Source organism: Alnus glutinosa, chromosome 7 (assembly GCF_958979055.1).
Source record: "Alnus glutinosa chromosome 7, dhAlnGlut1.1, whole genome shotgun sequence".
In the NCBI taxonomy this organism is placed as follows: Eukaryota; Viridiplantae; Streptophyta; class Magnoliopsida; order Fagales; family Betulaceae; genus Alnus; species Alnus glutinosa.
In genome coordinates, this window is record NC_084892.1 from 12,950,832 (window position 1) to 13,095,010 (window position 144,179).

General features: G+C 37.3%; 4 protein-coding genes across 9 annotated transcripts; 3 read left to right on the top strand and 1 right to left on the bottom strand.

The window, feature by feature from the left end:
• Positions 1–21,892: 21,892 nt before the first annotated feature.
• On the top strand, positions 21,893–23,916 carry LOC133873259 (uncharacterized). The gene is made up of 2 exons (XM_062310984.1): positions 21,893–22,528; positions 22,714–23,916. The coding sequence occupies exons 1-2, from the start codon at positions 21,893–21,895 to the stop codon at positions 23,914–23,916; spliced, it is 1,839 nt and encodes a 612-aa protein (XP_062166968.1).
• Positions 23,917–29,941: 6,025 nt separating this feature from the next.
• Positions 29,942–34,250, bottom strand: LOC133872692 (probable E3 ubiquitin-protein ligase RHC1A). The gene is made up of 2 exons (XM_062310263.1): positions 34,091–34,250; positions 29,942–31,117 (listed from the first exon to the last, which is right to left on the bottom strand). The coding sequence occupies exon 2, from the start codon at positions 31,021–31,023 to the stop codon at positions 30,085–30,087; it is 939 nt and encodes a 312-aa protein (XP_062166247.1). The 5' UTR covers positions 31,024–31,117; positions 34,091–34,250; the 3' UTR covers positions 29,942–30,084.
• Positions 34,251–84,019: 49,769 nt separating this feature from the next.
• Positions 84,020–109,660, top strand: LOC133872942 (uncharacterized). Of its 6 annotated transcripts, none has more exons than XM_062310615.1 (15): positions 84,020–84,173; positions 84,971–85,614; positions 85,699–85,733; positions 85,839–85,917; positions 86,027–86,105; positions 87,863–88,032; positions 89,372–89,428; positions 99,201–99,357; positions 103,239–103,458; positions 103,689–103,805; positions 106,986–107,099; positions 107,936–108,061; positions 108,154–108,205; positions 109,135–109,302; positions 109,388–109,660. In XM_062310615.1, exons 2-14 carry the CDS (start codon positions 85,087–85,089, stop codon positions 109,285–109,287), a joined length of 1,887 nt encoding a protein of 628 aa, XP_062166599.1. In that variant the 5' UTR covers positions 84,020–84,173; positions 84,971–85,086; the 3' UTR covers positions 109,288–109,302; positions 109,388–109,660. The 6 variants fall into 6 exon arrangements, with proteins under 6 accessions (XP_062166599.1, XP_062166601.1, XP_062166598.1 ...); XM_062310617.1 differs by having other exon boundaries at positions 109,397–109,660; XM_062310614.1 differs by having other exon boundaries at positions 109,135–109,296.
• A 23,563-nt stretch (positions 109,661–133,223) lies between these two features.
• LOC133873260 (uncharacterized) lies at positions 133,224–133,662 on the top strand. The gene is made up of 2 exons (XM_062310985.1): positions 133,224–133,270; positions 133,389–133,662. The coding sequence occupies exons 1-2, from the start codon at positions 133,224–133,226 to the stop codon at positions 133,660–133,662; spliced, it is 321 nt and encodes a 106-aa protein (XP_062166969.1).
• The last annotated feature ends 10,517 nt before the right edge of the window (positions 133,663–144,179 follow it).

A 144,179-nucleotide genomic window follows, 5' to 3' on the forward strand; every position in this document is an offset into this window, starting at 1 on the left:
GTCAACAAAAACTGTCTTTTATTTTCCGCTATGCTTAATTTTTGTTGACACTTGTTGCACACACTTTATTTTTTAGAAGTCAATTTCAATTTTCAAATCACATGTTTTGAAATGAACACTGTCCGAATATATGAAGACTCTGAATAAGAACCGATCATCTTGTTAATTTGCAACTATTACATAAAGTATTTTTGTCATCCAGAATATAGCCAACATAAAATACTGACATAGTATACGATAATTAAAATGAACATGTCCTATTTTAACTACATATGGTCTATCCAAACCTCTAACTCTCTCTTGGTAGGGTTAGCGCTGTCCTGAGGGACCTGTAGTACAATATGTGTGCCCCAGATATTGGTGTGTATCGCCATTGTTAATGGTCCAACTGAGTTCGACCCTGGGTGATCCACATTACTAAGAATGCTGTAGTTGTGACCCATCCGTAGATGGTGTGTTGGTCACCTATAAAACTATTGGATCCAAGACCAAACAATTAAAGTAAATTTCTTTGACCATAGGCCCAACTTGTATAATAGTATCCCATGTTTGTTATCCTGTTTCACGGTGTACCATGTCATACGATTCAATTCTTCACAGTCTTTTACATGGATGCATTTACAAAACTCTTATATTTCATCTTTTCATTATTCATAAATCATTTTCACAGCGTAGAGTTCAAATCAATCTATAATGTATTTCATGTGAGTCGTAAGCGTGCACATTTGATACATAAAATAATCAAATTGTGAAAGATTGAAATAAAAAGTACCTGTGTGAGTTTTACTCACTTTGTTCGTGTGAATCCACTCGACAATCCTCCAAATAGTCACTAACTTCCAAATCTGTGAAAGGATGTAAAAATCAATTCCTAGTCTAGACAAAAATACCCTTAAATTTAAAATAGGGATGAAATGATCATTAAGTTAGACGATTGAACGTTCATTTATCATGTCGATCATTCTACTTCGATAGATCGATAACCCTCTGAACATTCAGTAGTCTAGCAGAACCTCCATCTCTACTAAAGGTCCAAGCTTTACCTAATCTAACAAAGTCTAAGGCTCTTTTAAGGCACTTAAACACCTTCATGCACAATAATGTACGCCCAACATCATTAAGTGACTAACCACCATTAATCATGTCTTAAAAACTTAACACAACTCTATAATATTAAACCTAAAACCTAAATCTACAAGCTAAGGTTGTCTAATACACAAAAACGTCGAATTGTTGAATACGAAAAGAAAACATTTGTAGTAAAAATTGTAACATAAGTATCGAAAGGCTTATAACCAGCTCCTCCTTTATAGATTTGGAACTAACAGAAATAAAATAAAAAATAAAATAAAATAAAATAATAATAATAAAAAAATCAATAATCTATGCTAATAACACCAAATAAAAATGATTTTAAGCCTAGGCTATTGATGAGTGCCAAATATTGTATATTTAGACCCCTTAATTCACATTTGTTAAACATTTAACTTTGTTATTTTTTAATGTTTTTGGTTAGTTTTTGTATTTTGGTATTTTGCAGATCATGGAGAAAAAACGATAGTTTTAAAGAGAAAAATGCAATTTTGGAAGTCAAAATCAGATTGGAATTAAATTTTAGGTTCTGCACAAGTCATAGTATTTTGACCATAACTTTCAGCTCAAATATTGGATTAAACTGAAATTAGCGGCGTTGGAAAGCTAATTCAAAATACTACAAATCATTGTGAAATATAATTTTCCTAAGTCGAATGTATGCTACATCATAAATGTCCCGCAATATAAAAGCGCGAATTTCCTTGTTCCTGGCGGCTGCAGACACTCCAAACCCTAGCATTCTTTTTTCTTATTATGGTTTTTGAGGGGTAAAGGTGCCATTTTCAAAATATGACCATAAACCTTAGCGTTCTTTTCTCCTATTAGGGTTTAGAAGGGTAGATGTGTCATTTTGTAAAAATTGGGTTTAACCTAATTTTCTGCTATAAATACCCCATGTTATGCACCACTTAGAATACAAATCCCAACATTGTACATAGCAGCAGCTGGGTTCTTTGGCTTCTACTCTTTGTAAGTTTTTATTTTATTTTTAATAAAGTTTAGTATTTTTAATAAAAGGACAACTCAAATCTCTGGTTGTTGAAGTCACCAGAATAGAGGAAGAAGAGCTTCAGGGTCAAGTGATGGCTGAAGGGCACTACATGATTGATGGGGATGATTCCAGCAATCTTCATCATAAGCATGTCCAAGCCACCGCAACATTTGAGAGTGAGGATGGCAATGAAGAGGAAGAAAAAGAGGAGCACCTGGAGCACACAACGCCCCTGCCAAATCCAAATATGTCCAATGACAAGGAATTGAGTACTGAAACTCATTCCTTCATCACAATCCCTCTTGAGACATTTCATGAGCCCCAAGCTTCAGTTCTTCAATGTCTCCAAAAGCCATCTTCTGCTAAAAGCCTCAAGGATCGATGCAGACAAGAAGAAAAATCTAGGAACCATCATCCTACGAAAATCCTTCGAAGCAAGCAAGTTGGCCACCTAAGAAGGCGACACATTCTTTTAGAAGGGTATCAAATCTTAAAGAAGAAAGGGTGGAAGAGATTGGTTGGACATCCACGTAATCGGGGAAGGCGTCGTAAATTTTCTTTTCCCTTTTACATTTTGTACATTTGATTTCTTTTTTTTTTTTTTGACAGCAATTAACCTTTTGATGTGTGTTTCTATGAGAAAATGTTGCTGTTAGTTTTGTTGACAACTGTTTGGTGTTTAAGTTTGAGGGACGCCCTGGCCTTTTTCACACTTTGATGTTTTCTTACTCCTGGTAATGTATTTTTATACTACATACTGTGGACAATGTGTGATTCGAGTTTGGGGGTATGGAAAAACACTCTGTCTGTTTGTTTATTTATTTTTAGTTGTCTTTTTGTTCATAAAATTTTGAAAAAATAAAAAAATTTGTTGTTGTCAAGTTTGAGTTAAACCGTAGCTGTGGTTTGCATTTCATTGGCTTGCTTAAAGTGTTGAACATTTCATCATGTCATTAGGAATCTGTGTCTTTTGACTTATTTTTGGGCTGGTAAGACTTCACTTGTTTGAATTGAATTATCACGAGCACATTAGCATGCAATCTATGGGGTATAAATTTGTGCTTAATCATTGTGTATTTTGAGAATGGTTGGATGATCTATTGATAAATAACATTGGCTTGCAAGATATATTTACATATATTAAAAAAAAAAAAAAGAGAGAAAAAGAAAAAAATATGATCATTTTGATTTTTTTCACTGAGTAACCGAGCCTCTTGCCTCACTAAACATTGAGTGTTCGCGTCAAAAGGTGAGGATTTCAATTTGATTGATTGTATCATTTGTATGGCTAGTTTGGCTTCATAGCCTTTTTGACATGAGTAATTAAGCCCTTAAGGATGTTTCTATATCTAGTGCCATAAGACCATCTGGTTTGGGAGTCACTGGCTCAACACTCGTTACATGGGTCAATTAGAAAGCTTAAGGGAGTTGAGCATTGCACAGCCTACACACACACACACAAAAACTAGAAATAAAATAAAATAATATCTCGCCTTGGTTGTTTCAATTGATAGGGATTCCAATGATTTTTGAGGTACTTATCTTGAGATTAAAATCAAACCTCATGATTGTATGTTAATTTCACTCTACACTTTTGAGAACATATGATGCATGTCTTAATTGTCCATTTATGACTGATTCGATGTTGGATCCCCTGTTGATGTTGATAATGGTATTTGTCTTTTTAAGCAAGCTAATGACGTATGAACCATGATTTATGTGAAAATTCTTTCTTGTTGACAACATAGTGTTTCAAAGTTTGTGGGTATCATTTCTGGCAAACCCTCACGAGACTTCACTCGTCCTCTAGGGAGTCCTAGGGGTTTAAAAGGCTTGTTGCATAGGCTAAATGCAATCGTCTCTCGCACGAAAGCGGATTTATATTTCTTGCTTTAATTTTATTTTACTAAGGGACTAGCAAAATGTAAGTTTGGGAGTATTTGATGAGTGCCAAATATTGTATATTTGGACCCCTTAATTCACATTGGTTAAACATTTAGCTTTGTTATTTTTTAATGTTTTTGGTTAGTTTTTGTATTTTGGTATTTTGCAGATCATGGAGAAAAAACGGTAGTTTTAAAGAGAAAAATGCAATTTTGGAAGTCGAAATCAGATTGGATTAAATTTCAGGTTCTACACAAGTCATAGTATTTTGACCATAACTTTCAGCTCAAGTATTGGATTAAAGTTAAATTAGCGGCGTTGGAAAGCTAATTCAAAATAATACAAATCATTATGAAATAGAATTTTCCTAATTCAAATGTCTGCTACATCATAAATGTCCCACAATATAAGAGCGCGAATTTCCTTGTTCCTAGCGGCTGCAGACACTCCAAACCCTAGCATTCTTTTTCTCTTATTAGGGTTTTTGAGGGGTAGAGGTGCCATTTTCAAAATATGGCCCTAAACCCTAGCCTTCTTTTCTCCTATTAGGGTTTAGAAGGGTAGAGGTGCCATTTTGTAAAAATTGGGTTTAACCTAATTTTCTGCTATAAATACCCTATGTTATGCACCACTTAGAATACGAATCCCAACATTGTACATAGCCGCAACTGGGTTCTTTGGCTTCTACTCTTTGTAAGTTTTTATTTTATTTTTAATAAAGTTTAGTATTTTCTTCTTAGTGATGAGTAGTTAATTTTTTTTACTAAGGTTGAGGATGAAACCTCACTTTTGAAGAGCAACAATATTTTTATAAGAGTTTATACTATCCGATTTTATTGGGTTTAATATTTCCAATGTTCTACTTCCTTTCAATTATTGAGATGAATTCTTGGATATCTATTGTGATTTCCGGATACATGTGATGATTTAAGATAAGTCTCATTTAATTGATTGCTTGGATTTTTCATTTATCAAAACATTGGATATTCATTGTGTTTCGTTCTACGGATACATTTGATGATTCGGTTTAAACCGGATATCTTTTGTAATTTGTACAAAGAACGGATTCAATGAATGATTTAATGAATTTTTTAAGCATAGTAGAATATACAAAAGATTTTTACGGTGAGAACTTTAAATATGTATTGATGAACATGAGAATATGTTACTGTGATTTGGTGGGTGTAGATTCTAAAACCTTAGTACATTTTGTTTAGTTTTATTTTATTTTATTTTATTTTATTTTATTTTTTTTTGTTATTCACAAAATTCGGAACTAGGTTAAAATAGAATTAGTTTAAATAGAAATTAATTTTTGCAACACAATTCCTTGTGGATATGATCTCGCACTTGCACATACACTATATTGCAAATGATTCGTGCGCTTGCGAGTATTAAAATTTGCACATCAGCTATTTCCTCTTCAAGAAGATAACACCAAAAGAAAACTCATTCATTCTCCAAACCTTCACTTCCTCTCTCTCTAGGGTTCTGAGGTAAAAGGGCGACCAAAATGAAAGGGCAAGACGTAGGTTTGAATTTATAGACCTGCTATGCACGTTTAAAGGGTTTAGGTGTCCAGTTTTTTTTATAAAAAAAAAAAAAAAAAAAAAAAAGAAAAGAAAAAAAGCTTCAAACAGACATTCAACATTCGTCCATGCAGAAAGTCCAAAAAGTCCAACAATTTATCTCCTAACACTTGGAATCAATTCCATCACCCTCTTACACTAATTGGATCTTACTTAATCTAGATTAAAGGTCGGGGTATTATACTAGCCCATCCAATCAATAAATCTTTCTACTAGCCAAAATTTTAGTAATGCATTTGTAAATAACGTTTCAACATGCAATGGGTCTAAAATCACCCATAGAAAAAGGATTAACTTTTTTTGGCACTAGGGCTAGAATGGTGGCATTAACCTCCCTTAACAACCTACTTGAAGAGAATAAAGATTTTATAGCTCTTATCACATTTTCTCCTACAATAGGCCATGCTGCCTTCAAAAACCAGCTGAGTATCCATTTGGACCCAAGGCTTTGGAGCTTTTCATTGCAAAGTTTGTGTTCCTAATTTCAACAGATGTAACCTCCTTTTTCATCTCCCTTCTTTGTAAAACATAAATTTGATTCCGCAGTAGATTTCTAACTTTAGTAGTCTTACTATCAATGAAAACGTGACTAGACTGCCTGAGAAGAGACTTGTAAAAATCCTCAACAATTTTTTTTTTTATTTGCTCCATATCAACAACTTTGTTGCCTTGATCATCCCGCATATGATGGATAGTGTTTTTTACAGTTCATATCTTTACCATTTTATGGTAGAAAGATGTGTTTTGATCTCCAAGATTAAGTCAAGAGTTTCTATACTTTTTCTTCAAAAAAATTTCTTCTGCCTTAGAGATAGAAATATACTCATGAAGACACTCCCTTTCCTTCTTGTTAGTTTGTGTTGGATGCATTATGTTTGAAAAAATAACTATTACGTAATGTTGCTACATAATCAGGGATGTCGTTTATTTCAGTCTTCATTTTAGAAAAGTGGTTCAAGATGCTCAAAGAAGATTTTGTGTAGATTCCAAGTCAAAGAAGTCGGATCCCAAGATTCTGTCCGGACAGCCCAGTCATGAGTCCGGATACCCATCAGTGTCTAGAAGATTCGAACAGTTCAAGGTTGTATCCGTCCGGACGTCAAGGCAACACGTCCAGACGCTTATCAGAGTTCGACAAGAAATCGAATTTCCTTCATACACACAGATATGGGAAGACAACTGCATCCGCCCGGACGACAGGGCAACACCATCCAGATGCGATCCTTTATAAGGCAAGACGTGGAGAAAAATTTCAACTGTCTGGATGCCAGGGCAACACCGCCCAGAAGTGTAAACATCCAGATGATTGGACAACACTGTCCAGACGTGGCCTTGATATGGAATCGCGTGGAGTGCGTTATGGAAAGACGGTTGCACAGTTGTCCGTCCAGACGCTCTCAGCTACCGTCCGAACGCTGCCTAAAGAAATTCGTTTCAAACTTGTTTTAGATCTACTGAGCCTATAAATAAAGGCCTCTAGGCATGTATTATTTATAGAATTGGGTATTGAATTCTTCATAGCTTAGAGAGTATATTTTAGGGAGAAATTGTGAAGATCCGCAAGCTCTCAAGCCGTTGTCGTTGTGCTGTTGTTGTGCTCATAATTGAAGTCTATTTTAGGGAGGAGCCCTAAGGTAAAGCAATCCATAGAAGACCCCTTCAAGTAAGAGACTTTGTTGGGAGGCGTTCACGTTGGGTTATGTGTCAGAGTGCTAGATACAATCGCTGCATTAGGTATGTGAGCGTTACTGTCTATGTACTAGCTTTGTCTTCTGATAGTGAATTTTCTGGGTTTGGCTGCCCCGAAGTGATTTTTCTCTTAATTAATTTTCCACTTCATTAACAAAATATTTGTATTATTTAAATTCTGCATTTACAATATTTTGTAACACATTGTGTACACACACACGGCAAATTATAAGTAATTTATTTTTCACTTCTTAATACTAGCAGCTCTCCCATGAGAAATGAAGACTTCACATTGAGCTTTATCCAATCTCCCTTTAACTTGTAGAATATGCTGCCTTATACCCCCAAAACCCTCTACATTCTTCACCTTTAAAATTTTCATATTAACTTTCAGTTTCGTATACAACCGAAATAGGGGCACCCATTCCACTCCAATTCTCCAACCCTCATCCACAACTGAAAAGTTTGAGGCCAAAGCTTTGCACCTTTCCTGTGGAAATCAATGTTGGAGAGTGGTCAAATAGACTACCACTAAGGAAGTCAATACCAGTGCTTCCAACCTCTTCCAGACATTTATCATTTACCACGACCCTATAAAGTTTGCGAGCAAAAAAAAATCACCTCTTCTCTCCCGTTATTCTAGTTAGGTCTTAGAAATTGGCCTTATTCGTGTGACAAAATTAGTCTCTTTGTTACTTTTCATTTCACAAGGGTTTAGTATGTAAAATGTTCATATTTGAGGTTTCTGGTGACTTCCTTCATGACTGAAGTAGTCTGATAAAGTTTTTAAACTTTCTACAAGGATCCGTCATGATGAAGTATGTCCAAGAAGGCCTTTTGAAGCTACTATGGGGTTTCATCATGTAATCGTCATGTAGTTGTCATGACGAAGTGTCTTAGAAGACTTTTGTTGCTCTCAGAAGGTTCCATCATGTAGCTATCATGATGAAGTTTGCTAAATAAGGCATTTGACGTTTCTATGAGGTTCTGTCATGAAGCTTTCATGACGAAGTTGGCCTGAAGATTCTCTTTGAAGTCTATATGAGGTTTCGTCAAGAAGCCGTTATTTAGTCGTCATGACGGATTTGTTTTGGAGGAATTTTTTTTTAGCTCTTTCTTCAGGAAGCCGTCATGAATCCGTCATCACGAAGCCAGTCTGAAAATGGCTCGAAAGAATTTTGCCAAGAAGCCGTCATAAACCCGTCATGATGGATTGACACGGCAGCTGAAACTTTTGACATAGCAAACGTTCGAACTTGAAGAAGCTTGTGAAACACAAACTTGAGATATGGGAATAAGCTTTCCAACGCTGCTGATTTTGCATAATTTGGAGCTCGGGATCAAAAGATAAGGCCAAGATAACCTAACTGGCATGGTTTTCTTTTTGGCAGAATTCCAGCTTTAGCCTTCCCTCTGCTATAAATAGAATGAGATACTCATTAGGGTTTTTAGAGAAGCCAATCACAAAAAATACCTTAGAGAACCTTGAGGTTCTTGCTTCTCCTATGTTCACATTCCAAGAGAGGACGTGAACAAATCTTAGAGCTTTCTGTAAGGTGGAAGACGAAGAAAGGCAGCGAAAAGTTGAAAGAGATACAAAAGAGAAGAGATGTTGGAAGATGAACATTTGGTTTGAATTGATCTAACCTTGAGCAGTGCATCCACGACAGTGAAAGTGATATGAAGTATCGAGCCTTGTGTTATCAAGCATTGGGCAATGAATGAGGTGTGCATGAGAAGACTAAAGCAGTTGGACAGCTGTGCGTGAGAGGCAACTGGACAAATGCTGGGTTACAGCTGGCAATCGTATAAACGCACCGTTTTGTACCGTGTTGTATAATTGGTTCTAGTTTGTTAGTTTGGAGTAAGACTCACGTTTTGAAATAAGGCCTTTTAAAAGGGTATTCTGTTGGTCTTATATGTTAGGTAGTTAGCAGATCTATGGGGTATATTAGTCCATTGAATCGTTGGGCTAGGTATCGAAGTTGTAGAATGTGTTTCAGTTTGTAAACTTGGAGCCTTTTTGGTTGAGCTCGAATCAGCAAATTTCCTATCTTTCAATATACAGTTCATACAAATCATTCATTACAATTAATCCATACACTGTTTTCCTTTACAATTCATTCATTCTAAATCCAAAAACAAGAAAGTCCATTACATTTGGTATCAAAGCACCGATCTTGCCATGGTTGAAGGGACCCGAATGGCTCATTTTTTAGATTCTCTAAGGTAGTGCGAATAGGCAACAAAACAGCAAGGGTAGCATTTGCAGGATCATCATAATCAGCTGGATCAGTTGACTGAATCTATTAAAACATTGGTAGCTGCTCAAAACAAAACAAACAGTTCGTTAGAGAGAATTGAAAAGCACATGAAGGGAATGCAAGTTGTGGAAGAATATGAAGATGAATTTCCAGAAAGGGGAAGAGAAATCAAAGATTTTCAAGAACCTGAAATTTTGGAGAATGGCAGAAACAAATATTCAGAAGAAAGAAGAATAAATGCAAGGCAATATGATGAAGATGATCATTAGTGGCATGAGCAACCTAATAACCAAGAAGAAAGGAGGTTTGTTAGAAGGTATGAGAATGATTAATGGGATAGAAATCATCATCCCTGACCTGCAAGGCTGGATTTCCCTAAGTTTGATGGGGATAATCCAATTGGCTGGATTTACAAAGTGGAGCAATGTTTTGATCATTATCAAACTCCAGCACACTAAAAGGCTCAAACTGGCTTCATTTCACATGGAAGGAGAATCATTGATCTGGTTTCGGAATTCTGAGGAATGTGGTTATTTTACCCATTGGGAAGCTTTTACCAAAGCCTTGTTATTGAGGTTTGGGCCAGCCTATGATGATCCTATGGAGGCCTTGACTAGGCTGAGACAAACTTCAACTGTGACTCTGTACAAAACACAGTTTGAGGTGCTTGCTAATAGACTCAAGGGATTGTCTGAAAAATACAAGTTGAGCTGCTTTATGAGTGGGCTGAAAGATGAAATCAGATTTCCATTGAGATTACTAAATCCCTAGAATCTTAATGTGGCATTTGGAATGGCAAAAATTCAGGAGGAATGTGTGATGAGTTCAAGAAGATCTTCAAAATTCAATACTTACACAACCTCAAGCTGGCAACAGAATCGGAATGCTCTACAACAGAATCAGAATGCTCAAGTAGGAAATCACAAGATAGAAAGAGGTAATAGAAATGAGAATTTTTCTAATTCAGTTCAGAAGACTAATTTCCCTCTTCAGAGATTATCTTCCACTCAAATGGCTGAAAGAAGGAAGAAGTGTCTCTGTTACACATGTGATGAGAAATGGAATGCTAACAATGTTTGTGCTAAGGGAAAGGTTTTCCTTATGGAAGGGTGTGGATTGTTTACAGATCAGTTTGATGAAGACGACTTAGATGTAGACCAGAATTGTGATTTTGAAGAGGGGGACAAAGACTGCAATGAGATTCTTGAAATATCTCTACATGACATTATAGGTTCTCCTAACCCTAGAACTATGAGATTGGTGGGTCAGATTAAATATCAAGGGGTGATTATCTTGATAGATTCTGGTAACTCTCATAATTTTTTGGATGAGTCAATCAGTTCAAAAAAATGCATTGGATATTCAGCAAGTAGATAACATTGCAGTAAAGGTGGCTAATGGTCAGATCATTCACACAAAATGAGTATGCAATGAGGTCACAATCCAGATGCAAGGTAACACTTTTGTAGCTGATTTTTACATTCTGCCTTTAGGTGGATGTGACATGGTATTAGGCATACATTGGTTGCAGAAATTGGGTCCTATTGTATGGGCTTTTTCAACCCTTACTGTGGAAGTTTCTTTGTTGAAAAAGTATATCTTACTTAAGGGTTTAAATCCTACAGAATCTTCTTGGGAAGATAGTACTCGCTTTTCTAAATTGCCTAATGCTAGGAGGAAAGGGTTAGTTCTTGAATTGGTGTCTCCAATTATACAAACCAGCAGTGATATTAAAAATTTCTATTTTTCTGAATTGTTAAATCGGTTTAAAGGGGTTTTTTAGGAGCTAAAAGGATTGCCTCCAGTTCGTTCTCATGATCATCAGATTATTTTGAAAGAAAGTTCTCAGCCTGCGTCTGTTAGGCTTTATCATTATCCAGATTACAACAAAGGAGAAATAGAAAAAATTGTGATGGACTTGATTGAGTTAGGGGCTATTAGGCCGAGCCAATTACCTTTTTCTTCCCTTGTTTTGTTGGTAAGAAAAGCTTATGGCAGCTGGCAAATGTGCATAGATTATAGGGCACTAAATAAGGCTACTTTTAAAGATAAATTTCCTATTCCAGTGGTAGATGAATTACTGGATGAATTACATGGTTCCTAGATTTTTTCTAAGTTGGATCTAAGGTCTGGCTACCATAAAATTAGGGTTAAACCTGAGGATATTCATAAGACCGCATTCAAAACACATGAAGGTCATTATAAATTTTTGGTAATGCCCTTTGGCTTCCATCGACCTTTCAAGGTCTAACGAATCATGTGTTTAAACCCTACGTGTGAAGATTTGTACTTGTCTTTGTTAAGGATACAATAGTAAACTCACACCACGCACCCGGATCCTACTCAACAGCCGCTACTACAGTTGACAAACCCTACACTGCAACCGCAACATCACTTGATGACAGCAGATGCCCTAGAACAACCAACCGTGATTCAAGGGGATCTTCCAAAACAATAACAGATTCTGATTTCCTCACCATATGTAACCTACAACTAGCTACCTCTCATTATTCTCTCACCCCTTTCCTATTGTACACTCAACAGCTATATTTACCACCTTTACTTTCCTAGGATAGAATATCACTTACCTTAGTTAGTCTATAATATTATACCATGCGATATACATGGCATATTGTAAATCTCTATATATATTGTATCAACACTAAACCTAAGCATCAAGTGCTTAAGGCTTTTTACTCTCTTTATTCTCTAAACTTGCACGGTATTAGAGCGTACCAATAGCCAACGCTTTTCCATGGCCGCCATCAACCCTGCAACTCCCGATCTCATGCCTAACGTCACCCAACTTGGAAGCATCAAATTGGAGGGACCTAACTATCTCGGATGGGTTGCTCAATTCCATCCCATTCTGTGTGGTTATAACCTCCACGGTTTACTAGATGAAACAGACTCGTATACTCCCAAACTCGTCGCCAATGCAGTTGGCGATGCTCAAATCCCCAATCCAGCGTATGTTCTATGGCTACGCAGAGATCAACAATTGCTGAATCTTATCATCTGTTCACTTGCTCCCTCCTTGGTTCCATCGATGTACTATTTAAATACATCACGGCTTGCATGGAGCAATCTGGCTACACGTTTTGCTGCGCAATCCCGATCCAGAATTTCCCATCTCAAGCTTCAGTTGCAAAGCTTGCAGCAAGGGAACAAGACATGCACAAAATATATCAATCAAGCCAAATCATGGGCTGATGAGCTCTATGTTGTAAGCAAACCGGTTGAAGATGATGATCTCATCTGCCTCATCATTAATGGTATAAATCATACTTTCAACTCCTTTGCTACTGCCTTTACTCTACGTGATCGTGAGACCACCTTTCATGACTTCCAATCTAAATTGCTTAGCCATGAAATCCTTCTCTAGAACCAATAGCCAGCTCTCACCCCCGATCCAGAATTTCCCATCTCAAGCTTCAGTTGCAAAGCTTGCAGCAAGGGAACAAGACATGCACAAAATATATCAATCAAGCCAAATCATGGGCTGATGAGCTCTCTGTTGTAAGCAAACCGGTTGAAGATGATGATCTCATCTGCCTCATCATTAATGGTATAAATCATACTTTCAACTCCTTTGCTACTGCCTTTACTCTACGTGATCGTGAGACCACCTTTCATGACTTCCAATCTAAATTGCTTAGCCATGAAATCCTTCTCTAGAACCAACAGCCAGCTCTCACTCCCGAAGCAGGTTCCTTTGCACTTCATGCTCATTGATCCAAACCACCTCATAGTCCCACAACCTTTCGAAACAGCCCCAACACCTTTCGCAAACCCAGATTTGTCCCATGACCTCCTGGCCAATTTCGTCATTCATCTCCTCATAACTCATATCAGAACTCTTCCTTCTCCCTCAGAAATCCTCCTCCACCACAACCTCATGATCCCTCTACCAACCACTCACTCTTCAGCACCGCTCCAACTCCACGACAGTACTCTCATTGTCAGATTTGTGGCAAAAGTAGTCACCGTGCCTTGGACTGCTATCATCGCTTGGACTACGCCTACCAAGGCCACCATCCTCCCATGCATCTTGTTGCCATGGCTGCTAAGACTAATGAAAAGTTTGCAAATCACGAATGGTTTGCTGATTCTGGTGCAAATACACATGTCACATCCGACTCTTCACTCCTCACCAATCCTCAGCCCTTTGATGGTACTGACACTGTTGGCATAGGCAATGGCGCAGGTTTACTTATTACAAACACTAGTTCTTCCCTTGTTCAATCTCATAATTCTACACATTCTAAACTACTGCTTTCACAGGTTCTACATTATCCTTCTGCATCCGCAAATTTACTTTCAATCAATAAGTTTTGTAAAGATAACAAATGTTGGTTTGCTCTAACTGATGTTGATTTCACTGTGAAGGAAAATCTAACTGGAACGGTTCTTCCACACAGACCTAGTGAAAATGGGTTGTACCCCATCTGGTTGTAGCCTCACTCCATGAATAAGACTCCCAGGTTTACTGCTCTTCTTGGTTTCAAAACCACTGACATGGTTTGGCATCAACGCCTGGGCCATCCCTCCACTTCTGTTTTCCAGCATTTACTTCGCCATCATCATCTCCCTCTTCTCAGTTCTGTCAGTCATTCCAATATTTGTGAGTCTTGTCAACTTGTCAAGTCCAAGCAACTACCATTTTCAGAGTCCATTAGGAGTTCTTTGAGTCCTTTAGAAGTCATTCACTCAGATGTTTGGACCTCCCCGGTTCCATCATTGAGTGGGTGCAAGTACTATGTTTTGTTTATCGATGAATACAATCGATTTCCTCTTATGAATAAAAGTTATGTTTTTCAATCTTTTATTAAGTTTAAATTACTTGTTGAAAACTTATTCTCTAGAACTATTAAATATTTTCAAACCGATAATGGTGGAGAATACACCTCCACTAATTTCAAACAATTTTTAAGCCACAATGGGATTTTCCACCGTCTCACTTGTCCTCACACCTCTCAGCAAAATGGTATTGCTTAGAGGAAGCATAGACATATAGTTGAAACCGGATTAACACTTCTAGCACAATCCGGATTGCCCCCTAAATATTGGGTCGACTCTTTCCTTACTTCTATCTTCCTTATCAATCACCTACCTTCCCTTGTCACACAAAATACGTCACCCTTCTTCAAACTCTTCAAGAAAGAACCCGATTACACACTCCTCCGAACCTTTGGTTGTCTTTGTTATCCCCTCCTTCATCCATATACTGCCCATAAGCTATCCTTCCGAAGCAAGCCTTGCATATTTCTTGGCTATGGTGCCAATCAACGTGGCTACCAGTATCTTGATCCTAACTCTCAAAAAGTCTATCTTTCCCGCAATGTTGTCTTTGATGAATCCAACTTTCCAGCTAAAACATCATCCCTCTTCCAAGGTTCCTGTAAAATCACCACACCCCCAGGTGCTCCCATCTTCTTTCAACCTCCAACTTTATCACATCTAAACACTGCTCCTTCCAACCCAACCCCTGCACCTCCTACCCCTGCCTCCTCTCGACCTCCTACATCTCTCCCTACCACTGGCCCTCCATCTCCCTCTCTAACTCCACCCCTGCCACCTTCACCGCCTCCTGTCCTCAGCCCTTCTCCTACCCTAGCTCCTCCCCTCCCTGACCAACTTCTTGTCCCTAGCAACCGCCTTGTTACACGATCCCAAACCGGCTCCTCCAAACCGTGGTCCTATCCTGGCTTCACCTCTTTTCATACTTCCAAATATCCTCTTGTTACCTACACCACCATCACTCATCCTCTTGAACCTTCAACTTATTGGCAGGCAGCAACCCATTCAGGCTTGGTTGCTGCCATGGCCTCTGAATTCCAGGCTTTTTTATCTAACAACACTTGGTCTCTTTGCCCTCGCCCTCCTAACGACAATATTGTCCGCAACAAGTCGGTTTTCGAGGTTAAACAACACCCTGATGGCAGCATTGACTGCTACAAGGCCCGCATAGTGGCCAAAGGATTTGATCAAGTTTGTGGGATTGACTACCATGACACCTTCAGCCCTGTCATTAAACAGGCTACCATCCGATTACTTTTAGCCTTAGCTGTCCAATTTGATTGGAAACTCAAACAATTGGATGTTTCCAACGCCTTTCTCCATGGTATACTTGCTGAAGATGTCTACATGGAACAACCCCAAGGATTTGTGGATCCTGCCTTTCCCAACTACGTGTGCAGATTGGACAATGCCCTCTACGGTCTTAAACAGGCACCACTTGCCTGGTTCACTAAACTTTCTCATACTTTATTAGAAATTGGTTTTTCTAGTTCTCAAGTTGATCCTTCTCTTTTTGTCTATCACACTAACGGTTCTCACATTTTTCTCCAAGTCTATGTCGATGATATCATTGTCACAGGTAACAATGAGGCCACCATGCAGTATATCATTGTTAAACTTCAAATTGACTTTGCCATGAAAGATCTCGGAACTCTCACTTACTTCCTTGGCATCCAAACCATCTGGGACTCCACTGGACTTCATCTCTGACAGTCCAAATACATACAGGACCTCCTCACCCGTGCTGCTATGACAGATTCCAAACCATATCGCACTCCATGCACTGCTGGTTCCAAAATGTCCAAGTTTGATGGTGAAGTGCTCTCCAATCCCTTCGAATATCGCCACATTGTCGGTGCTCTGCAATATGTCACTCTCACACGTCTCGACATTGCCTACTCGGTCAACCAGCTCTGCCAGCACATGCACACTCCTACATTCGTTCACTGGACTGCTGCAAAACGGGTTCTTCGCTACTTAAAAGGAACTATCGACTCATGCCTTCATTACACTAAGGGCTCATTCACCCTCAATGGTTATTGCAAATTCAATTGGGCAGGCAACCCTGATGACCGGAGCTCCACAACAGGTTTTGGTATCTTCTTCGGCTCCAATCTGATCTCCTGGTTCGCCAAGAAGCAACATGTTATCTCTCGATCAAGCACCAAAGCTGAATACCGCGCCATGTCACTGGCCACTGCTGACCTCTACTGGCTCCACATGCTTTTCTGTGAACTCCAGCTCTTCTTACCTTCTCCACCCTCATTTGGTGTGATAACTCTGGCGCCCTAGCACTGGCCACCAACCCTGTCTCACATGCTCGCACAAAACACATCGAGGTGGACGTCCACTTCATCAGGGAAAAAGTTCAAAACAAGGATATCTAGCTCCACTACCTTTCCACACACATGGATCCTACTCAGCAGCCACTACTACAATTGATAAACCCTACACTGCAACCGCAACATCACTTGATGACAGCAGACAAGCCCTAGAACAACCAGCCGTGATTCAAGGGGATCTTCCTAAACAAAAACAGATTCTGATTTCCTCACCATATGAAACCTACAACTAGCTACCTCTCATTATTCTCTCACCCCTTTCCTATTGTACACTCAACGACTATATTTGCCACCTTTACTTTCCTAGGATAGAATATCACTTACCATAGTCTATAATATTATACCACGCCATATACACGGCATATTGTAAATCTCTATATATATTATATCAACACTAAACCTAAGCATCAAGTGCTTAAGGCCTTTTACTCTCTTTATCCTCTAAACTTACAGTCTTCTTTGATGACATTTTAGTATACAGTAAAGACAAGGAGGATCATCTAAGACATTTGGGGTTGATTTTAGAAGTGTTGCAGAATCACCAACTTTATGCCAAGGAAGTGAAATGTAAGTTTGGGTGTGCAGAAATTGAATATTAGGGTCATATAATCTTGGCTGAAGGAGTTAAGGCCGATCCAGTGAAGATTGAAAGTATGTTTAAATGGCCTATTCCTAAGTCTCTTAAGTCTCTAAAGGGATTTTTAGGCTTAACAGGTAATAATAGGAAGTTTATTAGATGCTATGGCATTATTGCAGTGCCTTTAACATCCTTACTTAAGAAGGTTTCCTTTCATTGGAATGAAGCAGCAACAACAACTTTTGAGCAGCTTAAAGAAGCGGTACTACACCACCAGTGTTAATTTTGCCTAATTTTGACAAGGTTTTCATTATCAAATGTGTGATGTCCAAGATATTTCGTAGTAAATAAAATACGAAATTTGGGTAAATAATTAATTAACATTAATTTAGTGTCTTTAAAATGCAAAAGAATATTTTTAAAGTCTAAAGTAAAATAGAAATAAAATAGGAAATAGAAAATAGAATAAATAAATAAATAAGAAAAAGAAAAATTAAATGAATTAAAGTAAAAGTTAAATTATTAATAAATAAAAAATGGGGTATATTATGAGGCGCACAGTGCGCCTCACTTAAGAAAAATGTGAAGGGTCGTACGGCCCTTCAACTAAAAGAGGCAGTGTGCTGCCTCTTTATAAAAATAAATAAATAAATAAAATATAACGTTAGGCGCACATGCGCCTCACTTAAAAAGAAAAAAGAAAAAGAAAGGGGTAGTGTGCCTCTTTCCTTTTGAATGGTGAGAAAGAAAAGAAAAAGAGGGGGGGGGGGGGGGGGGGGGGGGCGAGATTTATCATTATCTTAATACAAAAATTATGATCCACGAAAATCCAATGGTCGGATCTTCAATCTGTCTTCGGAAACTTGATCCTAGCACTCGAATCTACGTTTTCACCGATTGTTTTAAGGTAAAACACTAAACTCATGATTTTGTGATTTTTGGGCAAAATCCTAAATGTGAGTTTAATCATCTATATTCTTTAGGTATTTGGGCTTATTGGACTTACTTGAGGCTACCCAAACTTTGGGTTGAAGTTTGGTGAATTTGAGTAAGCTTTTCCTCAAGCCTTAACTTTTGAGTATTTGATTTTTGTGGTATTTTATAAGATTAACCCTTAGTAAATGCCATTGGGTTAGTAATAGTGTGATTGGGGTTAAGTTTGGGGAAACCCTAATTTGATGGATTAGATTAATTTGGGGTTTTTAGGTATTTAAAAACCTAGATTGTTAATTGTGGATTAATTGTGATTATATTGATGATTAATCTCAAATTAACCATGGGTTTTGTAAAAATAAATATTTATGGGGTTAGGTTTTAATGTTAGTAATTTGTATAAAATTTGGGTTTTATTTATAAGTCTAGAAATATTGTTAAGTATGAGTTTAGGCAATTGACGGGTAAAACAGTCCTTGACCAATTCAAAGTGATAATTAGTGTAATTATTGGATAGAAACTAAATAGATGCAATATGTTGTGTTCAGCGGCACTTTGTGGATTGAGCCTAGGACTTGTTAGTGTTGGTGTGCAAGCAGCCAAGGTGATATTCTACTCACTGAAAAACTACTATTTTTAAATATTATAGAATTGCAAAATATATATGATGTTTTGTAAATGCGAACAAACTATATGTTAAATATATATGTTTTGATTGATTTGAGTACTTTAGAGTATGTTCAAATATATCAATGATAGTTTCAGAATCTAGTATTGTGTGTTGCATGATTTGGATGAAGTATGGAATTGTTTAGCAAAGTATGATTTAACAGCATGATACAGTAATGAAATACTTATTGGTCAAGCACATCATAGAGCATATAGCATGTAGTAACCCAACAGCAGCCCAGTAACAGACCTTGGGGGACCCAATCCCCACAGTAGCACAGCAGCATGCATAGCATATATAGCATGATTTATATTGTGTGTGGTTTTCATAATTACTATGTGTAGTTTGCTAGACGTATTAGTATGTCTAAGAGTTTTAATGGCAAAAAGCTTATGTATACTGCTATCGTCTAGTTGTATGATTTAAGAACATTAAGCTTGGATGTACAAGGGTATTTTCGTTGTTCGGGTATGAGTAATACAGTGTCCTGGGAGTAAGTAGATGGATTGTCATAGACATGAAGTTATAATGCCCTAGGATTCAGTGTTACCCATATTCGAGGAAATGATAGTATGCTCATACTAAAGAGTGAAATGTCATGTTTTAAGCTTGGTGTACTTGGATGTAACGCTACTGGTTGGGATATCAGTGGAGTAGATAGATGGATTGTCGTTGGTACATTAATGAGAAGTGCTTGGATATTGGAGTTTTACTCCAGTAACCACATGGACAACTATGTGTCATCGACATGAAGTTGTAATGCCCTGAGGCACGGTGATATCACAGTTGGTAACGTTAGATCTTGGTGCATTTGAGCTACCAACACAAAAGTATTATGGTAGATGGGTGTGTACGTAGTTGCTTCCGAGTAATTGGAACTTCTACGTATGGGTCCAACTACATAATATGTTTTAAATGTTTTCTAATAGTCGGTATTTGCTATATTAGCTATGAGGGTTTTCAAATAAAAGTTTATAAATTGGTAACTGTTATAGTATACGCGAAACTAAAAATGAAAAGTTGGCAGTCCTACTCAACAGAAATGGATAACCAAGCTTTTGGGTTATGAATTCTTAATTGAGTATAAGAAGGCAATGACAAAAAGGTTGCTGATGCCTTGTCTAGAAAGTTTGAAGAAGTGAAGGAAGAGAGTAGCATTGATGATACTTTATTTAGTATTACATTTCCTAATCCTACTTGGGTTGAGGATATTAAAAGAAGCTATGAGTCTGATCCAGAGAGCCAAAGCAGAATTGCAAAAGTGTTGGCAGATGCAGAGAATTCTTCTAAATACAACTTAAGGAGTGGATTACTCTTATACAAAGGCTGTATTGTGGTGGGTAATGTGGATTCTCCTAGAACTCAAATTTTACATTTAGTTCATGACAATCCTACAGCTGGTCATTCAGGCTATCAGAAGACTCTACATAGAGCTAAACAAGATTTTTATTGGCCTGGCTTAAGATCAGATATTAGACACTACATCAGAGGTTGTGATATGTGTCAGAGACAGAAGCATGAAACCCTTCTTCCATCTGGATTTCTACAGCCATTGCCTATTCCTACGCAAGTGTGGGCTGATATATCCATGGATTTCATTGAAGGGCTTCCTCTATCTCAAGGTGCAAGTGTGATAATGGTGGTGGTGGATCACTTAAGCAAGTATGCTCATTTTATACTTATAGCACATCCATTTAGAACAACCAAGATAGCAAATGTATTCATGAATAATGTGTTCAAACTAAATGGCATGCAAGTGTCTATAGTCAGTGATAGAGATGTCATCTTCACAAGTTCCTTTTGGCAAGAATTATTCAAAATACAAGGCATTTCTTTAGCAATGAGTTCAGCTTACCATCCTCAGACAGATGGTCAAACTGAAATTGTTAATAAATTTCTATAACACTATCTTAGATGCTATGCAGGGGAACATCCTAAATCATGGTTTGCATGGCTAGCTATGGTTGAATATTGGTACAACACAAATTATCATGCTTCTTCAAATTTAACCCCTTTTGAGATTTTATATGGCATGCATTCGACCAAATTGACCAAATTCATACCTAGCACTACGAGGAATCAAGCAGTGGAAAATAACCTTCGGTCTCGGGAGCAAATTTTGTCCTTGCTTAAACACAATCTCATGGCTGCTCAGGAGAGACAGAAAGTCAATATGGTAAATGGCACATGGAAAAGAGTTTTAATCGAGGGGATTGGGTTTACTTGAGATTACAGCCGTATCGCCAGAAGACTTTGGCTCTGAGGAAATGCTTGAAGCTATCACCTCGTTTCTATGGTCCTTTTTTGGTGAGCAAAAAAGTTGTAAAGGTAGCCTATTGGTTGGATCTTCCACCAGAATCGCGCATTCACCCTGTCTTAAATGGAAGCTGAGTCAACGCTCCATTCCATTACCCACCTTATCACCGATGGATAACCAAGGAGAAATCCAACCAGAACCGGAACAAATCCTTCAGCGTCATTGTCACCGGTACATCCCTGAGGCTTGTCGGTGGAAGCCTTGGGAGAGTTTTGGGAGAAAGATTGAAAGGTGGAAGCTTGGAACTGAAGTGAGAAGGCGTGGATCAGACTTAGAGAATAAAGAGATACGTGGCAGCATGTGGGGGAGCCTTGGGAGAGTTGGGAGCCAGCTGGGTTCAACTCCTTGAAGGCTAAACAGTTGCGTTTTGGAGCACTGCTGTAGTGCGTTTTATATGTTTTGCTTAGTCGTTTTGTCTTCTTTCAATCTAGTCGTTTTATAGGCTTTCTATATGCGTTTTGTAATACCTGGTTCTGGGCAGTATATAAGTCCAACAGGTAATAGACAGAAGACAGCTTTTGAGTATTATGAATTGATTAGTCTATGGAGGTACTGGCATCCTCGAAATTGCCGAATTATCAGTAATATAAAGAAATATTCCATCCTTTTGAATTTTACAATTCATCTTCCCTACTAAATATCTCTCCATTCCCTCCCTAAAATCCTAAACACTTAAAAACCTGTTACAAATTGGTATCAGCAGCCTTCGATCCCTTGCGCATGAAAACTCGTTCTCGGGCAATGGCTGAAGAAAATTTGTCACGCCTACAGGATGAACCTGTGTCCAGATCTGAGTTAACAGGTATGGTCAAGACCTTGCAAGCTCAGTTGGATCAGCAAACCGCCAATTTGCATGCTCAGATGGAGCAGCAGACGGTCAACTTTCAATCCCAGATGTCTCACCTTGAGGATATGATGGCTAGACACTTTGGCTCGGGTGGAAACTCCAAATCTCCGGTCCATCATTATAACCTCCGGCAACCGCCCTTCAATGGCGGTGAGAATTTTTTTCCAGGGAGCACTAGCCAGGGGGACGAAATTTTCAAACCGAAGCAAGTTCGCTTGGATTTCCCGCACTTTGATGGTGAGGATGCAGAAACCTGGTGTTGTCGTGCTGAGCAGTTTTTTGAATACTATGGCACTCCGAATGAACACCGCCTACCCCTTTCTTCCTTCCATATGGATGGTCGTGCCCTTGTTTGGTTTCAGGAGTTGCGTGCTAGCAATTCCATTCGATCTTGGCAGGATTTTGTCCGTTCCTTGCAGATCCGTTTTGGCCAAGGTTCTTACAATGACCCTATGGAGACCCTATCAAAATTGAAGCAAGAGGGCACACTTGAGGAATACAAGAATCAGTTTGACATACTGGCTCTTAAGGTGCAACACTTACCAGATTTTCACAAACTCAGTTTTTTTTAGGAGGCCTTAAAGATGAACTCCGAGTGCCCGTGAGAATGTTTAATCCTAGCACGCTGGTTGACGCATATTCCTTGGCACGGATGCAAGAGGAGTGCGTGATGAATTCGAGAAGGTATCCTCGCTCTTCTTCTTATTCGGGTTAGTTCCAGCAACGCACTCACGGCCTTAGTGTCCAAGTGCCGGCTGGTTTCTCTAAGGGTAATCCTTACCCAACTCCTACTCAGACCATGGCTCCTGGCCTGTTTAACCCCAATTTGAACCCGCCACCAGGGGGCGGTCTGCCTGCTCGGGAGGGACCTAAGCCGAGCCAAGCATTGGTTCCGGTTCAGAAAATCTCTCCGGCGCAAATGGAAGATCGGAGGCGTAAAGGCCTCTGTTATTCATGCGACTCTAAGTGGACACGGGGGCATGTGTGTGCTGTTCCGAAACTGTTTCTCATTGAGGTTTTGGATGAGCAAACCCCTGATCCGGAGAAGGCTTGCGGACATGTTGAGGGGGACCCGGGTGAATTTTTTCTAGATGAATTTCCGGAGATTTCTTTGAATGCCATTACTGGCACTCCTCATCCGAAGACGATGCGTTTGATTGGGTTGTTACGGTTGCAGCCAGTGGTTATTTTGATTGATTCCGGTAGTACGCATAATTTTGTTGACACAAAATTAGCAGCTACACTTGGCATTCGACCCTTAGTGCAGGATGCTATTCGGGTGAAGGTTGCTAATGGGGAAGAAATTACTAGCCCCGGGTGTTGTAAGGAAGTAGAGGTGCGAATTCAAGGGTCCAGTTTCCGTACTGACCTATTTATTCTTCCTCTAGCGGGGTGTGATGCTGTTTTGGGAATTCATTGGCTCCGCACCTTGGGCCCAATTCTTTGGGATTTTTCAGCACTTCGAATGGAATTCCAACATGAGGGTGCTACTTGCATTCTCAAGGGCTTGAAGCAAGGCCCCCATTTAAGTGTGGAGGGTAGTGATTCGTTTAGACTACCTAAACAAGAGCAGAAGGGTGTTGTTTTACAGCTCCTCAGTTGTCCTAACCACTGTTTTTCACTCCAAGGGCAGCATTTATCACTGAGCCAACAGGAAGTTCCCCCTCCTGTGACCGACGTTCTCAAGGGTTTTGTGGATATTTTCAGGGAACCTACGGGCTTGCCACCTAAACGGGTGCAGGATCACTCTATTACCCTCCAGCCAGGGGGCCCAGCCGGTCTCGGTTCGGCCCTACCGCTATCCTTTTTATCAAAAGGAGGAAATCGAGAAGATTGTGAAGGAATTGCTGCACACGGGTGTTATAAGGCACAGTCGCAGCCCTTTTTCCTCCCCAGTCCTGCTGGTTCGGAAAGCTGATGGCACTTGGCGGATGTGCATGGACTATAGGGCATTGAATAAGGTAACTATTAAAGATAAGTTTCCTATTCCTGTGGTTGATGAACTACTAGATGAGTTATGGGGCTCTAAAGTTTTTTCTAAACTAGACTTAAGGTCGGGCTACCATCAAATACGGGTGGTTGATGAAGATATACCCAAAACAGCCTTCCGAACTCATGAGGGCCACTACGAGTTCTTGGTTATGCCTTTTGGGCTAACCAATGCCCCCTCTACTTTTCAAAGTCTAATGAATCATGTTTTTCAACCATACTTGCGCAAATTCATCTTAGTCTTCTTTGATGATATTTTGGTTTACAGTCAAGACATGGAAACACATCTTACTCACTTATCTTTGACTCTTGAGACCCTACGGCAGAATTCCTTGTTTGCCAAGTTGTCTAAATGTAAATTCGGTTGTTTGGAGGTAGAATATTTTGGGCACATCGTTTCAGCTCAAGGGGTTTGTGCTGACCCGAGTAAGATTCAAGCAATGGTTGACTGGCCGTTTCCTACGACCCTAAAGGCTTTGAGGGGTTTCTTGGGGTTAACCGATTATTACCGGAAATTTATCAAGGGTTATGGCTCCATCGCTGCCCCTTTAACTCAGATGCTCAAAAAGAACTCCTTTGGCTGGACAGCTTCAGCTCAGAATGCTTTTGAAGCCTTAAAGCTGGCTGTGACTCATGTGCCTGTTTTAGCCCTTCCAAATTTCGCCCAGCCCTTCATCATTGAGTGTGACGCTAGTGGGGTGGGGGTTGGGGCAGTCCTTATGCAAAACCACCGTCCCATTGCCTTCCTAAGTCAAGCTCTCAAAGGAAAAGCCCTCCATATGTCGACCTATGAGAAGGAGCTTTTTGCTCTTGTAACAGCAGTTCACAAGTGGAGGCCCTACCTCCTCGGGAAATCTTTCCTGGTCCGTACTGACCAACAGAGCTTGAAATTTCTGCTGGAACAGAAAGTGGGCACTCCATTCCAGCAGCGTTGGCTTACTAAGCTTCTTGGCTATGATTTCGTGGTCGAATACAAGAAAGGAGCGGATAATAAAGTGGCGGATGCTCTCTCTAGAAGGGATGCGGCTGCGACAGAATTCTCCTTGTCCATCCTATCTATTCCTGTCCTCAGTTGGATTGATGACCTCAAAGCTCAATATTTAGTGGACCCTAAATTGCAACTATTGTTGACTCAATGGCATAACAATGAGCTGAATTCCCGCCGGTACTCCCTCAGAGATGGTATTCTTCTATATAAGAACAGAATTATCCTAGGCGACTCCCACCAGCTTAAGGCTCAAGTGCTGCTCTATGTGCATGGGGACCCTATGGTTGGCCACTCGGGTTATGAGAAAACTCTCCATCGTGCAAAGAGGGACTTCTATTGGCAAGGAATGAGAAAAGACATAAAGAAATTCATTCGGGAGTGTGACATATGCCAACAGAACAAGTATGATAATCTATACCCGGCAGGGCTGCTACAGCCACTCCCTATTCCCTCTAGGGTTTGGACTGACATTTCCATGGATTTTGTGGAAGGGTTGCCTCTATCTCAGGGTCATTCGGTTATTTTTGTGGTGGTGGACCGCTTATCAAAATATGCACACTTCATTTCCTTATCTCACCCCTATTCTGCGGCCAAGATAGCTCAGCTATTCATTTTTCATGTCTTTAAACTACATGGAATGCCCAATTCCATTGTTTCGGATCGGGACACTACATTCACCAATACTTTCTGGAGGGAATTGTTCCGCCTACAGGGCACTTCTCTTAAGCTCAGCACAAGCTATCATCCTCAGTCTGATGGTCAGACCGAGATAGTCAACAAGGCCGTGGAGAACTACCTCCGCTGTTTTACTCAAGACAGCCCTAAAAATTGGTCATCTTGGTTACCCTGGGCTGAGTTTTGTTATAATACGTCTTGGCACTTTTCCACCAAGTTGACCCCTTTTGAGGTGGTCTATGGTGTCCCCCCACCTAGACTATTGAGCTACATTCCGGGCACAACCCGGGTACAAGCGGTGGATGACGTGCTCCGTAACAGGGAGCAAATCCTTGCTATTCTCCATCACAATTTACAACAAGCTCAACTGCGTATGAAAAAATATGCTGACATCAAACAGACTGAGAGAAATTTTGAGGTAGGTCAGAAAGTTTACCTACGCTTACAGCCCTATCGGCAAATGACTGTTGCACATCGCCGATCTCTCAAACTCGCACCTCGTTTCTATGGACCTTTCTCCATTATTCGTAAGGTGGGGGAGGTAGCCTATGAACTCGATCTGCCTAAGGAGTCCCGAGTCCACCCGGTTTTCCACGTTTCACAGTTGAAGTTGAAATTGGGATCCACTGTTTTTCCTGTGCCTAAGCTGCCTCCAGTGGACTCTCATGGGGTGTTTTGGCAAGAGCCTGCAGAGGTGCTGGACCGCCGTTCCCGTCCGCATAACCACCGGGCTCTTGTGGAATTACTCATCCGCTGGGAAGGTCAGTCCGCCGATGATGCAACCTGGGAGGAATTTCACGGGCTTCGGAACGCCTTCCCACACCTTGTGGGCAAGGTGTTTTGAAAGGGAGGGGTATTGTCACCGGTACATCCCTGAGGCTTGTCGGTGGAAGCCTTGGGAGAGTTTTGGGAGAAAGATTGAAAGGTGGAAGCTTGGAACTGAAGTGAGAAGGCGTGGATCAGACTTAGAGAATAAAGAGATACGTGGCAGCATGTGGGGGAGCCTTGGGAGAGTTGGGAGCCAGCTGGGTTCAACTCCTTGAAGGCTAAACGGTTGCGTTTTGGAGCACTGCTGTAGTGCGTTTTATATGTTTTGCTTAGTCGTTTTGTCTTCTTTCAATCTAGTCGTTTTATAGGCTTTCTATATGCGTTTTGTAATACCTGGTTCTGGGCAGTATATAAGTCCAACAGGTAATAGACAGAAGACAGCTTTTGAGTATTATGAATTGATTAGTCTATGGAGGTACTGGCATCCTCGAAATTGCCGAATTATCAGTAATATACAGAAATATTCCATCCTTTTGAATTTTACAATTCATCTTCCCTACTAAATATCTCTCCATTCCCTCCCTAAAATCCTAAACACTTAAAAACCTGTTACAGTCATGTTCGAAAATTTCAGAATCAAGCCATTCCAGAAGTTTTGGTTCATTGGAAAGGTACTGAGAAGGAAGATGCGACTTGGGAGGATTTTTGGCCTTTGAGCAGTAAATACCCTCACCTTGCATGTCGGCAAGGTGCTCTGAAGGGGGAGGGATTGTAAGGTGGAGAAAGAAGAAAGGCAGAGAAAAGTTGAAAGAGGTATAAAAGAGAAGAGACGTTGGAAGATGAACGTTGGGTTTGAATTGATCTAACCTTGAGCAGTGCGTCAACGACAATAAAAGTGATGTGAAGTATCAAGCCTTGTGTTATCAGGCATTGGGCAGTGAGTGAGGTGTGCATGAGAAGACTGAAGCAGTTGGACAATTGTGCGTGAGAGGCAGCTGGACAAATGCTGGGTTACAGCTAGCAATTGTATAAACACACTGTTTTGTACCGTGTTGTATAACTGATTCTAGTTTGTTACTTTGGGGTAAAACAGACGTTTTGTAATAAGGCTTGTTAAAAGGGTATTCTGTTGGGCTTATCTGCTTGGTAGTTAGCAGATTTATGGGGTATATTAGTCCATTGAATTGTTGAGCTGCGTATCGAAGTTGTAGAATGTGTTTCAGTTTGTAAACTTGGAGCCATTTTGGTTGAGCTCAAATCAGCCAATTTCCTATCTTTCAATATACAGTTCATACGAATCATTAATTACAATCAATCCATACTCTATTTTCCTTCACAATTCACTCATTCTAAATCCAAAAACAAGAAAGTCCATTACACTTTCCCTTTCTTAGTATTGTGATTCTTCTCATTGCTCTTCCAAGCTTTGGATGTTCTGTATTGGTGAGGAAGTAAGAGTATCCTTTCACCATTTTTGATCCAAGAGAGATATGTTTCCCTCTATTGATTTGTTGATGATCAAGCCACATCCATCGACTACCTACATCCGGCAAAGAATGTACCGAAGGAGTCGGTAAGGAGATGCACTACAAGAAGATTGTCTAGCTAGGAGGGAAGAGGGAAGCTTGTTGGTCTTATAGAGTCTAGGACTTGCAAAGGGGTTTGTAAGTATTCCTTGTGTTTGTAATCTAGATCTTCTTGTATTTCTCAGGTTTGGATGCTCGAGAGTGATTTTTCTCCTCGATGTGTTTTTGGGGTTTTTACTTCGTCAACAAAAGCTTGTGTTATGGATGTTTGCTTGACCTTGTGGATGTGTTGTTTAAATATTGTTCCTTGAAATTTGTTTTCATATATATTGCTTAAAGTGTTTATTGATTTGGGGGTAGAAAACGACCCTCAGTGTTTTTTTTTTTTTTTTTTAATTTTCATTCCAGGTAAAGAAGCAGCCACTGAATGGCAGATCCATAACCTCTATATTATTCACACAATCTACAAAATCTTGTTCATAACAATTCAGCCGCATCCCATCTCCTTTTTCAGACTCATGCTTCAACACATTAAATTCCCCAGAAAGCATCCAAGGACTAATTCCAACCTTATTTTTAACCTACCCCAAATGCTGCCAAAGTTCTCCTCTCAACCCATTTATTGGCTCCATACACAACTGTATGAATCCATTTATATTCAGCTTTAGGCATACCCACTTTCCAACTTATAGACTGATCAGATCTATTGATAAGATCAACCTCCATAGCTTCCTTCTATGCTCCTTAACTAAGGCAGAAACAAGTATGCTCTGTAAACTTTCTTTAATAGGTGACAACTCACCCTCCTCCAAAACATTTCCACACTAAAGATAGGAAAAGAATTGGACCAGGATTTTGTTACCTTCGTAGATTGCTCCCTCTGCCCACCACTAGGCCCTTCGATAGTCCTGGCAAAATTTACCTCCTTCCTTTCATCCTCTATCAACTTTGTTTGGACTATCTGAACAGCTCCATTCCCAACTGTCTTCACTATATTATTCCCCTCATTTTTCTGTAACTTGAACACCCTTCTCAGAACCATAACCCAGCTTCTTGGGCTTCCATATCTTCTTTTCCTCTTTTGCGCACGCATATGTAGGATGTCCAAAAGCTTTGCAATTTGCACATTTGCAGGGATCCACAGATACTTCACTGATTCAGAAATTATACGACCATCATCATCTTCCAACTCAATTTCTCTAGGAATTCAGAATTGACATTAACTTCTACCACAACTCTAGCATATCCCAACCTAATTTGATCCTCCGTAACTGAATCAGCAAACATAGGCTTTCCATTAACACTAGCAACATGGCTCAGACAAGAAGGGGTCCAATATTCCATCGGCAGGCGAATCAACTTATCCCAAATAGGGATTGTTAATAGAGAAAACTTCAATAATTGCATCCCGGGTTGCAAACATCTAACGTTTTCAATTCAGTATAAAAGAAAGTTGCTGGAGCTGCATCCTTTTCTATCCAAAAAAGAAAATCTATGCTGATCCCTTCTTAAAACTTAATTCCCAATTTTAAAATTGAACTAGAAATTTATCCTCTACTATTATTAGCCTATTAGGTCCCTATTATCGAGGAGTGACTGGTTTCTACGTCCTTGGAGATAAGTGGGCAGGGATCTAATAATATCAATTAACTTAAAACTGCCCTGAAACTTTCTTCTTCTTTTTGACGTGACCATAGCAACACCTAAGAAAGGGAGGAGATTGGGCTCAAAGCCAATATGGCTGTCTTTTTATCTGCTCTAGTTGCTCAGGTCAACGCTACTGTTCTCGCAGATTCTCTCCCCAGGAAATCCTGAGACAAGGTTTGACATTGTAGAAGATGCAAAAAGTGACTGACTGCCATCTCTGACAATTAAGAGGGGTTTAAAAGAAAACAAGAATAAGTGATAAGTACTAGACGTTTGCACACCTAAAGTAACCATACAAATTTCTCTCACTTAAACTAACAAGCATGAACGATTAAAACACAGACACAGAATTTACCAAACGGGAATTCATTTACAGAAAGAGTAGCAAGCTACAAAATAGGAAAAGAACACAATTCACCATCAAGCAACACAACTCAGTCCATTAATCATGATCACAATGTGGCAATATTGCAAGCCCCATTCTAAATACGACTTAGTCAAAAGGCCATCCCGGATAACCCATCTGCTGGTTGGTCTCATGAATTGTCGGAGAGCTGCTTCCTGCAGTTCCATTATGGTTAGAGCTAGAATTAGATGAGCGGAATGGCCACAAATAAGAGAATGGATTCCTTCTTCCTTGATTCTCCCTGCTATTCTCCCCCCTTCCAACAGCATTACTACCATAACTGCTACTTCTATTTCGACTACTTGAGCTACAGCCACTATTCAATCCTAGTGGTGGCAGTTCTTGGCGGCATACAGGGCATGAGTTGTGCTGGACTAACCATGGGACAATACAATCTGAGTGATACATATGATTACATGGCATTTGCCTAGCTTCAGACCCCAGCTCGAATTTATCTTTGCAGACAGGACAGTGGGAATCGGAGCGAAGATGACTCTGTCTGATCCTAATAGTTGGCATCGCATCAATTGAAGATCTCAATGCTGGGGGAGGGCCTCGCCGGTCATTAGCTGAAAGCTGTTCAAACAGCTCTTCCAGTCCAGGACCTATAAAATAATCACCAGCATTACCCTGCGTTAGAGCAATACCTGGAGTTCCGTTGAAAAGTGCTTCAAGCCCACCATTTCCAGACAACCTAAAAGGAATTTGGCCACCAAAGATCAGCAAAGGACCAACACCCGATGTATGTTCTGGGACCGAATCTGATCTAGCCCTGACATCATGACTATGGCTTCTGTCTGCCAATCGATGCCTCATCAAGGCTGAGAAAGCTTCCATAAGTCCTAACCTCCTCTCGCGATCTTCATCAATGTCCAGTCCGAGGAACTCAAGTGGTCTCATATAGCCCATATCTTCAAGTTCTTGAACAAATCCTCCATTACAGCTATGGCAAACTGAATCTCGTCCTCGCAGTCGAACTGACCGCCTGCATCGGTAACACCAATGGGTGTTTCTGCCACTTGACATCCTTTCCTCTCCCTCTCCCCTTGCAAAGTCTTGAAAACCAAACCCACTCGTCCCTGGAACTCCTCAATCTTTAACTGTTATCTGAACATATTGTCTAAGTTTGCAATGCAAGTTAGGTATCACACAAGCCTTTGAAACAAAGTAGGAATAAAAAACTGGAGCATATAAACAGGAAACCTAAATATAATATCAAAATCCAATCTCCCCCAACAAGGAAAAAATGCAAAACAAAGAATTTTGTAAGAGGATATGAAGCTACAAAGTAATTTGTCTGGATTAATCATATCAGCAGAAAGGGAATGAAAAGGAAAGAAAAATCAAATACCCACAAAATAATGGACCAGAATTCATAGCAGAGCAACTATACAAAGGAAGTACAAAAAAATAGAGAATAACTTCTATAGTAACTTTGAACAAACCAAGTCCTTTGCGCCCTCTAATGAGATAATGACACATCAGCATGTAACACCAAACATAATAAAATCCAAAACACCAAATTTTTCTTCAAATCATCATCAAAAACACCATATTTTTCTTCGTGCCTGACAAGAATAGCAAAAACAAAATCAATCCACAGATTTTTCTTCACCCCTTCGATCCATGCATCTCTTTCACTTCATTGAAGCAATCCACAGATTCTTCAATTCATTTATTTATTTATTTCGCTTCTTTTTTTGTTCTGTTTTTGTTTTTGCTGTTCTTGTAAGCCATGGATAATAGCAATTATATATTCGTCTTTTATAATCCTTCCCAATTTGTTCGAACATGGCACTGGGATCTTTGCAGGTCTATTCAAAAACCCCAAATCTTTGAGTGCCTTTGCTTTATTGGGTCTTATGGCAACTTCCTCTGTTGTCATTTTTCAAGGTGTGTAAAAACATCCCAATTGTTCTTTGTGGAAACAAGGTTAATGTGAAGAAAAACATTTTCTTTATCTTCTTTATGGTTGCTGAGAAAAATTATGTACAGTATAATTTTGTCCCATGGCCACTTCCGGCAGAGGAACAGAGTACTCTGAAGCTGTGAACACGCTGAAAGAGATGTGCGGGTTCAGGCCTGTTGCGAACATGCTGACAGAGCCGGAGTGGTACATGGTGAAGCAGGATCTGGCAAGGATTGTGAGCAATCTGAAGCTGGCGGTGGCTTTCGCTTCTGATTGTTGGGGATTCAGGATTTTGTCGATGAGTTGAAGATAATAGGAGAAAATATGGTGTTTCCAAGTTTATCATATTTGGTGTCGTACACTAATGTGTTATTCTCTTACTGGAGGGCACGAAAGACTTGGCTTGTGCAAAGTCCCTATAGAAGTTATTCTAAAAAACATATACAAACTTTAGGGGGAAAAAAAGGTTTAAATGATTAAATTATACATCACCCTATAAATAGGCGGAAATAAAAAAGAAAAAAAAAAAAGCTGCTCACAAGCTGCATAAGGAAACAAATAATACAAGCCAACAATGGAATACACAGATATGCATCTTGAAGAAGGCTGTGAGAAAAACAACTCCTATGGAAAAATCTACACACACAAACAGACACATGCAAGCAGAGGGAGGGAGAGAGAGAGAGAGAGAGAACTAAGCCCTTTAGGTTAATTATACTACTCATGAACACTTCTCACTTTGTAATGGTTACCCATTATCAATCAAAGAACTAAGCCCTTTAGGGTTTGGATGCATAAATTGACTCTAATTTCCTTCACATAAATTCTATTATTTTGACTACCTACTCTGTGAAGGGTAATGTTTGAAAGTTTCTAACACTCCTACAATACACATCCCCAAAATGTTTTATTCCCAGGCAGTGAAATCTTCACATCAAACACCAAGCGTCTCTCTATCTCCCCCTAAAACAAGCAAAATGATCAGTCCTAAATAGAGAGTAAAACAAATTCCAGTATAACACCTACCAATTTTCACATAGATAAGAAAAGTCTTTGTGAACAAAGAAAAAAGAGTGCTTTAGACCCATCATTGGAATTGAATACTTTCACCATGTCTTACACATTATTTTGAATGGGAAACTATGGACTGTGTATGCAGCCATCAAAGATAACGACTGCCACGATCAGAAACACCTACCAATTCCAGTATAACACCTACCAATTTTCACATAGATAAGAAAAGTCTTTGTGAACAAAGAAAAAAGAGTGCTTTAGACCCATCATTGGAATTGAATACTTTCACCATGTCTTACACATTATTTTGAATGGGAAACTATGGACTGTGTATGCAGCCATCAAAGATAACGACTGCCACGATCAGAAATCACAAATGATAGCAGAGAAATGAAACAACATTTCATCAAACCCAGATCTAGTTACAGTCAATTATGGTTATGGCCCTGATCTTCTTTAGTACTCCAATAGTAAATGGCATTCCACCTACAAATGCTATGCGGTACACAATAAATTCATTCAACCTACCATAAGCTTTCTAATACGCCATAGGAAGAATAACTAGTAGTAGAAATAAATCCTCAACCAAAGCACCGGAAGGCAATCTATATCGAGATTGAAACAAAAGAATTTCAATATTTTAAGCTTTCTTTGTTAAATTTTTCTTGGTCAACAACAAAATTTAAACCCCAGATCCACCCTGGAAAATATGATAGATCTCTACTTCTGCCCATATTGACAGAAACAGTTATCTAACTTGACAGATCTAATTCAGCATTTCAACCACCAAGAAAAATTTATATTTGAGAAAATTTAGCAACCCCTTTCTCTTCGGTTGTTGAGAAAACAGTGAAAAAGAAAAGAAAAAACCAAGCACAATCCACAAAGATGCTGTTTGTATTATTTTGGGTTTCAAATTATGGAAAATTGACCTCAAACTAAAACCAAGTGTCGCATTAAGCTTAGCTTAGTGTTGAAATTTCGGTAATTTCTAGGGTCCCAACTCATAGAATACCCCAAAGATTCGAAACTAAAATTATTTTCAGCATCATTCCCACATTTTCTCAGCAACCAAGCTGAAAACGAATCAGAATCTAAACAATTTGGTCTTATTTTGATTCGAAATTGTCAAGAAAAAAAAAGCACCGAGATTATGCTATTGGGACGTACCTCTGAGCGATCGAAAGATGAGCGAGTGGATCGAAAAGCTTTTGCGAAGAGGAAGAGAAAGTCAAGGAAAACCCTAGGCTGAGCCTCAGACTCAGACTCAGACTCAGACTCGGAGTGGAAAATGGGGCATCTATTTTTGTTCTGTTTATTGACCTCAAGTCCCAAACTCAGTTATCTTAATTTACACGTGTCACGTACTAAGCCCGCGGCATCTCTGTGTGCGTGTTTGTAGCGCACGTAATTGGTTCACTGTTTCTTTTCTTTTTTTCTTTTTTTCTTTTTTTGAAAATGGTGTACTGTTTCTTCATTGTCTTGAGTGGTTTTTTGGGACCCAAATGAGAGGGAGTTAATTATTGGAAGGGTCCAGGGATATAAATTCTTGTATGTGGTCCAGATTTATGTAATTTAAGTTATAACTGAACTGGACTTACTTTATCTTAGTTTTTTTATTAAAAAAAAAAAACAAAACAAATGTTATATTTATATTTTTTTTTATTTGTATCAATTTAATCTCTATATTTGCAATTTTAACAATTTATGTTACAGACAATAAATATATGACAAATCCATCACCTATGAAAAAATTTGGTACTTACAAAAAAAAATTGGTTAATTAATTTTTTTTTTTTTTTTCAATAATTGTTAATTGATATAATAGCCTTTCATTATCAATCTAAATTACAAAATCACCACCTTTTCCTCTCTAACGAGACAATATCCCATTCATTATCATGTCACTTGCAACTACCACCAACCTTTGGTTGAACTTTTGATCCCTTCTACTAGAAATTAGAATACTTGATGGATACCGGTGGAATGCTTCAATTGATTGGATGAATTTGTGAATTATTTGTGATTATTTTACACGAATTTGTGTGTTCTAGCTCTCCTGTGATATCATCAACCCTTTCGCTGCATGCGGGCTTGGGTTTTCTTAGTGATTCATGAGTAATTCTAGACGTCATATATATGTCCATTTTCTATCTCTTTAATAATGATGTGGCTTTTAAAATACAATTTGATCAAAATTTAACAATTATCAATCAGAAGTCCAGTAGTGATTTTAAAAGTCACATTATTATTAGGAGAACACAAAAGGGACATGGGTATGATGCCTAGAATTACTTGTGATTCATAGGTCGTTGTGGAACTAGAATTTTAAAAGAAAGGGAAAAATATAAAAATTTTGAAGGTAAAAATTAATTCTAAAAAATCTATTTTATAAAAATACTTTTTAAATGTTTATTTCATTTATTAAATTTTGAAATGGCATAAGACCCCAAGGTAGAGGTGGTTCCACGCGGTGGGAGAGAGTGGATCCCCTCATTTGTATCTCTTTAATAATGATGTGGCTTTTAAAATACAATTTGATCAAAATTTAATAATTATCGATCAGAAGTCTAATAGTGATTTTAAAAGTCATATCATTATTAGAAGAACACAAAAGGGACATGGGTATGATGCCTAGAATTACTTGTGATTCGTAGGTTGTGGAACTAGAATTTTAAAAGAAATGGAAAAAAACTAAAAAAATAAAAATATTGGAGGTAAAAAATAATTCTAAAATATCTATTTCATAAAAATACTTTTTAAATGTTTATTACATTTATTAAATTTTGAAATGGCATGAGACCCCAAGGTAGAGGTGGTTCCACGCGGTGGGAGAGAGTGGATCCCCTCATTTTCAAAGAGGGCGCGCATGCTCACCATTTTTGTCACGAGTAATTCTATAAGGAGGACTAGAAAGTTATCATTGTGTCTTTTCAAATGTCATGTGTATGTCTTTTAAAATTACTATTAGATCAAAATCCAATAATGATCATCTCAAATTTAATAGTAGTTTTAAAAATCACATGACATTTGGAATGATACAATGAGGACTATAGTCTTTGTAACGACCCACCCCCAATGATACAATATTGTCCGCTTTTGACTCCCCATACCAGACTTCCCAGGAGGTCACCCATCCTGGGATTGCTCTCGCAGCGGCTCGCTTAACTGCGGAGTTCTGATAGGTTCATTGCCATCACGGCTTTAAAACGTGTTGTGTCATATAGGGTGTATTTATACATATAAGCACATCCTCATTCCCAGACGATGTGGGACGTCACAATCACCCCCCTTGGGACCCAGCGTCCTCGCTGGCGACCCTCATGGGATCACCCCATTCTTGGCATCCCAGCGAGTGCCCGCCGGCAACCCTCTTGGGCTTGTGCACGCTCCCACCATCTCAGGCTGGGCAATGGCTCTGATACCATTTTTAACGACCCACCCCCAATGACACAATATTGTCCGCTTTTGGCTCCCCATACCAGACTTCCCAGGAGGTCACCCATCCTGGGATTGCTCTTGCAGCGGCTCGCTTAACTGCGGAGTTCTGATAGGTTCATTGCCATCACGGCTTTAAAACGCGTTGTGTCATATAGGGTGCATTTATACATATAAGCACATCCTCATTCCCAGGCGATGTGGGACGTCACAGTCTTCCTTATAGCATTACTTTTTTGCAAAACATTGGTGGTTTATTTTTTAGGATTTCATTTTTCATTTTTTTTAAAGGGAGAGATGCTGATGTATAGATGATTATGTTGCAGTTTATTTGGTCATACATAAATTTTTATGAGGAATGCTAAAGCTCCTTCTAGTGTCCTTCTGGGGTTCTTCTATGTTGACATAGTACCCTGTACTTTTTTAATAAAAATATGAGAGATAAATCAAGTTGTAGTTTTTCCTTATTAAAAACAAGGTGTCATGTAAGCATAGAACGACCCCATAAGAATACTAGAATGAGCTTTAACATTTCTCAATTTTTATACATGTAAAGACATTGTACTGGGTATGAAATGAGTTTAATTATCTATACATGTCAATACTTTCATTATTTAATCTAATGGAATGTTAACCGAATAATAGATTTCATAATTGTAAAAAAAAAAAAAAAAATACATATGGTTATACACAACCACAGAATAGAATGCAGAACGAGGTTACAAATTTACTCTCTTGTACGTTGGTCCAACCTATTACCCCCACTGTGGTTATACACTTGTCCAACCAATCATATCTCCCACTTGGACACAGTGGGGTCGGGCTAACCATGCATCTATCATATCAATTTTCGACATCATTCAATTCATACTGAAAAATAGGTCGACCACACATGTAGAAAGATCGAGAGCACTTACTACATTGTCTTATTAGAGACTGGCATAGCAACATCCCTAAAAGCAAGGTCTCGTTATGCCCCGAACTCATTCAATTACATCGGATTAAACATCTTGGACCCCTCATGAACTTAATCTTTCATAACTATGTTAAATCGTTGCTAACTATAATATATTCACGATTATGTAACAACATTTAAGAAGCAATACAACATGTCTACTGTAAATGCAAAACATGAATGTGTTACCCAATAGTTTGCCCTCATTTCATGTTAAAATCCAATATTATAGTAATATAATGATCAGGATGAAGGCTCAAATGGCTTCCAATTACGAAATCAAGTCATGCATACACTGTTAACTACAGCCTAGACCCTACCTACAAGTTATAATTTCATGTCTTTTAACCAATTAGTTGCCTTATCTTTGTCGTCTTCTTATTTTGTTTGTTTTTTCTATTGATATACATAACTGTAAGCCTATGCAATCTCCTTTTTTTTCTATTTTTTTTGTCAATGTTTTTCCAAAACAGGGGAAGGCCATGGCCCATGGCCTCCACCGGTCCCCTAGTCTTCACTTCCGTTGGGAAGTGAAGACTAAGATCATGAGTAGTTGCAGAATCATGGACTCGGCTTCTATTCAGAGGCTAATTCAGGAGTAGAATTTGTTTTGAGTGTTGTAGTTTGATTTGTTTAGATGTATCTGTTTCTGGTTTCTTTGGTTTCTTTGTGTTTGTGTTGTTTCCTGCTAGCTTGGCAGGTCTTCCCCTTGTAAGGGGTTTGTAACCAGGTTTTACAGGAGGGATTGTTTTGATTTGAGTTTGGTATAAAAGGCTTTAGTTCGTCCAAAAAAAAAAAAAAGTAAAAGGGCGGAGGAGGAAGAAAAATGGGGAGGGAGGGGGGGGGGGGGGGGGGACGCCTTCCCGATAAGGAGTGAAGTGTCTAATTTGACATGTCACTAATAATTTACATTTCAAATTATTTTTTGAAAAATTATATCAACGTAATATTTAGTGACGTGTCAAGTTTGACACGTCACTAATGGGGCGCCACTAATAATCTAAATTTAAAATTATTTTTTTAAAAAAAAAATTATATCGATTTAATATTTAGTGACATGCTAAAGTTGGCATGTTTCTAATAATTTAAATTTCAAAATAAACATGTCACTAATAATTTAAATTTCAAACTATTTTTTTTAAATTGTATTGACTGAATTTTTAGTGACATGTAAATTTGACACGTCACTAAAAATTTTATTTTTTTTAAATTATATTGACTAAATTTTTTGTGACGTGCAAAATTTGACACGTCACTAATAATTTAAATTTCAACTTATTTTTTTAAAAATATATTTACTTTATTTTTAGTGTCGTGCCACAAAAATATGTTGATTATTGTAAACACATCACAAAATACCAATTTTTTTTTGTAGTATCATCTCTTAAAATGGTCAAAAAAGCACATTTTGTATGAATTACATGCTAGGATGGAATACTTTTCTCAAAGAGTGTAGGTTTAATCTCAATGTAACACTGTGAAAATAAAATTAGACTCCTAATGTTAATCGCAACCAAATATGTAAAGCAATAAAGAGATAGACATAGATATTTGGTTACGAAGTGGAAACTCTTTGTACTAAAGAGAAAAACCACTCCGTGGTAGCCAAACCCAGGAAATCAACTAACAAAATAAATAGCTAGTTACAAAATAGTCGTACTTACATTTGCAGTAGACGCACCTTGAACTCTAACAAGTACATATACTTGAACGCCTCTTTACCAGACTCGTCTGTAGAGTTCTTCAATCGATCCCTTAACTAGAGCTCCTCTTTAAATAGACTTCAAACGGTTGAACGGTTATAACACAAAATAAACTCTAAGAGAGATACATATAACTTTTATGCCTAATAAACCTTTTCTTAGCACAATGGAATTCTATTCATAATTGTTAAAGAAACAATACCTAGAAGCCCCTTTATATAGGCTTTAGAAATCTTGATTCTGCTCAAATTCAAATTTCTACTCGGCGGTGTTCAGACAGGACTTTGATCATCTGGACGGGCAACAACAAACCCTATGTTTTGCCCAAGGGCGTCTGGACAGCTTAACCTAGCGTCCAAACGATTGCAAGGAAAAGTTTCTCTGTCCACAGTCTCCACTTTTGCATCCAGACATCCTTGCAAATAGGTGCTCTCAATGGTTCGCGTCCGTTGGGCCGTCCGAGCGAACAAGAGTTCTCTGTGGTTTGCGTCGGATGGGCCGTCCGGATAGGAATCGAACACTGGCTTTCTGTGATTGGCATCCGAATGTTGCTTCTGGCCGTCCTAACGGTCTGCAGGGAAAACCAACTTTGCCGAGTTATAAAGACTTCAGAATTTATTCTAACCTTCTCTAGAAGATACATTGTCTTGTTCAGCCCTTTTCTTTTTTGATCAATTGTCTTGTTAAGTCATTTCCGTTCTTGATTAAATATTCTTTGAAAATAAATATTGACTTCTAATTTAACCAAGTGTGTGTGTTTGTGTGCAACAAAATATCTTAAATGCGAAATTTAAAGAAGACAAGATATTTGTTACGAAGTGGAAACTCTGTAAAGAGAAAAACTACTCCGGGGCAGCTAAACCCAGGAAATCCACTGTCCAAAAACAAAGCTAGTTACAAGACACTCGTACTCGCATACCCTTATGCAGTAGTCATACCTTTAACTCTAACACGAAGCCCATCGTGAACACTTCCCAACCAGATCTTCTACCTGAAGGAGTTTTTGATGGATTCCTTTACCTTAGGGTCGACCCCTAAGATAGACTTCACACGAACAACGAGCACACACCGGCAGCAGCTTGAGAGCTAGCGAATCTTCGATTCTCTCTAAACACCCTCTCAAAACACTATGAAATTCGATACCGAATTCATGCAATTTACAAGCCTAGAGCCCTCTATTTATAGGCTTAAAGAAACCCTAAATTTGCTCAAAATTAGACTCTGACTATGGACCATCCGGACAGAAGTTAGCCTCGTCTAGACGGTCTTCTGTGACTGCCTTTCAGAAACAGCGCAATTCTGGAGGCCGTCCGGACCCTACTCTCTTTCCGTCCGGATGGTGGGCCGTTCGGATGTTTCTACTGGCCATCCGGGCATTCAAGTTGTAAGATTTTTTCTTAGCTTTCCAACGACACCCATTTTGTCTCAATTCGATACTCGAGCAGAGAGTTATGATAAAACATTGAGACGTGTGCAGAAATCTTCCTGGAAACCAGAAAAACGCCCGGACGGTTGTTGTTTCATGATCCGTGTCTGAATATGAAATCCAACTCCGAGTAGAAATTGGAGAAGCTTGACCTAGCGTCCGGAAGGTGTTGCCCTTCTGTCTGGACGTCTTCAACGCTGAAGCTTCTAGACACTGTAGGGCGTCCAGATGCCTTCAAGGGCTCGTCCGGACGGCTGCATAGGAATCGGTTGTTCTGACTTGAAAATTGCATGGAATCTTCATGGACATCTTCTTAGAAACTTGTGACCATACACATGGCATGAAATGAGACACTGTCCATATTACTTGAAGATTCTGAATAAAACCGATAATCCTATTAAAAAGTAACCGTTACATAAAGTCTTTTTGTCAACCAGAATGTTGGCAATATAAAATACTAACAAACTCCCCATTTGGCCATTCTGGGACAAAAAAATACTTGACCGGTTTGGAAATACATTTCTGTTCCAAAACAAAAAATACTCCCAATTTTTGTCTCAAAATGACAAAGGGTAAATAGAGTATAAGAGAAAAACCACAATTACTAAAATTCAAAACAACAAGAATAATAGTAAAGTGTCTCATCAAAAACTCAAATTACCATAAGAGGAAACCAAAAACCCTCAAGATATCACATTTTCTGAATTTGAGCCACTTCGGCTTCTTGCTCCTGAAGCGAAGAAACCATAGACTGAAAATTTTCATTCACTTGAGTCTTCTAGCCCGAAACTGATCATCCGCAAAAAGAAATCCTCTAGACAAGTGATTTACAAGATGATAAAGAAGATTCACCACTGAATCTCTAGTTGGTGCAGATCTTAGAGGAAAAGGTTACGGAAGACTCTGTATGAGCAGGGGGAATGAACTCATCTAAAATTTGAGATCTCTAGAACATATGATTTCAACACTGGTCTGTTTTCCAAAGAGCCATCTGTCTGACACTATGCTGGAAGCCACCGGACAACATATTCCTGAAAATATTTAAACAGAAATCTATTCAAAAATAACATCACAAGGAAATATTAGATCCTGTTAGTTTCAAAAAGAATGTGGTATTATGATGGCTATCAATTGGATGCATAAAGAAATACAAAGTAAATATAGCGATCCAAAAGACACAGATTAGTAATATCCATCCAGCATAAAGACAGAAAAAGATATTCATTCACAATCTCTCAAATCATAATCAATTAAAGATTCCAATATTCAAAAAAGAACCAAAGCTTAAGAGAATAAGGAAAGTCAAAGGAAATACCTGCGAATGAGAAAAGATGTGCAGAGACTGTCAAAATCTAGGGATCAGTCCGAGAGAAAACACACACAACACAACATGATAGAACAGGCAAAAAGTAGTGTGTGTGTTCGGCAGAGAAAACAAAAAGCTCGCGTCCGGACGTGGTACATACTTGTCCGGATGGCATGTTGCCAGATAAGAGATCGACAGAGCCGAGCGCGTCCGGACGCAAGCAAGAACATGTCCGTCCGGACGCTTCACACTAGAAGCTAAAAAATAGAGGGAAATATGCAGGAAATTTTTTTTCCTAGCATTAGCTTCAGAACACGCATGTATAAATAACTAATGAAACAGTCAAATAGCATTTCAAAAATATACCAAGATATAATTGAGAGTTAAGAGTCAATAAGCATAAAAATTTCCCTGCATATAGAAATTTTTCAATAGTAAACTTTGTTAGTTTGTGATTGGCCTCATTCTATTTGGACAAAATCACTTGTGTGTATAGATGCTGTTTTTTCAGGGATTCCACTATTCAGAGTGATGTCAGAAGATTATGCACTGCTTTCAAGACAGAAGTTTTCAGAGTCCCTGTCAGCCATCTGGACGATCGTGCCATCCCGTCCGGACGCCCATCTGTCTACTATTCCATCCGTCCGGACGACTTGCCTTACCGTCCGGATGACGTGCATTTTCCGTCCGGATCTCTACTGTATCGAGAAGCTACTGTTCCAGCCTGTATCCATCCAGACGTCTCAGCAGCCATTCCAAACGCCTCGTAGTGATTGATCAAGCTTCAAATTCTTTCCAAGTTCAGAATAAGGGAAGATTGATATACCCGTTTGGACGACGTGGATTCCCATCAGGACGCGATCATACATAAGGCAAGAATCGCAATTCAAATATCACTGTCGGGACGACAGTCAGTCTTGGTCCGGACACGCGTTCATCAGTTAAGGAAATTGCCGATTTGACTTCAATCGTCCGGACGACTGCCTATCATGGTCCAGACACACGCATAGCAGATATGGAAATTGAGTGTTGTAGTTCAGCCGTCCAGACTCTCATCACCCATGGTCCGAACGCGCGAAGCCTTATATGGAAGTTACTTGCAGCGGACGTGCGACCGTCCGGACAACTGTGTCTTACCGTCCGGACGCGGCTCTTAAACAGGAAAAATTTTCAGCAAAATTCTCGAAAAATCCTGTCGTACTGTTGTCTGTTTGGACGGCCCAGGTTCACTGTCCAGACGGCGTCCGTACATATTATAGCAGTCGCCCATTCTGCACCTCAGCCTACAAATAAAGGCCCCTGGGCATTGAGAACTGCAAGAATTCGGTATTGAATTCCACAAGTGCTTAGAGAAGTTATTTTGAATATTGTTGAGCTGATCTAGTTTCCTCTGAAGCCATTGCAAGTGTGTTGTTGCTATGCTATATCATAAGTCTATCTTAGGGGTTGGCCCTAAGGTAAAGGATTCCATTGAAGACCCCTTCAGGTAGGAGACCTGATTGGGAAGCGTTCGTGTTGGGTTACACGTTAGAGAGCAAGGTACGACCACTGCATCGGGTATATGTGAGTGTTACTATCTTATATCTAGCTTTGTCTTCTGAATAGTGGATATCCTGGGTTTGGCTGCCCCGGAGTGGTTTTTCTCTTAATTGAGTTTCCATTTCGTCAACAAAAATCTCTGTGTCATTTAATTTTCGCATTAGTATTTTTGTTGACACTTTGTGCACACACTTGCTATTTATTTTAGAAGTCAATTTCCGTTTTTCAAACTTAACTCATGCAATGCGTGTGTGTGTGTGTGAAAGCTTTCTCAATAAGGTATGAAGTTCACTGATATGACTTAAAGCAACCAAATTTTCTAAATAAGAGAGAAAATCAATGTTAGATCAGTCAAAAGTCAAACCTTATTTTACTAGAGCCTAGCCACCCTCATCTGATACACTCTCCCTAAGCTGCAACACTTTTTCTTTTACATCGTCCTTTAGTGACCGTCTATTTCTGCAATGATTTGGTCACTGACTGTTTCTATAGGGACAAGTTCAAGAACAGATTTATAGCACAAAAGCAGTGGATCTTTTTATTTATCCATATTTATTCAGTTTTGAATGCTTTTTATCACTTAGTGCTACAACCTAGAAAGAATGTCAGAATTTATGGGTTCAACGTTCAACTAGCGAGTTGGTCAATTTGACCATCTTAGCAAAACAATCTCTCTCATTAGAATTTCCAGAAGCTAAAAGTCAGAGAGAAAAAAAAAATACCTTAGGGGAGCTTTGGATAGTGCACAATTTTTCATCACATGAAAAAAGCAACTATCTAGAATTAAGATGCACAGGAAAACTTCGCAGATATCAGACATAAACTCTCAATCATATATAAGCATACTTAATTAATGCACAATGAACTGAGATATCAAGCAAAAACACGTACAATATCTGGAAAGCAACTCTAAAAAAAATAAAAATTCTGCATCTTCTCCCCCAATATTTTTTTTTTTTTGTTGAAAACAATAAAATAGAAAAACAACAAAAACGTGCTTACACAAAGAAGAAGACAGTTTAGTCCAAGCATGTAAGATAAGAGCAAACCTGACCTCAGGGAAAGAGGTTTGACTATATCAAGACAGAAAAGCAATGGCATGCTTTCTCTGTCATCCCTAGAATGTACCTGTAGAAAATTCTCAAAGCAACCAAGAGAAAATCTAGGGATAGAAAATGTGGTTCCTCAAACAGAATGCAAGGAAAAAATAGGATATATAAGATATGACAATCAATGCAATGCAAACATATCTGGTATGCACCAGGATTTAGGAACCAAAATCCTAGGCATGGTGAGACTGCACCTATACTAGGTGAGTCAACTCCCCCTCAAGGGGTGAATGGTCTCATCCTTTCTGACCCAACCCTGGTGTACTCGTGGTAGATGTGATCGGGTATTGCTCATACTGTCCATTCTCCTCAGTATCCCTTGTAACAAGCTCAGCAACCTTTCATAGGCATGGTTGCTATCGGGCTTTTGCGGCTTTTTCTTGTAGTGCCTTGATGTGTTCTTCGGAACAGACCGCTGATGTCATGGAACCTGATTCCCGCCAAAGGTAGAGTACTTGATGTAGGTCTTAGTAGGCAACTTCTTCTGTGCCTTCTTCATTTGAGCTTGGAGCTGTGGACATTTGGGTCGGATGTGACTGGTGATGCCATAGTGATGACAGGTGGGCAAGCTTCTTTTGTTGGAATGCTGCTTGACTTTCTCTGCAGAAATATGGTTAGCATTCTTACAAACAATATTGCCCTTACCTTTTATATGTCTCCTATGCGGAGGGACATATTTTGATGAGGAAGAATCTTCAACTTCACTTTTCCTCATAGCATCCTGCTTAATCCAAGGCCTGTGGGATTTCAACAAACAACAATTTGGCCTAATATGACCAATCTTCCCACAATTATGACACTTAGGAATAAACTTACCTTGTATTCCAGATTCCTTAGAGTTAGGCATCACATGATTAGTTAAGCAAGAATTATCTAAACAAGCTGTATCTTCTATCACAGGCTTAATATCAACAAAATCTAATTCAGAATCAGAAGCATGTGAAGTAGAAGTACTTAAATCATTAACATTTAAATCAGGCTTGTTAGAAATATCTATATGAATACAAAGCATGCTTTTCAAATTATTACTAGATAATTTTTTCAAGAGATTCTCTGATTCTTTTAATTTATTCTCTAGTGCATCAACAATATCAAAAGGCATAGTATTCTCAGATTTCAAGAAGTCAATCAAAACATGTGATTCAGATAATTGTAAAAACGACTCTTTTTCTTGCTTAATCTTCTTGAGTTCTCTATTGGATTTCTTAAAGAGTTTACCTATCAAAATGGTATCTTTAGAGAAATTATAAAAATCTTCTTTAGAGAACTTGAAGATTTATGTTAGAAGAAGTCATGGATCACACTTAAGAAATAAATCTTAAACACAAGTGTAATCTGCTCTGATACCAATTGAAAATAAATATTGACTTCTAATTTAATCAAGTGTGTGTGTTTGTGTGCAACAAAATATCTTAAATGTGAAATTTAAAGAAGATAAGATATTTGTTACGGAGTGGAAACTCTGTAAAGAGAAAAATCACTCCAGGACAGCCAAACCCAGGAAATCCACTATCCAAAAACAAAGCTAGTTACAAGACACTTGTACTCACATACCCTTATGTAGTAGTCATACCTTTAACTCTGACACGAAGCCCATCGTGAACACTTCCCAACCAGATCTTCTACCTGAAGGGGTTTTTGATGGATTCCTTTACCTTAGGGCTGACCCTTAAGATAGACTTCACATGAACAACGAGTATACACCGGCAACGGCTTGAGAGTTAGGTGATCTTCGATTCTCCCTAAACACCCTCTCAAAGCACTATGGAATTCGATACTGAATTCATGCAATTTACAAGCCTAGAGTCCTCTGTTTATAGGCTTAAAGCAATCCTAAATATGCTCAAAATCGGACTCTGACTGCGGACCATCCGAATGGAAGTTAGCCTCGTCTAGACAGTCTTCTGCTACCGTCATTCAGAAACAACGCAATTCTGGAGGCCATCCGGACGCTACTCTCTTTTCGTCCGGATGGTGGGCTGTCTGGATGTTTCTATTGGCCGTCCGGACATTCAAGTTATAGGATTTTTTTCCTAGCTTTCCAGCGACACCAATTTCGTCTCAATCCGATACTCGAGCAGAGAGTTATGATAAAAACACTAAGACGTGTGCAGAAATCTTCCTGGAAACATGAAAAGTGTTCGGACGGTGTTACCTTTCCTTCCAGACCGTTACTATTTCTTGATCCGTGTCTGAACATGAAATCCAACTCCGAGTAGAAATTGGAGAAGCTTGACCTAGCGTCCGGAAGGTGTTGCCCTTCCGTCTGGACGTCTTCAACGCTGAAGCTTCTAGACATTGTAGGGCGTCTGGACGCCTTCAAGGGCCAGTCCGAACGGTTGCATAGGAATCGGCTGTTCTGACTTGGAAATTGCATGGAATCTTCATGGACATCTTCTTAGAAACTCGTGACCATACACATGACATGAAATGAGACACTGTCCATATTACTGGAAGACTTTGAATAGAACCGATATTCCTGTTAAAAAGCAACCGTTACATAAAGTGTTTTTGTCAACCAAAATGTTGTCAATATAAAATACTAACATTCTTCAATATGATCTTCTGGAATTACGGTGTCCCTAATAAGGTAGTGTTTTTTGTCGACAGAATGTAGCCAATAAAATAAACCAACACATCTTATAGACCTAAGTCTAGTCATGATTTGTTAATGCAGTTTTCCGGTTTGGTGACTTGTGGACTTTTGATTCGCCTTGTTCTTCGTAATCTACAAAACAATAAACACTGCGTTGGGGGATGCCCGACAATCCCACTTCGATGCCTAAGTCAGCTGGCGATCTCAAGGAGTGCCAGTATAAAATCAGAGTATTCAGTGTGAGAGAAAATCAGTCTAGTCAATACATGGGAATAGCTGCATATTTATGAGACCATAGGAGCATTTACGTTATTTAGGCGATCTCGAATTTCCCAAGATCGCTGTAATTTACTCTTCAGATTTCTCGGGATCTGCAGTCTTCTCTCTGGATTCTTCGGGGTCCATGATCTCTGACTATCCGGGCCCAGATCTTCTGGGAGCGTTACCTAATTAGGGAGATAACGCTCTGTGGATCCCGAATCTTCCAAACTCCAAGATTGCCATAAATCTATGCTGTAGCTTCGTGTCCAATCGGGCCTTCTCGGTGTTAGTTTGTGATTGGCCTCATTCTGATTAGACAAAATCACTTGTATGTAAAGTTGCTTTTCACAGGGATTCCACTATTCAGAAGTGTTCCAGAGTTTTTGCACTGTCTGCAAGTCAATAGAAGTTGGTTCCCTGCCAGCCGTCCGAATGATGTGTCATCCCGTCCGGACTCTCATCTGTCCATAGTTCCATCCGTCCGAACAACGTGACATACCGTCTGGACACTCGACAGACCAAAGCATCATCTGTCCGGACGACGTAGATTTCCGTTCGGACACTCATCTGCATCGAGAAGCTTCTGTTCCAGCTTGCATCCGTTCGGACATCTTAGCAGCCCGTCCGGACGACTCTCAGTGATCAAGCTTCAAATTTTCTTTCCAAGTTTAAATAAGGGAAGATTGCTGCAATCGTCCGGACGACGTGGATTCCCGTCCGGATGCGCTCACACATAAGGCAAGAATCGTAATTCAAATTCAACCGTCCAAACGCCAGTCTGCCATGGTCTGGACGCGCGCTCAACAGATATGGAAATTGCTTGTAGAACATCAACCATCCGGACGGCCATCCCCCTAGTCCGGACGTGCGAAGCCTTAGTAGGGAAATTACTTGCAACGGACGTGCGACCGTCCGGACGACAGTGCCTCACCATCCGGACGCGGCTCTCAAACAGGAAAGATTTTCAGTGAAAATCTCGAAATTTTGGTAGCACAGTTGTCCATCCGAATGACCCATGTCCACCGTCCGAACGGCGCCCAGCTTTATCAAAGCAGTCGCCCATTTGAACCCTCAGCCTATAAATAGAGGCCCCTGGGCACTGAGAACTGCGAGAATTCGGTATTGAATTCCACCAGAGCTTAGAGAGTTATTTATAAGGTATTGAGCTAATTTGTTCTCTCTAGAGCCATCATTGTGTGTGATGTTGCTGCGCTTAACTTGAAGTCTATCTTAAGGGTTAGCCCTAAGGTAAAGGATTCCATTGAAGACCCCTTCAGGTAGGAGACCTAGTTGGGAGGCGTTCGTGTTGGGTTACACGTTAGAAAGCAAGGTACGACCACTGCATCAGGGGTATGTGAGTGTTACTATCTTGTATCTAGTCTTGTCTTCTGAATAGTGGATATCCTGGGTTTGGTTGCCTCGGAGTGGTTTTTTTCATCTTGAGTTTCCACTTCGTTAACAAAAATCCTTGTGTTATTTATTTTCCTCATTGTTAATTTTGTTAACACTTTGTGCACACACACACTTGCATTTATTTTAGAAGTCAATTCTATTTTTCACTTGGGTCGATCAAACAGACTAGGCTCGAGGCTCGGTTCCAGAGGCTTGGTTCTGGCGCACTTGGGCTATGGGGAATAATAATTTTCTCAACAATTACCCCCCCAATTCTCTTATTTGAATTTTGCATGTAAGAGAATTAATTACCAGCACTTCCTTTGATTTTGAAATTTTTAGAGTCCGCGCTTGACACCTACCGTCTTTCTTGGAGTAATTACGATGGGCGACGCCTTGTATCCCGGGTTTGGGAATTCAAGGCGTCACTTTAATGGCACATCGAATACCTGGCAGGCAGCTGATTGGAGGGTGTCAATTCGGCTCATAGGGCACGCGTGACAGCCATTGAATCGAAGGTCGTCACTTCGATTCCTAGGTAGGCATGATCGGCTGGCGCATTTATTACGCTCTCCTCATATATGCCTTCCTCTTGATGAACTTCCTCAATCACTTTCCACTTAGTTTTTCCTACGTCAGAAGAAATACCTCTTTCTAGTAACTCTACAACTTCTTCCTAGTTAGGAAAAAAAAAAAACAAAAAAAATGTCACCTACCGGCGACTCTACAACTCCTCTGTTCAAGAGCGTCGATATCGGCGCCAATTCTGCATTTCTCGGCGTCGATCAGCCTAAGTGGACCACTGACGGTGGCTGAGATTTCACCCCAAATGAAGTTTCGGCTTAGCCTAAACCGATGATTGAGGGCAGTAAAGTCTTTACCATGAATGGAGTTCCAAGATCAAAGAGGCTTCGCCTTTCCAGGCTGGTTGAAAATGTATTCCCGGGTCCCAAGTTCAGGGATATCTGCCTTCCATTGTTCCTTTGCGCAAGAGAAGTTGGAATGTGTAATCCCCGATTCTATGTCCTTTCAATCTTGATCAAATTCTCAACAACTAAAAGAGGACATAGAATCCTTCCAGCATCAAAAACATGCGTATTTCTTCATGTTTTTCATCTCTTTTAATTTCCAGCTGATGTGACAAACTACTTCTCCCTAGGACGAGGCATCTTTTGATTTCCAACTAATGTGACAACTGCTTCTCTCGAGGACGAGGCAGCTTCGGAGCCTTAGTTGTGTACTAGGCTGTTCACGAGCCTTAGTTGTAATTGTTGAATTTTTTGTAATGAAAATTGCTCTTTAATGAAACTTTTCACCTTCTTGAATTCCTTGTTTATTTTGGGCCAATCGTAACTTCGCAAATTATAACAGAGCTACCCTCCAATCACTTAGGCAAATAGTCGGATTTTTTGTCTGAGTGAATACCATGGAGGGTAACAACCCGAGCATGTATCCAAAGCCGCAAAGTCTGAGTATGCATCCGAGCTACGGAGTCCAAGCGTGCATCCGAGGTTGTGGCCCGGAGTAAAGACGTAACCGAGGACAGAGACTCACCCGGGAGTTTGTTTTGGAAGAAATTTTTGTAAACCTTTGTGCTGTGATCGTACCGAGTTACCCCTCAATGACTTAGATAAAAATCAGAATAAGTTATTTCCGGAGGAGTATTTAACCGACTCTACCATAACTTGGAATAATATTACTAAGAGCTACCCCCTTAATGACTTAGGCAAATAATCAAATTTGTCTAGGTCATTACCGAGAAAAGTAACTACTAGTTTTCGAGCTACCCCCTTAATGACTTTGGCAAATAATCGGATTTGCCTGGGTCATTACCGAGGAAGGTAACTACCGATTTCTGAGCTACCCCCTTAATGACTTAACCAAATAATTGGATTTGCTAGAGTCATTACCAAGGAAGGTTACTACCAGTTTCCAAGCTACCCCTTTAATGACTTACGCAAATAATCAGATTTGCCTGGGTCATCATCAAGGAATGTAACTATCGGTTTTCAAGCTACCCCCTTAATGACTTAAGCAAATAATCGGATTTGCTAGAGTCATTACCGAGGAAGGTAACTACCCAGTTTTTTTGAGCTACCCTTCTAATAACTTAGGCAAATAATCGAATTTGCCTGAGTTATTACCGGGGAAGGTAACTAACCGAACTCTCTGATCCGAGGTCACCAAGCACATTTCGGGCGATTTCCCCATGCCGGGGGAGTAAAAGCATATTACAACAATCAATTGATAGAATTGATGAAGCCATTTTGTATTAAATAATCTCGAACTACATGGATATCACATATAGTATTTTTTTCAAGTGCTTCTCATTCCATGCTCTTAGGAGGCGTTTGCCTTCGATTGATACTGAATGGTAGGCCCCTTTTTCGTGACATTTGACCACCTAGTAAGGACCATCCCACTTGGGAGCTAGCTTCCCTTCGGTTGGGTCTCTAGTCATTAGACTCACCTTCCTTAGAACCCAATCCCCAACGTTGAACTTTATGGGGTTCACTATTTTGTTGAAGTAGTGAGCTGCTCGGTCCTGGTATGCTGCCCATGTGACATGTGCTTCATCTCTTCTCTCCTGTAACAAAGTCCAGATGCAACTTGATTCCTTCATCATTGAGCCTGGGATTGTAGTGTGATACCCTGAAGCAAGGAGAGCCAACCTCTGCTGGAATTACCTCATCGATTCCATAAGTCAAAGAAAACAAGGTTTCCCCGGTCAAGGTGCGAGTTGTTGTCCGATACAACCATAGCACCTCCGAGACGAACTTTACCCAAGCACCTTTCTTCTGGCCAAGCTTCTTTTTCAGCACCTCATTAAGGTCTTGTTTGTCGTCTCAACCTTCCCATTAGTCGGTAGGTGGATCAGGGTTGAGTAGTAGTTCTGGATGTGAAGCACAGCACACCATTGTTGGAACGGTTCACAGTTAAATTGTTTCACATTGTCGGTAACAAATGAGTGAGGTATCCCGAACTGGCACACGATTGATTTCCAGAGGAAGTTCGTTATATTTCCTATAGTGATGGTGGACAGTGCTTCTACTTCTGCCCATTTAGTGAAGTAGTCCATAACAACCACCAGAAATTTTTTGCTCCCCTTTCTCGGGGGCATCAGTCCGACGATGTCAACACCCCATGTTGCAAATGGCCATGGCGAGGAGATGGAACTCAGCTTCTCGAGGGGATTCTTCATGACCCTTGCGAATCTAACATTTATCACAACACTTCACCAACTCGGCCGAGTCTCTACTCATCCTAGGCCAATAATATCCAGCTCTCACGGCTTTTGTGAACTAACATCTGACCCCCCGAGTGATTTCCACATACTCCTCCATGTATCTCTTTTAGGACATACTTTGCTTTAGAGTTCAGGAGACACTTGAGCAAGAGCTGTGTGTATCCTCTTCAATATAAGATTCCTCCGATCATTGCGTACTGAGCTGACTGTAGCTTGACCTTTCGGGATCAGACTTTATCTTTGGGCAACAACCCATTCCGCAGATATTGTACGATTTCGATGGCTCATTTAGGGTCTATTGGAGCTTCGTCAACCTGCATCATATCTTATCTTGGAGCAATTGAAGGCTCGGCCTGGATTATCACCCTACTCGGTTCCAAATCCCAATTTGGACAATGTGTCAACTTGGGCATTGTCCTCCCAGGGAATTTTAATCAATACGACCTTGTCAAAGTATGACTAATATTCGCGTACCTTATCGAAGTATTTCATCATTCTGTTTCTTTGGGCTTCAAATTGTCCCTGGATATGGCCCACCACAACCTGGGAATCGCTCCGGATCTCCACATTCGAAGCTCCCACTTGTCGAGCTATGGATAGTTTGGCCAGAACGACTTCATACTCCGCTTCATTATTTGTGGTGACAAAATCCAGCTTGATAGCATACTGGAACCTTTCACCTTCTGGGCTAGTAAGGGTAACCCCGGCCCCACTTCTCTGGTTTGCTGAGGATCATAGACCACCCATGTTCCTTCCTTTGGGAGTTCCTCGCTTTTGGGAATATTGCAAAATTCTACAAAAAAGTCAGCCAGAACCTGACCTTTAATCGTTGTCCAGGGGTAGAACTCAATGTTGAACTGCTCGAGCTCGATTGCCCAGTTCACAAGCCTTCCCGAGAGGTCTGGCTTCTACAACACTTTCTTCATGGGATACTCGGTCAGCACCCGTATAGCATGGGCTTGAGAATACAGTCTTAGCCTCCACGCCAAGATGACCAGGGCAAAGGCCAATTTCTCAATTCGGGGATACCTTTCCCCGACTCCGTGTAGTGCTTTGCTAGTGAAGTAGACCGGCTTCTGAACTCTAGAATCTTCTCTAACCAGTGCCGAGCTTATAGCCAAGGGGGATACAGTCAAGTAAAGATAAAGTATCTCCCCCTCGATCGGTCGGCTCAAGAGTGATGGGTTCATCCGATAGTTGTCGGTAGACCGAGAGATAAACCGGTTTAGGGTGGCTATCCTCCCGGTTAGCTGTTGCAACTCCTTTATTGTTCGGGGTGGCTGCATCTCCAGAACCTTCTCGGGATTAGCCTCGATACCCCTCCATGACACCATAAATCCCAAGAATTTGCCAAATGAAACCCCGAAGGCACACTTAGCCAGATTCAGCTTCATCTTATATCGCTTCAGTGTGTTGAAAGTCTCTCTGAGGTCGGCTATATGACCAGTTGCTTGCGTGTTTTTCACCAACATGTCATCAACGTATACTTCTACGTTTTGGCCGATCTGATCCCAGAACATTTTGTTGACCAGTCTCTGATATATGGCCCCACGTTCTTCAAGCTGCATGTCATCATCTTGTAGCAATATAAGCCTCGTTCTGTAATAAAGGAGGTCTTCTCCTGGTCGGCCCCATCCATGTGTATCTAATTGTATCCCGAGAAGGCATCCATGAAACTGAGGAGTTCGTGTCTAGATGTGAAATCTACTAGGAGATCCATCCAAGGCAGTGGAAAACTATCTGTCGGGCAAGCCCTGTTTAGGTCGGTGAAGTCAACACACATTTTCCACTTGCCATTGGACTTCTTGACTAGCACAACATTAACCAACCACTCGGGATAGTCCACTTCCTTTATAAATCCCGCTTATAACAACTTTTGTACCTCATCAGCTATGGCTTGGTTTCGTTCCGAGGTGAAATTTTGCCTTCGCTGCTTTATCGGTCTATGGCTCAGGTCCAAGTTCAAATTGTGGACTACTGTCGAGGGCTCTATCCCTGGCATATTGTTGTGAGTCATGACTCCATGCTAACACATCTCTATTCCATCATAAAAACGCCACTAATTTCTCTTTTATTTCTCGGGTAGTTGTGACCCCACTCGTACCTTCTTCCTTGGATCTCCAACCTCAAATTCTTCAAGGTTTTCGACTAGCTCTCCCAACTGTGCTCGATATTTTCCATCTTCCTTAGTTTTCTCCCCGAGGCTGGCCTGCTCGGGAAGACCTTTCAGGCTTGTGTTGTAACAATACCGGGCTATTGTTTGGTCACCTTTCACCACTCTGACTCCCCCATCGGTTAGAAACTTCATGCATAAGTGAGGTGTTGAAGTCACGGCTTTCAATTCATTCAACGCTGCCTTTCCGATTACAACACTGTAAGCCGTGGGTCGATCCACCACCAGGAACTTTACCATCACGATCCGCTGTTTCGAGAACATTCCTGCCATGACTAGGAGTTTGATGGAACCGATCGGTAGCACATATTCACCTGTGAAACCCACTAGGGGGCATCTCGTCGGGGTCATTTTATTCCGGTCTACCGTTATGAGCTTGAAGGTTGATTTTATAAGACGACAATCAAGCTTCCCGTGTCCAACAGGATCCGATGTATCTTATGGTTAGCGACGGCTAATGTTACCATCAATGCATCAGTATGTGGGAGAGAGACTCCCACATAATCATTATCTAAAATCCCTAACATCAGGGGCTCGCACCTTCTCTCCTTTGGAGGTTTTGTATCGAGTATATCTCGAAGTCTTCCCCTTACCTCACATAGGCCTTCCGAGCCTAGCCAATTTCCTCCGTCGCTGAATCCTCCAGTGGTTGTTTGGATAGCCGGAGGTGGGTTCTCCTGATGTCCACACCGTGCTCGACTCCTGCTCCTCTCACGCCTTTCCCGATTATTTTGGGGTCTTTTGTGATTCTTTGATCTTGTGGTCACCATTGCGGATTCGTGCGTAAGAAACGATGAAATCGGTTCCCACAGATGGCTCCAAACTGATGATGCAGTTTTTCGGTTTGGTGACGTGTGGACTTTTGATTCGCCTTGTTCTTCGTAATTTGCAAAACAATAAACACTGCGTCGGGGGATGCCCGACAATCCCACTTTGATACCTAAGTTAGCAAGCGATCTCAGAGAGTGCCAGTATAATATCAACGAGTATTCAATGTGAGGGAATAGCCGCATATTTATAAGGCCATAGGAGCGTTTACATTATTCAGGTGATCCCAGATTCCCTTAGATCGTCGTAATTTACTCTCCGAATTTCTCGGGATTAGTGATCTTCTCTCTATATTCTTTGGGGTCCATGATCTTTGACTATCCAGGCCCGGATCTTCCAAGAGCATTACCTAATTAGGGAGATAACGCTCTGTGGATCCCAGATCTTCCACACTCCAAGATTGTCATAAATCTTGACTGTGGCTTCATGTCCAATCGGGTCTTCTCTGGTCGGTCAAACCGACTGGGCTTGAGGCTCAGTTCTAGCGCACTTGGGCTATGGGGAATAATAATTTCCCCAATATAATTCATGCACCTAACATGAATCCTTTATTTTCTTGCCTCCCTGAATACCAAAGTAAGGCCTCACATTTGATATTTACAGGTTACATGGATTGTGGGTTATTTATGTACAGTCCTTATATATATTATGGTTCATCAAAGAGAAGATCTAAAGGTTGAATAAAAATATCAAGAACGTGTTTTTCATCATTCAACATGAAGAATAATTTCAAGCACAATTATATAGCTCTAAATGCCTAGGGGAGGTCGAATTTGATTGCAAGTATCTCGAACTTGTGTATTTAATTTTAAATCTAGCCTTGTTTATATATATATATATATATACATATATTTTTAAAAAAAAAAAGATCCTTGGAATTATTTCCCGTGACGTATACTCTTATATGCATGATCTCAACATTTGTGAATTAATTCTTTTGCAAAAATTTGTGATGCTTGACAGGATATTTGCGAAATACTTAACAGGATTTGATGAATTCCATGCTTGGTCATTGCTATACTTAAAGTTATTGTCGTAATTTTTTTTAACACAATTAATTTAGTTATTTTTTTATGAAATTTGTGGTGTTCTTACAGTTTTCGATAGGGCATATAATTTTTTACTTGACCCGTATACTTAACATGAAATTAAAGGGTTAGGGTTTGGCATAAACGGGTCAACTTGCTTAACCCGTTTATTTATTATTTTTTTAACTGAAAGAATCTAAATCTAAACCTAAACTAAATAACCCTAGCGCTGCTTTTGCCTTTTGTTTTCTACTTTTGTTCACTTATCTTCTTTCTTTCCATCAGTACGTCTTCATTCTTATATGAGCAGTACTCATATTGTTGATAAGTTTTCTCAATAAAAAAGCGGCAACCAATTAAACAAGTTGTATCTCGATTCTCGTAATGTATTTGGTACTTAAAACCATTTAAAAAAAAACAATTGTTGTGATTTGTATCTACATGATTTCGTTGGGGTGTTTTTGTGTGTTTTTTTTTTAGTTTATCAATTAAAGGTTGGAGTCGGGTCATATCAACCCAAAACAATATATTTATTAAATAGGTCAAACGGGTTGTGTCGTGTTAACCCACTTATTAAATTGGGCCATGTCAGGATTGAAATGTCTGACCCCTTTAGCTAAATAGGTCGTGTCAAGGTTGACCCTTAACGGGTTGGTGGGTCAAACAGGTCGACCCGAATATGACACACCAACCCCTTTTGCTAGCCTTAGTTTCAAAGTTGGTAACTAATTCTCCTTAATTTACAGAAAGAAGGTGATGGTCATTGTGATTATTTTCTTTGGGTTGATGACAATGTGTGCGAGCATTGTAGAAGGGTAATGTGGAGGTTGAGAGAGAAAGAAGATGCACTCAACGCAGAAGATAGACTCCATGCGTCAAAGTTTGATGCAAAATAGCCCAACACAAGAGCATGGTAGACATTAAATTGGCCAGCAATTAGATTTTGAGAATAGTAAATACAATGCTCTGGAAAAACCTTCAAGATGACATCGACCATTTGTGTTAGTTTTAATTGTTTGGTTGCTACTGTGTGGTGGTAGTCTGAGAGGGCAAGGTTATTGTACTGTTGGGAGGATGATGTTGTTGTGAAGGTGCAATGTGAAGCTTGAGATTTTTAATGTTCGTGAAGTGTAAGGGCAATTTTTGTAATGTAAATTTGTTTCAAACTTCTATTGTACTTAAAACTTCCATCCAACTAATGTAATTTTGGTTTCTTTACCTATCTTGTCATGAAGGTTTTGTGGTGATTAACACATTGTTTTGGATATTTCATCTATGTATGTCAAATGGTCAATACTGACTTTGTGCTAGTAAAATTGTCATTACTGTCTACCTTGATGCATTAGTGTAAAATCAAATGAATGGCTAAAGAATACACAAGCAATTATCATGCTGCAAGAGTTCCACATCAAATGGATAGAGTTAATGATTCATTACATACAACACACTTGCCTGAGTTCAACAAAATTACAACTGCCACAGTTCGACAGAATCACACCTGTCAATTTTCTATTTTTCCATCAACAACTTAATACACACAAACTTTCTTCATAATACACACAACAAAGACACAGGTAGTCTTAAAAACTCTACATTTCAATAAAAAAAACATACCCAGCCCTCGTTTGACAAAAACCAAAATACATATACAAGCCTAAACTTTACAACACATCATTCAATCCTAATATTTTTGTCATCATGGTTTCTTCCCTCTTTCTTTTCTTAGACTCCATCATTTCAATTGCTTTCTTTACATTTGGTACAGTTTGTTTCCCTCTAGTAATGGGCTTTGATGAAGATACAGATCTACCTCCATTCCCTGCTGTTGAAAATGTATCTCTATCTCAAGTTACTAGATCTAGGTCAATAAAAATTGTGTCAATTTTTTCATTGGTAGTACCAAATTAAGACTTCAACTGATATGATGTCCTTATCCTTGAAGCAATTACACCCCTCACAGGGTGGCATTAAAGATGCACATCTACTCCACCCCTTAAATTGCTCAATTCTTGGGTATGGAGGAGGCATTTGTGATTGATATGACCATTGTGCATGAGAAGGCACTTGTGACTGAGAAGACACTTGTGGTTGTGAAGATCCATACAATCTAGTGTTGACAGTACCTTGAGATTGGGATTACAAACAACATATTTTGTTAGCTAGAGCCCCGGCCCATCATACCTAGGGTGTACAAGAGGTTATGGTTAGCAGTTTCGAAATAACCGTCGATTAGCAATTGTTGAAATCTAAATCGTACTGCATAACTACTTTTCAGATATGAGAATTTTTAGTCTAGTTTGGTGTTTTGGGCCTATTTTTGTTAGGACTATTGCATAAACGACAGATGTAAGGCAGAAAATAAAAAATTTCAAGCCAAGATCAAACCTTAGGAAGAACATGTGAAGAACTATGCTATTTTAATATGAACAACAAGAACATGATTACTTAATTGTTGTACGGCCATTCATTGGCTAAAGGGCAAAACTTTTTATTCTTGCTCCTTCAATGGAAAACATATGGCCCATCTTAGGGATATTGAGACCTTCAAATCTTCTTATCAATTACTAAAGATAACTGAAAGTGTGGGTTCCTCACAATACTTTTTCTTATTCTTGAGAATATTTCAAGAATATTAAGTTCTTAGTAAACACTGAAGAACTAGAGTGAATTGGTATAGTTTAAAAGAAAAATAGTTCAAACTATTTATAGGCTTAGCATATTAAGAGAAAAATAGTTCAAACTCATGTAGGACTATAAGTATAGTTTTAATCTTTATGGGAGTAGGAAAACAGAATCCTAATACTACTAGGATTCGGCCACAAGGGGAATTAATCCCCTTATGCCACACAACTTTCTCCCCATGCTAGGACTAGGGCTTTGACCTTAGCCCAATTCCTCTAAGCCCAATGCTTGAGCTTGGGTTTTATTCCAAACCGAATGCTCATTTCCTTGTGTGTCTTAGGAATTAAATTCATCAATCCCAAATAAAATCATGTACTTGTTTAATTTACATTAGCTTGGTGAGAGACCCAAATGGAAAAAATAAAACTAGCTTAATAGGCATGTGACTCAGTTTTCTCTGTAACTATCACATGCTCCTATTTAATTACATTTAATTCCACCAAAGAAATGTAATTGCACTATAGTATTTATTTTTTATTTATTAATTATTCCTTAGACTTTTCTTAATATTCACATTTGATTCTTCTAGGAAATCTTTGGTAGCAGAATTAAAGCCCATGACACAGTCACTTTAATTCTCTACTTCTTTATCCTTTAGTAATTGATTTTATTTATTATCCTCATACTTGTGAAAACATTTTCACCATGTACATCAGTATTTTAGCATTCCTTACCAAAATACTTTGATAAGGGATTGAAAATAATTCAATCCATAAAATCTATCTCAATGAAAAATTTCTTATCATTTAAATAAAGGATTTGAATTTCTTATTGAGAAAAGCTTTCTCATAATGTTACATGTAATCACCCAACGTATTAAGAATTTTGACCGCAATAAATGTCTTACTCCTAAATGCATCAAAGTGACATCCATTTGACATTTGAGTTTACAATCCTCCAAAGATTTAGAATTTATATCATAAGAAGTCTTGGAAATTATAGTCATTCCAGTTGACTGTATTTTTTAGGAAAAACAACTCTCATGGCCAGTTCAATGTATTACACATACACATCAACCCAAAGTCTCAAACTTCGCTTGACCAAGATAAATCACCATGATCGATGTGTAACAGTCTTTGCAAATGAAAAGTAATATTCCATTACCGACTGTGAACAAGAAATGATTTGAGATTACAAGGTTTATGGCCTAAAACCTTGTGTGATAACCCTGTGACTCACATTATAGACCATATTCAACGTAATCTAAGGACCATTCATATGTACAATATAAATAATATAATAAGCATGTAAAAGGATCATATGCTATATGTTCAATTAAATAGATCAGTGAATAATAACTTTATTCATTACAAAATAGAATGTCATTCATAAAACATTGGGATTTAGGTCATAACCCCAACACTTTTTAAAGCCTATTTTGATGTTTTTGACCTACCTTGGGCCTTTTTTAGAGTCTGTTTTAAATGGTTTTTGGGCTATTTTGGGCTTTTTTTTTTCTTTTATTTATTTTATTTTATTTTTTTAAAAAAGGTTTTGTGTTTTATATGAAAAAAACTAGCTTTAGGACTGTGCATATATTATGAACATTCTATTCTTGATTGATCATACAATAATTTGTTTTAATCATTTTATCAAGTTTTCATTCAACAATTGTAACATGATCAAGAAAGTTTGTTTTGCACTTCATAAAATTGAAATTTCTAGGTCATACTGAATCTTTAAGTAACTTAAGATCTAACTTACAAATGGTGACCATTTCTAAGCCTCTCAAATAATCATTGTTCAACATACACCTCAAATCTTGATCTTAACTCTAATTGTACAGCTTGTCATATCATCAACATAGTGTACAAAAGGCTTGGAATAGAGAAGACCTCATATGAGATATGGAAAGGCAAGAAGCTCACTGTCAAATATTTCTATGTTTTTGGGACCATGTGATTCATTCTCCATGAGAGAGAAAATCTAGGGAAATTTGACACTAAAAGTAATAAAGGATATTCTTAGGTTATGTTATTTCCAGCCGAGCCTATCGGGTTTACAACAAGAGGACTGACACAATGATGGAATCAGTGAATATTGTTGTTGATGATGGACTCTCAGATGTCTCCAGTAATGAGAAAATGGATGTAGAAGGAATTGTAGAATTGGAGGAAGCAGAGGTTAATGCAAATGAAGAAAGTGAAGAATCTACCACTCCCAAGCCAAGAATGTTGTCAAAGGACACTCGTCTCGGCTAACCCTGAATCATCCCAAGGAAAACATGTTAATGAGCTTGGAGGAAGGAAAAAGACTTAGGAGCGGATTTGTGAATCAAGTCTCATAAATGTGATATTTGTCATAGGTAGAACCAAATAAAGTTGAAGAAGCTCAAAAAGATGAAAGCTATATTGAGGCTATGCATGAGGAATTACACCAATTTACTCTCAATGATGTGTGGTCTATGGTCCCTAGGCCATCTAACCACAATGTGATTGGGATGAAATGGATCTTCAAAAATAAATCACATGAAAATGGCATTGTTATTCAGAATAAGGCTAGACTAGTGACTCAAGGATACACACAAGTTGAAGAAATAGACTTTGATGAGACATTTGCTCTTGTTGCTAGACTTGAATCTATTAGAGTGTTGTCGGGGATAGAGTGCAATTTTGGTTTTTAATTCGTACAAAATAGACATCAAAAGTGCCTTCGTGAATGGTGTTCTTCAAGAGGAAGTTTTTGTGGAGCAGCCTAAACGCATCAAGGATCCCATCATCCTAAGCACTTATACAAGCTAAGGAAAGCTTTGTAAAGCTTAAACCAAGCACGTTGAGCGTGGTATAGGAGACTCACTTCATATCTCCTTGAACATGATTTGATCCGAGGAAAGGTTGATCGCACCTTGTTTATTCGAAAAAAGGGGAAGCACTTGTTGATCGCTCAAATCTATGTGGATAATATTGCTTTTAGGGCCATAGTTGATTCATATGCTCACATGTTTGCCTCTGAAATGAAGGAAGTGTTCGAGAAGAGTATGACTGGTGAATTGACCTATTTCTTGGGTTTCAAGTTCAACAATCTGAGTAGGGGATGTTTGTTTCTCAAGCCAAGTATGCCAAAGGCTTGGTCAAGAAATTTGGTCTTGATAGTAAGAGTCATGTTCGCATCCCCATGAGCACTAGTGTTAAGCTCACTTCGAATCTCTCAGGAAAGAGTTTTGATCAAACTCTTTACCCAAGTATGATTGGAAGCCTATTGTATCTCACTGCAAGTTGTTCGGATATCTCTTTCATTGTTAGAGTATGCACACGGTTTCAAGGAAATTTGAAAGAATCTCATCTGATAGCAGTCAAGTAAATTATTAGATATATGAACGGCACTGTGAATCATGGTATTTGGTATTCAAGAGACACCAATTTAAATCTGGCAGGCCACTCCAATGTTGATTAGGCAAGTAGTGCGGACGATAGAAAAAAGTACCTCAGGAAGGTACCTATCTATTTGCCTTGAATCTTATCTTTTGACATCTCTTCTATCCCTATACAACTGACTATTATTAACATTCACACCTTACTTATCTTTAACTTCCCCGAGAAGGGCACCTATAGGGATTTTGGGTTGTATTCTAAACTTGTCAATCAATTTGTTTGAAATCTATTTAGAATTCACAATTGAATTCTTTTACCTCCTCGTACATGTGTGTTTAGGATGAAATGATCTAATATGCTGAAATCATCCTTATAGTTATACCTATACACCTTATACTAACAACCTGGATCTCTGCATACCATAATACATTTAGCCAAGTAACCCTTTTTTTTTTAAAAAAAAAAAAAAAAAAATATACACCCTTCCCTTTTTTTTAGATTGCTCTCTCTAACAGCTTCTCTAAACAACTTGATTGAGGGAAATTTCTGCCATTTTGACAATTGTGGTTACTTAGATCAGAGAGCTGGAACTCAAAATACCTAGGAACACATGCAGGCCTCGATTTAGATACAATCACAACCTACTCATCATTTGGGGGAGGGGGAGGAGGGCGATATAAGGATGTCACTTCTTGTCATGTTTGAGTTTTCCCCATCCTTAACCTCATTATCAAAATAGTTGACTCTTGGCCTAATAGAACCACTAGGCCTTCCACCCTCTTCACCATCATTATGTCCATCCTCACGATCTTCATCGGCCTCCTTATCACTCTCTTCACGCTCCTCACCCTCTTCAACCTTGCCCCCTGCATGGACAGCCCATCAGGATCATTATCTTTATCAAACAAGTCATGTTCATACACCTCTCCCAACATAGATTATCTCTATCAATCCTAGAATTTCCACCACCATCATCATTCTCGCACAAATTATACACTTCATTCATTCTAGGCTCATCAAATGAGACAAGGTACAACTCAAAAATTGGTGTCCCTTTATGGAGACCAACCATTTCCAAGATATCATGATCTGTTGAAATTAATCTCAGACCCTTCTGAAGACTACTACCTGACACTCAGTAATAAATTAGGTACCTTAACTTGTATTCATATATTTTTTACTATATGTTCAATCTCAAAAAATGACAAATTGTTTGGTTCATATGTATCGTGATACACATCTACTTCAAACTCCCACATATATGCATATAAACCCCCTATTCATCTTACCCCCATAATGTGCCTTAAAGATAAACTCCTGTTTAGCCATCCTTAAAACAAAAAGATTAAAAAAAAAAAAAAAAACCAAAATTAAAAAAAAAAAAAAAAACATTAATGTACATTGACCACATCAAAGACATCATATAACATTAACATAACATATTGGTAAGGAACCACATTCAAACAAAAAAGTAGAAGCAATTTTCAGTGTTACATTCATGCACATTGACCTTAATGTATGCATTATTCCAAAAGATAACAAAATGGTGACATTGGTAGGGGACCAAATCAAAAGAGGTCTATACAACGAAGTAGGTCGATAACAAATTTTTAAATGTGGACCACAGTGTTTCTACCAATATCGAGGACATGGGACCAAATAAACACTACTTTAGCTAAAGTTAAGGACAAAGAAAATAAAATCATAAAGAGAAAAAGAAAACAGAGATACATTGAACACATGAGACACACCAAAACAATTGCATTTTAAAAGGGGCTTTTGATGAAAATTAGTAACATAACATGTAAGAACTAACTAAATAGCTTCCAATCATCCCAAATTTCGTTTAAAAAAAACTCTAATTTCAAGATCGTGTTTTTCTATTGGGTTTTGTGAAAACATGGACGAAAAATCCTAAATTATAATGTATACTTACCTTAAGTGGACGAAAACACTAAATGGTATGGTTTTAATATTGCTCGATTAAACTCCGATACTCACATGTGACTCATTCATTTGGTGTTCGTAAAACACTACAAAGGAGCCTTCGAGAGTGCAATCTTGAGATAAGGGAGGAATATTTGACTTAGGTCAATGTATTAAAAAAAACGCTTCGTCTTTCGTAGGATATTTTGGTAATTGCGAATGGAATGTTCATGAGCATTTGCTTCGATTAATTTCAAATTTAAGGATAGTTTTGACCTTTTGTTCATTATAATACTCCTTAGCGCGTGTGACAAATAAAATGCCATTTTTGATATTTCACTTGTCACGTCATTGAATTAACTGTCAATTTAGGGTAAAGTGTATTTGAAAAAAAGAAAAGAAAATTCATCCACAACATAGATTCATTAATCCCGGATAAAGTTAACCTTAGCCCCACTCCCAAATAGATTAACCCCTCTTCAGTTTTTTTGTTGTCTACTGAAGGATTAATGATGTGTTTGGGTTGGAGTAGAATTTTTTTTCATTTTGCTACAGTCATCGGGTTTGGGTGTGAAATCCGGATATTGAAAACAACCCGCATTCAACTCGAAAATTAACCCGAATTCGTTTCTTTTTTCAAGTGTCATTCCAAATTCCAATGCGATTTTTTGCCTCGAAAAAGTAGGCGTTTTTCACCCACACAGTCGACCGACACATCAAACGCATACAAGTTGAAACACAAGAAGTAGATGTCGGCTGTTGGCTACGGTGAGCTTGTTTTAGGCGAGGTTTCGGCTACGACGGTCATCCATGAGCCCTCCAGCGCCTCGTGCATGCGCTTGACGTTGCCATTCGACTGTGGCAACGACGACGACGATGGCTACATCGATCTCATCTAGACCGCTCGATGGGAACCGCGACAACGATGACTGTTGATATCTTCTTTCAACGTTATCGTGGGTTTTGGGAAGGGAATCATTTCGGGGGTGAAGTGGAAGGATTTGTTCTTTTTTTGGGGTTACCTGGTGGAAGAGAAGAGTCGTGAATCCAAAAATAAGAGGAGGAAGAGAAGAGAAGAAGCATGGGGAAAGAAAAGAAAAAGAGAATAAAAAAAAAAGGGCGTGGTTTTGCTGGTGCCATGAGGGTTGTGGAGGATCAGAGGCTGAGGGATGCGGAGGTGCTAGGTGGCTTGGACAAAATTTTTAACAAATGAAAACCTATTTTTTGTTGAGAAGAATTGAGAAGAAGAAAGAAACGGGTGGAAGAAAGAAGAATGAAAACAGGTGAAAAAAATACCGAAAGACAAAAATAACCCTATCAAATTTACCTAAAAAGAATAAACGAGAAGGGCAAACTCGTAAATCTACATTCAAAAGACAAAAATAACCCTACTTCTTTTAGGTCTAATAAAAGAAAGAAAATGGCAAAATCGTAAAACCGCACCATCGAAGAAAAAAATTACTGTGCACAAGTTCAAAGAAAAAATTACTGTGCAGGCCTCTTTCACACTTATATATATATATAAACTCACCCAGGTGACAGTAACAAGAGAAAGACAGTATAATAATGAAGATAATGAGTATTATGAAGATAATGAAAGTAATGATGATTAATGAAAATAATTTAAAAGACTGATTTAAAGAAATAATTCGAAAACATAATATAAAGGAGAATCATATAGTGAAGACAAGGAAGAGTTAATGAACATACTTGATATTATTGATTCAAGAGGAAACTGATACAAAGCCTTGATGCGAGGCAAGATAAGATACAAGGAAGGGGAAGGGAATAGTACTGATAGTACTGATACAAAAGGATAGAAAGGCTAAAGGATAGAAAGGCTGATGGGCGATTACAGATTGGCTCTTAAGTGGCTTCTCTCTAAAGGCTCTAAAAGGTTCTAATGAGTTCTAAAAACTTCTCTCTAAAAACTTCTGCCTTCTAAACATAACTTACAAGCCTTTTATAGGCGAAAAGAAAAGGAAAATTACAGTAGAGGATATTTTACACATCTTTTGAACAGTAAAGTAGGTAATAATTCAATACAGCAATAATTCAATGTATCATGTGCCTTCTGAACAGTGCAGCACTAATAATTCGCCTTCTGAACAGTGAAGCACCAATAATTCTTGAGTAGCTAATTCAATGCTCCGCATGACTTTTGAACAGTAATGCAGTAATAATTCTGAATCTTCTGAGCATCATTTGTCTTTAGCGTCGGCTGGTAGCTGATAATTCATAAAGTCTAATTCTCTTGTCTTTTGTGTCGGCTGATAATAATTCAGAGAGTCTTCATAAAGCATTCATCAAAGTTGTCTTCATTCAATGTCTTGCATCTATTCAAGGGAATCTCAAAAAGTCTTCATTCATTTAATCATCACTATAATAGTCATCATAATCAATATCTTGGTCAGAAAAAGTAGGTTGCCATCCATGTTCTGGATAATCACATATGAACGTATCATGCCCCCATTCATTACAGTACGTGCAATATTCTAATCTTTCTGTACCATCTGTATCTAATGCAATGCTTTTATCTATGATATCCAACGGACTTATGTCTGTCTGATTTCCCCATTTCTCATTCTGGTGATTATACTTGCTCTGACGAAGAAGTTTTTCCCAATTTCCTAAATCATAAATATCTTCTCCGAAAATAATAATCCTGTCATTCTTTGCTAAGACTTTTCTAATTGGAGATAATTCTTGGACTGCATTTATCATGGCCTTTTTCTTGAAAATTCTCCATAAGTTCATAATCCTAATGGATCATGCATTTTAAGAGGAATCCTTCCCATTCTTAATTCGGCTATTTGATCACTACTAGAAGGATTGACTAGGATGCAATGCTGGGCTGGCTTGACTTCCATATAATTCTCTGGATCAAATTCTGGAACTGTACTCCAAATTCTTAGGACAGTAGTCTGGTAAAAACTCATACCCTTATGCCTTTTTCTTAAATCATTCTGCATAATTTTCACAATATTACGGACTATGAGGGGAAAGTCACGTAATTCTTCATTATACCTAACAGGATAATATGATAAAAATCCTTCTTCAAAAAGCTGAGCTCCTAATTCAGGATTTCCTATTTCATAATACTCCCAATCTCCATTCATTCTTTGTTTGGATATGCCATAATCTTTCTCAGGAATATAAATTAATCCCGGAAAACTACAATGAGGTTCAAAAACTCTAAGAGACTTTTCACCACAAACTTTCTTATACTCTATATCTTCTCCATTGGCAATTATCATCATTCTTTGAATCCATCTATCAAAATATTCAGTATATGAAGGATCATGAAAAATAAGGTTTTGGATCTCGCCAGGAAGGTCGAGAACCCTTTGTCGAGCTATTCCCATTTCCTTAAGACTAATTCTTTGGACATGGTAGATCTCAGTGGGAGACCTAGCCCGATTAATAATTTTCGCCGCTGGCGAATAATTATAAGGAGCAATGGATTGTAGCAAAATCTCATTGCAGATTAAATGATACTCGAAGGCTTTCATGGATTTTTCATGAAGATTTCTGTGTTTTTTGATGAAAGCTCGAGTTAGATTATCCAATAGTATCTGAATATGAATAGGATAATTAGTGGTATTATCCCTTAAAAATTTGGCAGAAGTTTGAAGAACTTCTTCCAAGATGATACTATTAGTGTGATCCGGATTAAGAAACTCAATCCGTTGAGGAATTTTCTGTAGAATTTCCGCTGGAAATTCTTCATACTCATTCACCTTAGCCTTTCCTTTCTCCGCTGGAGTTAGGCGCTTAGGATTTTGTGGAATTTCCGCTGGAAATTCTTGATACTTATTCACCTTAGCTTTTCCTTTCTCCGCTGGAGATAGGTGCTTAGGATTTTGAATTCTTCGAGGTGTCATTATTCCTGATATAAAGAATATATCAATTATCTGCAAAACTAAATTCTTGGCATTAAAGGTGTTAGTCATGAGATTCAGATAAAATGAAATAATTCTAATAACTGAAACCATTATTTGAAACGATTTTGAGAAGATTAAAGCATCATTTGAAAAGGTACTGGTAAAATCAAAATAATCTGATTTATGATTTTCTCTATCCTTGATTTGTTTGGAAATGATATTAATTTCTTTGAATATGGAAATATTTTTTAACATGCTAATATCTTTAGTTATAGGAGGTAAAACAAAATTGAATAGAATTTTCTTTCCCATAATTTCAGTGCTAATTCCTTTTTCTGTTTTTGTAAAAGGGTCAAGTAATGCCAAAAATGGAGTTCCTAATATTATTTTTGAGGTAATATTTTTTATTAAAATAAATGTAGTTTATAACATATTCCATTATTACAAATATGAACATTAGATAATTTATTTTCTATATTCAATCTTGCTCCACTGGCTTGATGCAATTTTTCAGTTGTCTTTTCATAATATTTTGTGGGTATAATTCCTTCTTGGATACAATTCATATCTGCTCCTGAATCTATCAAAGCAACAGTTGTAATGTGAAATTCATTATTAATTATTAATGTTATTTCAACATTCCATTTTTGAAAGATTATTCTATCTATGAGATTTATGAATAACTTATTTTCTTCAGAGCTTTGCTTAACTTTATTACTATCTTGAATTTCTTCAATTTTAATTTCACTATCATTCTGTAAGACTTTATCTGTTTGCTGTGTTTCTGATTTTAGTGAAATAATTTCTTGTACTAATTGATCATTTGAAATATTAAAATTAAGTCTTAATTCTTTTATTTCCTGTTTTATATTTTTTATTTCTGATTGTAGATCTTGAATTGTAATAGGACGTTTTTCTTTTTTAAATCTATTAGAAACATCAGTAAAATTATAATTTATGCCATTAGTAATAATTTTCTCCTTTTGACTAACTTGTGACAAATATTTTATTTTTATTTCTGGATCTTCAATCTGATCTATTAGTTCTAAAATTATTATTTCTTCTCTTGTTAAAGTATTTATTTCTTTTCTACAGGTACACATATTTTTATCTTTACAGAAACATAATTCTATTCCATTTTCTTCAGTTGAATCAGAATATTCTTCTTGGGAAGTAGAATTGTTATCATCAATTTGTAATAATTCTTCAGATTCTGTATCAGATTCAGATAATATATTTAAAAGCTGAGATTTCAATTTATCATCAATATCTAATTCTTTAATTTTATCTTTTACTTTACAATTATTTTTATAATGACCGGTTTGTCCATATTTATAGCAAACAGGTTGTTTTTTATTATGCTTGAATTTATTCGGCCTAAAATTATTAGATTTTTTAGGTTCATAATATTTCTTATGAGATTTATATGATTTGATTTTCTTATGATTATATTTTTTATGCTTATGTTTAGTAGATGGTGCTAGTAAAGGGGGAAAACCATATTGTTCACAAAAGGATCCTAATTCTTTTTTGGCATATTTCATATCCTTTTTTAACTGATTTGTTAGTCTTAAATCATTACACAAATTCAATCCTATATGTTTGATTGCATTAATTATTTCTCCATATGTAAGACTCGTATAATCATTGTGACCATCATTATTCAATTTTTCCCTAACCTTATGAGCAACATATTTGGGTAATCCTCCTATGAATTTTTCTTTCCAATATGGGGCCCTATTATCAGTTCTGACTAATACTCTTGAAAGGAAAACATCTTTATACCACCTAAAATCTGTTAAAGTAGGGCATTTTAAATGTTCTAAACTATCATAAATATTTTCTCGATATACTGAAGGATCTCCAACAAAATGTTTTGTAATTGCAAATATTAAAGTATTAACAGCATCTTCTATTGGTTGATTATGCTCATTCATTATAAAATTCCCACCAATATCAGTTTTATAATTTGTTTTTAAATATGTTCTTTGTTCTTCTGTTAGAGTATTATCCCACCATCTTTTTAATTGACCTGTAAATCCTGTTATTAAACTATTTGCTACCTGATGATCTGATCTATTAGCACCTTTGTAAACATTTGCTACCATCATCATTTCATGCAACACATTTAAAAGTTCATATTCTGATAATCCATCTATATTCCATTCATACAAAGCATCAGCTGTGTAAGCAGCTCTTATTCCTAATTCTCTTTCTTCGAATTGTATATCAGGAGGTGTAGGTTTAGGATACCAATTACGGGTTGTGGAAGTATGCACTGCGTATTTGCCTTTGTAATTATTCCTAGGCGTTCTTCCTGGACTATTATAATATCCTGAAGTCATCTTGTTTATATTTAAATTTTTGAATTGAGATTGTAATTCATCTATGTATGATTCAGTATCAGTATTTTTTGTTTCTTTATGATTGTTTTTTATGGTCAAAATTTCTTTATGATTTGAGGTAGAAGCATGATTCTTTATTTTTAAAGTATCTAATCTTTTAGAGATTTCTTCTAATAATTCTGTGTTGTCTTTTTTAAAAGAAAATTGTAAATTTGGAGGAGTTTCATATGGTATAAATAAAGGTCTTTCAATTTCTTTTTCTTGATTTTTTATTGTTAATGGGTTTACCTGATTTTCAATTCTTTCTAATTTTTCACCTAGAACTTTTATATAAGTATTTGTAAAATTATTCTGTTGTATAATATTATCCATATTCTTATTATCATCACTAAGACTTGCTTTTTTAATAGGAGAAGCAATTATTTGTGATCCTCTATGTAAAAGAGTTATAGATTCATAAGGGGGATATTCTTCATGAACAACTTCATTATTCTGTACTTTTATCCAATTATTCGTAGTTTTACTGACTGTATTAACTTTGTTAATATTAATTTTTGTATAATTCTGTTCAAACCAAGGAAAGAAATATATATATCAGTTCCTAATTCATTCATATGATTATACCATTTAGTTCTTATTTGATTTTGTAAATATTTTGAATATGTATTAAAAAACCATTCTCTCTTATCTTCATATTCAGGAGACATAAAGTCTTTTCTTAATTTTTCTTTATTTATTTCATAATTTTTGTTTAGTTCATAATCTTTAATTATTACCATGATTTGTGGATCTTCCATTTGAGATTGAGTAGGAGAATTTGGATTATTCATATCATTATAATTCCTAAGTGGATTATTCATTTCACTGACTCCTGAGGCTACAGAATAAAAAGGAGTATCTACAAATTTTCCTTTGCTAATTCCTTGTAAATTTGTTTCTAATTGATTTAAATTATACCTAGGAGGAGAAACAGGCTTATCAATTATTTCATTATATAAAGTTGGAACTCTTGAGCCAGAAGCTCTTGAGTATGATTTTGATTTTCTATAAGGCTGAAAATTTAATCCTATAGTACCATCTTTTGCCTGAGTAATATAATCCAAATCTGTCTCATTATTCTCTATTTTTGGTAAAGGAACTAAATTTTCTAAAGTCCACTTATTAGGTAAGACTATATCATCCCAACAAATTTGTTTTGGTATACATATTGTAGAATTTTGAGTATTACATTGTAATAATAAAGTTTGACCTTTTGAACTTTCTAATAAGGCCTGAGGTTCTAAAGTTGTTTTCATAAGCTTATAATGAATTCTGTATACAATATTCAAAGGTAAAGCATTTTTCATCATATTATAACCATCAGTTTTAACATTCAATATTAATGCATGTAAAAGAGTAGGGTCAAATAAAGATAATGCAAAATTCGGATAACAATTAAAATATACAGGACCTTCATACAAAGATGATTCTATTGATCCTAATAAAGAGTCTTTAAATCTTAAATGTCTACCATCCCTTAGACACAATAATACACTATTATTCAATCCTTGCCTAGTCAAAGGTTTAACAGCTACTTGGACTAATCCTATATGTATAAAAGAATATTTTTCCTTATGCTTTTCAATACTATCTTTTGAAAATAATTTAATAGTTTCATATTCCTTATTCAAAGAAACTGTTTTTTCCACAGTTTTGATTGTATAATCTGATAAGAAAGATAAATTTGAAAAAGTTGATTGTTTATAAATATTTTTTGTAGGGACAGAAGGTAATTTCCATTCTTGAAGATTAAGATTTAATTCTTGATCCATAATACAAATTTCTTCATTATTTATGACGTTCCCATTATTACTATCAACTAAAGAAGGCCTATGAGACCTAGAGGAAGAGCTCCTAAAGATTGAATCCATCATTTGTTTTAATACTCTAAGTTTTCAATAATCAATACGAACTCTATCGGGACCACTGCCGGGACCACCCTAAACGCTCTCCTGGCTAACCGGGCTGACCAACGGACTCACGCTAAACCAACGCTAGCAGTTCGGACCGACCACCTACGACTCGGAATATTATCGCAAACTCTGAACCCTCTCTCTACTCACCCTTGGCTCTGATACCAAAAACTCACCCAGGTGACAGTAACAAGAGAAAGACAGTATAATAATGAAGATAATGAGTATTATGAAGATAATGAAAGTAATGATGATTAATGAAAATAATTTAAAAGACTGATTTAAAGAAATAATTCGAAAACATAATACAAAGGAGAATCATATAGTAAAGAGAAAGACAAAGTAATAAACATACTTGATTATATTGATTCGAAGAAGAGATGATACAAAGCCTTGATGCGAGGCAAGATTTAAGATACAAGGAAGGGAAGGGAATAGTACTGATAGTACTGATACAAAGGATAGAAAGGCTAAAGGCTAGAAAGGCTGATGGCTTCTTTCTGAAAGCTTGTAAACCTCTCCAAAAACTTCTCTCTCAGAAAAATTCTGCCTTCTAACATAACTTACATGCCTTTATATAGGCGAAAAGAAAAGGAAAATTACAAATATAAACAGTAGAAAATATTCTACATATCTTTTGAACAGTAAGGTAGGTAATAATTTGACATAATTCCGGACTGTCATAATCCTGGACAGCAGCAATAATTCAATGTATCGGGCAGTAGTAATAATTCAATGTATCACGTGCTTTCTGAACAGTAAAGCACCAATAATTCTTGAGTCTTCTTTATTTGTCTTTTGCGTCGGCTGGTAATGATTCTGAGATTCTGAGTCTTCTGAGCATCATTTGTCTTTTGTGTCGGCTGATAATAATTCAGAGAGTCTTCATAAAGTCTTGCATCTATTCAAGGGCATATCAAAAGTCTTCATTCTTTTAATACGGCTCATAATGCATCTTCATAAATGATTCTTCAAAAGTCATAAAGTCTTTATAATGCTAAATCTGTATAATCTGCATAAGGATCTTGAGAATCTGCATAGGGGTCTTGAGCATATCCTGCTAATATTGGTTCATCTTCATCTTCATCATCTGATAATTGAGATAATGTTTCTAACAAATGTTTTCTGAATTCTTGTTTGGAACTGGAGGATGCTAATTTTGCCTGATTGATACTTTTCTTGAGGAGAAACTGATTCTGATCTGTGGATTGATTCTTAGAAAATCCCATGATTTTTGTTATAATATCATCATAATCATACTTATCCCACCACTTGATAGAGATGGTACGAACAATATATTTAATGCTATTATCAGGATTGGGAGAAACAAAGTTATAATCCCATGACAAGATCCAAGGGATATTAAAATGAAGAAAGAAATATAATTCTGTGGAGAAGAGACTAAATGGAGCAGGTGAAGGAAAATTCTTTGAATATTCTAATAATTTGTTACAAAGGGGGGAAGGTAGGATACTAGTTTCAACTCCAAAAAGCTTCCACCATTCGTCAAACCATAAAGGTAAATTTTTGATTTCATGAATTTTATCAAAGGTAAAAAACCAAGAATGTTGATAACGATTATTCTGAAAGAAAAAGGTATTATACCAAGCTTTTTGATAATCAAAATAATTATAAGTTTGAGGAACAAAGGGTTGAGAAAATCTTTTTCCTTGCCAAGGATTATGACTCCACTGAGCAGGAGAAAGAACATTTTTAATAGTGCATTTGGAGAAAGCAATCCTTTTATGATCAGGATCATATTTGCAAGGGGTATGTGATAGAAGGACTGATCCAGAGTCAACAAGTATGAATTCATAAAATTTTTGGTTCTTATTTTGGTCTTCTGGCAGAAAATCCCATCCTGGTGGGAAGACTTTTGTGACTAATTCCCTAGCATTTTTCATATGTTGGTATTCAGGTTCGACAGGAAATAATTTTGGCTGGTATGATTTATACTTATGCAAAATTTGTGAAGGTTGGGAAATTGGGCTAGAACTCATGCTTTCTGAAGAATGTTCTTTTGGCTGATTCTTTGAGGAGGATGATGCAGCTTGGGCAAAGGTGGTTAATTTAGTAGGTAAGGGAGGAAAATTTCCTAGAACAGTAAACTTATTCTGAGTTGGGACAACATGTGTTGGGGAAGTGAAAGAAGGATTATTCTGAGATGATTGCTTAATAGCATAATCACCGGGATTTTGAATTTTTGATCTATCTGGCTTATTCATTTTCCCTGAAAAAAGATCATGGGTTAAGAAATCAGGGATACTATTTGATTCTCTTTTTATATATTTAATTTTAAAATCAAAATAATTTAAAGAGTTTAAAATGATTTTAAATTTTGTAAATATTTGCTTAGAAGCTATATTATTACTATTTTGTTGAGGAATTTTCTGCAGAATTTCCGCTGGAAATTCTTCATACTCATTCATCTTAGCCTTTCCTTTCTCCGCTGGAGTTAGGCGCTTAGGATTATGTGGAATTTCCGCTGGAAATTCTTCATACACAACATAGATAATAAATTCTTGATTTAAAAGATCATTTTGAATTTCATGAATGCATAATAAAACGACTAAAATATCTTTTTTGATAATACTATAATTTTGTATATCAAAATGATAACAAATTACATAGACATAATATTCTCTACCTATTTCTGGGACATTGGTTTCAATAATTCTAAAAGTATTAGAGGAAGGGAAACCTAGGCATGTAAGGATTTTGACATGTCTAATGATTTCTGTATGTCGATCTGACCGAAAAGGAGAATTCTTTTTTAATTTCTGATAATGAGATTTGCAAATGATTCTAAAATTCGTACAATAATCAGAAATATAATTTAAGCTTTCTAGAATTCTTTGTAATTAATTCCTGTTTTTTATTTTATCAAGAATTTGTAATGATTTATTTATGAAAATATTCTGAACAATATTATGACTAAGAAAATGAATATTATTCAAAGATAAGTTAATTTTAATTACCAATCTATTATTATTTATGATTTGGACAAAAGTATGTAAATGTTCCCAATTTTGTTTGATTGATTTAGAGAAGATTAAAACATCATTTATGGAAAGGTTGGTAAAGGGTGTGAAAATATTATTCATAACATTTCGAAATTTTCTGAGAACATTTTTTAATTCAAATGACATATCATTCTGTTCATAATGTTTGAAGGATATTGTAAAAGCAAATTTATATCTATCATTTTTACTTATTCTGATTTGCCAAAATCCACTTTTCATATTAAATTTTGAAAATATAATAGCATCATTTAATCTTGAAAGTAAATCTTTTTTATTAAGAATTGGATACCTTATCCATTTTAAAGTTTCTAATTCAACATTTTTCTGAATATAAAAAGCTAAATAATTCCAAGGTAATTTACTTTTCCGGTTTAGACATTTTCGTAATAAATCTTTGATTTCTTTATTACAATAGTCTAATAATTCTTGATTCATTTGAATAGGTCTAATTTTTGTTAGTATTATTTTCTTATCAAAATTTGATTCATAAGATAGTTGAACAACATGATTCTTATTATATCCAAAAGCTTTTGAAATATTAGCACAAATTTCTGATTCTATTTTTCTTTGAAAACTTTTAATTCTTTGTTGTAATAAAGGATCATTTAATTGTTCTTTTATTCTTTTATGTTTTTGTTTTAAGAACATTATTTGTTTGGAAATATTATTAATATCTTCTTTTATTATTAGTAGAATAAATCTGAATAAGATTTTCTTTCTCATAATTTTAGTACTAATTTCTTCTTCTGTTTTTATAAAAGGATCAAACAAAGCTAAAAAAGGATTTCCTAATATTATTCTAGAGGTAATATCTTTTACTAAAATAAACGTAGTTTTAAAACATATTCCATCATTACATATATGAGCATTAGGTATTTTATATTCTATATTTAATCTTGTTCCACTAGCTTGATGTAATAATTTATTTGTTTTTTTATAATATTTTGTAGGTATAATTCCTTCTTGAATATAATTCATATCTGCACTAGAATCTAATAATGCTATGATTGTAATTTGAAATAAAGCATTAATTATTAAAGTAATTTTAACATAACATTTTTGAAAGATTATTCTATCTATAAGATTAATAAATAATTCTTTAATAAATAATTCTTTATCTACTGAATTTTGTTTGATATTATCATGATCTTTGATTTTATTATCTTGTATATAATTTTTGATTTTATCATCTTGTATTATATTATTTATTTCAAATTTTAAATCTTGACTTGTAATAGGATATTTTTCTTGTTTAGAATATTTAGAAACATCAATAAGATTATTATTTATATCATTAGCAATAATTTTCTCTCTTTGAATAATTTGATATAAGTATTTTAATTTTGTTTCTGGATCTTCAATTTGGTTTATTAATTCCAATATTATTCTTTCTTTTCTTGTTAAAGTGTTTATATCTTTTCTACACATATTCTTATTATTATAGAAACATAATCTTATTTTATTATTAGAATATTCATCGTTTTGAAATATAATATTGTTATTATCAATTTGTAATAATTCTTCAGATTTTGTATCAGATTCAAATAATATGTTTAAAAGTTGAAATGTAATACCGAGTCTTATAATTTTATCTTTTATTTTGCAATTATTATAATGACTAATTTGACCAAATTTGTAATGTAGAGTTTTATAATTTTTTATCTTATAAGGTTTGTATGATCTTATCTTCTTTTTATGAAACTTATACTTAATGGATGATACTATTAAAGAAATGAAACAATTTAGAAAACCATTTTGATAAAAAGATCCTAATTCTTTTTTATCATATTTCTTATTCTTAAAATGATTTGTTAATCTTAAATCATAAATCATAATAAAATTTCACAAGAAGAATTTGAAACAAAATTAGATACAGAATTAGTCATTGATAAGTTACGATCTAAAGATCTAGATCTAAACAGAATGATTTTAGAAAATAGAAATGATAATGGAATAATACTTAGGAATAATCATAAAGGAAATTATGTTACATATACTTCTATAATTCATAATTGGTATCCTAAACCTCCTGATATACAATTTGAAGAATTAGGAATAAAAGCTAAATTAAGAATAAGAAATGTTTACATAACTAATGCTTTGCATAATTGGAATATAGATGATTTATCAGATTATGAAACTTTAGATATCTTACATGATATAATGATAATAGCAAATACTTATAAGTATCCTAATAAATCAGATTATCAAATATCAAATATTATTTCAAATCAATCTATAAAAGATGTTTTAAGATATAAGAAAAATATTTATAAAAATTTAAAACATTTAAAATACCTTTCTTCAACAGATTTTAAGTGGTATAAAGATATATTTCTTTCAATATTATTAATCAAAATGAATAATAGAGTCCCCTTTTGGAAAGAAAGATTTATAGATTATTTTGCTCATAAGGTTAAAGAAAAACTTAATAATTGTCACAATGATGGTATAAGTCTTACATCAGAATGATAATGAAATTAAAATTGAAGAAATTCAAGGTAGTAATAAAGTTAAGCAAAGTTCTGAAGAAAATGAATTATTCATAAATCTCATAGATAGAATAATCTTTAATTATTACCATGATTTGTGGATCTTCCATTTGAGATTGAGTAGGAGAATTTGGATTATTCATATCATTATAATTCCTAAGGGGATTATTCATTTCACTGACTCCTGAGGCTACTGAATAAAAAGGTGTATCTACAAATTTTCCTTTGCTAATTCCTTGTAAATTTGTTTCTAATTGATTTAAATTATACCTAGGAGGAGAAACAGGTTTATCAATTATTTCATTATATAAAGTTGGAATTCTTGAGCCAGAAGCTCTTGAGTATGATTTTGATTTTCTATAAGGCTGGAAATTTAATCCTATAGTACCATCTTTTGCCTGAGTAACATAATCCAAATCTGTCTCATTATTCTCTATTTTTGGTAAAGGAACTAAATTTTCTAAAGTCCACTTATTAGGTAAGACTATATCATCCCAACAAATTTGTTTTGGTATACATATTGTAGAATTTTGAGTATTACATTGTAATAATAAAGTTTGACCTTTTGAACTTTCTAATAATGCCTGAGGTTCTAAAGTTGTTTTCATAAGCTTATAATGAATTCTGTATACAATATTCAAAGGTAAAGCATTTTTCATCATATCATAACCATCAGTTTTAATATTCAATATTAATGCATGTAAAAGAGTAGGGTCAAATAAAGATAATGCAAAATTCGGATAACAATTAAAATATACGGGACCTTCATACAAAGATGATTCTATTGATCCTAATAAAGAGTCTTTAAATCTTAAATGTCTACCATCCCTTAGACACAATAATACACTATTATTCAATCCTTGCCTAGTCAAAGGTTTAACAGCTACTTGGACTAATCCTATATGTATAAAAGAATATTTTTCCTTATGCTTTTCAATACTATCTTTTGAAAATAATTTAATAGTTTCATATTCCTTATTCAAAGAAACTGTTTTTTCCACAGTTTTGATTGTATAATCTGATAAGAAAGATAAATTTGAAAAAGTTGATTGTTTATAAATATTTTTTGTAGGGACAGAAGGTAATTTCCATTCTTGAAGATTAAGATTTAATTCTTGATCCATAATACAAATTTCTTCATTATTTATGACGTTCCCATTATTACTATCAACTAAAGAAGGCCTATGAGACCTAGAGGAAGAGCTCCTAAAGATTGAATCCATCATTTGTTTTAATACTCTAAGTTTTCAATAATCAATACGAACTCTATCGGGACCACTGCCGGGACCACCCTAAACGCTCTCCTGGCTAACCGGGCTGACCAACGGACTCACGCTAAACCAACGCTAGCAGTTCGGACCGACCACCTACGACTCGGAATATTATCGCAAACTCTGAACCCTCTCTCTACTCACCCTTGGCTTTGATACCATAAACTCACCCAGGTGACAGTAATTAGAGAAAGACAATATAATAATGAAGATAATGAGTATTATGAAGATAATGAAAGTAATGATGATTAATGAAAATAATTTAAAATACTGATTTAAAGAAATAATTCGAAAACATAATACAAAGGAGAATCATATAGTAAAGAGAAAGACAAAGTAATAAACATACTTGATTATATTGATTCGAAGAAGAGATGATACAAAGCCTTGATGCGAGGCAAGATTTAAGATACAAGGAAGGGAAGGGAATAGTACTGATAGTACTGATACAAAGGATAGAAAGGCTAAAGGCTAGAAAGGCTGATGGCTTCTTTCTGAAAGCTTGTAAACCTCTCCAAAAACTTCTGCCTCTAAACATAACTTACATGCCTTTATATAGGCGAAAAGGAAAGGAAGATTACAAATATAAACAGTAGAAAATATTTTACATATCTTTTGAACAGTAAGGTAGGTAATAATTCAATACAGTAATAATTCGGCATAATTCTGAACAGCAGCAATAATTCAATGTATCACGTGCCTTCTGAACAGTGAAGCACCAATAATTCTTGAGTAGATAATAATTCAATGCTCCGCATAACTTCTGAATAGTAATGCAGTAATAATTCTGAGTCTTCTGAGCATCATTTGTCTTTAGCGTCGGCTGGTAGCTGATAATTCATAAAGTCTGATTCTCTTGTCTTTTGTGTCGGCTGGTAGCTGATAATTCATAAAGTCTGATTCTCTTGTCTTTTGTGTCGGCTGATAATAATTCAGAGAGTCTTCATTCATCAAAGTTGTCTTCATTCAATGTCTTGCATCTATTCAAGGGAATCTCAAAAAGTCTTCATTCATTTAATCATCACTATAATAGTCATCATAATCAATATCTTGGTCAGAAAAAGTAGGTTGCCATTCATTTTCATGATAATCACATATGAACGTATCATGCCCCCATTCATTACAGTACGTGCAATATTCTAATCGTTCTGTACCATCTGAATCTAATGCAATGCTTTTGTCTATAATATCCAACGGACTTATATCTGTCTGATTTCCCCATTTCTCATTCTGGTGATTATACTTGCTCTGACGAAGAAGTTTTTCCCAAATTCCTAAATCAGAAATATCTTCTCCGAAAATAATAATCCTGTCATTCTTTGCTAAGACTTTTCTAATTGGAGATAATTCTTGGACTGCATTTATCATGGCCTTTTTCTTGAAAATTCTCCATAAGTTCATAATTCCTAATGGATCATGCATTTTAAGAGGAATCCTTCCCATTCTTAATTCAGCTATTTGATCACTACTAGAAGGATTGACTAGGATGCAATGCTGGGCTGGCTTGACTTCCATATAATTCTCTGGATCAAATTCTGGAACTGTACTCCAAATTCTTAGGACAGTAGTCTGGTAAAAACCCATACCCTTATACCTTTTTCTTAAATCATTCTGCATAATTTTCACAATATTACGGACTATGAGGGGAAAGTCACGTAATTCTTCATTATACCTAACAGGATAATATGATAAAAATTCTTCTTCAAAAAGCTGAGCTCCTAATTCAGGATTTCCTATTTCATAATACTCCCAATCTCCATTCATTCTTTGTTTGGATATACCATAATCTTTCTCAGGAATATAAATTAATCCCGGAAAACTACAATGAGGTTCAAAAACTCTAAGAGATTTTTCACCACAAACTTTCTTATACTCTATATCTTCTCCATTGACAATTATCATCATTCTTTGAATCCATCTATCAAAATATTCAGTATATGAAGGATCATGGAAAATAAGGTTTTGGATCTCGCCAGGAAGGTCGAGAACCCTTTGTCGAGCTATTCCCATTTCCTTAAGACTAATTCTTTGGACATGGTAGATCTCAGTGGGAGACCTAGCCCGATTAATAATTTTCGCCGCTGGCGAATAATTATAAGAAGCAATGGATTGTAGCAAAATCTCATTGCAGATTAAATGATACTCGAGGGCTTTCATGGATTTTTCATAAAGATTTCTGTGTTTTTTGATGAAAGCTCGAGTTAGATTATCCAATAGTATCTGAATATGAATAGGATAATTAGTGGTATTATCCCTTAAAAATTTGGCAGAAGTTTGAAGAACTTCTTCCAAGATGATACTATTAGTATGATCCGGATTAAGAAACTCAATCCGTTGAGGAATTTTCTGTAGAATTTCCGCTGGAAATTCTTCATACTCATTCACCTTAGCCTTTCCTTTCTCCGCTGGAGTTAGGCGCTTAGGATTTTGTGGAATTTCCGCTGGAAATTCTTGATACTTATTCACCTTAGCTTTTCCTTTCTCCGCTGGAGATAGGTGCTTAGGATTTTGAATTCTTCGAGGTGTCATTATTCCTGATATAAAGAATATATCAATTATCTGCAAAACTAAATTCTTGGCATTTAAGGTGTTAGTCATGAAATTCAGATAAAATGAAATAATTCTAATAACTGAAACCATTATTTGAAAAAATGATTTTGAGAAGATTAAAGCATCATTTGAAAAGGCACTGGGAAAATCAAAATAATCTGATTCATGATTTTCTCTATTCTTGATTTCTTTGGAAATAATATTAATTTCTTTGAATATGGAAATATTTTTTAACATGCTAATATCTTTAGTTATAGGAGGTAAAACAAAATTGAATAGAATTTTCTTTCCCATAATTTCAGTGCTAATTCCTTTTTCTGTTTTCGTAAAAGGATCAAGTAATGCCAAAAATGGAGTTCCTAATATTATTTTTGAGGTAATATTTTTTATTAAAATAAATGTAGTTTTAAAACATATTCCATTATTACAAATATGAACATTAGATAATTTATTTTCTATATTCAATCTTGCTCCACTGGCTTGATGCAATTTTTCAGTTGTCTTTTCATAATATTTTGTGGGTATAATTCCTTCTTGGATACAATTCATATCTGCGCCTGAATCTATCAAAGCAACAGTTGTAATGTGAAATTCATTATTAATTATTAATGTTAGTTCAACATTCCATTTTTGAAAGATTATTCTATCTATGAGATTTATGAATAATTCATTTTCTTCAGAACTTTGCTTAACTTTATTACTACCTTGAATTTCTTCAATTTTAATTTCATTATCATTCTGTAAGACTTTATCTGTTTGATGTGTTTCTGATTTTAGTGAAATAATTTCTTGTACTAATTGATCATTTGAAATATTAAAATTAAGTCTTAATTCTTTTATTTCCTGTTTTATATTTTATATTTCTAATTGTAGATCTTGAATTGTAATAGGACGTTTTTTCTTTTTTAAATCTATTAGAAACATCAGTAAAATTATAATTTATGCCATTAGTAATAATTTTCTCTTTTTGACTAACTTGTGACAAATATTTTATTTTTATTTCTGGATCTTCAATCTGATCTATTAGTTCTAAAATTATTCTTTCTTCTCTTGATAAAGTATTTATTTCTTTTCTACAGGTACACATATTTTTATCTTTGCAGAAACATAATTCTATTCCATTATCATTTCTATTTTCTAAAATCATTCTGTTTAGATCTAGATCTTTAGATCGTAACTTATCAATGACTAATTCTGTATCTAATTTTTTTTCAAATTCTTCTTGTGAAATTTTATTATGATTTGATGTAGACACATGATTTTTATTCTCTTGATTTTTTATTTTAGAAATTTCTTCTAATAATTCTGTATCATTTATTTTAAAAGAAAATTGTAAATTCAGAGGAGTTTCATATAATAAAAGTCTTTCAGTTTCTTTTTCTTGATTAGTTAATGGATTTATATGATCTTCAATTCTGCTTGATTTGTCATTAAAATCTTTTATACAAGTATTTGGAAAATCATTTTGTAATATAATATTATTATCATTACAAGGACTAGCTTTAAAAGAAGAAGTAATTAATTTAAGAGGTGGAGAAACTAATTGTGATTCTTTATGAATAAGGCTTAATGATTCGTTAGGAGTATGGCTTAATGATTCATTAGGAGTATATTCTTTATGAATAATTTCATTAGGTAAGGGACTAATTTTATTAGGTAAAGGATTTGGACTAATTTCATTAAGTAAAGGATTTTTATCATTATTATTCATATTATCATCATTAAGACTTGTTACTTTAAGAGGAGGAACAATTATTTGTGATTCTAGATGTATAGGGGTAGTAGATTTAGAAGGAGGACATTCTTTAATGATTTGACTATTTCTAATTCTACAGGAAGTACTTGCTTTTTTAATATTAATTTTTGAATAATTACGTTCAAACCAGGGGAAGAAATACATATCTGTTTTTGTTTCATTCATTTCATTATACCATCTAGTTCTTATATGATTTTGTAAATTTTGTGAAAATGTATTAAAAAACCATTTTCTCTTATCATCATTTTTAGGGGACATAAAATCTTTTCGTAATTTATCTTTGTTTATTTCATACTTTCTATTTAACTTTTTCATCATAATTTTCAAATCTTTCATAACCCTATTCTCTCCATTATTTCTGACATTCTTTTTATTACTATCAACTAAAGAAGGCCTATGAGACCTAGAGGAAGAGTTCCTAAAGGTTGAATCCATCATTTGTTTTAATACTCTAAGTTTTCAATAATCAATACGAACTCTATCGGGACCACTGCCGGGACCACCCTAAACGCTCTCCTGGCTAACCGGGCTGACCAACGGATTCACGCTAAACCAACGCTAGCAGTTCGGACCGACCACCTACGACTCGGAATATTATCGCAAACTCTGAACCCTCTCTCTACTCACCCATATATATATATATATATATATATTATTTATATTAAACAATATTTCAATTATTATTTTACACTAATTTTCATAATTTCAATCATTATACACAATTTTTTATAGTTCAAATAATTTTCTACCATGGATATTTGTGAAAAAAATAATCTCCTACAACTTTTATCCGAATACAATTTAAATTTTACTCATCATTTAAACATTTTTTTTTCCTATAAAATTTGCCCATCTAATAAAAATTGAATTCGGATTTAAAAAGTGGAAAACCAAAACAACCGATATATCAACCTTCGTCTTTCACTAAACGTAAACTCGAACCTCGTCCCAAACACCGACTTCGTACGACCTTCTTTCTCTTTTGCAAAAGCAACGCCAAGAGTTCCCCGCTAACCGACTCAGAAAATTCATTTGGAATTCATTTAACCGTGGCTTCAGGGTTTGTGTATTATCTCTTTCTTGCTCTGTAATCTTTTTCAGATGCCTGAATATTTATCATATATGTGAATATTATAGGAATAAACAATGATAAAAGCTAACGCTTTTCAAGTAGCTGGAAGTTCGGACGTATTGGAATAAGTTTGCCATGGGTTGTAATTTATCAACTGAAGATATGGGTGTTTTTTACATTTTGGTGATTTTGATGAAAGCATTAGGATTTTCCACGGCCTGAATTTTGAATTGTTGGGCTGAATTTCAGAGCAATGAGAAGTGTGTTTGAGTGGCTGACTTAAACTGTTATTTTGGTGCTAGTTTCTGCATATACTGCCGAATTTTAGGTTAATAGGATTTGGGCGGTGATTTATAACCGGATAGTGCTGAATGGCTGTAACTCTGCCTGTTGAAAAACCATTTGCCCTATTTTATTTGACAAAATGCTGAAAACTATATGAGAAAGGTAGTAAGAAACGAAAGAATAGGTGAACCAGAAACCAAATATTTAAAATATGAATTTTTTTGGAACTATGAAGAACTGCCAGTTATTTGCTTATTTCCTATTTTATCTACTTGATCATTGAGACTGGTTGAATATCGTATTTTTGCTATGCGTTTTCTTCCTTTAGATTCTGCGGAATGCATGAATGTTAGGATGGCTCAAAATTAAAAAAGAAGGAAAAGTTTAAATGTTTCAAATGAAGTTTTTAATGTAATTTCAATCTATTAACAAGTTATGATTCAGTCGCAAAATACTTACATAAGGATATGCTTTCTCACGTTAATAAAATTGTGATGCAGGTGAAGAAGAGTAGGGACTGTTAAGCGTAACTTATTCTCTCTGGAATTTTTCTCCCATTTAACCTTTCTTATGGTTGGTTTATAAGAAACCGTTCTTTCCAAATACGTAAAAAAATATGGATAATTCCCACGATCAGCCACTGCCTCCTGGCGTCCATTCTTTGCCAAACTATTCATGTAGCCCAGCTTCTTCAGTGCCATCAACCCCATGCCCTCCCCAACATTGTGATAACACTGTGACACCTCAGTATCAATCTAACTACCCAGGAAATTGCTTCTTTCCCCTTCCTTCTAATTCAACCTTCACTCCTACTCAAAGCTCATATACACTTAGTAGTCCATTGAATCAGTATAATGTTTCTCCAAATGCTCCTCATTCATCAGGCCAAATCCCCAGAAACTCTCAGAATGGCTATGCTTCTCAATCGAGTTTAGTCCAACAAGGTGCTGATCTCATTGAGCAGCAACCACAAGACCAAAACAAAATAGGTGAGAAAATTCCTCAGCATAAGGATAATATAATGACTCAAGAAGTGGGCCATGTTCTTGGAAATGATAATGCATCTACCAGCTACTCCAGATCACATGTTGAAAATTCCAATGACTTTGAAACTGCTGCTCAGGATGCTGTGTTGCGTGAACAGGTATTATGACTTCTGATCTACAGGGCCTGTTTACATAATTCATTTCCTTATATATGATAAGTTTGTCTTTATTTGGATTAACAGGAAATCGCCACCCAAAATGTCATACAAAATCAAAGGTTTGTGCTAATTTGGCCCAACAAAATGTCCTCTATTCTTGAATTCATAAATGCTAGATTCAGAAAACGTACAAAATCTAGATAATGTGTTATTTGCAATTTCAGAGAGGCAAGAGGCGCTGGTGGAACTTCTAAGGATGGTAAAGACATTTTCTCAGAACGTCGTGACCACAATGCTCTAAAGGTGTGAATTTGCATGTTTATGTGGGGCTACTCTAATTTTCTGTTGTTTTAAGTGACAAATACATGCATAGATATCAGCTTGTACTTTATATTTATATATAAGATTACAGGAACATCTGCTGAAGATGACTTCGCAACATCGTGCTGAAATGGCTTTAAAGCGGGGGAAGCCTAGCCTTCCTGAAGAAGGTTGGTTGTGAGTTCCTTCTTTCTCATTTATGCATACTATTATATCTTTTAATCTTTCACTTTTAGAGGCTAATCATCTTAATGATAATATGTCCTTGGTAACTTCTATAAGATGATTCTCTATGATAACACTAGAGGAGTGTATACAGAAGGCCCTGGCATTTTCTTTGTGCTAAGAATGGATAATTGTTGATGTTTGCTGCATTCTTGTTTGGGGTATCTTCCTTAATAGCATGATAGGCAAAGAAACGACAAAAAATTTATAGGAACAGACAGGTCAAAGGTCCAATAAGAAGAAAATTTGGCAGGGACGGGGTCTTAAGGTTATAAAATAAGTCACTCTAGATGTAGCCTTCCTCTTGGCAAGGAAAGAACTTTTCAGAAATAATTGCTGCAATATGATATGATTGATTACTAGTTTGGTTCCATTATCTAATTTAAATGATCTGCTTTCAATATTTGCTTTTGGGATCAATCTGGCTTCTTTGGCATAAGTGCCAAATTCTCACTTATGTTACTGATCCCCATTCAGGCAAGCTAAAGTAGGTGGGAAATATGCAAAGAATGGTGTCTCTAAAGATGCCTCTGATTTGAAGCTGGGTTGAATTTTAAGAAAATTGCTACTATCAAAATGTGATATGAAAAAATCTGCAATGGAAGTATCTAAAACAATGGCATATTGGCATGGACAACGTTAATAGGCTTCAAGTCTCTAATATCAAAGGAGATGATGATGCTAGAAAAGTCTTAAGCAGTCTATATCTACAAAAAGATTAATTTAATAGTAAAAGTTAGTGATAAATTGCTTCAAGTGGTGGAGTTGAAAGTTTTAGCTGGACTTGTTGATTTTCTCTTGTTGCATCTGCTCTTGTAATATTCTTCATCAGATTGAAAGTGAAAGAAACAAATAGAAGCAACAAAAGTTGACACTGTTGGTGGTATTGGGACCTGAGATATTCTACTTGCCACTTTGTATATGATGCTGAAATAAGATTTGGGTAGAAGAACTAGCCATTGACACTTGCACACTCACAGAGGATAAAGTGCAGAAGTTTTAACTTGGTGTTGGTTTGCTTGTCGTAAAGAAGATAGATTAATGCTCAAATCAACAATTTTACCAGAAAACACCCATCTATGCTACTTATTTTGTAAAAATGCTCCTGAAATTTTCTTAGGAAACCCCTTTTGTGATATTTCATTAGTTATTCTACAACACATTCTGCTTGTTACTGGTAAAACTAAATGGAGTGTTTGAGCAATCAGCATATATAAAACACTTGAAGTTGGAATAAATTTTTTTGGTCTTGCTATCCTTTTGCATAGAACAAACACGGCCTAATGTTAATTACCTAAATACTAATGCAACATTACCTAAATACGCGCGTGTGTATATATTGATATAAATCTCATGAATTAATATGCTGGCATAATAATTTATAGATGTGCATCCTCTCCAGGTTAGTGTTGGCCACTAGTTAAGGTCATAGGATCTTTGAGAATATCTGTTATTGTTAAAAACCACGTGGTACCATCTGCGCGCACACAAAATCCATTGTCAGCTCAAATGGACTCTTTTTGGAATCACCTCAAAATCATAAGTTGGTTTCAATTTCCTATGCATCACGTTACAAAATGAAATTCCAGATTTGACATATTAGCAACACTGACATCTTAGTTTTTTTTTTTTTTTTGGCATTTATCTGATAATGAATCCTTAAATGTTTTTGGAAGTGTGCTAATTGGTTCTTTGATGTCAGGTAACATGGAAATTGGAAATGGTTATGGTGTACCAGGTGGAGGTGCTTATTATGGTGCTCCTAACCCTAATATTGATACCCCCACTGACTCAAAAGAATTGCCTGAGTACCTTAAGCAGAAGTTGAAAGCAAGGGGTATTCTTAAAGATGATACAGAAAAAGGCTCGCTTGTAAGTACCTATCATGGTAGTTTATCGATCTAGTGGTGGGAGAGTGAGAATTCCTTATCTTTCTAATGATGTGGACCTATTTTGCACTTTCAGTTTGTATTATGATTTGCGCTTCTCAACTTTTAAAACTTGAGGGGTTTTGTGCTTTACCTCCTCGAACTTTACCCAAGTGTCAATGTGCCACTATCACTTTCAGAGTCAATGTCTGCCCTAAACTTTGAGTGTGCGCCAAATTATCCAATCCGTCAAAACCAGCTATTAAAGTTAATCATAATTTTTCATAACTGCAACATATGCATGTGATCCCTGACTTATCATATGTCATTGGCAATCAAGGCCTTGTTTGAGATTTTATCCAACAGTAGCAATGATAATAACTATCAGGTCTAAGGTTCGAATTCTTTTGGGTGCAAACAATTCTTGCTCGCTGGTGAAGTTGGAATCTTACCCGATCCATGTGGAGGGGGCGCTTTGCATGGGCCTGGAGTTTGCCTGAAAGGTGTGGGTACACGAAATGGCCCTGCCTTGAAGGGGTTTCCCTTCATTAAAAAAAAAAAAAAAAACCATTATGACAGTGGAGGCACAAGCAATTGTAAAGGGGAAGAGAATGATAAGGAATTGGAGGTCCGCAAAAACCCAAAAATTTCCTCAGTAACCAAATTGAACCTTCTTACAATCAGAATCAATCTCTCTAGACTTTGTTTCTTTCTGTCTAAATATTCTCTTTTGGAAGATGTCCAATTGTACCAATAAAATTATTAATAATAGGGCAGGAATTCTATTGATTGACATTTGTTTTTGGATAACTTTGTGGTATATTTCATTGTAATCTGACTTCAATTCATGGCTTTGATGCCTTACTCAACCAGTGATAAAAATTGTACCATTAATTTTGGCTTTGGTGGTTTTCTCATGTCAATTCATCACTGGCAGTTCAAATCCATTGTTAATGTATTGATAGAAATCAATAACATCAATTTTGGCCTGTGGTGGTTCTGGTCATATTGAGCTGACATCGTCAACAGGCAACCTAAGGCCAATTCTAGGTTTATTCTCCTTTTTTTCATTATTCCCGGAAGAACTTAAGTAACCTATTTGCATGGCACATGATGCATGCAGTTGAATTTAATGGGTAAAATTAAGGGGATGGAGCAAGACACACCCAAAGATCAGGGGGGGCATTAACCCAATTATAAGTTATGGGGTAAATTGCCATCTTGATGAAAGTTCAAACCGGTTAAAGATGAAAACCTCTAAAACTTGATTTCTTCACAATTTTTCCCTTACAAACCTATCTACTTTAGTTCTTAACAGTTTACCTGTAATTTCACATTTTCAGAAGTTGGAGACTACTACAACTCAACTTGTGGATAATGGAAAGTTACATCCCGGATGGGTATGTATCAAATGGCAAATATAGGTCTTCTATTTTGCCTTCTTCTTCTTCTCTCTCTTTGAATTAAGATGCATTTTGGAGGAAGATATATTTCAAGAGCAGCCAATTCCCAACATGTGTGAATTATTACACTTGATAACTTTGTGTGGATTGGCATGCTTGATAAGTTTGTTACTCCATTCATCCCATTTTGTTAGTCGTTCTCTGTAATGTAAACTTTTTAAAGGGAGATCAATTGACTGTTAAACAAAACATTATGACTTTCCAAAAACAACCATTCCTTTAGAAGATGTTTTGTTTGTTTTCTACTTTAAAAAGTAAGGATGGTGTAGGAAATTCATAATTGTGTATGGGATATCTGTATGAGATATCCCAAAAGAGAAAAGGACTAACAAAATGGGATTGACAGAATATACTATAGATGTAAATATAGAATCTAGAGAATTCGTTTAGCCGATAATATTGTCCTGGAATTTGCATCCAATTTTAAACTAAGCACAAACTTCACTTTTTATCCATAGGTTTACAATCTAATCTTTATTGCAAGCAAATATATATTAGGGATATACACAAAATATGAACTTATATAAGTTTATGGTTTAGCATTCTGGGACATATAGTTCTTTTACCATCTAAGAACAAATGTAGTTGAATTTGGTAAAAATGAGTTAGCATGTAGTCTTATTTAAGGTACTCTGCGAAGACAAATATCATCTTAGTTTAAAAATTTGCAAGTTACATATAAATATGAATTCTGTTTGGAATGTAATAGATATAGCTTGAATTATTGTAGTTGTGAGTCTTGATGTATATGTGTATTTATATGTATATGAGTGAGCTTATGTGTGTGTATATATATAGTTGTGTGTGTAATGAATGTATGTACATATTATAAGATAATATATAAACTCGAGATTAGATTATCTAAGATTCGAGTTAATTTAGCTAATTACTCAAATAATAAATCTTAACAATAATTAAATAACTAATAATGAGTATTAATTTACAAAAAATATTAAACAATCACGGCATTTACTTTATATATGGAATGAATAAGTTAATTGAGTAGCTCGTGAACAAGTTCGAGCTCGTTCAAAAAATAAATGAACATAGTTTGAACAAATTATCTAGCTCAGTGATAAATTTGAGCTCGGCTCGTGTTTGAAAAAAAATTAAACGAATCGAGCTTGAACATTCAATACTTGGCTCGGTTCGATTACAACCTTACGAAGTTTGCTTTGATTACATTAGTGGATGTTAGATGGGCTTATCTTTGTAATACTAGTAGAGGTAGTTTGGTTCATGGAATCTTGGCAGGATTTCTCTCGCATTTTGGGAATCTCAGGGCCTTTTTGGCAAAATTCTTAAAAACTCTTTTAGCTTCTCAAACTCTAATAACTCTTCTCAAATATCATTTAACCAAACGGATTTTCAAATGTGGCCCCACCACCTACACGCTTTTCAAAACAATCCACAAAACTCTTTAAAAAAAAAAAAAACACTTTTCACAAAATACTTCTAAAAAAATAAAACACAAAACACTTATCTAAAAATAATTACCATGAACGTACTAAGGGGCACCTTATGCTTTTTCTATAAAATTGATCTCTTACCTATAAAAAAAAAAATAATTACCATGAACATTCGGCAGCCACACGATCGCCACCATGAACTTCTGACGTCCTCGTGGGGCGCAGTGGCTGCCATGAAATTCTGTCAGCCCCACAGTTGATGTGGTCGTTTTATAATGTCAATAATAAATACCATTCGCAATAGCACGAATCACTGTAGGATAGGTTCTATAGAGAGGGTGTCGAACCTCAATGATTGCGTTAGTTGTGTTTATCAAGTCTTAATAAAACTTTCTCTAACTTAACTCCATAGAAAAATAATTTGTGATTTTTGTTTTGAAAACTATAATTTAGGTGTTGGAATATAAATTAAAATACAACTAAATGAGGGTAGAGAATATGGAATTGATTTCACTACTAACCTCGTAACAATGACTATCGTATGGAAAATTCATTCTATGCATGATATTACATGTGTGTTTGTCGAGGACACAACAATTTTGTCAAGAAAATACCATCATCGAAAAATAAGTATAACCCATATTTGATTAGCACGATTGTCTACCTAAGCATGGATTATCAAATTTCTTAACTTAGTTACAAACAATCAAGGATTAAGCAAAAGTTATCTTTGGTTAGCACAAATCGTCTACCTACATTACACTAAACTAAGGTGTATCACAATTTGTCTTCCCTAGGCATGGGCTATCAAATTCTCATGATTGTATGTCAAAGAAAACCGTTGCATAACCATCATTTGCATAATCACGGAAAATGAGAATGATTTGAGTACAATCAAGATAAAAAACTCTCGAAGACAAGATACGAATTTCATCAAGATTGCATATAATCATTAAAACCAATTACAAAAGCTGTAATCCTTTAGGCTATATAACCATCATGCATATGCAGAAAATCCCAAAGAGAAAATACAAGTTAAGCCATTGATACTTGGAAAGGGTTACATTAAAACCCTATGAGGGGATTAGCTACTCATGGAGGTGCTGGAATTGATTTTGGTTGAATAGAAATCCATCCAAGACCGCTTGTTGAGAAAAGCTAACAAAACTAACAAAACTCAAAACTCTATTTTTCTCTTCTCTTTAACTCATTTAAAATGTACATTAATCTTCTTATTTATAAGCAAATCAGCTTTCTTCCTCATGAAGAAAGGCATCATTTTCTATATTTCCACACTGCCTATGTTCTAGATTTGCTATTGCAATTGTTTTTATTCTTTTTCTTAGAATCTCTACAGTAGTTCTGCAATTCGGCGCCGCAAAGTGCGCTCGAGCTCAGGTGCGCTCAAGTGTGTATTTTTGTGCCCTCGAGCGTGTATTTTTCTACGCTTGAGCTCAACCTGCTGGCTGGTTGGATTCTTGTGCTCGAGCAGTGTCTTGCTTTGCGTGCGAGCATATGTGCGCTTGAGCTCAAAACCAATTGAGCTTGAGCCCACAGCCCCAATCTCATTGCACTCGAGCACTTTCCTAAGGGAGCTTGAGCGCATGTGCTTAGAACAAAACAATGATACCTCTCAGCAACTAGAATTACTGCAAATTCTTTCCAAAGCTGAAATCTCCGGACCTTCTGTGAGTTTTTAAATTTATGTACTTGTGATTGTTGTGTATACATTGTGATTTGTGTTTAATTAGTTTATGTTTGGTCGACGTTCTTTTATCACTTCCGTTAAATCTTTGCGACCTTGATCTTGAACGTACTCTTAGACGAAGTAGGACCGAAAGGAACTCTAGTGCGTTGATAGAACGTTCCACTGAAACCATGGCTGAAGAGGAAGAAAGACTAGTTCTACTGAGAGATCATTATCTCCTATCTACTTACACTTCGCCTTCATGCCTTCAGCTGCCTAATGTTGCTGTAGCTAATTATGAAATTAAGTCCAGCATCATTCAAATGCTACCATCTTTTTATGGACTTAATGATGAAGACCCTTATAAGTACCTTGATGAGTTTCTAGAAATTTGCTTTACCATAAAGTTGCATGGTTTCTCAGAAGATGCTTTAAGGATGCGTCTCTTCCCATTTTCTCTAATGGATAAGGCCAAGCATTGGCTAAAGTCCTTAGAAGCAAACATTGTCACTTCTTGGACTCAAATGCAGTAAGAGTTCTTGAAGAAATATTTTCCCATAGGCAAAACCAATCAAATCAGGAAAGCCATCATTGGTTTTCTCAATTTGAGGGAGAACAATTTCATGAGACATGGGAGAGATTGAAAGACTTTCTGCGGAAGTGTCCGCACCATGCTGTCCCGAAATGGCAGCTTGTGCAATGCTTCTATGATGGCTTGACTGAGTCACATAGACAAATAGTTGATGCCTCATGTGGAGTTACATTCATGATGAAGAGTGAAAATGAAGCATGGACTCTTTTTGACAATCTCAACAAAAATTCTGTGCAAATGCTTCGACTAGTCGTAGGACACTTGCTTCCAAAGCTCTTGAAGCAAGCACTCCTTTGGATGTGACCTCCAAGGTGGACACATTAACTCGGAAAAGCGACCAACTCATAGCAGCTGGTTTTGTTCCTACACCCTCTTCGCACATTTCCTCACCACATGAACCTTGTTCATTTTGCTCCAACTCTTCACATTATGTGAGAGATTGTCCTACCATTGGACAATTTTTTGAACTTTCTACAGAGCAAGCAAATGCTACATTCTCTAGACTGGGGAACGATCCTTATTCCAATTTTTATCACCCGGGATGGAGAAACCATCCTAATTTTTCATGGCGAGCTCAAGCTAATGGAAATTTTGCTCCACAATTTAATGGACTGCACAATCAAGCATATCCACAGTCCAAGAATCAATTTTTCCATCTACCATCCAACCTTCATCCTCCCTACCAGCAATAGCAATTAGCCCCTTCACCTCATAGGAACTCTGCTTTCGAAGATAAAGTGTTGACTGCTCTTAGTAAACTTGAGGCACAAACTCAATTGCTACATTCCCACTCTCAATCCATAGCCAAGCGAGAATTCCAAATTGGACAGCTAGCTAATGCACTCAGTCAGAGAGAGGAAGGGAAGCTTCCGAGTCAACCAATGGCTAACCCCAAAGGACACTCCATGATTGATGAGAATGCTTCAAATAGTTCTCATCATGAGTAGGTCCAGGCCATCACCAACCTTAGAAGTGGACAGATAATTAACAATCAGGTGGAGGAAAAGAGAACAGAGCAAATTGAACTTCCATAGAAGCCTATTTTGGCCAAAGGTCAGGGAGTGATCAATGAAGTTCCTTACTCAACCGCTCCCCCTCTTGAGACAAAACATAAGCCCATTGCTCCATTTCTTCAACGTCTCAAAGAGCCTATTAAGAACGGGGATGAAAAGCTCATCATCTTCAGTGCTGCCCAACATCCGCCATTCATTGATCAAACCCTAGGAAGTTCGTTTTGAAGGGTTTGGCGGAAGATATTAAACTTAGCGCTTATGGGAGGCAAACCATTCATTTTCTGTCTTTTTGTTCAATTCTTTTTGCTTATTTTCTTTAGTTATTTTTCTTCTCTTTTCAACCCATTTTGTAGTGCTTTAGGTCTAGTTGAAGACGTTAAACTTAGCGCTCGTAGGAGGTAACCCATCTTGTAATATATCTTGTTTTCTTTTCTAGTTTTTGTTTTTAGGTTAGAATACCTCATTGGGCTCGAGCGCAATTTCATCATTGAGCTCGAGCGCATCCAGAACATGCTCATTGTGAGCTCGAGCGCATTAACTTATGTGCTCGAGCACATTCGCACAGAACAGGTCATGTGATTCTTTTTATAAGAGCATTCAGCCTCATTTTTCCATTTCATTTCAAAACCGCTCGAGCACCCGTTTTTCTCTCCAACGACCGCAGCAGCTCTTCTCCATGGAGCACCTCAAATTCGGCCTTCTCCTCCTCCGATCTGGCCTTCTCCTCCTCCGATTTGGCCTTCTTCCACCGTGGTTCTTCTGTCTTCCACCTTGGTAAGCCTCAAAATCCCTCATTGGTGCTGTTTAGTTGTGGTCTCTCCCATATCTAGGGTTTGTCTTACTTTTGGTGCCCAACGCCCAGCAGGTGTTCGACAAATTGCCCCAACCAACTTGCAACATGCATTACACCCGGGCTTCTACATCTAGCGCCTCCAAAACCTGCAACACCTTCACTAGTAGTGAGTGGTGACGCCGGGAGCTCAATCCTGCGACCCATTTCATGGTCAAGGAAGAATTCAAGCACCTTGAAGCTACAAGGTGGGTTGTCCGGGAATTCAAGCGGAGGGGCTTGAATGCACTCTTCACCCTGGCCACCGTCATAGCACACCTACACCATGTAGGGTTATTCTATCAACCCTTGTCTTATGATTGTGAACGGCTAGGTGTGCTCTCCACTTCCCTAGATGAGGTTGATATCGAGGTGACTCCAAACGTTATTGCCATTGGATGCCCTCTTGAGTGTCCACCTGAATTGGTTAAGCGGGATGGCACTCCCCGATATGGCAACCCCCCTCCCAGCCTCACCGTGCAAGCAATAGTTGATGATTTGTGTGGTGGCCGCTACACCAATGAACATCAGATGTGTGGTGGCAACATGGATTTGCTCGTGCAATTCTGAAAAACCCATTTGCAGCCAATTATATTAGAAGCTGATTTAGGAGGAACCAGGGTCCAAGTCTGGTTCTGTAGTAAAGCATCAAATTCGGTGTTCATGGCAGCTCTCCAATGTTTATCCTTCACGGCTGTAGAGTGACAAGTAGGCTCTATCTCAACAGCTGAGGACTCGGCAAGCAGGGCTCTCGGGAGGGGGTACCGAACTCGACCATCTGTAAACTCTCTAGGCTTGGAGATGTTATTTCTAGCATGAGTAACCATGGGATGTGAAGAAGCAGGTGGAACTAAAGGAGGAGTTGAAGAAGCTGAAAAATCAGCTGGAAGTGGGGAATCGGCAGAGCTGGAAGATGCTGAAGAGAGGGACTGCAGTGATGGAGAGTGCAGAGAGTGAGAGGAATTTGGAGAGGAGGGCTCTAGGACAGGTTGTGGGAGCTGTGCTGCTGACTGTGGTAGGAGAATGGGCAGGGAGAGCTGTTGCCGAGTATTGCAAGAGTTAGACTCAAGGGAGGATGAGGGAGGAGTATATGGAAAAGTAGATTCATTGAAAATAACATCTCTTGAGATGTAGAGGCGATTTGTGGGCAAGTGGAGGCATTTGTAGCCTTTGTGAAGAGTACTATAGTCGAGAAATAAACAAGGGATAGAACGTGGCTGAAACTTGTTTGAATTATAAGGACGTAAGTTGGGCCAACATAGACAACCAAAGGTGCGTAAGAAGGGATAATCCGGAGAACATTTGTAAAGTGTTTCAAATGGAGAATGATTTTGTAGAATTGTGGTAGGCATGCGATTGATTAGATAGCATGCAGTGGAAAAAGCATCATCCCAAAATTTTAAGGGTAAATGAGCATGAGAGAGTAGTGCTAGATCGGTTTCGACAATGTGTCGATGTTTCCGTTCGATAGCACCATTTTGTTAGTGAGTATGTGGGCAAGACACACGATGCTGAATGCCAAGATGCTTGAGGAGGTTGTTGACAGGGCGGTATTCACCACCCCAATCGGATTGAAGTGCTTTAATTGTGGTATTAAAAAACCGTTCAACATAAGATTTAAAAGTGCAGAAAACTGAAAGAACATCACTCTTTAAGGAAATTGGATAAAGCCAAGTGTATTTGCTATAAGCATCAAGAAAAGAAACATAATACTTGGCACCAGACCTAGAGCTAACAGGGGCTGGTCCCCATATATCAGTATAGATTAAATCAAGAGGACAATTGGCAGATCTGGAAGCTGAAGAAAAAAGGGAGTTGCTTGCTCTTTGCACTAAGGCAGGCAGTGCAAATAGTGGAGTCTTTTGGAGAAGCAACTGGAAGCTGAAAACGAGAAAGCACACGGCGGACAATCTTCAAGGTGGGATGGCCCAACCGTGAGTGCCATTGAAAAGCAGAAACACGTTCACCCACCATGGCATGACGGGGATGTTTATTTGCGGAAGGGAAAAATTGATAGAGTCCATGTTTATTCAGCCTGTGGAGGAGGAGTTTCCCCGTGCGACGGTCCTTTAAGAAAAAATGGGATGGATGGAATTCAAAAAACGTATTAGTATCTTTGGTGAATTTCTGAACAGAGATGAGATTCTTGGATATTTGAGGATCATGCAGAATATCAAGGAGATCAAAATGAGAATTAGGAGTAGAGAGTTGAGTTGTACCAATGTGTTTGATTGAGAGCCCCTTACCGTTGCCAATACGGATTTGATCTGAGCCCAAGTAGTCTTCAGCCTTGATATTTAAATTGGCCAGATCAGATGTCAGATGGTGTGTAGCTCCAGAATCCGGGTACCAGTTCTGATCAGTGTTGTTGGATGGGGTAGAGAGATAGGCCTGAGCCTGAGAAGGCTGTTCTCGAGTGTAGGCCTCATTGAACCTATTGTAACAATCCAGGGCAACGTGACCATAGCGGTTGCATACCTGGCATAATGGGCGGTTGGAGAAGGAACCACGACCAGATGAGGGTCCTCGGCCTCTGCCACGAAATGGCCTGGAAGTGCCAGAGAAGCCACGGCTAGAAGAGTGATTACCGTGGGAACTATGCATGCCACGATTTGAGTGTGGAGAAGAGTTGCCTCGGGAAGCAAAGTTTGCACCAGCAACAGAGAGATCAAGAGAGGCTTGATGCTGTTCTAAGCGCATCTCGTGAGAGAGGAGATGACCGTAGATTTCGTCCACAGAGAGTGGTTCGGCTTTGGTTGTAATAGAAGTTACAAAGGGATCAAAGTCAGAGCCTAGGCCAGCTAGAAGGAAGGACACCTTCTCAAAGCCATTGAGAGGTTGGCCTACGACAGCAAGGGCATCACACAACGTCTGAAATGTGTGGTAGTAGTCGGCGATGGAGGAAGATCCTTTCTTAAGAGTCGCCAATTGATAATGCACCTGCATGGTGCGCACCTTCGTCTGAGACGTGAAAAGATTCTCCAAGGTTGTCCATGCATCTCGGGAGGTGGCACAACGAGTGACATGGGTCAGCATCTTTTCGGAATGAGATGAGTTAATAGCTCCGAGCAGCAGTTGATCTTACATGCTCCAATGGAGGAAGGCAGGCCGGATTGGGAGACATGGTGGAAACACCATCTTTGGTGGATGTCACAGTGGGAGGAGGGCAAGGCGTGGAACCATCAACATAACCAAATATGTTGTCGCCTTTGAGGTGTGGAACGATCTGAGGCAACCAGACCGGGTAGTTAACGTTGGTGAGTTTGGTAGGATTAAAATTGGTGAAGGTCACCAACGAAGGTGTTTGGTAGTGGGTGGAGACAACAGCAGGAGGAGAGTTGGTGTCAGGTGGTGGTTGTGAGGCTGGGTTTGAGGCAGACATGACTGAAACATGGGAGGGAAAAAAAAAAGAGAGGAGGAGGACGTGAGTCACTGTTGTGGCTATGATACCATATAAAATATGAGGATCTTGTGTTTATGCTTTGTGCTGCCTTACCAAATGTTGGTAGAGGCTGTTTGAATATATAGAGAAACTAGAACATAGTTACATGAGTTTAGGAGATTACAGTTCTGATAGGAATGAAACACTACAATCTAATCTGAGTATTTGAATTCAAAATATTATCTTATCACTAGTTCCTATAATCTAGGTTTTATCTTCATCTTGAGAGCGCATAGAATTAGGAACTTTATCTCAAGAAGACATATCTAGCTGAGCGGTAGATATGTCTTTAACAGTTAGAGCATTTTAGGAAAGTGATTATTTGAAAATACAATAGGCAAACATGTAAAAAGAAAGATAATCTCATCCTCGTTAGTTGGCAGTTTCTCATGACTTACTGGCAAATAAAAGCAAATTAGTCATATTGCATTTATTTTAGAAGATTTAATACAGAAATGGAGGATACTTGGAATTAGAAGTACTTTTGCATACTCTGAGAACAAGAGTGAAGAACTAAAGATGCGAATGTGGAAATACTATTTGTTTCAGTTGCAGTTTTGTGTGGAACAATGTCATCTCAAGGGAATGGCTCTTTTGGTATAGGGCTGAAAACATTTTTTTATCTGATAGGAGCCATAGTTTATAATTTTCGAAGTTGTGAAGTTGTAATCTTCTCTAGATTTCATATTATGGCTTGATCCTGCAATGCTGCAATTAACTTCTATGAATTATTGTAGGTAGAGGCGAGAGACCCCGCTAGCGGTGCTTCATATTATTACAATAACTACACTGGGAAGAGTCAGTGGGTAAGGCCTGTTGAAACGTCTATCACACAGAATCCGTCGCTTTCATCTTTTGCAGAGGGTTGGATAGAGGCTTTTGATGAAACAACAGGTATGCAATAGAGCATGTGCATATCATCCTACAATGTTTTCCATGTAGATAATATGAAAAGGAAAAGAAGAAATGAATATATAGAATTGCACTTCTTAGTTATGGGAATATTCTACAATAGTGTCGAGTCTGTCGACTGTTGCTAAATTTTTTAGCAATTTTTTAGGTCCTAATGAAGAATATTAATGTTATTTCTTGCATTAATTCCCGAGTCTATCAACGGGAAGTGATCCGACAATAACCGAGGAAGGCGTCTCTGAGAAACATTTGGAAAATATTCCAACCACTCCGTAGATATCAAGAATCTATCAATTCTAGGCAATCCCTCAACATCTCGATATTAGACCACGTGAAACTCCCCCTACCAATGGATCCATGAGTCCCTGCTTAGAAATGAATACTGAAAATTCCACCATCGCTTGTGTCTACCTTGAGTCGCCTGATCTTACACAAGGATACTGAACTACATTAAAATCCCCCCAATACACCACATCTCCCACAAACTCATTAAACCAACCAACTCATCCCAAAGTCGCCTTCTTTCCACATCATCATTTGGCCCCTAAGCACCCACAAATGCCTTTTCAAAATTCTTGGTAACGCATCTAAAAGAACAGGCTACCACATACCTACCCACACATTCCTCAATCTTCTCCACCACTCGCTTAGCTCTTGATCCCCCTCTAAACCCCAAGTACAACAAATCCACCGAATTACAACCCATAAACTACGAACTATCTCCTTAGTAATAACCTCCATTTTTGTGTTGCAAACACGCAATATCAGCTTTCTACTCCCTTAGAAGCCCTCTAATCCCCATCATTTTTTGGTTTTCATTTAGGTCTCTCTCACATTGGATGATATGATCTTAGGTTTCATAAAGAACATTTGCCACACCTCCCCTTGCTTGTCACTCTATAAGATTGACCTCCTTAACATCATAATTCACCGAACATACAAATCTCTTTAATTCATGATTTCCTTTATTCCCAGATTTTTCTCTCAAGTCTATGACACTACCAACCCCACTTTGAGGTTGATCAGCTTCAATCGAAGTGAACAAAGCCATAAGTTGATCCTCAAAACCATCACAAGACAATCCAACAACATGACAAAATTTTTATCCTCTCCACCACCCAATCTGGGGACACCGAATAAGACCTTCCTTTTTCCCCAATTACAGCCAGTAGTGAATATCCAACATCTCACTTCGCCTATTTTCCTTTTCTGTACATGTCACGACGGCCATTGCAAGATCAACCACAATCCCACAACATAACTATCCTTACTACCCACGAAGCCCCTACTCCCTCATTCTCCACAAGTGCTGGTGAAGTCCCAGAAAACTGACATCCTTCTACCCCCTGATACAATATCAGGTTACCCAACTCAGGCGCCATCCTCTGCTCAGGTTCCAAACACATCCCCATTTCCATCGACCCATTCACACCCACCCCCTTCTCTGCAATATACTGTCGCTACCCCCCACCAGAACTACACCCTTTTAACACCCAAACTGCTCTCATCCCCCGCCGCATCAACTCCCTCACCCACTTGAAACCAAGAAATCAAAGCCGAAGATGACTCCCCAACTATACTACTCTCACCTCCACCCGTTTTATGCTCTTTGACATTATTTGCCATAGCCCCATTATTTTCTTCTACCATATCAAGCTTCAAACTTGTGGCCAAAGGAGGGACACTTGATGCCATGTCGTTGACGAAACCACTTGTGTACCCAGAGACTCTATTAGCACCCTCTAGGTCAGATATGACCTTCACCATTGTCATCTCTGTACTCTAGTAAGTCCCCGTCGTCGAGCCTAGCACCCCTGCCTCGATTCCACCCTTATTATGCTCTTCGGCATTCTCTAAGGAAGACCCATAATCTCCTTCAACCTCAACCACCTTTGAACTACTTACTAAAAAAGAACCTTGCGAAGTCCCTCCCTCAACGGGAAATTTTGCTCCTCCATGCACCTTATTGGCGTCATCTGTGCCAGAAACTTAGTGTTTTGCGGCCTTTTCCCTGCTCTGGCTTGTCCCTACCATGGTACTGGTTGCCCCCCCCTGCTATACTTTCCATTGCCCCTTATGCTAGGGTAACGTCCGACGATGGTACACCACAATGTTACTTGGACTTGTCGCGGTGTCTGATTTCTGAGCTTCCATTCCATGCGTAATGATTAGCTTCACCCTATCACCATACGAGCCCTTATTTGTAAACTCAAAAGGCCCAATGTCCTTACGGCCCTTCACCAGATCAATTTCACCTTCAACTCAAGTCCTTCAAATTTGGGTCCTTAAAATTTCCGTTTGCTGGGCCTTCCACAAACCCGCCCCACTTAATGCCAGGTCCACTTCTAACTGATCCGAAGATCTGTCAATTTCCTTTTTAAGAGAAAGCAAAATCTCCTTTAACGGCTGCATGTTTAAGACACCTTCCACAACCTTCTTTGAAATATCAAACCCAGCTAGAGCAGCATGATCCCTGTGCACAGATTTTGCCTCCTTCCTGAAGTTGTCCATTGCCTTAATTGACTGTTTGTCAGCCTTTCCCATAATACCCTTGCTCGAATCCTCTTTTTCCTGGAATAGCCCTTTCCCTTCCACCACTTCCGCGAATGACTGCCACCCTTGCTCCACTGTCCACAGCAACCCCTACATAGAAACATTCATCTCACTGACAATACCTTTCTGTTCATGCTTCAATAGTCACTTTAGCTGCGAGATGCATTGTCTTCATCTACTACCTTCTCGGCCCTCCGGTATAATTATGAAACTTTGCCGCCCTCCATTGCTATATTCTGAAAGTTCCAAAAATGTCCCATGGTTTTGTCGCTTATGCAATACAAATGTTGTATATCCAACTCTATAAGTCCTACAGAACTCCTTCGAATTATCCCCTTTGATCAAATCCTCCATCGTTTTAAGCAACTGGACTACACTCTGTATGCCCATAATCACTGTTCAAAAAATCCCTCTACTCCTCTTGTCTAGTCGAACACTGCCATTCCCAATTCCAGACCAAATCTTGTATGACTTCATTTCATCATAAAAATAACCCAAATAACCCATCAGAAAAAACTACAAAAAATCAGACGAAATCAAGAACACTATGAATGCTCACGCGCTGACTCTCACCATCAATTTTTATTAGATTATATTGAAGAGCTCTATAAGACTTGACCTTCCACATTTAGTTAAATACATAATTCTCTTCACAATCGCATCTCAAAGCTAACCAAGCATGTTGAAATTGACTAACACTTTTATTAAAGAGAAACTCTGGGCAGGTATCATTTGCACAGCATATGTGAAGATAGGAGAACAACTTGTGGATATATTGACAAAGGGAGTGTCTAGTAGTGTTGGGCATGTGAGACATCTATGCCTCAGCTTGAGGGGGGGTGTTGAAGATGGAAACTACCGATATGTCATGATTTTATTTTATTCTCTTATTTATTTCTATTATTCTGATTGTAATCTCCTAATAATTCCTTTCCATAATAATTTGTATTCCTCTCTTATTTAAACCAATGTAAACGTATGGAACGAGATAATGGAGTAAATAGTTGACCTCCCCAACTTTCTCTTATTTTTCTTCAACTATATGATGCCCATGCCCTCATATTTTTCAGTGCAATTGACAACTGAGGTCCATTGTTCAAGGTTTTCATATTATATTGCTCATGATACTATTTTCCAAGAAGGCACAATTATGAGGCTTTGCCTTATTTTAATTGCATGCGTGGTTAAAATTCTGATGAACTTGTGAAACCTAAGCTGGTTACTGGTTGTAGACACCAAGAATGATAAGTCTTATCATTTGCAATCTTTTATGTTTCCCTTCATACTTGAACTTTATGCTGTCTATGCAGGTCATAAATATTATTACAATACAAAGACCCATGTATCACAATGGGGGCATCCTGATTCTTCACTGCAGGTCGCTTCACAACATTGTGACAGGATGGTTCCCACAAGTTCAGCTGATGCAAATTGGGATGATCAACCACCCGAACAAAAGAAATGCATGGGATGTGGTGGCTCAGGAGTAGGCCCTGTCCAGATGTCAGGTTGCTGCATTCATTGCACAGGGTAGATAATTGATATCTCCTGTTCATGGCAATCTATAGACTGAATTTACTTGTTTTTAGCAGTTTGTATGTGCAGGCTAAAACTTAACATCATTAATTCAGTCCTTGGGGTGCAGTGGTTTGTTGGAAGTTGGGTTAGATACAGGCTTAGATACAGGCTTACATTTGTTTTCACTTTTTATTAGTTATGATTCTTGCATACATTAATGTTGCCTCCCACAATGTTGCCAGAAATGCAGCTGATTTGGATCAGAATGACCAATCATCTGAGCTAAAGAAGTGCATGGGGTGTGGTGGTTGGGGTGTAGGCCTTGTGCAGATGTGGGGTTACTGCAAACATTGCACACGGTAGGTGATGCCTATTTTTCGTTAGAGATCTATTAATTAGATTTTCTTACTTTGCCTCTTATTTTGTTAGTGCAAGCTATCAGTTTTTGAATGCAATGCATGGGTTTGCAGTAGTTAAAAAAGTTCGTTTAAGTAAAGCCCTTCTAATTGTTCCTTATTTAAATACTTATTACAACCTCTAGTGTCTGCACTTGTATGTATAAATAAAAAAAGGATCAACCCACGCATGGGATGGAGAAAGGTATGCTTGAAGTTGTTTACCACTTCTTCCTTTGGATATTGTCCCTTGTTTTGAAGAGCACACAATGACTATACATCTTTACTACTATAAAAGAGAATCCTCAATTAGTTGTTAATCATGGATTTGGTCAAAATGAAATTCCCAAAAGCATCTTCTTCCTCAAGTAACTGTCTAATTAAGCATTAGCTTCTAATCTTCTTTTTTGATAAGTAAGAAAAGATTTATGAAAAAAAAAAAGAAAAAGAAAAAGCGTAAAGGCGCCCCTAGGTATACATGAAGTATACGCCAGAAACACAAAGCTAACTTGCAACAACTAACAAAACCAACAGAAAAAATCCCCAAAATCCAAAAAAGAACAACCAAACAACCACAAAGGAGCCCAAACAGAGTTACAAAAAAAAACTAAACGCCCGAGAGACAACCCACAACCCACCAAAGCAACAACGAACCCTACAAAACGTGGGCCTATCCTTTCCTACGCCTGGAGGAAGCTAAACCATTGCCATACTTAATGGAGCTTTGCAGATTCAGAAGCTCCCTCTTGCCTTTTGACTTTTGGCGTGCTAACATTTCTCTCTCAGAAACTTTTCCTCCACGACGTTTCGAATAGCCAAGGCTTCCTCCTCACAAGCACCATCCAAAGCCCAATCCAAGGGCAAGCCATCCCAAAACTCATCATCCTCCTCCCAAGCCACAATCTCCCCGTTATAATCAAAACCGACAGGCCAATTGCGAGATAGGGATAAACCATTTCCTTCAGAGGAATAAGGAGTGAGACAACCTCTCGGAGGGGATGAAGGTCCAACCATCCCAACCTCGGTGACCTTTTGCGACACTGGCACCTTCTGGCGAGGGTTGAGAAATCCCTTCCTAAGACCCTGCTTCACTGGCGGCTCAGCAGCCTTCTTCACTGGCGGCTTAGCAGCCGTAACCTTCTTAACAGAGCAGCCAACAATCATCTTCTCGGCTTCCATAGAATCAGAAAATAGCTCTTCATTCCACTTCACAGATTGCCCTTCTCTTAGCACCTTCGCCCTCTTGTAGTAACAATGAAAAGGCTTAGAAACCACCACGGGGAGGGGAGAACGCAGCTTCTCACCCAACACAGCCGCTCCAGGGAGAGACGGAGGGGCAAACCCGGGTTGAGGAATCTGAAGCGGCCTCAGAGGAGAGACCTTAAACACAGGATCCGGAGGACGAGCTGGAGAAGGAGCCGCCGGAAAAGTAAGCTCCAGTGCCGGCGAAGGGGGAAACCCAAATTTTTTAGAGGTTGGAGAAGCTGACAACGCCGGACCAGCGCCCTCTGTGGCTCCCTACGCATCACCCACCAAACCCTCAGGAGGAGGCCGAACCAAAAACATCCTAGAAGACCACTTCGGCGTCGTCTCCGGCAAGGATCTGGACGTACGGGCAGCTTTAGGTTTCGGCCAAAAACGGGCCACGCAGAAAGCTAAATGTTTACGACCCATCCCCGACCCGGAAAACCAGTCCAGAAGTTTTCTTACAGCCCGGCCCAAGGCCACATAAAACCTGAAACCCAGCCTATTCCACGTACGCGTTCTCGAATATTCGGATTTCGAATTTTCAAAATTCAAATTCGAACGAGAGAGAACCTTCTTACCCTTCGGACGAAGATGCTGGTCTTTGCCCAACAGTTGTAGCGGCGGGGACTCCAATGAGAAGCAATCCACCACCGATCTCGGTTCAACCTCTGCATGCCTCACCATCGAAAGAAGGTCAAGAGCACACTGCTCGTCTGGAGACGCCCTCCACTTGGAATGACGACCCCCCACAATGGGCTCCTTCTTCACGGCCGAGACCGAACCAGACCTCAGCACCTCCACAAAGGAGGGCCCCTTCCAAAGAGGAGCCAAACCCGGCCTAACCTCTTCTTCCTTCCCAACTGTCTTGACCGACGCAAGTGAGGACCCAGACCCGCAACCCGCTTTGGCAGAGAGATAATCTCTGGACTTTCTCAGCTCCTCCGAGAATTTGAGCCAAACCCACCCTCTACGCCCCTCAGGGATCACAATAAACCCTTTTCGGCCACCTGTCCTGAATGCTGCTGCCTCTAAGAAACAGCCCGCTTGGTTGCCACCTCTCTGAGCAATCAAGATTTTCAACCATTCCCTGAAGGATCTGATGAAATCTTGATCTTCCGAATGACCCAAGAGAATCTCCAATGTCGATACAAGCCACTTAGAGCACTGAGAACTGACAATGATCTCCCCGGAAAAACTTTTTCTTTTCTCCCCCACCCTTAGCATCGACGCCCCATCCAGCACCAAGAAGACAAAAATCTTCGACTCCACGATAAAACTTTTTTCCATCTCAACACACACCCAACACTCAATCGGTCACTCAGAAGAAGTACACATTGTCGCCGAAAGAGAGAAACCCAAATAGAGAAGCCACCTGTTGAGCCTCTTTTCTACTTGATAGTTCTACTTGCCATCAGAAGCCTCTTTTCGTTTGATAAACATTGCAAATTTGATTTGCTGCAAGAATATAGACATGTTACTTATCAAAATATATATATATATATATATATATATATAGTTTGTCATGGTTATATATATATATATAGACATGTTAGTTTGTCATGGTTGGATAATGTGCAATAATCTAACCTCCAGAGACTAATATATGTATTTGACAAGGATAGACAGTGAAAATTCAAAGAAACAAGTTCCCTTACATAGAGAGCCGTCAATTTCTAGTAATGTTATAATTTTCTTTTTTCTTTCTTACGTAGATGAGCAATATATTAACTTCATCTTTATTAGCTGTTGCCTATTGTCTCTAATGTATGCAAATCTTCATCAGTTGTATTGTTTTCAGCAGAGCTCACTGACGCTTCTTCTTTTTCTTTTTTTTCCTTTTTTTTTTTCTTTTTTTTTTTTCATTTTTTTTTTCGTAAATTAATTTATCAAATGCAGCAGTCTCAATCTTCCACAATGCCAGTACTTGTCTACCAGTTCGGGTAACCAACATCAGACCAACAATTCTGGAAGCACCAAAGAAGATTCTGACAAAAAGGCTTCTATACAGAGGTACTCTATCTTATGTGGAGTTTAGTTATTGCGGTGGTTTGCGACTCATCATGCATGTATATACTTTGATTGTTATGTTACATATCCACCTCGTAGATCTTGACCTTATGAACTCACACTCCATCCCATAAGAATGAGGTGGAAGAAGCGTCATTTGAGCCAGAGTATTGCTACTTTATATTGCTGTTCATGGAACCGGACATGGAATTACATCTTTATCTTCTGTCATGTATTGAGAAGAAAATATTGTAAATTATCTTAACAGTAAAACTATATGAGGATATATTTATACAGGTAAAGCTGTCATCCAACATCCTTTGTGGGTGCTAGCATTCTCAGCACTTGTCCTGGACCTGAATTACTCCCCTTTGGCATTAATAACGTAGCCTTCATATGTTCTTTATGTAACATCATTGTCACCAATATGTTTGGTCGAGAAGGGCAATGGAGATAATAGACCCTTTTTCTTTTGTTGTCACAAAATTGAAGTACCCGCTATTTTCTTAGGGGACTCTTGTTCCTAGAAGGGGGCACAATATAGACAATTAGGTTAGCAACCCCCCCCCCCCCCCCCCCCCCCCCCCCCCACCCTCCTCATTTCCTTGGTATAAAAAAATAGGTCCTAAGTTCGAATCCTGATTCTACAGTTTCCTCTTACTTGGTTAAATATTTCACACGTTGGGCTTTACTTGTTGAGAGAGAATGTTAAAGTATAAATTAAATAATTAAATTTATCATTTCCAATAAGATTAAACTTTTTGGATAAGTAGTGATTTAGTATTCTGTGTGCAGACGAGTCAAGAATAAGAATTGAGTCATCTCGCTATGGTTTTCAGGTCCAATTGGAGACCTCCAATGAGGAAAGGAAGTAGAGGAGGAAGCAAGAAACGTGCTTATACTGAGGATGATGAGTTGGATCCTATGGACCCAAGTTCTTATTCTGATGCTCCTCGTGGTGGCTGGTACATTTACATATTTGATTCAAGTATTGTACTAGGCATGTCCCTGGAGAAGTGCCTGAATGGTTAATCTCATCTAATGTTTATTATTGCAGGGTTGTGGGCCTAAAAGGAGTGCAGCCTCGAGCAGCTGATACCACTGCCACGGTATGCTTTTGCTTTGATGAATTTCTTTTCTTTTCCTTTTCTTTTTTATTTGATCAACAAGAGATGGAGCTGAATGGAAAAATGGATCATGTAGTTTTCTCAGTAGTTGGCAAATAGCATTAAGACTTTTTTGAGTTGAGTGGGTCTGGCCATATCTTCTAGAGATATATTCCTTATCTTCATGTATATGACAAACATGTTGGCGAAAAAGGTCAGACATCTTAGCTTGACATGAAAGATGTGGTAATAGTGACAATAACTCAGTTTTAGACTGAGCTTCTTAGAAACTTTTATTCTCACCGGCTTGGCTATGTGATCTAGCATGCTTATTCATGAATTAGTCCTGATGGAATTTAGCCAATCAGTTTTCCCTGGAACTTGCTTTTCTGTGGTTCGCTTCAATATCTAATGCTCTTGAAACTGAGAGTGACCACTGCATATATGGCCTGAGACTCGGTGCTGCATCACGGGCGTTTTTCTTAATGTTGGCTTGCAAAAACAATAGGATGGGTGTTACTTTTTGGTTGATTAAAGTTTGCCGGTCTGCAACTGCACGAGTGTTTGGCATAAAGTAGATCTTGGATCTCTTCTAACAAAATGTTAATGTCACGCAACAATGACAAAAGCACATGTATCTATTTAATGATTACCTTTTTTAAAATATATTCACACTTATAATTGAAGGATAACTTTGGCAAATGACACTGTGCCCTGCATCTGCCATTCCAACCCCCCACTCCCCCCCTCCCTCTTCCTCTTCTCACCTACCAAGGGGCCATGACGGGGCAACACATTCTGAAAATACATATAAACAGAGGCCTGTAAGAAGTTTGTCTTATGGCTTGAGGTTTACTATCAGAACTTCCTTGAGGGTATCCGATGCTTTAAATATAAAAGGTTATATTTATTTATTTATTTGTGTGTTTCAGGGTCCTCTCTTTCAACAGCGTCCATACCCATCACCAGGAGCAGTCTTGCGAAAAAATGCCGAAATTGCTTCACTAACAAAGAAATCCAGTTCTCATTTTGCACCTATATCCAAGAAAGGGGACGGTAGTGATGGACTTGGTGATGCTGATTGAGATTGCAGTGCGAGTGTGAGTGCAGTAAACTTCATTTTGGTTCTGGTGTATTCAGCGAGTGGGACAAGTGTGTAATACATTTGTCTTGTTTTTACTTTAGGGACTCCAGATTTATCGATGTATAGGAGAATGTTTATGGAGTCTTCGCTGCAAGTATCCAGCAGATGGATGATTGTTCGGTTGCTTAAGAAATGGCCAAGAGGTTGGTTGTATTTTGTAACATGTTGCCTCATTGATGCCTCTTAAGCATCTTGGCTGCATCGAACAATCATTTGGGTGGAATTTGGTGGTTAACTTGGCATGTCGTCTGCATGTTGCTGAGTTGGGCAGATCAAGAATATTTCTTTTTTGAAGGTTATTTTTTACTTTTTTCCTTGGTAGGAGTTCTATTTAGCCCTTGGCACCATTTGTTTCGACGAAAAATGTTTACGGTTGAAAACTACTTTTAGCGAAATCATTTTTTCAGGAAAATTATTTCAGTTGAAAACTTCTTCCGGTATTTGGTTCGTATGGAAAATCAACATCAGCGGGCAACCTCTGGCGATAGTGGCAGTTGGCAACCTCCGGTGGTGACAGGAATGAACTGTGAGAGAGCACATGCGAGGAGTTCAAACTCAGAAAACGGTTTACGATTTTTTTTTTTACAAAAAAAAAAACCCTTTTATGGAAATTAAAAAAGGTTTTTTTAGTCAATCGAAAATGTTTTCAGTTTGACCATGATTTTTGGTTGTTTCAAACACCGAAAAATAAGAAAAATATTTTTTAGAAAATATTTTACGTCGAAACAAATGAAACCTTTATATAATAGATTATCTATGTTAAAATTCAAAAGGCTGCGTAAATATTTTTGAACTATAAATCAATCACCAATGGTACTTGCTGTAAATCAAAAAGTATGTAACATTATTTGAGAGCTTACAGTACTTCTGTTTGTTATCCTCTATTCCCACTAGAAGTACAGAAATCTCGAGTTGATTGTAATAACTACCTTACTAATTAACATGTTAGTTTGTGCTTTTACACCAAGATAATCAATGGTTTTGGTAGTTCATAAATATTCTTTTGAATTATGAGAATATTTGGGTCGAGTGCACTTGTGAGTGTTGTGTCCTACATTGAAAAAATTAAAAAAAAAAAAAAAAAAAAAAAAAAAAAAAAAGGAAAGAAAAAAAGAAAGAGTAGTTAATTTATCTAAGTGGACTCTAGCCTATTAGCTTAGGCTTTTGAGTTAGAAGTGGTATCCTAATATGTATATTAACTTACTCTTGGTTGCAATTGGTGCAATTCTTGTAGTTATGACACTCTTGGAATGGTAAAATGACTCACATGAGAGGGAGTTGATTCACATGTGAGTGCACGAATGAGTATTGTCTCACATTGAGGATAAAAAAAGTGAATATAATACTAAATTGGACCCAAGCCTATTAGCTTAGGCTTGGGGGCTAGAACTACTATCCTAATATGTATATTAATGTATAAATGAACTTAACGAGTTGAGTCGAGCTTACATGTGCTCTACTCATGAGTTTAAGTCGTTTAATAATCGAGGTTTAGTTTAGTGTTCAATTTTGCTCACTTATTAAACGAACCGAACTCGAGTTGAGCTTATTTGAATTGAGATTGAGCTTGAGCTTGTTTTTGAATGACTAGTTCGTTTACGCCCCACCAATCATAAATGAATTTTGTCTTTAAACTGTCGTTTGTTTGAATTTAGTCCTTCAAATTCAAAAAAAATGTCTCAATGTTACCTTATACCGAGAGATTATATGCATATATATGTATTTGTTTATGGAAGTTTAGACCCCATAAAAGCATGTGCACAAACATGTGTAATTGTTGTTTGCGTAGTAGTAACAGTAAAGCAATATAAGGGTAACATTGAAGAGCACTATTAAAATTTTAAGGATAGAATCAAAATAATATACGGTTCAAGGATGAAATTAAATTAGAACATTATGTTCACAGACTAAAATCATATTTTCGACCTCAATGATAAAATATGGTGGGTTAAAAAAAAAAGTTCACTTTCAATGAAAGACCTTCAAATAATATTTAAAAGAAAGAATTGACACCGGATCTCTTGTAGCTTTGTGGCTTGCTTACCTTGCTTCAAGGTTCAAGTCATGAGTTCGAGAGCTGGTGAGGGAGAGAAACGAGAGAGAGAGAGATATGACAACATGAGGTATTCTAAAATACCTCTCTTTTTTATTTGGGAAATGTCAACTGCATTTTCCAAGAAAATAGCTTCTTCCTTGATTTATTTCAGTTTTTTTTTTTTTTTTTTTTTAAAAAAAATATATATATTATGTTTACAATTAAACTTTTTTTGTTGCAAATTCCAGTTGACTTGAAGGTCAGGTGGTCTAATATTTCCTATTTGAAATTTAGTTTTTGTTATTGAGATAAATGCATTTTTGTTTATGTGGTGCTGAGTTTTAACAAATAGCTCCCTCAATTTTAGAAAGTGATTAATAACTTTTTGCCGTAAGTAAATAATAATAATAATAATAAGAAAACAAATTAGTTCATACCATTAAAAATGTTGAAAAAATCTATTAATGTGTTAAATGGGGGTTTGGACTTCGGCTTTGGTTTTGGCCACTCCCAAATAGCAAAAAAAAAAAAAATATTAGTAGGTGGCTGAACCACCTCCAATAGCTATAAGGGGTTTCGCCATTCCTTTTGGTAGTGTTAATGTGGCAAATTAACTGATTCTATCAACTTTTTTAACCCCAAGGAGTAGTTTGTTTGTTTGTTTTTTTTTTTTTTTTGCTCATTACATGAAGTAATTAATCTTTTTTAAAGCTAAAAGAATTTTTTTTTTTTTTTTTTTTTTTGTCAAAACCCCAAACCACATTACCCAAAAAAAAAAAAAAAAAAAAAATAAAATGCATTTATCCCTTTATTCTTTTCTTTTTGTTGGGTATAAATCCTAAATTTACTTGGGGATCCAATAATCCTGGTATATGTAGTTGGGTTGCACTAATTTGGACACAATATTCTCTTTATAATTGAAACAGTAGGTTTCTTTTCTTTTTTTGTCCCAAAGAAAATTCACTTTGAAACACATATTCTGAAGGAACTATTATTGAACATTTGCACCTAAAAGACAAGACACCACGACCCCATTTCCCATAAATTATTTAAAAGAAGGGAGAGTGAGATTCTTCTTTTTTTTCTTTTCTCTTTTTATCCTTCTTTTCTTTCTTTTTATTTTATTTTTTTATTTTCTAGTGTTATATATACTTTTCTTCTATCAAACGCATGCAATAGGTACCAAATCCAATGTTCTTTCTCTCTTCGTTTCAGGACACGAACTTTTAATCCGGGGAGTACTTTATGCTTTAATTTTTTTCTTTTTTTCTTTTTTTTTTTTTTTCTTTTTTTTTTTTTCCTGTCTTTTTTGGGGATATTAAAAACGTCCGTGCAAAGAAGGTTCCTGCCTTTCTCATGGCCGCCACCCACAATTCGGAATCTTTTGTGTATCATGCAATTCAAACCTTTCACCAATTAGCCTACAACATCAAACATTTTAAAGCTTTATTATCCCAACTCATATTCCCCTTCAACTTATTTATGACATGATATAGAATATATAAATGTATTTCGTGTCATTCTATTATATATATTTTATTCTTTATTTTTTTAAGTTTTAAAAAAAATTCAGCATTAAATTTGTGGGACCACATATTCGCCTATCTTTTGTACGGAAATAGATAAGAAATGAAAAAAAATATGAAAACCAAACATTTTTCAATAAAATATAAGAAATGGGATGAGAGTTGAGGAGGGCCCGACCAGTTTGGTGCTACATAGGGATGACAATTCGTGTTCGCGTGGCGAGATATGGGTATAAGACTACATAGGTCAACCTAACGTAACCCATTTAATTAAAAAGGATTAGACCCCTCAACCCTAACCCTATAATTTTGAAAAACGGGTCCTCTCCATTTCATTTAAAATGTAAAAGATCATTCTCCCTAATTTTGTGTTGGGTTCATGTCAAAAATTGATATCCTTAGTGTTATGCTACCTATTTTTTGGAATAAATTTTTATTTATTTGTTTTTTTTTTTTTTTTAAAAAAAAAAAAAAAAAAAAAAAACTATTTTTGGGGTATTCCATTGTTCAAATTTGAGGTGGTTATAGTGGTATTAGGTAGATAACGAGAGAAGGATAGAAGATGAAATGGACTTTGTTTCGTGGGTGCAGATTTTATTTCCAAGCAACATTCAGAGCCATAGATTTCTCAGCAAGAAATGAATCAGTGTGTACAAAAAAGAAGGGTGGGGGTTGGGGAGGGGAGACCAAAACCCAATTGACTGGTCAAGTCATTCTCAGAGAAGTAATTGTTCTCGCAAAATCAAGGAAAGAGGCCAACATTCAGTGCCAATCAATTGACAAGGAAAGCCAAACATCATGTGTACCTAAATTGCCATATCCATTATCCATATTACAGTCGCCATCGGGATATCCTCATCTATGACATAACCAACTGCTGCTTTAGCCAACCCATGGACCGCAAAATTTCCTTCTCTCTTGGCATGGCCACTCAATTGAGCATTGAATTAAGCAAGCACTGCTCCGGTGTCTTCCACTATTTGGCCAAAAAAAGGGGTCCAAAGTAGGGTTGGCGTGTCGGGTTCGGGGCAAACCGCTTGACTCGCCAACCCGAACTCAACACAATTATTAATCGGTTTGAAATCCGTAACCTAAACACGACACGGCTAACCTGTCAGCTTCCCCGACACGACACAATTAAACAAGCGGGGTCATGTTGACCCGACCCGAATTTATTTAAAGATTCTTCCAAAGCATAATTGTGTTTACTTTTATGTTTTCTTGGTAATGAATTTTGTGTATATGATTCTAAGCTTGTTATGCTGGAAAGTCCTTAAATTTATACACTCTTAAGGAAATGAATTTAGGGTTGGCAAAGAACAATACGAAATGAATTTATGGTTCTATTTTGATATTTTTTTTTAAAAAAAAAAAAGAAGAAGAAGAAGAAGAAGAAGAAATTTAATAAGTAAACGAGTTGAACTCGTCAACTTGCGAGTTGGCGAGTGACCCGATTACTAAATGGATTGTAAACGAGTCAATCCACCAGCCCACCAACTCGTTTAACCTAAACCCTAACTCTGTAATTTCGTGTCGTGTTCATATTGAATTCGCAGGTCGTATCAAAATTGTCAACTCTAGTCTAAAGATCATCACCTATTAATTAGAACAACCTTTTCAACCCTTTGATGGTTAATGGAGAATTGGTAGGTTGTTAAACTAAAATTAAATCCCATCTCTATCTCCCGAAGACAACATGAGTTGACATGATCCAAACCAAACCGATTGATAAAGAAAGACAGGTACTAGACGTGGCCCTATGGCCATGTATCATGATTCATGAGGATGCCGTAGGATGTGGGGAGTCCCAACCTAAGAACTAAGAAGAGCTTTTAAAAATGCTTTTCTTAATGCCCTGATTTGCATATGTGGTTTACTTTTTTATTTTTATTAATTTGTTTATTGTTTCTTGCAAGTCAATGCGCGACCCACAAAGATCTTGTTGACATCAAGGGGTGCTATTTTATAAAATATAATCTTGGACTCTTCCCATATTTTATTGATGCTTGCCATTTGCTATTTTCAGTCATTGTAAGGAGTGATCAAATAAGTGAAATTCTCAAAATTTACAAGCTAGCTTACCTAATACGCATAAATACGCATGACATACACGTTATCATATGATGAACTTAGATGTTTTAGGTATAAATCACATGCAGCAGTACAAAGTCATAGTTTCTAATTTGATAAGATTATTATGAATGCAATATAAATATAGTAAATGTTGTAATAAGAGAATCGTGTCATAGTTCAACTCCATATGGTCTATTCAAGCCCTTAACCCATTCTTGGTAGGTTTTGTGTTGTTCTGAGGGACCCGGAATACAATATCGGTGCCCTGGATATTGCCGCATACCGTCATATACTAGCAGCCCGATCGAGTCCGACCTCAGGTAGCCCACACTACTAGCAAAGCCGTTATGGTGACCCATCCGCATATGGTGCGCCTGTCACAAATAACCATTAGATCCAAGACTAAACATAAAATAAATCTCTTTGACCATAGGACTAACTCATATAATAGTAAGTTCATGGCTGTTATCCTGCACATACTGACGTACTATGTTCCACGATGCAAACACCATCTTTTATATGCATGCCTTTACAAACTCATCATTTTTGTCATCTTGTTATTCATTGATCATTTGAGTTCACATTAATCTAAAATACATTTCATGTGAGTTTTAAACATGCAGGTTTGATACATAAAATAATCATGCTATGTGAAAAAATAATAACAAGTATCCATATGAGTTCTACTCACTTGAATTGTATAGTTTCTCCACAAAGTCCCCCTGAGGCTCCACAACTTAGAAATCTATGAAACGACCTTGTGTTAGGCTCCGATCTAGACTAAAATACCTTTAACCTAAAACAGGGGTCAAAATAGTCATTATGCCTTGCCATTGATCATTTGAGTATCATGTCGAACGTTCGGTCATGAACGTTTAGCAACCCTTTCGAACGCTCGAAGGTCTGGCAGAAACTCCCCTTTTCTTTTCTTTAAAAAAAAAAGGGTCTAAACTTTACCCATCAAAACTTGGTTTAAGGCCTCAATATCAAACCTAAAGCTAACTGAACCCCAAATAACACGTCCATAAACCGAAAGGTACGTCAAGGATTAATAACACACTAAACCAACGTTAACCTCAATACCCATAAACACAAACTAGAGCTACAAGGCTAACCACTGAAACAATCTAAGGCAACAAGATAGTAGGTAATAAACGATGTTAAGATGGGGTGCTTACCTTGCACAAAGATAGCCTTAGCCCTTTCTTCCTTTATCCTTCCTTTTTCTCACTCTCTCACTCTAGTGCACTCTAGGGGCTCCAAAACAGTGTAAATCAACAAGTGAAAGAGGAGGGGTTAGGGGTTCTAGTTATAGGCATGGTAAAGCTGAGGATAAGATTGAACTATCTTGGTTTTTTTTTTCTTTTTTCAAGTATTGCAGACGTCAAACGTTTGGTTGTACTGTCGAACGTTCACTCAGGCAAATATCACAGCAATCACCACTAAAACTCAACCTTATCCAAACTTTATTGAAATTAGGACATGATTAACCATATTCATATTATAGGGTATTACATTCCCCCATCCTTATAAAATTTCATCCTCAAAATTTTAGAGTCTCGAAAAAAAATACTTAAAAGGAATGATAATGTTATCTTATGTTTGTAGTCTTGCAAGATCCGTGTTCAGTAAAATCTTTGGTGATCTCATCCTAACCATTGTCTGGCACTAAAGCTCCTTCGTCTAGCTGACCCAGCATGACGTTCTCCAAAAGATGCAGAAAGTCAACTTCCAGATCATCAAGAGCATTATGGTCAATTGTTGCCCACGCTATATGTAACGACCCACTACAACGACACAATATTGTCTGCTTTTAGCTCCCCTAAGCTAAACTTCCCAGAAGGTCAACTATCTTGGTACTACTCTCGCATAAGCATGGTTAATTACAGAGTTCTAATAGGTTCATAACCATCAAGGCTTTAAAATGAGTTGTATCAAAAAGGTTGCGAATATACATATTAAACAAATCCTCATTCCTATACCCAAGTGATGTGAGATGTTACAATCACTCCCTTTTAGGACGTAGCGTCTCTGCTAGCAACCCTCATCGTCTTGTGCACGCTCTCCTATCTTAGGCTGTGCGATGCCTTTGATACCATTTGTGACGACCCACCCCAAACGACACAATATTGTCCGTTTTTGACTCTCCTAAACTAAACTTCCCAAGAGGTCACCCATCTTGATACTACTCTCGCATAAGCACGTTTAATTGCAAAGTTATGATAGGTTCATGGCCATCACGGCTTTAAAACGTGTTGTGTCAAAAAGAATGCGAATATACATATAAGCACATCTCATTTCCCATACCCAAGTGATGTAGGATGTCATAATCACCCCCTCTTGGGACCTAGAGTCCCCACTAGTGACCCTCATGGGATCACCCCATTCTTGGCGTCCCAGCGAATGCCCACTGGCAATCCTCATGGGTTTGTGCTCGCTTCCCCATGTTAGGCTAGACAATGGGTTTAATACCATTTGTGATGACCTACTCTTAACGATACAATATTATCCGTTTTTGACTCCTCTGAGCTAGACTTCTCAAAAGGTCACACATCTTAGTACTACTCTCGCATAAGTACGCATAACTACAGAGTTTTGATAAGCTCATGGCCATCACGACTTTAAAACAAGTTGTGTCAAGAAGGATGTGAATATACATATAAGCACATCCCCATTCCCATTCCCATACCCAAGCGATGTGGGATATCACAATCACCCCATCTTGGAACCTAGCGTCTCCTCCCATTACACTCATGGGCTTGTGCACGCTCACCCCATCCTAGGCTGGGCAATGGCTTTGATACCATTTGTGACGATTTACCCCCAACGACATAATATTGTCCGCTTTTGGCTCCCCTAAACAAGACTTCCAAGGAGGTCACCCATCTTGGTATTACTCTTGCATAAGCATGCTTAACTGCGGAGTTCTAATAGGTTCATTGTCGTCACGACTTTAAAACGCGTTGTGTTAAGATGGGTGTGAATATACATATAAACAAATCCACATTCCCATTCCCAGGCGATGTGGGCCGTTACAAATGGTATCGGAGTCATTGCCCAACTTGAGATAGGAGAGCGTGCACAAGCCCATGAAGGTCGTAAGCAAGCACTCGCTGGGACACCAAGAATTGGGTGGTCCCATGAAGGTCGCCAACGGGGACGCTGGGTCCCAAGAGGGGGTGATTGTGACTTTCCACATCGCTTGGGTATGGGAAACAGGATATGCTTATATATGTATATTTGCACCATTCTTGACACAACGTGTTTTAAAGCCGTGATGGACAATTCAAAAGTAATCAACCATACACATCTTCGAACATGTAGATAGCGGTTTCTCATGTCCCGCTTCACTTCCCATGATGCTTCTTCGACCCTATGGTAGCACTATAACACCTTAACGACAAGAATCGTCTTGATGTGCCCACAATTGTTCCTTGGGATCCAGAATCCATACACTCCTTGTAGATTAGTTCTTCCTGAATCTCTAATGGTAAATACTCAACTACCAAGTCAAGGTTAGGGAAGTACTTCCTTAGCATTGAAACATGGAAGATGTCGTGCATCTTTGCTAGATCTGATGGTAGGGCAACTCGATAAGCTAACTTCCTCACTTTCAGAGTAATCTCAAAAGCTCCAACAAATCAAGGGCTCATTTTCTTTTCTTCATGAACCTCATAACTCCTTTCATCGGGGATATCTTTGAAAATACTTAGTCCCCTACTTCGAATTCTAGCGTCTATCTCCAATTATCAGCGTAACCCTTTTGTCGACTCTAGGCTGCTGCCATCCTCTGTCTAATGAGGACTACTTTGTCTTGAGTGTCTTGGATCATCTCAGGCCCTAATCATTGTCGCTCCTCGACATTGCTCCAATACAAAGGCGACTGACATTTCCATCCGTAGAGCGCTTCATAAGGTGGCATCTCAATAGTTGCTTGGTAATTATTGTTGTAGGTGAATTCAATCAAAGGTAGATATTGAATCCAACTACCCTTGAAATCCAAAACACAAGCTCACAACATATCTTCTAATATCTAATTGATTCACTTCGAATGACCATCGGTCTACGGGTGCAAGGCAGTGCTAAATTTAAATTCCCTCCCCATTCCTTTCTGTAAGCTCTTCAAAAATCTCATAGTAAATCGAGAATCTCTATCCGAAACAATTGCTGAAGGTACTCCATGAAGTCATACCACATTTTGAACATGGATACTTGGGTCCTTAACTTTTATGGGGATGAAATGAGCACTCTTTGTTAAACAATCCAAAACAACACAAATTGCATCCTCCCTGGTTGATATTATTCGCAATCCTAATATGAAGTCCATTACTATCTTGTCCCACCTCCACTTGGGCACGAATAGCTGCTTGAGCATTTCTGTAGACCCTTAGTGGTCTGCCTCCACTTGCTGGCAAGTGGGGCATTGCTCAACATACTTGGCAATATCTCGCTTCATGTTGTTCCACCAGTATGCCTCCTTCAAATCCTTATATGTCTTGGTACCCCCAAAATGTACAATGTACAAAGAACGATGAGCCTCGTTCATAACTTCTCTCCTTAGCCTTTGCTTCTTGGCATACATACTTGCTTGAAATGGGTGAGCATCCCATCGTCCCTCAGGTGAAACTCTTGTGCCTTACCTTCTTCAAGTTGCTGCTTGATTCTTTGACACTCCGGATCATCAATTTGAGCAATATTGATTAGGAAATCCATCTAGACTATAACATGTCAGCCTTAACGATCTATCTTGATTAGGAAATGAGGAAGGACTTTGGGTTGATATGTTAATGTAAGAACATGGTAGTGTCATGCACCGAACGGACTATGTGAGTCATTATTCTTTCAACACTGTGATTAAGAATGAGGTACTTGCACGAAGACTTATAATAGTTACTCTAAATCTTGAGAAGATTGTGAACTCAGATGCAAAGTGTAGGTCACTTTGATGTACAAGAATGAGATCAAATCACTGGTCAACACTTTTGTGCTTTGGGTAATTGCTTGTAGCATTTTGGAAACACCTTCTTCAAGAAGGAATCCAAATCATTTGTCATGAAACAAAGTGATAAGGAATATTCCCTTTGATGTAGATTTAATGAGATTGATTGTCCTAAAGCTCGGGCTTGAGTGTTTCATTGATATTTACTAAAACTTTATTTTGAGCAAGGTGAGATGAAAAACTCACAAGGTGCAAAAAGGATATATCATGTAATTAAATCATGAGTATTAAGGAAAATAGGTAGTAAACTAAGTAACAGTGTATTGACTTTGGTTTGACTACAGAATGATTCCATGGAGGGGTAATATGTAATAAATAAGTATGTTGCAGGGATTGATTCATTAATTTGAAAATACATATTAAAGTGCAATCACATTTGTTTAATGGAATCAATTGTGATTAAATAAAGTCATGTGATATTGTCACGGACCTATTTAAAGCTAATTGTATTTTTTTCTTTTAGGTCCTTTTTTGATCTGGTGTAAATTGACCATATGCTATGAGCCTCGGTTATGTATTTGTTTATGTTGGATTGTTTTATTTGATAAAACATGGGCCAAAGGAATATGATTCTTAAGTGACTCATTACTTAGAGATAAATGAGCTTAGGAATAATTTCTTTAAGCAGTTAAAGAGCTAGGGGCTTATGAGTTAATTTCTATGGGCTTAAGCAGTTAGAGAGCTATGGGCACTTAGAATTAATTCCAAAGGCTTAAGTAGAAATAAATGAGCATTGCGCCTTAAGGATAAAACCCAAACCCTTGCTGAAAAGTTTGTAGCAATGGGCTAGGGTTAAAAACCTAGCCCTAGATGCATAGGGAGATAATATCTCCTCGTGGCTGGTTCGTGCATGGCCAAAGGAAGTGTTTCACTCCCCTTGACCGTGCACCCTAAATACTAGGAGGAGGAATTCAATTCCTCTTATGACTCATATCTTGTCTCAGCTACAGCTTTGGTTTTTCTTCTAACCATATCATATAAGTGTAAATCCAAGTCAATAAATCAAGGGCTATAGTGAAGTATTATTAACTAATTCACTGTTTCAAATTGTTAATCCACACTCACGGTCATATTCAGCCTTCAGAGAGAAAATCTGGAACTTGAGTCAAGAACACGTTCTTCACCATTCAACATACAAGAAGCAAATCAACCAAGGTTAATTGGCCCTAGTAGCCTAGGAGAGGCCAATTTTGATTGTAAGTATTTTGAACATGTTAGTTTAATTAAACTAATCTTGTTTATCTTGAAGAAATTTTTTTAGGGATAGGTATTCCGCTGCGCATATTTTGATTAACGCATGATCTCCAACATTTACCATTCTGCATGAGTAGACTTCCTAATCCTTCCTTCGAGACATCGCTTTAAACCACAAAATTCTCACATTTTGTAGGTAATGTTAGTATAGGCGCTGATACTAATTGTTTCTTCAATTATTGGAAGCTTCCCATGCAAGCGTCCATTCATAAGTAGTGAGCATTTTTCTTTGTGACGGTGGTCAAAGGCCCAGAAAATTTTGAAAAACCTTCAATAAAGCGTCAATAGTATCCTGCGAGTTCTAAGAAACTCTAAATCTCATGTACACTTATCGGTCTTCCTCATTTAACAGCTCTCTTGACTTTCATAGGGTCTACTGAAACTCATTCTCTAGAGATCACATGCCCAAGGAAGGACATGATATCCAACCAATACTCACACTTCTCAAGTGTGCATAGAGTTGCTCCCTAAAAATTTTCGCAGGCGCACTTCGTGCTCCTCCTGACTTTTGGAATAGATTAGGATGTCTTCAATGAAGACTTCTGTGAATTGACCCAAGTAGTCATGAAAGACATTATTCATCATGTCTATCTATAAGGGAGAAGCATTCGTCAATCCAAATGACATCACCAGAAACTCATAATGTTCATAGCAAGTTCTAAATGTTGACTTCTGAACATCTTCCTCCTTTACTCTAACTTGGTGGTAACGCGACCGCAAGTCAATCTTTGAGAACACGCTAGATCCTTGTAGTTGATCCAATAAATAATCAATCCTTGGCAAAGGATACTTGTTTTTTATTGTAACCTTGTTTAGCTTTCGATAATCGATGCACATTCTCATCGTTCCGTCCTTCTTATTAACAAATAACACGGGCGCTCCCCATGGCAACGAACTCGGGCGAATAAAACCCTTGCCCAGTAATTCTTACAACTGGATCTTCAACACCTTTAGCTCTATTGGTGTCATCCTATAGGGTGCCTTCAATATAAAACCCATAGTCAGAATACACCCTATTCCGGATTAAAACTTCCTCTCAGGTGGCAATTCAAAAAAGTCTATTGAGAAGATGTTTGGAAAGTCCCGCACTACCGGAATGCCTTGCAAGTCCTTATCTTTCTTTTTCGATGGTTTGATAATGAAATCCAGAAATACCTAGTCCCTAATCATGATAAGCTTCTTGGCTCGAACAACCGATGCGGTAAGAGGTGCGTGTCCCAAAGGCCTAATCGTCACTTGCTTCTGAGTGTGATCGATATTAGAGTAATGCTTTGCCAACAAATCCATCCCTAGGATGATGTCATAACCATGCATGGAAAATACCACTATGTTTGCTGAAAGAATTCTCCCACAAATGCTCATATATATATGTGTGTGTGTGTGTGTGTGTTAGTTTGTATTGGCTGCATTCTGTTTGACAAAATCACTATCATGTATCGTTGCTGCCATAATCAGGGATGCCGTATATTTCAAAGTCTTCATTACGAAAAAGTTATTCAAGATGTTCAAGAAAGATTCTGTGCAGATTCCAACTCAGAGAAGTCGGATCCAAAGATTCCGTCCGGACGCCCAATAGTGTCAAGAAGCCGAATAGTTCAAAGTTGCATTCGTCCAAACGTCATGGCAACACATCCGAACACACTTCAGAGTTCAAGAAGATTCCAGCTTTCCTTCGCAGACACGAAGTGGGAAGACAGCTTGCACCCGTCCGAGATCCTTGATAAGGAAATTGCGTGCATACACTGCATCCGTCAGGACGACAGGGCAACACCGTCCGAACGCGGTCCTGTTATGGCAATTACGTGCAGATAAAGTGGAACTGTTCAAACTCTAGGGCAACATCGTCCAGACGCGACCTTAATATGGAAACGCGTGGAGCGCGTTATGGAAATCTATTTGCACAGAAGACCGTCCGAACGCTCAATGCTTCCGTTCGGATGCCGCCTAGAGAAATCAGAGACAAACTCGTTTAAGGTCTTCTTAGCCTATAAATAGAGGCCTCTAGGTATATATTCTTTACAGAATTCGGTATTAAATTCTTTATAGCTTAGAGATGATGTTTAGGGAGATATTATGAAGGTCTACTATCTCTCAAGCTATTGTCGGTGTGCTGTTGCTGTGCTCGTGTTGAAGTTTATCATAAGGAGGAGCCCTAAAGTAAAGGAATCCTTAGAAGACCCCTTCAAGTAGGAGACTTGGTTGGGAGGCGTTCATGTTGGGTTATGTGTCAGAGTGCAAGATACGATCGCTGCATCGAGTATGTGAGTGTTACTGTCTTTGTACTAGTTTTGCCTTCTAATAGTGGATTTCCTGGGTTTGGCTGCCCTATAGTGGTTTTTCTCTTAATTGAGTTTCCACTTCGTTAACAAAATATCTGTCTCATTTGAATTCCGCACTTTTGATATTTTGTTACACGTTGCACACACACATGGTAAATTAGAAGTCAATTTAATTTTTCAATTGGTATCAGAGCTTGGTACACTCTGTTTAGATTAATTTCTTGAGTGTAATCTTTTTTACTTCTATTTTAATATGGCTATGTCTCAAAATCTGAATTCTGTTCCTACTTTTGATGGCACGAACTATGGCTATTGAAAAGCTCGTATGCATTTCTTTTAAAATCCATTGATGTTTAGCAGATTGTTGAATCTGGTTGGACTAAGCCAGAGGATACAACTATCGAACTAATTCCTCAAAAAAAACGTACGGCTTGCTAATGATAAAGCCCTCCATGCTCTATGTCAAGCTCTTTCACCGTCTGAATTCGCAAGAATTTCAAACTATGAATCCGCTCTAGAAGCATGGCAAATCTTAGAAACAACATATGAGGGCACAAAACTTGTTAAATTTGCGAAGCTCCAGATGTTGATTTCTAGATTTGAAGAAATTAAGATGCCTGAAGAAAAGACATTTGGGGAGTTTTACACTAAGATTAGCGACTTGAGAAACTCGATGGTGAGTCTCGGATGTAAAGCTCATCTGAAAAATTCTAAGATCTTTGTTTGGGCGTTTCAGAATTAAAGTAACTACCATTGAAGAAAGCAAGGATCTAGATGAGATTAAAACTGAAGAGTTGGTAGGATCTCTTCAAACCTACGAATATTCCCTGCCTCCAGTTAAGAAGGTAAAGACTATTGCCTTCAAGGCATCTAAGAAAAAGGTCAGAGTCTCATCTAAGGAAGACTTTGATAATGAAGAAGATGCGGTGGCAATGCTGGCCAAGAACTTTGAGAGACTAATGAAGAATGACAAATTCAAGAAGAAGTTCACCGAATGATTAAAGAAGGCCCCCAGAGAATCTGAGCCAGAAGAAGCTGAGAAGAAGGACCCAAGACATCCCAAATGTTTTGAATGCTCAAGCTTTGGGCATATTCGAGCCAACTATGGGAATCTCAAGCAGGGTAAAGAGAAGGCCTACAATGCGACTCTCAGTGATGAGTCAAAAAAAGAAGAAGAAGAAACTCCTGCCCAAGATCAGAAGTTTCTAGCCTTTGTGCCTCCACATGAAGACTATGAGGATTCTTAATCCTACTACTCTGAGCACAGTGATGAAGAACGGGAGGAACTCAAAGAGGTCTATAAAGTCCTCTATGTAGAGTTATTGAAGTTGAGGGAGACTTGCAAGCAGTACGTCCATGAGCTGAACAATCTGCAAGCTGAGAAGAGTTCCTGTCTGCTCAAGACTTAGGATCTAGAGGGGAAGTTATTGGAGACATAGCTATAGTTAGAGAGGGTCACTGATGAGAAGCTTACCCATATGCTATCAATCCAGAAGAGCCGAACTGACAAAACCGGACTCGAGTCTGTAGCTTCTACCTCTGATATCCCCTCTACTTCTAAGACTGTATTTGTCAAGCCCACAGTCCCTGAGCCTCCAACCACCTGCATGGATAAAGGAAAGGAAGTAATTGGTGGAGATGTTTCGGCTATTGCAAAGGCCACTCAGAAGCCTCCAACCATTAGAAGGCCTCCTATATGCCACAACTGTGGTTTAAGTCGTCACATCCAACCTTATTGCTCACTTCTCAAAGCTCAGAGATCGAAGGTCAAGAAGGAGTTGCCAAGCCAAGCTACATCTGGCACTAGACCTCTGGCCCGGCATCAGGATCCATGACATCAGGATCCATCACATCTGGATCCGCGGCATTAGGCTCCTCAGCATCAGCAACAACAGCAGCGATTTGTTCCAGCCAATCAGAATGGCAAGCCAAACAAATAAAAGCACTACATGAAGAAGCCGCAGAAGCCTGAGAGTGATCAATTCTATAAGGAGCTGCCTATGTTTATGCGAAGCATGATAAGGTGGATGGACCACTAGATTGTAACGACCAGCACATTTACAAAAAGGCGTAAGTGAAAATTTTTGTTTCCACGTATCATTCTAACATCATCAATGACTTCATCAGAGTATAAATTGGCAGCGAAAAATAATTTTTCTTTACAATGACACATCAGAGCCGACAAAATAACCTCAATATATAAAATAATAACCTTTCGTTTTGATATAATAATTACATTCAAATTAATAACATATGTGCCACAACCGGCACTTAATAAAGTATCAGTCATACCATAATAAATATCATAGCACCAAAGAAACATATGAAAGAGCCTGACACATGTGCGTGAAAGGATAGACTAAGCAGGGTAGTCCATCACATCTAAGAGTCCACAACATAGGAGGCAACCTAGCCCCAAAAGACCTCCACTAGGATCCATCTAAGCATCTGAAGAGTCCTGATACTCTTCATCCTCAAACCCTGTATTAATAAATAATACAGACAAAAATAATAATATAAAAATACCTAAGTGAGTCAATTGTTTTCAATAATATAATGAATGTTGATTTATTTATGAAATGCAAAAAATATATCTCTATGATTATATGTATATGCAATTCATGTTCCTGGCATGAATTGAATATATATATATATATACACACACACACAATAATAAAGCAATGATAAGACAGTTTTACATGCAGAATTTTTATTCATTAAAGCAACAACTTTCTTCATACCTAATTCTAATTGTAGCCTTTACTCGGTTAACGGCTTATTCTAGGAACCTATGCTCCTTCGAATTGAAGCCTATGCTTCGTATATTTAAAGCCTGTGCTTCTTTTATCGGGAGCTTATGCTTATCCGTCAAATTGAAGCCTATGCTTCTTTTATCAAGGTCATAAGCTTATCCGTCAAATTAAAGCATATGCTTCTTATATTTAAAGCATATGCTTCTTTCATCCAGAGCCTATGTTCAAAAAGCTTATTATATTAATACTGGTAGCCTTTGCATCCCAGTGTTCTTATTTATTAGATCTTTCACAGGGCCTATGCCCTACTAATGGCCTTTGCACACCAGCTTTGTTATTAACTAGATTAGTTAAAAGATAAAATATGTAAAATCTCATGCGCAAACAAATAAATAAATTAGTGTTCATAATATTAAGGAAAAGTCCACCAGCATCACCCTCAGTAAGTATAAAGATACTTACTGCCTTTTGCTTTCAAAAAAGTTTCCATACAATTGTTGAAAAAGACTTCTAGAAAAATGGCTAAAACTGCACCCTTGCTGTAGCACACGAAATAGTGAATTTTTTTGCTTTCCTTTTAAAAGAGATGCAACCCATGAGAGCAAATGTTTTTTCTCTTTGTTTTCTTCATTCTTTTCACTTTCATTAACATCATAAACCGAACACACAAGAATACACTGCAATATAATTAAATGTACACAATAGTGAATTAATATAAATCACTAATAATACGTTTTAATTCTATTCTCATTTCTGATTTTTTAATCCTATTATTATTATTTCGACATAGTAACGACATATAAAATTAGTCCAATTACATTTTATTACTAATCCTTTATGCGGATCTTATCACGATATTTATTAAGGCCTTTAAATATCTATTTATCCAAATAAATCTCATAATAGCCTTTTTATAAAAATAAGTATAATAATTAAAACTTACAATTTTTACAATAAAGTTTCGAAACCCAAAATAATAAATCCCTTTTTAAATAATATTAAGAAGCACTGTTTCAGTTATTTTAACTAAAACAGTGAGATACCAAAATATATTTCAGTCCATATTTGACTTATTTTTATATCAAATAAACTTAATAGATATGTTAATATAATTAATGAGTTTATACTTTAAACCCAAGTGAAATAAAATAACTTCGTGCTTATTTCTTATTTTAACCTTATAAAAATTGAGCAGAGTAACAGCATTAATATATTAAATGCCTAGAATACTTAAAAGTATTTGGACAGCGTAACGACGATTTTGTAAAATAATGTCTTTTCACTCAGGCATCATAATGACGTATTTTTAAATTTAATCACTCCACTTTGAAAACCCTATTTAAAACACAACATAAAAACGTTAGATTAAAAACTCATAAAATCATAAATATTAAAACAACACTTTTAAAAACTAAATATCCTTTTCTTTCTTTTATCCTTTTTTCCTTATCTCTTTCTTTCTTCTTTTTTTTTTTTTTTTCCTTCTTCTTCTTCCTTCACAGCAGGTGAACCAAAAGAAGAGGAGATAGAGAGATGGAGAAAGAGGGAGAAAAAGAGAGAAAGAGAACTAGAGAGAGATTACCCACGAGAAAGAGAGCTTCCTTGCTGCTTCTTTTGATCTTCTTCTACCTTCCTAGTTGCTAGAACTCAAGTGGAACAGAGAGAGAATAGAGGATACAACCGGGAGAGTGTTTTGGGAGAATTTGAGAGAGATGACAGTGATTTGATCCAAAGAGGTGATGAGTTCCTTTTATAGTGGAATGAAAGGCCAAGATTGATCCACCATGATCTCATCTAAAGGTTAGAAATCATTGAGATGTGCAGTAATCATTAGAAGTAATGATTAGTTTGATAAATATCAGGGGAGAGCTGTCCGGTGCATGAATCTACATTCTGCAAAAATCGATTGATCGCATTTACACTGTAGAAAAATTGATCGATCTCATGTTTACACTATAAAATATACGATCGATCGATTATACTTAATCAGAATTCCATCTGTTTCAGCACTCATATAATTAAATCGCTCAATCGATTATTTAATCGTTCGATCGATTTCCCGTTCTATCAATTTGATCGATTCCAACCACGCAAGATCGATTTTAGGACATTAAATAATCGCTCAATCGATTCTAATATCGATCGATTGATTTAGACTTAGTTTAATTTCTAATCCATTTTAACTCCCATACACTTATACATACATTTCTAATAAATATTTATTCTCTTAAATATTTATTCCATATATATATATATATATATATATATATATAGTATTCCTATTATTATGCCTTAAATCATATTTTAAGATATTTTATTTAATATCTTAAAATACAGGGTATCACACAGATGAAGGCCTGTCAACAACCACCACCGAGAAGGCAAGTATGGGTAAAAAAGGATGAAGTTATTCACCCCTTGAGGGGAAGTAGACTCACCTAGATAGTGAGGGTACACATGCCTAGGATTTGGTTCCTAATCCTAGAGCACCAGGTTTGACTACATTGCTTTGTTTTCTTCATGACATATTTTTGTTTGCCTTGCAATCTAGGAACCATTATTGTTTTGTCCCCATTGTTTTCTCATGCTGTTTTTTAGAAACTTCTGCAGGTACTATTTGGGGATGACAGAAAAAGTACATCGAGCAGCTGCTTTTCTGTCTTGGTAATTCTAAACCTCTCTCCTTGAAGACAGATTTGATCTTTCCACACATGATAGGTTTAGTTTCTGTTTCGTTACGTCAAAGCATGTTTTTATTGTTCCTCATAAATAAAAAAATATATATAAAATATAAAAAAAAATAAAAAAATTGGGGGAGAAGATGCATAATTTTATTTTTTTTCTTTTGATAGCTTTTCAGATATTGCATGTGTTTTTGCCTGATATCTCAGTTTATTGTACATTGCTTGAATATGCTTACATATGATTGAGAGTTTATGCTTGATATCTACTAAGTTTTCTTATACATCTTAATACTAAATAGTTACTTTTCTCATGCGATGAAAAAGTGTGCACTATCCAAAGCTCCCCTAAGGTACATTTTTTTACTCTCTGATTTTTAGCTTCTAGAAATTCTTATGAGAGATTTTTTTTTTCCAAGATGGTCAAATTGACCAACTCGCTAGTTGAACCTAGAACCCATAAATGCTGACATTCTTTCTAGGTTGCTGCACCAAGTGATAAAAAGCATTTAAATTTCAGTGTATATGGATATTTGAAAAGATCCACTGCTTTTGTGCTATAAATTTGTTCTTAAACTTGTCCCTAAAGAAATAGTCAGTGACCAAATCATTGTGAAAATAAAACGGTCACTAAAGGACTAAGTAAAATAAAAGTGTTGTAGCTTAAGGGGAGTGTATCAGATGAGGGTGGCTAGGCCCTAGTAAAATAAGGTTTGACTTTTAACTAATCTAACATTGATTTTTTCTTGTTTAGAAAATCCAGTTGCTTAAAATCATATCAGCAAACTTCATACCTTATTAAGAAAGCTTTCACACACACACACGCATTGCATGAGTTGAGTAATCTATTTAAATTTTCTATCTGCTAGGAAATTTGTGCTTATTGAATACTTAACTCTCAATTATCTCTTTACATATTTTTGAAATGCTATTTGACTGCTTTATCAATTGATTATGCATGCATGTTCTGAAGCTAACCTTAGGGAGAAATATTTTCCTGCAAATTTTCCTCCAGTTTCAGATTTTCAGTGTGAAGCATCCGGACGGACCTACTATTAGGTACAGACGCGTGGGGATCAGACGTCCGAACGGTTAAATGACACGTCCAGACGCATGCGGTCCTGCCGAGTGTTAACATGGCATTGGCCGTCCGGATGGGTAAGTTATGCGTCCGGACGGATACCCTACAAGTTAAGACCTGCGTTCTTTTCTCCCCTGCACCGCATCTCTCTTTGTGGTTATCTCTTTTCTTACGTTTTTGGTGCATTTTCTCGTGTTTTCTCACGAGTTCTCGGCCTATTTTGTCTATTTGTTCATTTTTCTCTCCATTGCAAGTATTATGCTCTATCTTTTATATTTTTTTTCAGTTTATTTTAACTGTTAGAATTTTACGATTCTTTTGGGATATTTTGTTGAGATAAATAATGCATGGATTTGCTTATATTTTCTGTTTTTGTGATTGGTTTAAATTTATTTATGTTGTTGGATTGCTATATTTCCATGTGTAATTTTTTAGGTATCCAGTTATCTGCCGTTATAATGCCGAAAATATTTTTCTTTTTGGACTAAAAAAATCTAATTTCATTGGTGTTATTTTTTGGCAACTTTTTGGGTAAATTTTTGAAAAACTATGTCTGTTAGCAGCTCCCAGTGCAAAGTTTGACAAAGGACAGAGGAATGACAGGCTGCCACCATGGCTAAAGTGGCAAATAGGCAAGCACTACCAGAAAGGAACGTACTCAAAGCAAATATTATGAGGCCTCCACTGGATTTCATTGCTGAGATTATCAAGGAGAATCACTGGAGATACCTGTACACTTGTGCATGTCCTGTGTATCTCAGGCTTGGACGTGAGTTTTATGGATATCTAGAGGTCGTTTAGGATGATGAACGTGGGATCATACTTCAGACCACTGTTCAAGGGCACACAATTCAGATTGATCCTCAGGCCATCAGTACCATCATTGGTGTTCCAGTACAGCCTATTTTTGCAAATCCTTTTACATAGATTTTGGAGGCTCCGAGCATAGAGCCACTTATAGATTTCTTTGGTGCTCATCCACAGGGCGATGAGCGAGCACATGCTCATATCAAAATTGATGCCTTTTTAACCCCGCATCGGTTGCTCGTGAAGATTGTTTTGCACAATCTATGGCCCACAACTCGTAGAAGTGAGCTCGTTCTAAAGAGGGCCCAATTTCTTTATGCCTTGGTTATGAAGATGCCTTTCTGCTTGTGCAAGCACATCCTCAACCATATGCTTGAGATGAGAGATGATCACTCTATAGGGCTTCCATTTGCGTGCTTGGTCACGAAGTTTTTTGTTCAGGTTGTGACAGACATCTCTACTAAGCCCAAGATGAGAGTACAAGATCTTCTTAGGAGTCAAACACTCATGAAGTCGAATGCCTAGCTGTGGCAAGAAGGTCAAGACGAATCTCCTAAGCCACCTCCAGTTCAGTTTGAGCTACCTACCGGAGCTTCCTCTTCTCAGACTGCTCCTCCGCCTCCATATTATGATGTTGGATTTGCTCAGGTTATGACTAAATTGATCTCTCTTCATAGGGATGTCAGCTCTATTCAATGGGAGGTCAGCTCTATCAGTGTTAGAGTTGAGCAGTGCCAGCTTGATATCCAGGACTGTCTCTAGCACCATCATCCTTCTCATGATGACTAGGATTAAGTGTTTTTTACTCATTATTTTTGGTGTTTTGTTGGTTTATTTTGAGACAATTTTTACCTTTATTACTATTTTGGATATTTGTAAAATTTTATAACTTTGGATTTTATATACTCTTTTTACCCTTGTCTAGCTGAGACAATAAGGAGGAGTATTTTATTTTTGTGGTTTTTCTACTCTATTTACCCTTTATCCTTTTGAGACAAAAAAGGGGGAGTATTTTTTCTTTTAGAGTAGGAATGTATTTTTAAAAACCGGTCAAGTGATTTTTGTCCCAGAATGGCCAAAGGAGGAGTTTGTTAGTTTGTGTTAGCTACATTTTGTTTGACAAAATCACTATCATGTATTGTCGCAGTCATAATCAGAGTCTTCATTACAGAAAAGTTGTTCAAGAAAGATTCTATGTAGATTCCAACTCAGAGAAGTCGGATCCCATCAGGGATGCCGTATATTTCAGAGTCTTCATTACAGAAAAGTTGTTCAAGAAAGATTCTATGTAGATTCCAACTCAGAGAAGTCGGATCCCAAGATTCGGTCCAGACGGCCCAGTCATGCGTCCGGACGCCATCAGTGTCAAGAAGCAGAACAGTTCAAAGTTGCATCCGTCTGGACGCACTTCAGAGTTCAAGAAGATTCCATCTTTCCTTCACAGACACGGAGTGGGAAGACAGCTTGCATCCGTCCGGAAGCCAGATCCTTAATAAGGAAATTGCGTGCATACACTCTGCATCCGTCCGGACAACAAGGCAACACCGTCCGGATGCGGTCCTGTTATGGCAATTACGTGTAGACAAAGTGCAACCGTTCGGACTCTAGGGCAACACCGCCTAGACGTGGCCTTAATATGGAAACGCGTATAGCGCGTTATGGAAAGCCGGTTGCACAGAAGACTGTCTAGACGCTCAATGCTTCCGTCCGGACACCGCTTAGAGAAATCAAAGAAAGACTCATTTTAGGTCTTCTTAGCTTATAAATAGAGGCCTCTAGGCATGTATTCTTTACAGAATTAGGTATTGAATTCTTTATAGCTTAGAAAGAGTGTTTTTGAAGATATTGTGAAGATCTACTAGCTCTCAGCTGTTGCCGGTGTGCTATTGCTGTGCTCGTGTTGAAATCTATCTTAGGGAGGAGCCCTAAGGTAAAGGAATCCATAGAAAACCCCTTCAAGTAGGAGACTTGGTTGGGAGGCGTTCACGTTGGGTTACGTGTCAGAGTGAAAGATACGATCGCTGCATCGAGTATGTGAGTGTTATTGTCTTTGTACTAGCTTTGTCTTCTGATAGTGGATTTCCTGGGTTTGGCTACCCCGGAGTGGTTTTTCTCTTAATTGAGTTTCCACTTCGTTAACAAAATATCTGTCTCATTTAAAGTCCGTACTTTTGATATTTTGTTACACGTTGCACACATACACGGTAAATTAGAAGTCAATTTAATTTTTCAATATATATAGATTTTTTATACAAACACAAAATGAGTCATCACAGTGGCATGACGATAAGCCACCCAGCCAAGTCATAGCACAAGTCCCATAACTTGTACCTAATATATCAGAGTTATACATTTATGCAGCAGAAATAGGCGGTTTAACTGCACATATATGGGGGGTGATGTAGATATGTATAAGGACATATATGATAAGGACAAGTTGTCCTTTTTCGAGGTTGAGAGTAATTATACAAGATCATGAGTTGTACCTCATTTCATTTGATGAGCCTAGAGCTAATGACGAAGACTATGAGTAAGATGATGGTGGGCATTCTAGGATTGATCGAGATGAACCATATTGGGATGAGGAGTATGAACCTAACTTATTTGACGAACATAATGATGTTGCTGGGCCATCCATGGAGGGGGACATGGAAGAGGGTGATGAGGAATGTCAAGAGGGTAGTGAAGAGAGTGAGGAGGATGTTGATGAGGTTAGTGAGCATGAAGTAATTGGGCTAGATAATGATGGTGAAGAAGGTTTTAGGTCAAGGGTTAACTGTGTTGATAATGAGGCTAAGGATGATGATGTAAATTCAGACATGGCATAGAGTGACATTCTTATATCTCCCCCTAATAGTAATGAGGAGACTGAGGTTGCATCTCAGCTTGCATGTGTCACTAGGCGATCTGAGTTCCAAATGTCTAACCTTGGTGGCCCACAGTTGTCAGTGGGTCAGAAATTCCCTTAATCCAGGTTTTTTGAGAAGTTGTTAGAAAGAGTAATATAAACAAGAGGAATGATTTAAAGTTTAAAAAGAATTGCCTGCCTAAATTTATTGTGGTATGCAGGGATACAAGTTGAAGGTATAGGGTGTATGGGCGTAAGTGTAAGGAGGAGGAGGAGTCATTTCAAACTAGATCATTTCTATCCAAATACACTTGTACGAGGAGACATAGGAATTCTATTGTGAAATCTCCATCGATTGTAAACAAATTGATTGACAAGTTTAAAGTACAACATAACATGCCTATAAAGGCCTTTCTCGTGGAGATCAAAGATAAGTGGGGGGTGGATGTTAAAAAGGGTCAAGTGTATAGGACTAGAAGAATTGCAAAATATAAGATTCTTGAAAAAATGAAGCTCCAATACAAAATGATTTAGGATTATTGTGAAACAATTAGGAAAACAAATGGGGGCAATTGTGTATTGATGAAGGTAAAAAGACCTTTACTTGAGTGTCATGAGAAGAGGTTTTCTAGCTGGTTGTAGGCCAATTATTGGGTTAGATGGATACTTCTTGAAAGGGCCTTATAAGTGACAATTCTTGTTTACCATTTTGAGTGATGGAAATAACGACATGTATCCAGTGGCCTTTGTAGTTGTTGAAGCGGAAGTAAAAGACCGTTGGTCATGGTTTCTGGAGGCTTTGCTATCGGACTTTGCCACCTCCCTGCAGAAGGATGAATATTTATTTCGGATCGTCAAAAGTTACCCATTTAATTTCAAAAATTACCTTGTAGTTTATACAGTCGTACCACTTTCTACTGAAATTAGAAGTAGTTCAAGAGTTCCTTACACGGGCAAAAACTTCACAGTGCCATAATGGACATCCACTGGATGCATCATTATTTACAGACATTATTTTGTCATGCCTAAGCAAAAGAGAATTAATGGAATTATGTATCATTCCTTAACCCTAATATCCACCCAAACAACTCATCTCAACAACTAAAAAGTGCCAGTTCATTAAAAAATGTATTGCCTTAAATTAATGTATAGCCTAACCAAAATTTGAAAAGCTTTTGAAAATTTTCTTCTAGTCCATTACACAAAAAGAGAATTTTTTGGAAACCAGATTTATATGAAGATTCATATATAGATTCACTCATATGTATTTTGAATGCTTTTCCAAAGGCACTCAAAAGTTTCCTATGCAAAATTCAAAGTAATTTGGTAGCCTGGTATTCTATAAGAAAATTTCGAAATTGAAGTATACACAGTGAATCCATATTTCAAGTGATTCCACCAGTCCAAGACGCACACACCAAACCAGATAATATTAGTCTATAACAATTCTAATTCCTATAATCTCATACAAACCAACAAATCATGCCATGGAAATGTAACATCCCAGTGAAATTAAACAACTGGTAGTTAAAGTCATGGTTCGTCTCCCACTCTTATTCTAAGAAAAAAAAGACCACAAGGATCTCATCATCTCCGAAGAGAGTCTACAACGAAAGACTTTCATTTAAAAGATAAAGACAGCATTCTAAAATCCACAATCATAATAGGAATAGCCAGAGTAAACTAAAACATCATAATATAGATAGTTGAAGCTCACAAAGTACGATCAAAAGACCAGTGATCAACAATAAGTACAAATATGCAACTAAAAGATCTAAGAGTCACCAAAATCGAGAGTCTAATCCTACACTTAAAAGGATAAAGCATAACGATGATATCTATCATATCCCAGCGGGATTTAGTAGGTCCTCTCCACACCCACACCAACCATATAAGGTCTAATTCCTCAAAAATGATCCTGAGCACTCCCTCAAGCAGGACCATATGCTACTCCGAACTCGCCATCACAAGGACTATCTATAAAACAATACATATTTCAAAGGTGGAAAGATACAAGCGTAACTCCACGACTTGTTAGTAATAATACACGTGATACACATGTTATAATATGGTGAACTCAGTTTAAGTTGTAATCACAAGCATTAGAGTATTCCTTCATATACAAGACGATGATGTATGCAATATAGATATAATATATGCTTATAACGAGAGTCACGTTATTGTTCAATTCTAGATGGTTTACCCAGGATATTAACTCCTTCCCGGTAGGGTTGGCGCTGTTACGAGGGACCTATAATACAACAATGGTTCCTTGGATATGTACGCATACTATCATATACTAGCAACCCGATCGAGTCTAACCTTGGGCGGCCCATGCTACTTGCAAAGCCATGACTGTGACCTCCATTCAAGCATGGTGTGCTGGCCATAAAACAACCATTGGATTCAAGGCCCATCATAACACATTATAAACATTCGACTATAAAGAACAACCCATATAATAGTAAGCCCATGGCCGTTTTATCGCAGGAAACGGTGTACTATGTTATACGATGCAATTTAGTCTTCATTGTATTTTACATGCATGCTTTCATAAGCTCATCATTTCAACACCTAACCATTAATCACACATTTTCACAAATTATAGTTCACAGTATTCAAAAGGATATTTCATGTGACTTGTAAACATGCATGTTTTGATACACAAAATAATCATGCTATGTGAAAAAATAATAATAACAAGTATCCATGTGAGTTTTACTCACTTGTATCACACGACTCCTCCAAAAGGTCTCCTTGAGGCTCCACAACATCGAAATATGAGAAAAACCTTATCATCGACCTTAAACCTGAGCTAAAACAAGTTTTAAGTCTTAAACAACTCAACATAAGCTTTATGCCCGTCGGTCGATCGTTCGGCCAAGAGGGTTAAACGTTCGACTTTGACATCATTCATTCATCCAATTAAAGCTAAACGTCAGTGCTCAGGCAGAATCCCAAATCCCAACCTAAAAGCCACAAAATTGGTTCTAAGTCCTAAGGTCTTAATATGATCTTTAACAGGACCCTAAGCCTCAATAACTCCTCATGCAAAACTTGGTACGTCAAATTTCTCCAAACTACTAATATATCGTTAAACTAGTATTAAGGTCAAAGCTAAGCAAGGATGCAAAACTATCTAGATGCAATACTATTTAAAAAGCATGTAAACAACATAATAACTCTACAAAAAAAGGAACTAGGCTAAGAAGGTTACCTCCTTGGAGTGAAATGGCATTTTTCCTCCTTCAAAACACTCTCACATACACACAAGGAATACATTGAGCAAGAAGGGTGGAAATAGTTTGAAGGGCGTAGGGTGTGGGTATTATAGGAGAAGAAATCATAATAGATAAGAATCAATTGACCTCACCTTTGGTGAACATTTGTCAAGCGAATCGCGAATGTTCAAGTATTATTTAGGGTTAGGAGATCGTTCGGCGTACGATCGCAGTCTTTTGGGATACGATCTGACACACATGCTGAAGGCGTGGGATGTACCTTCTGACACACAGTACAACACGTCAATGAACGTTCGCGGTTCCCGCCGCGAATATTCTTGGTCAACTCAAAAGTAAAAAAATATCTCAATTTCAATTAAGACCTAATTAACCTTTGTTAATAACTTAGGGCACTAGAGGAAACTCATCAAAGAACAAAGAATCCCTCTTCTAGAGACCAACGAAAATGATCCTTCCATCCAAAAATCAATCCTCCAAATTCTTACCCAAATAAAAAACAAAATAGAAAAACCATAAAATCTTCCCCATTTTCCAAATCAAACAAAGCAACCCACCAATTCTTCCCTTAAGAGAAAGAGAGAGAGAGGGGGACTTACTATCTAGAAAGCCAGATCTGGAGCTGGTGCAGTGTCGCCGAGGTGGTGCATGGGTGGCGTTCGGTGGCCAAGCACAAGATCTTGAGCTGGTGCAGTGGGTGGACGTCACCGAAGGTGAGGGGAGAGCTTCAGATTGTTTACGGCAAAAGAACTTGTTCGTAGCATTACTTTTATAAGTGAAAGATGTTGGGGGAGCCTTAATATAAAAATAAGGGTATTATGGGAAGTTCAGGTTAGCATTGGTCACATGGACACCACGTGGTCTATTTTCCATCCAACTTGAGAGGGAGACCTAACGGAGTGGCCTTTTTGGAACATGTTGGTTGTTTGATATGTCACTTTTGCACACTTGGAAATTCAGTGGGCTATTCTAAAATCGAATGTTAGTTCGAGGGGCTTTTTTATATCTTTCCCTAAGATTTAACATGTATCATGTGGATTTAAAGCATTTGGGTTTATCATCTTAGGGTTTTATGTTTAATCATGCAAGGATTTTGTTAGGTTTTAATTGTTGTAAAATTCAGTTTCAAAACATGTTTGGTTATAAGTTTTATTCTAAGGGTTAAGTTAGTAAAAAAAGTTGATGCAAAGCATGATTATTCAAGTTTGTGTATGTTGTCAGTATTGACCTAGTCGGATTAAAATAAACATAACTTTGATTCTAAACTCCTATTAAAGCAAACTTGGTGGCGTTGGAAATATGACGCAACATGCTACAACTGAGTATTTCATGAAAATTTTCCAAATCCAACGTGTATTGGGTCAAATCGAGTTATGAAGAGAAGACTGAAAATTTGGACAGAATGACTTGTCTGCAATCTCGCTTGCAATGCGTACGAATGAGCTCTTCTCAGAATAGCTTGTCTGCAATCTTGTACGAACGAGCACCAGAAATCTGCACTTTTTGGGAACCGACTTTGTATTTAGTAGCTACTTTCTCAAGTCTATTTAAGGGTTTTTGGAGCACAAATTTTGTGGTGATTAGAGGAAATATTTCTATAGAAAAAAGAGTCTTTTTCTTCAAGTTCTACGAGAGAAATTTTAGGTTTTTATGCTTTCAAGTGCACTTCTCTTAGAGTCTTTGTCGTAAGTTACAACCGTTTATCTACAACAATTGAATCCTATCAAATTTCTGATAAAAGAGATCAAGTAGAAGAATTATCCAAAGATTCTGGGAGAACTAATGTGGTAGCAGGCAAATGGGTCACTTGTCTAGTACAAGGCAATTCTATGAACATCTTGTAATTCTCATTCTTTTATAGTGGATTGATTTCCTAGGTTTGGCTGCCCCTGACTGGTTTTACTTTTGAAAAGTTCTTCGAAAGGTTTCCACTTCATCACCAATTAATTGTGTTGATTGATTTATTTCTTTCAATAGATTTGATGAACGTTTGTTCGATTGCTAAATTTAAATTCAACATTATATTGTCATACACCTGTTCAACCCCCCCTTCTAGGTGTTATTTGGAGTCTTGGCTTTTAATTTTCATATTTTACGTGAGTTTGGTTGGTTGTGTATTTAACCTGCTACTATTGCTTGTTATATGCCTTTTAGGATCATTAAGAGTTATGGTTGGGCTAGTTAGTATGTTTGTATAGGATATATCAGATGTTCATGCATTCTAGCAGTCACCAAACATTCCATCTTCTAGGTCGAATGATTGACCTCGATGCCGAACATTCGATGAAGTCAGTAATCTATATGATTAAGGTTTTCTTACGTGACTAGGGTTTTACGTTTTATATTTAAGTTATAGTTTAGAGTATTCTAACACTAAAGTATAATTGTAGTGACGTAAAGGTTAAGATGTTCGAGAGTGGGGATAATCGTCCGAGATAAGTAAATGCTTACGAAACTGTTCTTTTTCACTATACGATATTTTACAAACTAAGTGTATTACTATTTATTGTTTCAATACGAAAATATTTCATGAGCCTATTAAATTTATCAAATGTTTAAAAATGTTTCAAATGGATAATTGCATCATATGACATGATACACAATGTAACAGGATATCGACTATGGGCTAAAATCATATGGGCTTCACCTTATGGTCAAAGATATTTATTTTTATTGTTTGGCCTTAGATCAAATGATTTTATAGGTAACCGACACACCATATATGGATGGGGTCACAACTACGGCTTCATTAGTGGTGTGGATCACCCGAAGTTTAAATCTAGTCGAGCCACTGATGAAGATAGTACATGGCAATATCCGGGGCACCCTTATTGTACTACAGGTCCGTCGGGACAACGTCAACCCTACCAAGAAGAGGTTAAGGGCTTGGATAGACCATATGAAGGATAGCTATGACTGTTAAATAATCTAATTATTATTCATTTTTCATGCATTAAAATACAAGTGACTTATTTCCAGGATTGTGCCCACCTTGCTTTAAAACCCAAACCAGTTTTCTTATTGGCATAATGATGGCGGCAACACTGATCCTTTTATAAAACCCATAGCATTGTTGGTTACTCAAGTTTGAAAAATGTGATTTGTCACCAAAAGCTCATTGCATAAACAAGTTCCCTAACAATTTACTTATGAAGTCATGGACCGACACAGTTACTTTTCCACCTATGAAACACCTCCGTGTTTTTTAGATTAAAAGGTTGTCAAGTCGTAGAGTAAGCATTTTGCTAGGATGAATATACCAAACGAATGAGTCGCACTATCAGGTTTGGTGTATATAGATGGTAGTGGTTTTCTTATAGTAATATTCATTTGGAAGCTTTGAGTCTGTATTGATGATATGATATTGCTTACAAATATTTTAGTTTGTTTCATATCATCATTTTCTCTTTCTGTTATAGTATATTCTTATAGATTAAGGTTGTGTAGTTATTTCAACTAATTACCAGTTAATTAGTATGAAGGCACTACAAGTAACACTTCAAGTTAAGTATTTTAATTATTTAATTTTAGGAACGTTACAAATATGAAGGCCAAAATAGTGTATTCTTGGGGCTCATATCACTTTGTGGGCTAAGCAAGTAGATTGAAAAAGACTTGGAGAGAAATTATAGAGGTATCTTGTTCATTTCATCTTGATTCTAAGAGAGGATGTGTACAAAGCCTTGAGCTTGCCCCTCTCTTGATATTTTGATTTCGTTCTTCAAAACAAATCATACACAACGTTCATCCGCCAAAGAGTCTACCAATGGATCGGTGAGAAAAAGCACTTGAAGAAAAGTGGCTTAGAGGCAAGCGGGAAGCTTGTTGTTATATGGAGTCTTGGATTTACAAAGATTGTAAGTGTCTATATACGTATTTTGGATGTTCTTCATTATAATGATTTTCCAAGTTTGGATGTCATAGGGTGGTTGTTCCTTTGATATAATCAAAAGGTTTTCTACTTCGTCAACAAAATCTTATGTTAAGAATGTGTGCTTTTGTTTGTAGATGTGTTTTCATTTTCTCCTAATTCAATATTTTAATTTGTGATTATTATTGCTAGTTTTGTTAAGTTTGGGTTAGAAACATTTATCCGTTTCTATCCACTTGAAATTGAAAATATTAAAAAGTATCTAGGTACTGTCAGATAGGGCTAGTAAAACAGGTTGGCATATCGGGTTCGGGTTGACCCTCCAACCTGTTAGGGTCAACCCGAACCTGAAACGATTAGATAAACGAGTTGGCACCCTAAACCTAAACATGACACGCTAATTTGCTAGGTCAACACAATCCATTTAGCTAACGGGTCATGCCAAGTGGACACGACACGTCTAACCCGATCTAATTTTTTTTTTTAAAAAAAAAAAAAAATTAGAACCTAAGCTTTTAGGGAAGTATTAAACTTTTAGTGAGACTACTTGAAGGAGTTGACACCAAGTTAAAATTAACACCACGGAAAATATTAAAGCAATTATAGTTTAAATAAATGTTAATCTGGGATAAGGATCCCCTATACTTTCTTTAAAATTGTAGGTTCTCAAATTATGCGAATTTAGGTCATTTCATACATTGAACGACATGAAAAATGGTATATATTAAAAATGTGACATGTTAATAATGAGAATTGAGTATATTTTTATCAGGTTCTTACTCTTTATGTCGTATAAAAGCTTTGAAGAAAAAATAAAATTATTTTAATTTAGTAAATGAGTAGCGTTTTTTCAAAAGTGAATAATAATAAAAATAAAAAAAATAAAAAAAGAAGAAGAAGAAGAAGGAGAAGAAGAGATATCAATAATTGACAACCATCATGAATCAGAGATGCACACGAGAGGTGCGTCTGTGCTTGTGAATGTAATATTCTGTGCTGCTTGAAACTCTACAGAAGCTGAATATTAAAATATTACAAAAGCAGAGGAACTGAAGGGGTAGACATGAAGCTGAGCCGAGTGGAGCCGATGAAGGAAAGGACTCAGCTCAGGCTCGGCTCAACTCAACGACAGAGAGCTTTCGGTGTACGCATCTGAGGCATCAGGTGTCAAGTCAAGGCCATCTGTACTGTTTTAGAAAGGTCTCAGTCCGCGTCAGCATATCGTCACGCCACGTTATCCTATTGCGTCACCGCTGGCGCCATATTACTCTTTTCATTTAATTAATTTAATTTCTTCCTTCTAGAATCTCACCCCTCTACACGCTAATCTAATCCCATCCTCCGCCATCGCTTCCGGTTTTGTTCTACCGCTTTGATTGGCTACAATTTTTTGGCTTTTTCTCTATTTTAAACTCTTCCAATTCCACTTGTGCACACTTTAAAAATTATAAAAACCTTTTATTAATAATTCTGAAAATTATGGGGCTTGTTTATTATTGAGTTTTTGATAATTCCCAAGCTAAATTGGATGCGTCAATGCAGCTTGACCATCTTCGAATCCCATGAAATAAAATAATAAATGACTCGGTCAAGTCATGAGTCAACCCAATGCGATCCAACTCACCAAATGTTGTCATCAAGTATTCAAATCTTGAACGGAAAGAAATGTAATATGAATATTAATATTATTTAGTTAATTGTTATGCATGTGATTATCATATATAATGAATGATGTGACAATGAAAATTATTTATTTATTTTTTATATCAAATGGATACTGCATTATATAAATTTATAAAATTACTCTTACATTATAATTATTTTTTAAAAAGAAAATGAGATTATTTTGAGAATTTCTCACCTCCTCCCCTCCGTTAGGATTTAACGGAATGATGAAATTAAATTGTTAATTTTTTAAAATTCGATACACTAAATTAGGAGTTTTTAAACATTGAAGATGAGATTACAAAAGTAATAAAAATTTAATAGAGTTTAATAAAGTTTTCCTTTTTTTTTTTTAATCACATATATGTATATATATATATGTCATCTACTAGTATATAATATTTGGGTACCTATGTCTTGTCCTAATTAAGGGACAGTATAAAACAGATCTATTTATAGGTTCGTACGTTGGACCACCTCTAAATTTCTATGAATTGAATTTCACTTTGATGATGTGGAAGATAGTTTTGCAAAATTATTATAAGAGTTAAAAAACTGGTGAGGAAGTTCTAAAATTAAATGTGGGAATAAGAATAAAAATCTCACATATATTGATTTGCTAACCAACTTCCCATATTATTACCATTATAATAATGAAAATCTTAAAAGATTGGAGAAATTAAAAAAAAAAAAAAAAATGAAAGATGAAAACATTAAATTAAGAGTTTTTTAAGTTTATAAGAGTAATTGCAAAAGCGGCGACAATTTAGGTGAATTAAGTGAAGTTTTCCATTTTATTTTTAAAAAAAAAAAATTAAAAAAAGAAGAAGTCAATTATGATTTTTTTTACGAAAATTTATTGATTCATATTTAAATCCTGAGTGATGTTATTTAATAAACTGTCATACAACTTGATGATGTAGTAATGAAAATCAACCATTAAATCAGCCCTTGTAAAAAATATCAATAACTAATTTTTACTTTTACATTATTGCAATTGCATAACAATTTTATATCAATTTACTAAATATAATTTCTTTAAAACACATACAAATACATGTAGTAATTTTATTTTTTTATCCAAATCTTATTTATGACGTGTTTAATAAGAATTAAGATTTTGCCCGAATTTGATAGAAATTGGGCAGGTAGTTGTGAGTGAGCATTTATGAGACTCACCTGACCAAATAAAAGTTGGGCTGCCCAACTACTTATCCGGTCAGGTGAATCTCATAAATGCTTACTCACAACAACCTGCCCGAATTGTATCAAATTCGGGCAAAGAATTTGAGGGGATCCTGATCCGTTTAATAACGGCTTTAATCAACCATGTGACAGTCTGCCAGCTAGGCAGCAAAGCTAGCTATAATAACCTTTAATAAGTGCAATTTTCAAATTTATGGAAACCGATTGATGAATAAAAAGTAAAATTAGAAGTAACTCTATGCATGCATACTATTCTGAATGTAAAAGTAAAAAAATAAAAAATAAAAGTCAGTCGGTGTAGAAAGACGAGAAGGCCACCAACCGACCGTTTCCGAAAGTGGGAGCTGGGGCATTTACGAGGAACAGAGGAGGAGACATGTCAACTCCAATGCTACCTAACCTCAATTTGGCCCTTTCCCTCTTTCAATGTCTTTTTGTTTGGTTAGTGCCTATTGGGGGGGATATATATAAACTATTTTTAATACTCTTTTATATTTTTAAATGATTCATATCTAA

Excerpts from the sequence above, each read along its gene's own strand:
- LOC133873260 (XM_062310985.1), top strand. The coding sequence starts at position 133,224 with ATGGGGGGTGATGTAGATATGTATAAGGACATATATGATAAGGACAA. Across the intron at positions 133,271-133,388 it reads GACATATATGATAAGGACAA|GATTGATCGAGATGAACCAT; the intron begins GTTGTCCTTTTT and ends TGGGCATTCTAG.
- LOC133873259 (XM_062310984.1), top strand. The coding sequence starts at position 21,893 with ATGGCTGAAGAAAATTTGTCACGCCTACAGGATGAACCTGTGTCCAGA. Across the intron at positions 22,529-22,713 it reads TTGACATACTGGCTCTTAAG|TTCCAGCAACGCACTCACGG; the intron begins GTGCAACACTTA and ends TATTCGGGTTAG.
- LOC133872942 (XM_062310613.1), top strand. The coding sequence starts at position 85,087 with ATGGATAATTCCCACGATCAGCCACTGCCTCCTGGCGTCCATTCTTTG. Across the intron at positions 86,106-87,862 it reads GCCTAGCCTTCCTGAAGAAG|GTAACATGGAAATTGGAAAT; the intron begins GTTGGTTGTGAG and ends CTTTGATGTCAG. Across the intron at positions 108,206-109,134 it reads CAGCTGATACCACTGCCACG|GGTCCTCTCTTTCAACAGCG; the intron begins GTATGCTTTTGC and ends TGTGTGTTTCAG.
- LOC133872692 (XM_062310263.1), bottom strand. The coding sequence starts at position 31,023 with ATGTCAAGTGGCAGAAACACCCATTGGTGTTACCGATGCAGGCGGTCA.